This window comes from Caretta caretta, chromosome 6 (assembly GCF_965140235.1).
Source record: "Caretta caretta isolate rCarCar2 chromosome 6, rCarCar1.hap1, whole genome shotgun sequence".
NCBI classification, from domain to species: domain Eukaryota; kingdom Metazoa; phylum Chordata; order Testudines; family Cheloniidae; genus Caretta; species Caretta caretta.
This window is the reverse complement of record NC_134211.1, coordinates 51,927,137-52,071,315: the sequence shown is the minus strand read 5'-3', so window position 1 is coordinate 52,071,315 and position 144,179 is coordinate 51,927,137. Positions and strand designations below refer to the sequence as shown.

General features: G+C 40.1%; 1 protein-coding gene and 1 long non-coding RNA gene across 6 annotated transcripts; both read right to left on the bottom strand.

Annotated features, from left to right (window-relative positions):
* Positions 1 to 1,820: 1,820 nt before the first annotated feature.
* Positions 1,821 to 3,761, bottom strand: LOC125638774 (zinc finger and SCAN domain-containing protein 32-like). Its single transcript, XM_075129022.1, has 2 exons — positions 3,089 to 3,761; positions 1,821 to 2,500 (listed from the first exon to the last, which is right to left on the bottom strand). The coding sequence occupies exons 1-2, from the start codon at positions 3,642 to 3,644 to the stop codon at positions 2,415 to 2,417; spliced, it is 642 nt and encodes a 213-aa protein (XP_074985123.1). The 5' UTR covers positions 3,645 to 3,761; the 3' UTR covers positions 1,821 to 2,414.
* A 55,422-nt stretch (positions 3,762 to 59,183) lies between these two features.
* On the bottom strand, positions 59,184 to 138,818 carry LOC142072529 (uncharacterized). Of its 5 annotated transcripts, XR_012668932.1 has the most exons (5): positions 120,693 to 120,775; positions 119,600 to 119,716; positions 118,650 to 118,712; positions 62,713 to 62,800; positions 59,184 to 60,249 (listed from the first exon to the last, which is right to left on the bottom strand). It is a non-coding gene; the product is annotated as an uncharacterized LOC142072529 (long non-coding RNA). The 5 variants fall into 5 exon arrangements; XR_012668936.1 differs by lacking the exons at positions 118,650 to 118,712; positions 119,600 to 119,716; positions 120,693 to 120,775 and adding exons at positions 82,857 to 82,957; positions 83,053 to 83,164; XR_012668935.1 differs by lacking the exons at positions 118,650 to 118,712; positions 119,600 to 119,716; positions 120,693 to 120,775 and adding an exon at positions 138,703 to 138,818.
* Between the last annotated feature and the right edge of the window lie 5,361 nt (positions 138,819 to 144,179).

Sequence of the window (144,179 nt, the reverse complement as noted above, 5' to 3'; positions counted from 1 at the left end):
AAAGATGTAAAAGATAGATGGAGTGGGTCAAAACAAGAAATAGACCAGATTTGTTTTGTACTCATTTGCCTCCTCCCCTGTCTAGGGGACTCATTCCTCTAGGTCACACTGCAGTCACTCACAGAGAAGGTGCAGCGAGGTAAATCTAGCCATGTATCAATCAGAGGCCAGGCTAACCTCCTTGTTCCAATAAGAACGATAACTTAGGTGCACCATTTCTTATTGGAACCCTCCGTGAAGTCCTGCCTGAAATACCCCTTGATGTACAGGCACCCCCTTTGTTGATTTTAGCTCCCTGAAGCCAACCCTGTAAGCCGTGTCGTCAGTCGCCCCTCTCTCCGTCAGAGCAACGGCAGACAATCGTTCCGCGCCTTTTTTCTGTGCGGACGCCATACCAAGGCAAGCATGGAGGCCGCTCAGCTCACTTTGGCAATTAGGAGCACATTAAACACCACACGCATTATCCAGCAGTATATGCAGCACCAGAACCTGGCAAAGCGATACCGGGCGAGGAGGCGACGTCAGCGCGGTCACGTGAGTGATCAGGACATGGACACAGATTTCTCTGAAAGCATGGGCCCTGCCAATGCATGCATCATGGTGCTAATGGGGCAGGTTCATGCTGTGGAACGCCGATTCTGGGCTCGGGAAACAAGCACAGACTGGTGGGACCGCATAGTGTTGCAGGTCTGGGACGATTCCCAGTGGCTGCGAAACTTTCGCATGTGTAAGGGCACTTTCATGGAACTTTGTGACTTGCTTTCCCCTGCCCTGAGGCGCATGAATACCAAGATGAGAGCAGCCCTCACAGTTGATAAGCGAGTGGCGATAGCCCTGTGGAAGCTTGCAACGCCAGACAGCTACCGGTCAGTTGGGATTCAATTTGGAGTGGGCAAATCTACTGTGGGGGCTGCTGTGATGCAAGTAGCCCACGCAATCAAAGATTTGCTGATATCAAGGGTAGTGACCCTGGGAAATGTGCAGGTCATAGTGGATGGCTTTGCTGCAATGGGATTCCCTAACTGTGGTGGGGCTATAGACGGAACCCATGTCCCTATCTTGGCACCGGAGCACCAAGCTGCCGAGTACATAAACCGCAAGGGGTACTTTTCGATAGTGCTGCAAGCTCTGGTGGATCACAAGGGACGTTTCACCAACATCAACGTGGGATGGCCGGGAAAGGTGCATGATGCTCGCATCTTCAGGAACTCTGGTCTGTTTCAAAAGCTGCAGGAAGGGACTTTATTCCCAGACCAGAAAATAACTGTTGGGGATGTTGAAATGCCTATATGTATCCTTGGGGACCCAGCCTACCCCTTAATGCCATGGCTCATGAAGCCGTACACAGGCAGCCTGGACAGTAGTCAGGAGCTGTTCAACTACAGGCTGAGCAAGGGCAGAATGGTGGTAGAATGTGCATTTGCACATTTAAAGGCGCGCTGGCGCAGTTTACTGACTCGCTTAGACCTCAGCGAAACCAATATTCCCACTGTTATTACTGCTTGCTGTGTGCTCCACAATATCTGTGAGAGTAAGGGGGAGACATTTATGGCGGGGTGGGAGGTTGAGGCAAATCGCCTGGCTGCTGGTTACGTGCAGCCAGACACCAGGGTGGTTAGAAGAGCACAGGAGGGCGCGGTACGCATCAGAGAAGCTTTGAAAACCAGTTTCATGACTGGCCAGGCTACGGTGTGAAAGTTCTGTTTGTTTCTCCTTGATGAAACCCCCCGCCCCTTGGTTCACTCTACTTCCCTGTAAGCTAACCACCCGCCCCTCCTCCCTTCAATCACCACTTGCAGAGGCAATAAAGTCATTGTTGCTTCACATTCATGCATTCTTTATTCATTCATCACACAAATAGGGGGATGACTACCAAGGTAGCCAAGGAGGGGTGGTGGAGGAGGGAAGGAAAATGCCACACAGCACTTTAAGCACAGCACTTTAAAAGTTTACAACTTTAAAATTTATTGAATGACAGCCTTCTTTTTTTTGGGCAATCCTCTGTGGTGGAGTGGCTGGTTGGCCGGAGGCCCCCCCACCGCGTTCTTGGGTGTCTGGGTGTGGAGGCTATGGAACTTGGGGAGGAGGGCGGTTGGTTACAGAGGGGCTGCAGTGGCAGTCTATGCTCCAGCTGCCTTTGCTGCAGCTCAACCATACACTGGAGCATACTGGTTTGGTCCTGCAGCAGCCTCAACATTGAATCCTGCCTCCTCTCATCACGCTGCCGCCACATTTGAGCTTCAGCCCTGTCTTCAGCCCGCCACTTACTCTCTTCAGCCCTCCACTTACTCTCTTCAGCCCGCCACCTCTCCTCCCGGTCATTTTGTGCTTTCCTGCACTCTGATATTATTTGCCTCCACGCATTCGTCTGTGCTCTGTCAGTGTGGGAGGACAGCATGAGCTCAGAGAACATTTCATCGCGAGTGCGTTTTTTCTTTCTTTCTAAGCTTCACTAGCCTCTGGGAAGGAGAAGATCCTGTGATCATTGAAACACATGCAGCTGGTGGAGAAAAAAAAAGGGACAGCGGTATTTAAAAAGACACATTTTATAAAACAGTGGCTACACTCTTTCAGGGTAAACCTTGCTGTTAACATTACATACATAGCACATGTGCTTTCGTTACAAGGTCGCATTTTGCCTCCTCCCACCGCGTGACTACCCCCTCAACCTTCCCCCCTCCCTGTGGCTAACAGCGGGGAACATTTCTGTTTAGCCACAGGCAAACAGCCCAGCAGGAATGGGCTCCTCTGAGTGTCCCCTGAAGAAAAGCACTCTATTTCAACCAGGTGACCATGAATTATATCTCACTCTCCTGAGGATAACACAGAGAGATAAAGAACGGATGTTGTTTGAATGCCAGCAAACATACACTGCAATGCTTTGTTCTACAATGATTCCCGAGTACGTGTTACTGGCCTGGAGTGGTAAAGTGTCCTACCATGAAGGACGCAATAAGGCTGCCCTCCCCAGAAACCTTTTGCAAAGGCTTTAGGACTACATCTAGGAGAACCGCAAATGCCAGGGCAAAGTAATCCTTTCACATGCTTGCTTTTAAACCATGTATAGTATTTTAAAAGGTACACTCACCAGAGGTCCCTTCTCCGCCTGCTGGGTCCAGGAGGCAGCCTTGGGTGGGTTCGGGGGGTACTGGCTCCAGGTCTAGGGTGAGAAACAGTTCCTGGCTGTCGGGAAAACCGGTTTCTCCGCTTGCTTGCTGTGAGCTATCTACAACCTCCTCCTCATCATCATCTTCTTCGTCCCCAAAACCTGCTTCCGTATTGCCTCCATCTCCATTGAAGGAGTCAAACAACACGGCTGGGGTAGTGGTGGCTGAACCCCCTAAAATGGCATGCAGCTCATCATAGAAGCGGCATGTTTGGGGCTCTGACCCAGAGCGGCTGTTTGCCTCTCTGGTTTTCTGGTAGGCTTGCCTCAGCTCCTTCAGTTTCACGTGGCACTGCTTCGGGTCCCTGTTATGGCCTCTGTCCTTCATGCCCTGGGAGATTTTGACAAAGGTTTTGGCATTTCGAAAACTGGAACGGAGTTCTGATAGCACGGATTCCTCTCCCCAAACAGCGATCAGATCCCGTACCTCCCGTTCGGTCCATGCTGGAGCTCTTTTGCGATTCTGGGACTCCATCATGGTCACCTGTGCTGATGAGCTCTGCGTGGTCACCTGCAGCTTGCCACGCTGGCCAAACAGGAAATGAGATTCAAAAGTTCGCGGTTCTTTTCCTGTCTACCTGGCCAGTGCATCTGAGTTGGGAGTACTGTCCAGAGCGGTCATAATGGAGCACTCTGGGATAGCTCCCGGAGGCCAATACCATCGAATTGTGTCCACAGTACCCCAAATTCGAGCCGGCAACGTCGATTTAAGCGCTAATCCACTTGTCAGGGGTGGAGTAAGGAAATCGATTTTAAGAGCCCTTTAAGTCGAAATAAAGGGCTTCATTGTGTGGACGGGTGCAGGTTTACATCGATTTAACGCTGCTAAATTCGACCTAAAGTCCTAGTGTAGACCAGGGCTTTGAGGGCCGAGAGCCACGCACACAAGACCTGTCTGCTAGGAATGTGGTAGAGCATTTCCTTTCTACGGGAAGGCTGGGACTAGTAATGGAGGAAGAAGAAGGATGTGGCTCCCATCCAGCTAAATAGAATATTCTGTGTAGCACATATGCCAAATCTACCTCAGCGTAGCCAAAATAGGATGGTAGTAGCAAGAGCCCTACCATAATCTTCTGCTGTCATAGTGTTGGCAGTTACCTTCAGTCAGTTACCCCATTAAGATAAATAAATGGGACAAAACACCTCTCTTAGAGCTACTGTTTCAGGTTGTCTGCAGACTCAGGCAGGCATCAATGCATTGCCTAGCCTGGGATGATATTTTGAAGCTTTTTCACAACCACAAGGGCAAGAAACAATTTTTTTTACATGAAAATTAAGATTCTGGTACCTCTTGACTTTTGAGGGTATAAGCTTCTGAATGTGCCTGCAGTGCTTCAGCCAGAGCTGGCTACGTGTGCAGATCAAAACACAAATGAGCTTAAATGTTCTAAAAATGTGATCATTTCCTTAACAATTTTACAGTGTGAAACTGAGGGATTTTTCAGTTTTAAGGGTCATGTGCGTGAATAATCATTCAAAATTTCTGAATTTTTTACTCGATCTTCAAATCAGAACTGTTCACATCTTCAGATTATAGTGGATTAATTTTGCATTTATAGATAGCGCATTGTAAAGAGGTTATCCAGGTTTTACAGATATTATCACTGGGGGAGCATAAAAGAAACCATCTAATTCGATCTGAAATTATGGCAGTTAAAAGGATTCAAAGATTCAGACAGTCAGTAATCAGCTAGTTAGAAACAGGCAGTGCAGAAAGCATCCCATCCCATAACCAGAAGGGTTTTCAAGTTCGTTAGTGCGCACGTGTATTGCTATTCACTGCAAATGGGGTGCAAGTTTAAAAAAAAAATCAGGAGCACTAGGTGAGGAAAACATAAGGGTTAGACCTTGTTACTGTAATGTACTATAATTAGACTGGCTAACTGGACTAGGGTACAACATTTAAATGATGATGCTGAGAATAAAATCTTTCACAGAATAGTGGAAATAAAGCAAAACACAGTTTAAAAACATCTGCTTTTAAGACAGTTTACAGTAGCAATCAGATACTGCATTTATGTAGAATCTTGTATCTCAAAAGATTTTACAAGAATGCATGGGTTAATCTTCTTAGCGCCCCTACAAGCGGTTGTATTCTGATGCAGGCAGGAGCCAAGTGTACAAAGAGGCAAACATGATTTATAAGTGCTTTATTACAGATCATTTGGAAGCAACACAGTCAGTCAGCACTCCTTCCAGGAGCAGTGAGGTACTTATTGGAATCTGTGCATCTTTTGAGCACTATCCTTCACTACTATAGTTTGGGCCAGATTCTAGTAGGTGTAAATGACCAAAGTTCTGTTGATGTCAATAAAAGTTTGTTCATTTTCAGCAGCTGAGGGTCTGGCCCCTTATTTGTACTTTTTATTTTAATGAAGATAATAGGGAAAATATATCAAACCTTCCCTGTGTTGCCAACTTGACACTAAATGTCCCTAATGATTAGTTATCAGCTTACACACTGTCATATTGTTCCTCTTAATCCCCAAAGAGCCTTTGCTGGGAGGGAACTACCTCTTCTTAAGTTTGTGTGCCTTACTTTTCCCATAAAAACAGGTCATCATGTTGGCCATTATTGCTATGTCCTTCAGTTGCTAGTGGATGATGTTGTATGTTATTTTTTTAATAATGTGCCTTAACAAAAGTTCTGTACTTATGGAATTTGCGATAGTGGAAGCTGATTACAAAATTTGAAAATCTGAACAGATTTTGAAAGAGAAAAAAAAAAGAAAAAATGTGCAAGCCAACTTCATCTGCTCTATTTCCTCTATAATTCTCTTACTGACAGTTAAGAGTATCAGATGTTCTGAAATCTCCTGTTTGATACTGGCTGATTGTTTCTCCCTGAAACCCAGGTGAAATTCAGGTCAGTCCATTTTACTCCACCTGGTTGCTCAGCTGGAAAAACAACTGAATGGTGCCTCAGATGGCTCAGATTGAGCCCCAAGTGACATTTTCAGCTTGAAAATAACACTCTTATTCAATTAGTCCAGTGTGTGTGTGGGGGGGAATGCAACTGCATTTAGTGAGCAAACCCTACAACTTGAGACTATTTTGTCAATTTCATGCAACTCAGACTTCTCCCTAAGGCCAACAAAATGGGCTTTGATTTGTTTTATTTTTCTAAAACAACACATGTATTTCTATTTGATACTTTAGTCAGTGGGCTTTTCTTTGCTGTATTGTTAACTCAAGGTACAACTTGGAATTTGCTCCTAACTTGATTACTGTCCGTACACAGTAATATCTAGCTCATGTTAATTGGTGCCGTAAACCCAAGCTAGCTGGACTGTTGTGGGGGGATGGCGGGCAGGTATAGACTGATGCTGAAGCTAGTAATAATGCAGTGATGGAGACCAGCTTGAATTACAACTCATCAACTGCTAGTCCCATCGCTCAGTTCTGCTAATCAAATCACTCTGTGTACCTCCAGTGTATTGCAATGTGATCACACTCACTAGAGCTAGGCTAACTTGAGTGTATTAACTTAACTGTTGCAGTGGAGACAAGCCCAAGGAAAGAGTAACTGGGAAATGGTGATCATGAAATAAAGCTTTAACTATATAAAAAGCATTGTTGTAAACTGAGAGATAGCATAGTCCAGTAGATAGGCCAGTGGACTGGAAGTCAGAAGATTTGAATTCTATTCCTGGCTTTTCCTGTTGTGGGATCTTGGGTAAGTCATCACCTTTCCGTGCCTCTGTTTAACTTCCCATCCTTTGTCTATTTAAGGGATGTCTAACTGAGGAGGATTCCAGAGTAGCTGTTGCAGATGAACTCCATATGTAGATGCTCTTATCTGGAAAAAGAGTGCCTTATTCTAAATTAGCTTATTCCACTTTGGATTTCTTTTAACACATCCTATCTCATTCCAGATTAGCTTCCATGTGTAGGCAAACTACTAGAGTGTAAAGGCTTTGGGGCAGGGATGTTCTCCTAGTGTGTGTTTGTACAGTTGCTTGAGGAATAGAATGCCAGTCTGCAATTTGGGCCTCTGGGCACTACTGTAAACAAGTGATGTCAATTTCACTGTAAGTAGTTGGAGCAACTGACTCATCAGTGTGACATTTTCTTGGGGTGCCCAGAACTATGGGTCACCTAGTTACCACTAAAAAGAAAAGGAGTACTTGTGGCACCTTAGAGACTAACAAATTTATTTGAGCATAAACTCCACTGTGCCTTTGCAACAGAGAGACTTTCTGGGGTTACACACTATATCAGTTCCCTGGCAGTTAGCCACCCAGACAATCTCATCCAAAGCTGTGCCAGCCTTTACTTTTCCTTGAAGATAACACTGAGTGCACCCCAGTTCCCGGGCCCTCTGGAAGAACATTCCTCTGGAGTATCTAGCTCTTGCCACTGGACACTTACAGAAATTACCAGTTTTGCTATTTCCAAAGAGACAGTGCACACACCAGCTTGTTTGATTCAACTACGAATTCAAGCTCTGCTGAATATTACAGATTGGAGATCTACTTATGATAAAACAAACAGAGAGATTTAAGTGATAATGAATAAGGATATGTTGACTAATAAAACTAAAGTATAACACGTTTCTAAGACACTAAACATAACTTTTGCAGGCTAAAATCTTTGTCTAAGATAAGCTTCTCAACTAAAGCAACCTCTCAGCATCTCCGGCCCCCAGGGGCCAGGATCCAGCTTTCATGGATGAAATAAACCTGTCCTTTTTTGCTCCTTCAGTGATGGACAAGAAATGTTTTTTTGCTTCTCCTTATATCCCGATCCTCCAACTGATAGAGAATCCTCTGTGATTTTAGTCTCTGTTGTCTTCCTATAAGGAATTTCACATTCCCTGTCAACCTGTTTTGGCTTTTACAATGTTTGATCTACATCAGAAACCTAGGCAGACAGGTAAATCAACATTCCTTTGTCTAGAACAACCTTGTTGATCAATCCTGCCTGGTTACATAATTTAAATATATTTAAATATTTTAGTACATACATACAACTTCTTGAATAACACTCATACATACATCTTGCAATGCTTATGATGACCAGTATGATATAAGCTTTCATTTGACACTTCCTACCCTGTTCCTTATAGATAAATACTATGACAGAAATGTGTTAGGTGTGATAAGTTTGTCAGGCCTGATAGGAATTGCTGAGCTAGAGCAGTGAACCACCAATGGGTCTCTGTATCATGGTCAGGAAAGACTAACATTACTAAATATTTAGAGCCTGTTCAAATAATATCTATGGAGCTAGGGTGTCATGCTGGCAATGTACCAGTGTGAGATGGATATAAAACCTGACACTGAGATGTACAATTCTTTTCTCAGGCTAGGGTCCTAAAGATGGAGAAAGCTTGTTGACGGAGGTAGCATGAGTAAAAGACACATTTAGACTATTATCAGGGGACAGTTCCAAAGAGTAAGATCTCTTAGAAAGGGGGATTATTTCCAAAGGGAAATGGTGGGAGCTCCAGCATTTGAGACACTTAAAATAGACTCAATAGGCCATTAAACAAGCTACAACAGGAAACATTTCCGCACCGGCAGGAATGGACTAAGTAATCTCATCCATCAACAATAGTTAAGCAGATGACTGGATACAGCACCACAATGATGGGAACAACTGTGATTTAAGTGGAAGACTTCCTGACACAAGATATGTAAATCATGCATATAACCAGATACCTCAGACTTCTGGGCCACATTCATAGGTGAATTACATTGATAGAGTTTGCAGTCTATACTCGAGTTTTGGAAACAAATTCCTTGATTCTTTTGCCTTTTGAGAAAAGACTTTCCCAAAACAGCACGCAGCATTTAAACCAGGGGTGGGCAAACTACGGCCCAGGGGCCGCATCCGGCCCTTCAGACGTTTTAATCTGGCCCTCAAGCTCCTGCCGGGGAGCAGGGTCCAGGGCTTGCCCCACTCCAGTGCTCCAGCCACGGGCTTGCCGCACTCCAAGCATGCTGTGGTTTCGTGTGGCTCCTGGAAGCAGCGGCATGTCCCCCCATCAGGCTCCTATGCGTAAAGGCACCCAGGGGGTTCCGAATGCTGCCACTGCCCCAAACGCCGTCCCCACAGGTCCCATTGGCTGAGAACTATGGCCAATGGGAGCTGCAGGGGCAATGTCTGCGGACGGGGCAGTGCACTGAGCTGCCTGGCTGCGCCTTCATGTAGGACCCTGAGGTGGGACATGCCGCTGCTTCCGGGAGCTGTTTCTTTTTCTCTGCCTGTTGGTATAGAAGGATAGGATAGATAATCCCATGTTGGAACTAGATGTCCATGGTGTGATTTATTGGAGTGCATTTATCATTTCACTGTGACTGTAGGGCCTGAGACAAATTGAGTCCGTCAGCCTTTATCTTTTCATTTCTATTTGCTTGTCAAAAAACTGAAATAATAGAAAGAAAGGGGAATTGCCTAGGAAGGTAGCCAAGGTGAAAGTCAAGCTACAGGGACTCTGCCTTTAAAGTATCTTTTCCACATTCTATTCAGTCGAAGCCCAAATCCTATTCAAACAGGAGACAGAAAATTTGTCCAGTTTAACATATATATACGTATAAACATGAACAGAGGAATATATGTGTACAGTTTTTGCATTAAGACTCTGCTACTGTATTAGAAAAGAATACGGGGGGTTAAAGGTGAAAAATTCAGCCCAAAGACACAGTTAACATTTTCCTTGCTTCAGCTGAATATTTACATAATATGCAATTGACTGTCAAAAAGAGAGATCCTATAGCCGAGGGAATCCAGTGGACTGATTTATTTTATAACAGGTGGCAACAAGGGAAAGAAAGGTTCTATTTCTGTGAAACAATATGAATTCAGCATACAAAGTCCAGGCTACTGCTATTGGTATTGCTGATGTACTAATTGCTACAGTAAGTATGTTGTGTAGAGGATGAGATAAAATGTGATGGACCTCAAATGATTCCTCGGTTGATTTCAGATAAATTGCTCTAATCATAAGACCTGTCCTGTGAAATACTGAACACTTCCAGCAAGATGCTGACTGCCTTCAACTCCTATTGGCTTCAACTGGGTACAGTGTCTTTTTAACTTGAAAATCAAGGTGGAAATCTCATGAGATTTTCTCATAAGAATTTCCACTGCTGTCTAGCTTCAATTGGTTTAGGTAAACTATTAAAAAGTCTCCCCAGAGATTAAAAAGTGTTAACATGACCCTGTAACTTTCAAAATTAAACAGTTTTAAACAAGGGTTGGGGGTTTGATATACAGAGACCTCAGCCTGCTTATATGATGGCAAACACAGCATTACACATCTTTTAATCTTTTATTAAAGATATAGAAAAGAAGGAAAAAAGTTAAAGTATTAGAAAGGTAAAATATTAAGTAAGGCTTTCATTTTAACAACTTCCCTTGTTCACTTTCCTTTTAGAAGGAAACCCCCCAATTGAGAGATTCTTAAATGGTATTAAAGGTGGTAATCACTGTACTTCTTGGGGAAAAGAGCAAAAGGTGGTTGAGATGGGCTGGAGCTCTTATTATTGCTATTGTTGTTAAAGTATGGTCCCATTTCCTAGAAGACAAAACAAGACAAACACATACAAGAAAAGAAAGAAGAGAACAGCAATGATGGAAAATGCAGCTTTTGTCTCTCGGGTTGAGTCTCACTTGCAAGCTTCTTGCTGGAAAATAACAGACACGGTGCATGATCTTAATATCAGCCACTCCTAGACCTGGCAAATTTTTACTGCAGTTGGGCTGCTTAGGGCATTGCTTTTAGCTGCCCCTTTCTGGTCACAGGCTTACAGCAATGTTGCAAAATAAACAGGCTTGGTGGGCTGAATCAGACTCTTATTGATAGAAGGCAAAAAAAGAAGGAAAGAAAAGAGAAAAAATAAGATGGAGAAAAAAAAAAGCCATGTGTGTGAGAGAGAGAGAGTCTCACATCCCAGGTGGTGACTGGAATTTTGCTGCAGCTGGTGGAGATGGTGATGTCATCTGGTCCCACTCTCTTGTTCAGTCTGTTCAGGATGTCTTTCAGTATCAGGATGAAGAAGACACAATGGTGTCATGCTGGATCCCAGGGTCCCAGAGGATGGAGGGGGTGGCAGACATGATGGTGAATCCCCTTCCTTATCTTTCAGTCAGCAGTTGTCCACATTTACTTCTGTTTGTATTTTTTTTCCTCAAAAGTTTTATTTTTCCTTTTCTGTTTAGGAAAGTGATAGGTGGAATAGCCTGACCTCTCATTATTTTTTCTACCAATAAGGCCTAATTTCTAACACACCAATTTTGGTCCATTGATTTCTGGTTTCCACACTTCTCTTGTTTATCAGGCATGATCTTAACATAGTCCTTGAATTATATTAGTAGGCCTTTCTGTTTCCTTCCATTTAATTTTTGCACCTTTTCCTATCAACATTTGGTGATTTAGGTTATTGTGACATTTAGTGAACTTTCATTCACTTTTTATAGTTGAGCACATACTCTGTGCCTCTCCAAACTCCCATTCCATTGGCAAACTTGTTGAAATGCAGAGATAACCAATCTCCAACATGTGCCATCTGCCAACACACTAGACATTTCAGAAACCTGTTTCAAAGCAAGGCACAGTGCACAGACAGCCCTACTAGCACTAACAGATTACTTCCTCAGGGCAACAAATAAGAAACGTACCTCAGTGCTCATACTACTTGGCTTTTCTAAAGCTTGCAACACAGTTGCAAACAAGGTGCTGCTGATCTAATAAAAAATACCTTGATCTTCCCAACAGAACACACAGCATCCTGCAGGGATCCATTCCATCCCTCTTCCTCCTCACCCACAAGACAGCATTTAAAGAGATCATGGGACACCTCAGGTTCTGCTGTTAACAATTTGCTGAGGACCCCCAGGTGTATATATCTTTTCCACATATTCAGCAGCCAGCACTAACACAACAATGTCATAATGCCTAACAGGGAATAGACTCAAACAAACATTTATAAATACAAGTTCATTTGTAGAGGATTTCAGAATGTAACAAATACTGTTTAAGGCTCTACATTTCTGATCACAGATCTTGATCCTCTAATACACACGAAAATTATCTGAGTGATAAGCATACCGTATCAATGGGAGCAATTTAAAATAAATGTGTGACAATATTGACTCCTCCTATCAGCCCCGTTTCTCATAGCAGAACAAAGCTGTACCAACTGGCTGGGCAGATTACTGATTCATTTTTAATATCTTGTTCACATGGTGAATAATTGTGAAAAATAAGTAGATGATGTAAACGCAATTTTTGACCATGTATAATGATACTTGGAGTAAATTATTCAATTTTGGCATTTTCAATAACTGCAAAAACATTCATAAATTTGAAAAAAGGGCATTGTAGTTACATGTGTACGCAGTTTGTCATTCATTACAACATAATTGCTCAGTTACTGTAATATTTATATTTTCTTCCATAATAGATTGATCCTCAGAGATAAACAGTATTTATATAATCTCCATCTCTGCTCACTGGATGGGCTGGCAAAACAGCACATGAAACAAAACGCTTTTCAGAAAGAATTTTGAAGGCTGAGTATTGACAATGGGGAAGGTAAATGCAATGGATCTCTATAGATTTTGCTTCATGTTTATTCATAATGAAATGCTAGCAACCCCTTTATTAATTCCTGTTCTTATGGGGTCTATACATCATCTATTGTGTACGAGAGCTAGACTTTGGAAGTCTTCAAAGCCTGCAATCACAGCCCCCTTGAGTTTAGGAGGCAACAAAAAAAAAAAAAGACTTGGGTTCTTGCCATATAGAGCTCATTGGAGTATGTGTCCCCTAAATTTTTACAGTAATTATACTGTAGGAAAGCAGGATCATTAGCATTATTATTTAACATTTCTATATACTGCCATAGGTGTGAATAGAGCTTGACAGAGAATGAACATGTGTTCCCCGTCCTTAGGGCATAAAATTAAGGTCAGATACCACGACTTAATGCAGGGAAAGACATGTAGCAATGTGAATAAACTGGCATGGCTCTTGAGTGGAGGTTAGAACTGGGTCACAGGCAGTGACAGAAAGGGACCAAAGCACTCTCTTGAGGATGAGGCAGCTGCAATCTGGTGCTCCAAAACCCTGAAAGAACCATGTTCCATTTCTGCACAATAAAGGAGTTCTTATAGATGTGGAAGGAGCCTGCCTTGTGGAGCTCCGATGCCTAGCATGAATCAGAGTAGGAAGAGGGAGCTGGAGAGGGTGACTGTATGGCAAGTGGGATCAGGAAAGATAGTCCATGGATAGGGAGCATCCTGGGAGAAGGTGAGATATTTCTTATGGCAATAGGAAACAAAAGGGGCATGAAAGGAAACAGAGGTGATAAAACTTTGAGCCTGAGCATGTGTGGCTAGAAACAAGGGAGGAGATATAGGAAACAGCAGAACCATATGTAAGGAGTAGGAGTTTAATTTTCATGAAGTGGCGGTAGTGTGGGTGGGAAATAAGCAAGAAAATGGTCTCAAAGAGAAGGCAATATGCTGTGAGTGGTGAGAGAGGCAACGAGGTTGTTGACAGCATTGCAGATTGACTGGATGGTGGAGGAGGACATGCAAGGTAAGCCAGAGAGAAGGCTGCATTAGTCTAGGCAAGAAACATAAAGGTCTAGGCAAGACTTTTGACAGTAGGGATGAGGGGAGAGAGGGACAAAAGAATGTGAAAGTTGGTATGTGAGCTTTCAGGTCCACAACAATTTTCTGGCATGCTGATGGAACAGAACCCATTTATGGCACACAGTCAATTCAGTCTGGAGTGCAAACCCATCCAGATTTTTAATTTTAACTCTGAATTTCTTTGCTTCTGTAAGTGAGACAGTAAGGCCAGCTTTTCCCATTGCTGTATTCTTTCCCCCAGCTCTTGATACCAGGACATTTTTCATACTGCTAAGCATAAAATGAGTTGACATTGTATTACGAATTCTCATTTTTACTGGCATAAATGAGAACATAAAAAAGTCCCATAGCTGTGCTTGCAAAGCCTGTCTGATTGTTTGGCTTTTCAAAACCACAGACATGCTAAGCAGGCCTGCTGCCTAGTAAAACTAAAGAGTTAAATATTGATTTCCTTTCTTCTGTTTTTAATCCCAAATTCTACTTCAGAACTTTGCTATGGTACAGTAGGAATCTTATAAATATTTCCACAGCAGGTTGGCCAATGCAGTTTTTCCTATTAAAATGTCATTGTTTCCTCCAGTAAGACAAGGTGTTACCAGTTATGCTTAGAAGGTTTTTTTCCTACATAGATCTCAAAACACTTCACAGAGGAAATGAGTATCATTACCCCTAATTTACAGATGGATAAACTGGGCAGAAAGGTAAAATGATTTGCCCAAGGTCTCACAAAAGGTCAGTGGCAGAGCTAGGAATATAATTCAGGACTCCTCATTCCCAGTCCAATGCCCTGTCCACCAGACCACTCTATCTGTCATCATATGGCACGAATCTCATAGTTAGCATAAATAACTTAAGGATAGGACTTCTGACATGAGTGTGAGGAACAGTATTTGTTCCACACATTCTGTTGTGTTAAGTGATAGATCCCGATACCAAAACAACCATGAGACTTTTATTCCATACACTTACGGTGAGTATTAATGAAGGACAATGATGACCTTGCATTTATTTCATAGCTTTCATTCAAATATTTCTCAAACACTTTATAGACTTTTACTGATTACACCATTTGTGAGACCAGTGTTGGCAAGCCCTCTCTGTGCTGAGCTCCCACTGAAGTCCATGGAATGTCTACAGGCAGAGGGCTTTCAGGATCAGGCCTGAAAAATAAAGAAATCACTGGCCCAAAAATGAGGAGCAGACATATGGACAGAAACATCATGACTGTTGAACATCTCAAAAGCATCACCACACCTCTGCAACTACTAAGAAAGAAAATGAAGAATAAAATATTCATTTGAAAGGTACAGGATTAATAATTACTCAGATTGGAATTTGATCAGGACTGTAGTACTCACAACCCTAATCTTTCAAAGAGGGATATGGAATCTTTAATGAATGTGATAATCCATGTTACATATAGTATATGGGCCTGTTCCTAAACCCATAAAGTCCGTGGGAATCTCTCAGCGTATTTCAGTGGGATTTGGATCAGTCCCTATATTGCTTAGTAAGTATATTATATGAACATCCATAGCAAAATTCTGGCATTAAAATTAAGAATGGAAATGAGGCATAGGGCCAAAACTTGGTCATTATAGTCAGATAAGTAATAACAGTGGTTTCACCTGAAATTCACAAACAGAATGTCTGTATGTACATATTGTGATTGTATCTACATAGTCAAGCCACTTGTTAGTCTAAGTATCGTATCTATTCAATAGCAGAAGGAAGAACATTGTGCAAGTCAGTGAGTGTCCCAGGCAGTCTGCAAAGGAGGAACACTTATAGTCATTAGCAACACATCTGATCACTCCACACCTGAAGTGACTGAGCTTTACTCAAAGCTGGGGGCTGGACTGTTAGATCTATCACAAGGTAAAAATTTGGCTACGTTTGTAGCTTGTTCTTGACACCTTGTATGCCACTCAGAGGTGATATTAGGAGAATTGTCCAAACAGGGTGCCTTGAGCTAAAACAGTGGCTCAGTAGATTAAACATCTTTAAACACGGGTAGATGTGGCAGGGGTAGATGTGGCATGACTAGTACCTTAAGAAGCAAATTCTGCAAGGTGACTTATAACCTGATGTCAGTAGGGTGATGTTCAACAGGACCAGCAGCCAGGCCATGTTAGTCAGTCCTATGGTACATTTTATTATACACACAGTTTCATTCAGCTGGATGTCTGCTAATCCTGTGTGGAAAATGCTGAGGAACACTAGGGAGCAATACTCTGCTACAGAACAGCACAAGGCAAGCCCAGAATTTCTCAGTATCTCTGCATTGGCTCCGCATGTAGAACCAGCTAGTTTGCTGAGAAAGTTGTTTCTTGTCTTTATTTTCAGCAAAGTGTTGGTAAAATGTTCCTTGAAAGTCAAGGTACAGTTCAATATAACACCTAGACACATAGGTTTTGAGTCATGGGGTAGCTTGTGCCCTGAATGGTCCTGTTGTTTGGCCCTTGTGTGATATAGATGGAAGCAGCTGGAAACTCTCTTTTTGGTACTAGGTTAAAGTTTCCATCTTTTGCATGTCAGCATTCAGAACTTGTAGCTAACAGAAACCCTGGTCCTGTACTGCTAGACCGATGTCATCTGTATAAACAGAATGCCTGGCAGTGATGTTGGGAATATCATTTGTGAAGAGGCTGAAAAGTATCAGTGCTAGAACTGAACCTTGAGACAGTTATTTTGAGACCTTCTGTAGCTGTTTTTTTGTCCAAGTGAAACTTGGAACCTGTGGTCTCTCAGCAACAGTTCCATAGCCATGACAACCCACTTCAGTAGGACCAATGTATGCCAATAGACCCTGTATGCCAGATCATGTCATAAGCACAGTGAAGTCTAGGAATACTGTTTGTGTTTTCAGCCTGGTCTGAAAGCCATTGTGGTGACTGCCAGCACTTGATCACAAGGACTGTGGTTTTGTCTCAAACCTACTTGACCTACACTGAGGATGTCATCAATGGTGGAGGCAATTCTTTGAAGGATACACTTTTCAAGTAATGTGTACATGCAGCTTAGCAAAGGGTATGGGGGCCAGTAACTTGTTGCAAATTATTGGTCTTTCTCAGGTTCTGGCTATTACTTTTGCTTTGTGTCAGATTTTAGGTATATTATTTTCCTGGATGACTCTTGATAGAAAGATGTCTATCTATTGTCTGTTAGTTTTTCCCAGTTTCTTCAGGGATTTGGAAGGGAGATATTATCAAGCCCCCAGCCTTTACCTGTTTTCAATATTTCAGTTGCTCTTTCTATTTCATCTGCAGTGAAAGTCCGGAAGTATTCTTGGATTTCTATTTCATCCGCAGTGAAAGTCCGGAAGTATTCTTGGATTTCAGGTAGATACTATTTATATTGCCATCATTACTTTTTTAACTCTCCTTCATACTTTTTGCCCTTATCTGCCTTTGTGACATTTATCAGATGGGTAGCAATGAATGCTGGGGGCTTCTGAACAGCATCAAGTTTTCTGATTAGAATCTAGGATTTGCAACTGGATCTTGACATATTTAATTCAGTGATAGCCTGTTCCCATCTTGCTCTCCTAGACCCGTAGAAGCGGTCTAAAAGTTGTGTGGTAATGTCTGGATCACCACTTTCTTCATATTGCTTGAGGAGTTCTGCACATTTCTCATCCAGGTTCTATTATGAATCTCTTGGAATTGACTTGGTGGCAGCTTTGTAAATGGCTTTTGTGAACTTCATGTAAGCTTCTTCAATAGAGATGTGTGGGATACAAGCTGTCATAAATATAAAGCGAAGGGTAATCACCTTTCTGTATACAGTGCTACAAAATCCCTCCTGGCCAGAGGCAAAATCCTTTCACTTGTAAAGGGTGAAGAAGCTAAGGTAACCTCATTGGCACCTGACCCAAAATGACCAATGAGGGGACAAGATACTTTCGAATCTGGAGGAGGGGGGGAAATGTTTTTGTCTGTCTGTGTGATACCTTTGCCGGGAACAGATCAAGGATGCAAGCTCTCCAACTCCTGTAAAGTTAGTAAGTAATCTAGCTAGAAAATGCGTTTGGTTTTCTTTGTTTTTTTGGCTTGTAAATTCGCTGTGCTGGAGGAAATCTGAGAGCCATCTCCTCTTACCCATCCTGTTTCAAGTGCAAAAAACAGAGCAACTGACAAAAAAACCTGTTTTTGTGTCTCTTTGTAACTTCAGGTTTTGTCTAGAGGGATTCTCTATGTTTTGAATCTGGCTGCCTGTAAGATTATCTTCCATTCTGATCTTACAGAGTTCTTCTCTTATCTTTTTGTTGTTGTTGTTCTTCTAATAAAGTTCTGATGTTTAAAAATCTGATTGGGTTTTTTGGGTCTTAAAAAGGGTTTTATTGGTGCTCATAGTAAGTATGGTTAGTCTACCTTTCATAACGATCGGATGATGTTGCCTATGTGGAAAGTTTTTCAATACACAGCTTGTAGCTTGATATGGATGATTGCCTGTGCTGAGGTCAGGGGAGCAGTCTTGCTTCCATCTGGCAGAAGGAAAAGTACTCACTGTTTTGGGTCATGGATAAGGTGAAGGTCATGGAGGGAGGCCCAGTCTATAAGTCATCCCCATTTTGATCTCACTATCTGTATCCCAAGATGATGTGGTGGTTATTAAAATCTTCAACATAGATATCAGGAAGTAGGAACTTAGGAAGAATATTTAGCGTCAGTCATGGTTAGTTACGGGGCTTGCACTCATTTGCCATTCTGAAATGACCAACTCTCGCAATATAAAAAAAGACTGAATTAGATGGGAGTCATTCCATGTCAGCAAGATTTGCTCTGACATAGCTGGCATATTTCCTAATCAGAGAGTAAATCACAAGATCATAACCTTTGATGTTAAGGTGGCTGGCAGAAAGAGAGTCGACATGTGGAACACAAACAGTAAATGTATTTCAGTAGTAACACTTGTATACGGAAGGCAGCTAGGATTTGTCCCATATATTGTATGGGGAGTGGTAACACAAACTGACATACTGCGTCACTCTCATAAATCACAGCAAGCTCTATTTATATAATTCCTTGATCTTGAATTTATTTCTATTGGAAGGTATTTTAAAAACCCAGAGGCATACCATACGATTCCCTGCAACTTCTCCACTAAAATATAACAAGGTTAAAGCAGCACATCACAAAAACAACAAACAACTGAAACTACTAATCAATCTGTCCTTCTCTCTTGCTCATGTGCGCGCACACACACCCCTGAAACAGAATGATTTAAGTGTGTATAAAATTGTTGGAGACCTGGAATACCAAAATCCTACTCAGCCCTTTGTGTATGTGTGTTGCGTTATAAATCTCTAAAATGGAGGTTTACAAAAGAGATGCTGACAGTCCATTAATTACAGTTATACTGGTGCTAGTGGTGTCTCTATAATTAAATGTAATTACTATGTATCTCCATCACTGAAAACACTCAATTGTAAATCTGAATTAAACTAAAGGCTCACAATTCTCTTGACAAATGTTTTGGCTGGCGGCCTTGTCACTAATCTGAATTCCAAGAGTCCGATTGTCAGTTGCTCTGTTTTTTTGCACTTGAAACAGGATGGGTAAGAGGAGATGGCTCTCAGACAACTTTTCATGCCCCATACTTTGGGGCAACCATGCAACTGTCTGGCTCCTTCTGTGGATTACATCAGCCTCAGGGCTGCTCAGATTTACTCTCTGCTTTCCAGGGGTCCTGGGAAGCAGACAATAGTAGTATGCTATTAGAACTACCAGTAGTAGTGAGTTCTGAGTACAATCCCTCCATACATCCAGCCCCAAATATGTCTTTGTTTTCGTAATGGACCACTAAGTGTACCAGAAACACTCTTTATTTACAGTATGGCAGACTTAGAACACGCTGCTTTATTCAACTATATACAGAGTGTGTGTGGGGGGGACATACAGTAACTAAAACAAGATGTAAGGGAGAAGTAAAGCAGGGATCCCCAACCCATAATACTCTGAGTAATCCAGTTAACTCCTCAATGATCACTACAGGTTGGGTTTTTTTCATAAATTTCTGAATACAGGGTCTTATAATGGAAATTGTTGGGCAACATTAACTATAGACATCTCTGCCGGCTCTGCTTCTAATAAGAATAATTAAGGAGTGACCTTGTAGAGGGGCCTAAGAGTGATAAATTTTCGAAAAAGAATTCCCCTGCTGTTGGTACAAACTATTGCAGAGGTGTAAAAACAGCAACAACAAAAACCCTGTTTCTCTGATATCTGAAATAAATATATGCCTCAAGGATAAACCATCTCTGGCAGAGATAGTTTAGCAATACCAATAGTAGAGAAACCATCCCAAACCTCCCTTCAAATCAATGGGATACCTTTTTAAAAGTTTGTACCTCATCCCTAACTGTGCTGATCAGTTACAGACATTTTTAAGGTCAGGTATTTTATCAGGCCTTTCTAAAATAAATGACAGTTCATGTAAATATAAGTTATTGCACAAAAGTACATTTACATATGAATATTACAGTAATTATAGGTGCTGGAATGAAATGGAAGTCAGACCCCTTATTGAAATTTAAGATGCTTAACAAGAGGTTTAGGAATATTTGTATAATTGTGTTTGTATTGCTTGTTGAGTTTAATTCTGATTTTCCCCCTCATTAATTCAGAAAGTCACAGGTATTCTTAAGAAAATTACCACCAATTTAGATTTTAAAATATGTTAGGGAAAAAATGTGGAGGGAATACATTAGGAAAAAATTCTCTCTCTGTTGCAGAAGACAATATGAATCTCAGAAAAAGAAAAGCATTTGTACTTCACAATAGAAACCAGGTATAAGTGTCTAATATGCCATCTAAGGTTTGGAAGGGAGGTTAAGGGGTTGATCCATTTTAAAGAAGGATTACCTTTAAAGAAACAGGGTCATTCTTAGCTAGTGTAAGTTGGCATAGCTCCAGTGAATCCATAGAGCCACACTGAATTAGACCAGTTGAGGATGCGGCTTACTAAATCTTCAGCACGTGAAGGAACAGCATTTGGGTCTCTTACACTGACAGAAGTGAAGATAAGAGCATATTTTAAGTTTATAGCTCACTACTGCTTTGATATTCATTCTGGCAGTTCTCAGGAAATTAATACTCAGTGTGTAGGGTCACAATCCCATATTGACAAGGAAAAGAGCATAACAAATCCACATTCTGCAGACAAAAGAGACAATTGCTAGAAATATTTTACATGCACATATCTGCAGAGCAGAGATCAGAACTTTGCCCTTCAAAGAAACAAGCCCCTGTCACTTGCAATAAAGGAGTCCTCCTCTAGTTAACAGTAGCAGTGGGCACATTATTCTGCCTGTGGGCCAATCATTAGAAGGTGACATTTCTCAAAAGATGCATTTTTACAGATCTGTTATATTTCTCTGTTTTATGATGATTCTGTGGACAAGGCTTATGCCAGATAAGTGTCAAGTGTGGGTTGCTGCAAAATATAGTTCTAAATAATTGCACATTTGGGTTCTGATCATGTAAGTTTATATGTATGGGGGCACCTGTGCAGAGCCCCATAATGGGCTCTCAGAAATACACTTAGAAGGGAAAAGGAAGACTATTAATGTGGTTCTGTACAAGCACAGCATTAGATGAGTTTGCAGGACAGAGGCCTCATTCCTTTTCAACTTCTGACATGTTTAAACCTAATATGCAAATACTCACTGATAGTAGAACAATCTGTAAAAGCCTCTGTCAGTCCAGCAAACTGCAACATGATGTTATTTTCATGACAACCACAGAGCCAACTAATTCTTAATGTAATTAAAATACATCTTTTCTTATGTAGCACCAATAATGTGATTGGTGGCCCCTATAATGAAAAAGCATTATAAGATAAAGTAGTTAAAAGCAACATTCACTGTCATCCCCTGACACTATTTCCTCTGCTGCTTCTGCATTTCTTCCTCCCATTTCAATGGATGCAAAGAGCGAGGACATATGAGAAACAGAAATAATAGTTATTTCTGTCACTGCTGGGATCTAGATGTGTTCAAACTAAATGGAAGCTGTCTGGTTTTTGAAGATGCAATGCCTCAGGTATTTTATATTCCTGACATCAGTATTTGTTTGTATATTTATTACCTCGATGTGTTCTGCAGAGTTCTGCATTTCACTTACCAATACCCCGTAGCAGGGATCTGTAGTGAGGAAAATCAAGATTCTTGGCATCATGTCCTTGATCCCTGAAGGTCATTGGAACAGACTGAATGATACACCCCTAATGACTTCAAGGTTGCTTTTGCTGCAGGATAGACCAGAAAGTTATGCATATATAGACAATGCAATACATTTACTTCTTCCTGAATAAGTAATGAAATCATGCCCTCTCCTGTCTGCTGGGCAGGGAAGCCCAGGGCATTGTTTGTGATTTAAGGACATTTGTTGTTGCTCTCAGATACGTAGGGTCAGGGGAAGAATGAATCTTTACATCACCATATTGTTAATCAGTAAAGTACTGTACAGTTGCACAGAGAGAAGCCTCCATTAAAAAGTTAGTACTTACCAACCAACAGTTAGCTTGCAAAATAACTCATGGTAGGTGTATATCTGAGGGCCAGATTTACCTTTACACTTTACTCATCAGCTGGTTGATCCTTCCCTTTTTCTAGGGTCTAATTGGCACTGTGAAGTGAATGATAGGTTTGTTGTTGTTTTTTTGCTTTTGACTTCAATGGAAACAAGATTGAGCACCAATCCTTTCTCAATGGCTTCATCTTGTTGCTATGCCCAGACAAATGGAATGCCTAAGCCATTGTGAATTTGGAAAGTATGCTCAGTTCAATTGTACAACCAATAAAACCTTCCACATCAGCTAGAATATAGGAATGAATGTATTAGAAGGTACCAGAGGAGATATGTGTGATGAAATCTGTCCTTTTGATTAGGTGAGTGTGCCCTCTTTTTATTACACATCATCTTATGAAACCCTTCGATACATCAGGATATCTAGAGAGAAGTCATCACCAAGCTTACTTTTTTCCCATTTTGTGCTAGCTGAGATATTTCATGCTGGATATGGATCTCACATCACTGATTCATGCCTTTGTCATCTCCAGTTTAGATGATTGTTATGCAGTCCATGTATGGCTACTTCAGAAGTCCACTCATAAACATTTGCTAATACAGTTTGCTGTTGCCCTCTTATTGAGCTGAACTTTTGAGAGACCAAATTAAACTTGTGCTGAATAAATGGCACTGGCTTCCTGTGCATTGCCAGGTGTTTGTTTATGGTGTTGATTTGAAAGTATAAAGCCTTTACCTTATGGGTCCTGTATATCTCAAAGACAGTCTCCTGTTGTACCACTGCATTAGAGATCAGCTGGGTTCTGTACATCTCAGACGGCGGACCTCTCAATCTCTAGATTTGCACCCGGGACTGGCATTCTCAGTGAAGGGAATTTACTTCACCCTGAGTTTTGGAGACCCACTTTCTCTTCCAGAGTGTGAATTTACTGAGATCTTCAGAATGCTTACAAAGCTTATGTCTCTATTTACCCACAGTTTGGGAGATGACCTGAGTTGAGAAGGTCTCTTCATTTTGAAGGCCAAGGGAGTATTTTAGTGTTTTAGTTGTTACTGTATAAAGGTACATTGCATATGTGTGTTTTTAAACATTGTTCATGTATCTACAAGTTTGTGACTCGCATGCTGAATAAATCAAAACCACAAATAATTATATAATGGAACAGACCACTAGTCCGACTAATTCAATATTCTCCTTATTGCATGCTTATGTAAGTGGTGAGTATCAGTGTGGGGACATGACCTGGCCAGGATATCAGTTTATTCCCTGAAGCATGATGTTAAGATAACTTTTTTCTTATTTTATCCTTGCTAAAATAATTGTAGAAATTATCTTTAAAAGACTGAAGTATATTTTCACAGTGACCTCAGTCCATCCTCTTAAATTCTGGCCACATTTTATCCACAAATATATCCAAGTGATAGAAATGGGCCCAGAGCAAAACTCCTGATCCAAACACCAAACTCTTAGTGCTGAAAGCTGAATCAAGCTCCAAATCTGAAACTTTCAAATTACCCCATTTGTTTATAATTGACCAAACCAAAACCTTAGATCCATACAACCTCAAAGTTTGGAGTGTAAAAATGGATACAAAGACCCACCTTTTTAAAAAAAATATGTTGAACATACAATGTGAGTATATAGATGATTGAAGCCATTTTGAAATTTTGGTCCTACTCTGAATGATTAAGAGTAGGTGTTAAGAGCATTACTCTTTTGAGAGTAGGTGTTGATGTAGAACTCTCTCAGGAACTAGCTTAATTCTTACACCATATTAAATTGCTTTTACATTTGAACCCATACTGTATGTAATCTATACAATGTTTTCTTTCTCTCTCATTGATGAGACAAAAATGGTTTTAATGAAAAGAAGGGAAGTATCTGATTATTAAGTAAAAACTGGAAAACCCACTTCATCTTGATTTTAAATATAGTTTAAAATTGTATATACACATAGATAATTAATGGTATTCTTAATTCTAGTGTGGATTATGAGTTTCTGAAGTATGTCATGCTATATGTACTAAAGTATGAAATTAATAGAAATCTTGACATATGTGTCTGCCACTATCCTGAAATAATCCATTAGACAACAAATGGTGCATATGTTGAAAGGCTCAACATGCATTATGATTTAAATTAACTTTTAAACAAGAAATAAAACATACTATTATGAGTCCTTTTAAACTTTAATTTACTTGATAGACAAGATCTTTTATTAAACATTAAGGCTTTGTTTTTCTTTGCATTGTGAGAATGTTGAACTCTTCCATGTTGCACATGTAATGATGTAATTCTTTATAGTGATTCATTTCAGTAACTTCATGTACATCAAGTAATAGATCTTTTTGAAATGGGGGAATTTTGAAAACACCTGCTGCATAAGTAAGCTGTTTTTTCTCTTTAATCCTATCTATTTCTAAATTAACCAGGTTTTATGCAAACCCATGGAAGATGAATTAAAAGGAAAAGGGAGATTATATACTGAGCAAAAATTAGGGCAGCAAGGTACAAAAAAATTTTGTTTTTTAATTATTTTCTGTAACATCACATAATGAATAAATTCTTCATAGACAATTCACCAGACTTTCCAGCCTTATTGTTCCTTTTACCATAGTTTTGTTTTGTGTATGTGTGCATGAAATATTTAGATATAGTATGTAGGCCACACTGTCAAGGGGGGTTAAAAGAAAGTCATTTTGAAATTGTCAATTAAATAAAAAATGTTAATCAGTTTCAGGGCCTGGATCTGTCCCTGAGTCATCTTACTATTTTTTGTAGGTTTTACCCTCCTTTTCTAAACCATCATTTTTCCTCTGTCACTGTGTGCCCTCCCCGCCAAAAGAGCAGGGATACCCACAAGTAGCAGAGACAGCCATGAAACTGACTGTACAAAAAGTGCTGTCAAATGCACAAATTAAACAAACTGAAAATAGAGAAAAATCTTTTGGTTATAAATTATTTGGTTACTTGTAACAATACAAGCTTAAAAAAAAATTAGAAGTGTTGATTTGTAAATTGACTATGTCCCTCTAAAAAAAACCCCTACATTTTATTAGCTTGTGTTTTTATATAGCCAAAGAAAACTCTTTGCATTCCCAAGGCACTTATAGATTTAATAAGAAATTGTGTGCTTGAATAAGCATTGCCAAAAGATCATTTAAAGGTCTTGAGGTTCTATTTTTTTTATTTTTGAATAAGACATTCAATGCATACATTCATTTCTCTTTTTTAACAAATTAAAAAAAATCCAACAATCTGTGACAGATTTGGAGCTACCTTCTACTAATTTATGAATACTGTATGTTGTCTTGGTTACTGGAATGTTTACTGTATGCATATATTGGCTTACCTCAATAGGTGTCTGTCTGGAAAAAAAAAACATCAGGAAGGAAAAGAGTGGTCCAAGATAGCCACTTCTCAGGAAACACCCGAGTGACAATGCCAGATTTATTATCTTAGATGTTGCCTCTGTCTCCAGCCGACTTACAAAACTGGATTTGATCAGAACAGGAACAGGCCCCAAAACACAGAAAAACAAAGGATCTACAGTGGGGTTTAAAAAGGGATACTCCCTCAAGAGAGAAGCAGTAGCTGTTTGAGGGAGCCAGACTAAGAATACAATCACCCCAGAAGGTTTCTGAGGAACTAGGTTTGCCTAGGTCATCATAACAGGATGGTAGGACTGAGGAAGGATAGACATGCATCTGGACTGTTTGTTTTTAAAATCCTGTTTTTGTTTAATGTTTTTTTTCTAAAATAAACAATATTTTGTTTTTATAAGCCTGTCTGATCACTGAATACCACTGATCACAGAGTCCTGAAGGGAAAAACTCAGTTGTACCTGCAAGGTAACAGTTCATACCCAGGTACTACAGCTCAGGGCCCTACGAGTGGGAGAACTGAGAAATTCTTCCCTCAGGTTAGGTAAAGGTCTGAAGCCTAACACCTGAGGGGATGGACTCAGACAGACTAGAAGGGGGGGGGGGGGGGAGGTGCGAATGAAGTAACTTTTTAATGATTAAAAGTAGCAATGTTTAAAATTTATCAGTTGCACTCCACAGGGGCTCATGACTACATTTCCTTTGGTCTCAATTTAGATGGTTCCAGCCACCTCAAATTTTGCTTTGAGTTTTAGCTTCAGTGACTTCAAAATATCAAGTTGTCAATTTCCCCCTGGTTTTATTCAGTATTTTAGTGAAAAACTATAAATCAGCCCAGGTTCTCTGAAGACTGGCTATGGAGTCATCTGGAGTAACTCCAGATGCACACCAAGTCCATTACATTAGTTGACCCTCTGTGCAAATGCAACATGCTGGGCGAGTGACGTGTTGAACCTTGGTTACTGGGAGCCTTTGATTACTGTACTGTTATCCAGTAGTAAGATAAACAAGCAGCTTTAATCAAGACATCTGCTTTTAGTAGACTCTACCCAGTGTGCTGGGGTCAGGTGGAAAACATAGGATGGATTCTCTATTTTTGTTGCCTCTCACTCCTGATGAGAACATCTGAAGGGACTTTTCCACACAAGTCTCCACCTGAGGTGCTGGAGCCACTGATTTATGGATGTTTTCTTTTCAATCTCTTAAAAAGAGTTACTGCTTCAAGCCAAGCAGGTCTTGGGTATAAATCTGGTTCCATGTGATGGTGTTATTTAACTGAAGAAATGTGACCTAATTGTGAGTATTGAAGACTCTGGAACTCTGTACTTGTGGGATCTGTTCTAAGTGCTTTACTTTTTGACCTTGGGCAAGTCAAGTAACATCTCTGTGCCTTTGCTTCCCCAAACACTTATCTACTTCACAGAGGTCTCTGATGCTTAAGTCATTCTTTGTGAAGTGCTCTGATGCTATCAGATGAAAGGTGTTAGATGAGAAATTTATGAAGTATTATTACTGACTACATTTCATAGTGAAATAACATGGTTAAGAGGGGATAATGATAATTTTAATGTGGTATCCTGTTTCATATCAATAATTCCACTAGCTAGTTTAATATGATCTGAAAACCATTTAATTTTCATGACACAATCCTGTTTGCAAAACTTTTTGAGTAGAAATGTAATCAATTAGCCAATTCTTTTACATTGTATGTGAAATACTGTCCATTCAGAAATCAGGTATTTGACTATTCATTATTTGTTTTACTGTAGTGCCTAGGAGTCTGAGTCGTAGATCAGGATCCCATTGTGCCATGAGCTGTACAAACACAGAGCCAAAAGATGCTCTTTAGGGCAGGGACCCTGTAATCTAAGTATAGCACATTATAGTTCAATTGGCATCATTATAAACTTATGGCCCTATCCCGGTGTTTGACTGAGCTATGTTTGGCAAACAACCCTAAATGTTGGAGACAAAAAGGAGTTTTAAGCCACCTTTCTGATCCACTCCCCTGTCGTTGGCTTGTCTGTGGGCCAAACCATACATAAGCTAACTCAGTTGTTATGCTGACTAGAACGGCTCACTGTGAACCACTTTCCTGTCCAAAGATCACACTCATCCACTGAGCAATGCCACTATGCTTGGTGATGAAGACTACCACGCGAGATTTATGCCACCTCGGTTTTACCTGCTGCACCTGGAAAATTCCTAGATGCTTTATTATAGCAGTTCTCTGTCCCCTTTGTGCTACCCCATGGACTGGAATCCCCTCCCCAAATAACTGTATTATTATAGTATTGTAACCAAACCCACTGCATGGAGTTGCTGTGAATGTTCGGAAGCACGGCAAATAAAAAGAATCAAAACTCAGTTTTCTTAAAATCTCATATCTTTAAGCCAATTTCATGATTCTTTTTGGTCCTGGCTCATGATTTTTGAATGTGTAAGACTGGCAACACAGAGGAATGTTCATCATGCTCACTTTGTAAAAATGTGTAAGAACTTTTGGGATGACTGGTTGTTGTTGTTTCTTTGAACACTGAAAAGCAGTATGGAAATGCTCTTGTTCAGCTTAACTTGTGCACTGTAGTCCATGAATCATAGAATCATAGAATATCAGGGTTGGAAGGGACCTCAGGAGGTCATCTAGTCCAACCCCCTGCTCAAAGCAGGACCGATCCCCAATTAAATCGTCCCAGCCAGGGCTTTGTCAAGCCTGACCTTAAAAACTTCTAAGGAAGGAGATTCTACCACCTCCCTAGGTAACGCATTCCACTGTTTCACCACCCTCCTAGTGAAAAAGATTTTCCTAATATCCAACCTAAATCTCCCCCACTGCAACTTGAGACCAATACTCCTTGTTCTGTCATCCGCTACCACTGAGAACAGTCTAGGGGAAGTGGACTATGGATCTTAACACAAAGCTGGATGCAAGGCAAAGCTAATTTTGTCCCAGAATTTGGTCCCTCCTGTAGCTTTGAACAAGTTGTGTTACAAATTATATCCTGAATTACATACATACTTACATATTCTCTTCATGCAAAGTCCCATAGAATCACCTCAAAATGAACAGTAAACACAGTATACAGCATTCATTGGCCAGTAATCTTCCTTCACATTTCTTTGGCCTTCACACAGCCTTGAGAAGCGCCCCATATTGTAACCAATCCAGTCAGCCACATTATCGAACCACACTTGCCACGGGCACCCCTGCCCTGGTACCAGTCTCTGCAAAACTTTCTCCATTCATCCATCCTACATGTCCCACAAACTTCAGCTTTCTTCATCTTATTGTCTTGTTGATACCAGGTATCATCAGTTTTGCTGTAAATTGGGATGTTTACCTCCTTGTTAGTCATAACCCAAGGTATAGCTAAAGTGCAGCAATCGCCTGTACCATTTCAACCTGAAGGCCGAAAGCCTCTTAATGTCCTGTTTCTTTAGCATCCATGTTTCACTAGCTAGATGCTGAAGACAAGAGACTACAAGAATTTCATTTTACCCTTCATGGTAATAACTTTTGTTTCTCCGAACATGGCTGAGTGTTGCTAGAACTGCAGTCACGAATTCAACAGAAACTTCCAACATCATAGGACAACATTTTAGCCTTAAATCAAATTGTAAGTTGACAAGTAGCATTCTTGTTACTTTGCATATCTATAAATTTCTATTATCAAACATAGAAATGTTTGTTGTTGGTTTGTTTGTGTTTTGGGGAAATCGACGTTTATTGGCATTTATGGATAAAAATCTAATCCTACCTCAAGGAAACCAACTGCTTTGTTCTCACCCACAAACACTGAAGCCGTTGTGCTTCCATAGAGATGTTGTATCAGCCTTGTTACATTTACACCGACTCTGACCAGCCAACTAAAGGAATGTCCAAACATATTTTGTGCCATATGCTGTCAAACACCTTAGCAAAATCTGTAAAAACATAGACCACCTTCCCAGAATTCTCCAGCATGTTCTTGCATAAATCACGTAGATAGATTTTCTGCACTGTGCTTATTTTGGGTCAAAACCACTGGTTCTTCATCCAGAAAGTTCACTCTCTTACACAATTCTTTTCAGAATGATGTGCAGCAGTATTTTCTAGGATGTGTCAATAATAAAATTGTGCAGTAATATCCACAACCAGCCAGATCTCCCATGTTATTAACAGAAATTATCAGGAACTGTCCAAGTCTTGGGCCATCTTCCAGACTCCCCAGTCACACTGATAGCCTTGCAGTATGTCTGGATGAATGGCTCTCCACTACTTTTAATTAGTTCTGCTTGTATGTTATCCTCTCTAGGGGGTTTATTGCTTTTCAGTGTCACACTACATCCTCAACTTCTTCAATCATAAGAGGAAGTTCATCTGGATGAATCAAGCTGCTTGCATAAATTTTCTCTGCCTTCACTTCCAGCTTAGAATTAACTGTGCTCGTATTATGCAGTTCTTTGCAATAGTTACCCCAAGTGTTGAGTGAAATAATATTTTTCCGTCCATGGAAATCTTTCAGAGGACTCTTCATGGTTTGGTAGGCATTCCTAGTGGCATTTGCTGCAAGAGTTGCATATATTGATGCACTGTTGTTCAAGCCAGTCTTCTTTAGCCACTTTAATCTGTGCATCTATTTCTCACATCATATAGGAATATTTCTCTCTTGCAGTTTCATCCATCTTCCTTTGAGCTTTTCGCTTCCTTCACAACTCGCACAACTTGATCTTCTTCATGATTCCAGATTCCCTTTTTAGGATCTCTTTCCCCAGGAGTTCATCCATGGTCTTGGTAATGCAGCGGGAGATGTTATCCTCTGTCTGATCTAATTTACCAATGCAGAGGTCAGCAGCTTGCAGCTTTTGTTCAGTTATCTTCTTGCATTCCACTGGTGTTTCACAGACTTTCAATATGTCAACATTATAATGGACTCTGATGGTATGCTGGTCATTTCTTGCTCCAAAGTTTAATCTCTGTGTTGACTATTATTAAGTTATGATCAGATCCTATGCTTCTTGAAGGATCTACTCCTCGACAGACCAGAATGCCACCTCTTTGAGATCATGATGAAGTTGATTTGGTTCTGAGTCTGCAAATCTGGCAATGTCCAAGTCCATCACTCTGACAGTTTGTACTTGAACAAGATATTTGTTAATAGTAAGTTATTTCCAGTTGCAAATTGCATGAGCCACAGTCCTCTGCTATTTGTCATGCCATACCCAAACTTTCCAACACAGCTCTGTCATTCTGAGGACCAGTGTATGCTTTCGAGTCACCTTGTACAATTAATATGTCTCTATGGAGAACAGCTGCTAGCTCCTTTTCAATGTTGCCACAGAATTTCTCAACTCCTTCATAATCACAGTTAGTAGTTAGGGTGTAGCTCTGGAAAACAGCTATTTTATAGGAATGGCCTGCCATCAACTGCTGCTGCTGACTGGTTTTTAGACCATCACGTAAGGCCTGATTTGCTGCCAGATCAGCAGTGCAATGCTATGCTGTCTTATTCTGTCATCACCATTCCAGATCAGCATGTTTTCTTCTGTAGTAATCATCATTCTTTTTGAAGTCCCTCTGGACTCTCATAAACCAGTCACATCCCACTTATCTGACAAGTTCTCATTTTGTATTAGCTGGAGGAAACTTGCTTTAATGGTATGAACATTTCATAAGCTGATGGAGAACACTTTCTTGGCCAACTTAATTGGCTTGGAATCCAGTTGTTCCTTATTGAATGCACCCCTGGAATTTTCCTATGCAAATATGTCTGTTCCCTTGGTACATGGTAGCCAATATGTCACCTCTACTGTGAAGCGTTGTCATAAGTTATGGACAATAATGCTGGTGCACACATATCCTCTCTAGAATCTACTGTCATTTTCATCCAAGGATGATTATCTGCCTTGAGGGGTGTGGCACCCTTGGCTGACTTCTGAGTTTACTTCTTCTGGGTGGGCTGTCTACCAAGACTGCAGAACCCCTCCTGCCCTCCGCATTCTGTACTTTTCCTAAAGTCACCAGATACTCAACTTTCACACCTCCACTTTTAATAGAAACACCTCTGCCACATGAAGGCAAGTGACGGGCAGTTTGGCTGTCAGAAATTATTTATTCTGGCAGCCATTTGGGGCATTTTATAGGAGATGGGAGTTCATCCTCAACTCTACCCTGGCCATAACAGCCCAAATTATAGTTCAGAATTAAAGGACATGAGCCTTCATCCATGAGCCCCCATCCATGAGCCCCCCCTATTAAATCTAAACTTGTATCTTTGAGAGCTTTTACTATAAATCTCCCTAGCCAGGAATCATTTTCACAGTGGATGGAAATGCATGAATTCAAATGAATTTGGATGATGAATTGGAACTCAAAGGAGGAGACTAATGAAGAGGGAAAAACATTTCGGAGTGATTGATTTGTCTGGTTGACTTTTGCCAGATTGTTCATTTTAAATCATTAATTTTGGTGTCCTGTAATGTTGCTGTGTGTCATCAAACAGTGAAAACAGCTGCAAACTGCTCTACCAGAAATGATTTCATCTTCTCCTTTCCTTTCTCTCTTTCTCTCTGCTCCCCTTGTCCCCGCCCCAACATATTCCAGGAAAGCACAGTGGAATAAATCCTCTCTCAAAGGAATAATGATGCATTAGTTCTAGGGAACTTTAGATTTAAATATGACAATATTATGAAGTTTGGGGGAAAAAATAACCAAGACCATATTTGTTGGGAGGGTGGGAAATGACTTCCATTTGTTTTTATAGTAATAATTAGTAAGTAAAACCTCATTTTCAGAAATAGCACTTTGCATGGGTTTTGCTCCCTACTACTCGTTTCTGTTGAGGAAGCAGAAATGTGCAGCGGAATGAGAAGAGGACTGGGAAGAAAGAACTGCTGAGTTCTATTCCCAGCTCTGAGACTTTTTTCAGAGTAGCAGCCGTGTTAGCCTGTATCCGCAAGAAGAACAGGAGTACTTGTGCCACCTTAGAGACTAACAAATTTATTTGAGCATAAGCTTTCATGGGCTACAGCCCACTTCATCAGATGCATAGAATGGAACATATAGTAAGAAGATATACACATACATATAGTAAGAAGATATATATACACTGTGACAAAGTTCCTCCTCTACCTTGGTGGGTCTTGTGCTTATTGGTGGATTTGCTCGCCTCAGAGATTCATGGCAGCCCTCAGTTTGGCCGTTTTCGTGAATCCACAGTCCAGGTCAACTACTCCAGTATGAAGTAGGGAGTTGTGGGGGATGGAGGTATGGGGGGAACCCAGGTCCTCCCTCTACTCCGGGTTCCAGCCCAGGGCCCTGTGGAATGCAGCTGTCTAAAGTGGCTCCTGTAACAGCTGCATGACAGCTACAACTCCCTGGGCTACTTCCCCATGGCCTCCTCCCAACACCTTCTTTATTCTCATCACAAGACCTTCCTCCTGATGACTGATAATGCTTGTACTTCTCAATCTTCCAGTAGTATGCCTTCTCACTCTCAGCTTCTTGCGCCTCTTGCTCCCAGCTCCTCGCACACGCATCACAAACTGAAGAGAGCTCCTTTTTAAACCCAGGTGCCCTGATTAGCCTGCCTTAATTAATTCTAGCAGCTTCTTGATTGGCTGCAGGTGTTCTAATCAGCCTGTCTGCCTTAATTGTTTCCAGAAAGTTCCTGATTGTTCTAGAACCTTCCCTGTCACTTTACCCAGGGAAAAGGGACTTACTTAACCTGAGGCTAATATATCTGCCTTCTATCACTCTCCTGTAGCCATCTGGCCTGACCCTGTCACAACACATAGAGAACATGAAAAGGTAGAGTACGAGGCTAATTAATTAAGATGAGCTATTATCAGCAGGAGAGAAAAAAAACTTTTGTAGTGATAATCAAGATGGCCCATTTAGACAGTTGACAAGAAGGTGTGAGGATACTTACCATGGGGAAATAGATTCAATATGTGTAATGACCCAGTCATTCCCAGTCTCTATTCAAACCCAAGTTAATGGTATCTAGTTTGCATATTAATTCAAGCTAAGCAGTTTCTCGTTGGAGTCTGTTTTTGAAGCTTTTCTCTTACAAAATTTCCACCTTTAGATCTGTTACTGAGTGGCCAGAGACGCTGAAGTGTTCTTCTACCAGTTTTTGAATGTTATGATTCCTGATGTCAGATTTGTGTCCATTTATTATTTTGCATAGAGACTGTCCAGTTTGGCCAATGTACATGACAGAGGGGCACATGATGGCATATGTCACATTGGTACATGTGCAAGTGAACAAACCCTGATGGCATGGCTAATGTGATTAGGTCCCATGATGGTGTCACTTGAATAAGTATGTGGACAGAGTTGGCATCGGGCTTTGTTGCAAGGATAAGTTCCTGGGTTAGTGTTTTTGTTGTGTGGTGTGTGGTTGTTGGTGAGTATTTGCTTCAGGTTGTGGGGCTGTCTGTAAGCGAGGACTGGTCTGTCTCCCAAGATCTGTGAGAGTTAGGGATCATTTTTTTCAGGATAGGTTGTAGATCTTTGATGATGCTCTGGAGAGGTTTTAGTTGGGGGCTAAAGGTGATGGCTAGTGGCTTTCTGTTATTTTCTTTGTTGTGCCTGTCCTGTGGTAGGTGACTTCTGGGTACTCTTCTGGCTCTGTCAATCTGTTTTTTCACTAGAGCAGGTGGGTACTGTAGTTTTAAGAACACTTGATAGAGATCTTGGAGGTGTTTGTCTCTGTCTCAGGGATTGGAGCAAATGCGGTTGTATCTTCGAGCTCGGCTGTAGACAATGGATCGTATGGTGTGTCCTGGATGGAAGCTGGAGGCATGTAGATAAGTATAGCAGTCAGTAGGTTTCCAGTATAGGGTGGTGTTTATGTGACCATCGCCTATTAGCACAGTGACTCTGACAGCTTTAGCTGAGTCACTTAACTGCTCCGTGTCTCAATATCTCCATCTGTAACAGGAATACAAGATGTAACCAAAGAGTATAAAGGTTGCTTATAAAAGCTACAGTTTGGGGCCTCTCTGATTTGTGGAATTATTTGTTTGTGTTGATGTAAATGAACATGGTCAGGCACATTTTCTGTTCTAGAGAAACTACTGTGTATTCCCTATTTCAGATACAAAGCATCCATCTGAAATCTATAATAGCCATAAAACCAGAAGGAAATTTTATAAATGCATCTACCATATGGGAATCCCAAAACTTTCATGACTAAGCCAGGGAAACTGTTCATGTACACCTCAATAGTATGGGAATTATTTATCCAAAGTAATTGGTGACTACTTAAAAATAACAAATATATTTGCAGAAATCACAAATTATTTATATGACAAGAAATAGGCTCTATTTCTAACAAATAATGGACCAGGTCCAGAGAGGGCCAAGATTTACAAAAGCAACTAGTGGTTTTAGAGGCCCCCATTTTTGGTTCCTACCTTGAAACAACTTAAATGGGCTGATCTCCAGAAAGTGCTGGATGCCCACCTTCTGAAAAAAAGGTGTAGGGCCATGTAACAAGTTGCTCACCCTTAAAACCAGGGCTTGGCAAACATTTTGGCCTGAGGGCTACATTGGGGTTCCAAAACTGTGTGGAGGGCCAGGTAGGGAAGGCTGTGCCTCCCCAAGCAGCCTGGCCCCCACCCCCTATCTGCCCCCTGACTGCCCGCCTCAGAACCCCCACCCCATCCAACTCTCCTGCTCCTTGTCCCCTCACCGCCTCCCCCGCCCCTAATCACCCCCCCGGGACCCCACTCCCTATCCAACCCTGCCCTGCTCCCGTCCCCTGACTGCCCCAACACATAGCCACACACCCACCCCCTATCAGGCCACCTGGGACTCCCACGCCTATCCATGCCCCCCCTGCTCCTTGTCCCCTGACTGCCCCCTGGACTCCCTGCCCCTTATCCAACACCCCCGCTCCCTGCCCCCTTGCCATGCTGCTCAGAGCAGCTGGTCTGGCAGCCACGCCGCCCAGCAGGAGCTCACAGCCCCATCGCCCAGAGTGCTGGCAGCATGGTGAGCTGGGGAGGGAGAGCAAGGGAGGGGGCGGGGTCTAGCCTCCCCAGCCAGGAGCTCAAGGCCTGGGCAGGATGGTCCCAAGGGCCTAGTTTGCCCACCTCTGCTTAAAACGGAGGCACCCAAAATCTTGACCAGGTTAGATTTCATTTCATTTGATTATTTAGAAAGTTTCTGGCTCAATCATACTTCAGGAAAGTTGGACAACTAATTCACTGTATGTTGTAATCTTGGCACACACAACTTTGTTCTGAAGAGTGCTTTGCTTGTGTGAAATAATAGCAGTAAAATAGGGAAGTGTATGTTCACTGTGGAAAAATGTCCTCCAAGTTTAGCTACAGTACATGCATTCACTTTGCGTTTGCCTTGAGGTTTATTTATGACTGTATAAACTACTTTGACTTTTACCGCCCCATGGGAAGATACTTAACCCAACACTTGTAAACAGAGTAAACACATCATTTCTTCTTGCTATTACGATAGTTCCCCATTTATCATCTGAATGTATAGTCACTGGCATTTGGGGTATTTTACCTGGGTGGTGTTTTTTTTCACACCAGGATTAACTGATAGGGAGCAGTGTCTATTTAATTTCCAACCAGAATCTAAATACAGTTCTACTGAAGTGTCTCATATATATTGCCTCAGAGTTAATTCTTTTTGCTGCATTGACTAAAAGTCTAGTAGATATCCCTTTTCACAAATGCATTTTCATGAGTTTCCACCCCTAGAGAAAAGCTCATTCTTCCAGAGGAAGATGTTACAGCAGACCTGACAAAGGACATTCCATTGGAGCCTTTAGAGAGAGAGGAAGTATTATTAAACACAAGGACAAATGGACAAGCATCAGAAGTAAAACTGAAGTTCTGAGCACCTCCAGTGTGTATTATACCCACAGCATTTTTCTCAAGACTCTCAATGTCCTGCCCAAATTCCAATTTGGGTAATTATGTTTTCTTGACTTCTAATTTCCTTTGTACTTTAAATGGAATTTGGCATTCTTTGATATGTTGTTAATCAGCTGCTTTGTTTCATCCCCAAGATGGCTACATTTTAGTCATAGATTAAAAGATTCCCTTATATACATTTTGTACTCCTACTTTTGGACTCCTTCTGGATGAAAAAGTCTGTATAAGAGTAAGGTTATCCTCATCTGAACTTTTTTCCCCAACTACCTTAGGCTGCCTCAAGCTAGAACCCAGCAGTTATTCTTACAACTGACCATTGCAGACGTACAGAGAACATTGTAACACACATCCGAGGGCTGCACAGCCCTACAGATTTGAAAATGTCAGAAAATATGGCAGAACAGTTGCTAATGAGAAAAGTTAGTGGAGGCCCAGGAAATACGAACTGAAAAGTTACATCTCAGCAGTGAAGGCAGGGATGTGGGAGTCATTGTTGTGGGCTAGCTGTGATATAATTAACATCACCTCCCTGGTTGAAATGTTGCTTTTTTCTGGGGACATGAATCCTAGGAACATTGTGGTGTTTAGATGTTGCTTGTAATTATTAGAATTGGGAGCCTGAAAGGACAGGAAACAGGAAGGAGGGGGAGGAGTTGAACAGAACCAAGCAAAGTCTAAGGCTTTCACAGACAAGTGGCGGGGTGCTAAGGAACCAAAGTTTGAGTGTGGTTCCTTTGTTAGAATACGAAAACCTGGAATTTTATGCAAAGGGGACCATAAATTCACAGCTCCTCTTAAAATCATAGAGAAGAAGGGACCTTACACCTATCGACTTTCTGATGGGCAGGTATGGAATGCTTCTTATCTTGCACCTGCCTATGCACCAAGAGGAGATTATGCCAACACGCAGTCTGCACTGGATGGCTTCACCATAGTACCAACACAACAAGACATTGCACTGGAACCGGGGCTTGAGGCACGGCCTGTCAGACCCAGACAAACACCTGTCTGGACTAGAGACTATGTTATGTAGTATCCACAGTGTTTTCAGTATAATATTTCTGCCAACAGTATAGTGTCTTGTTTCATATTTGTTCCTGTGGTTAGAACAATAATGTTTATTTTAATTGGGAGAGTTTCTTAAGGAGAGGGGTGGGGAATGTGGTGTAGATGTTGCTTGTAATTATTAGAATTGGGAGCACTGGCTGTTGGGAGTCTGAAAGGGCAGGAAACAGGAAGGAGCGGGGAGGAGTTGAGAGGCTGGGAGAAAGCTACAGAGCGTGCAGCAGCAGCTTGGAAAAGAGGTTTCCACTTTGAAAATAAAGTCCTGTTGAAGCTTATTAGTACCTTGCCTGGTTGATACAACAAACACATACACCAACGTGCATGTACTTTCCCACTGCAAGATATACAAAAGGGATACATTCATCAAGCATTACACTAGGTGGATGAAATATGTGACCACAATCTAAAGAAAATGAGCGACAAGTGTCCCTGTGATATCTGATTTTGAGGAATGAATAGTAACTTGGTGCAGAGTCAAGTTTAATGATCAATACAATTCCAAGTTATTACATTAAGAAAAAAGAAAAGGAGTACTTGTGGCACCTTAGAGACTAACCAATTTATTTGAGCATGAGCTTTCGTGAGCTACAGCTCACTTCATCAGATGTTTACCGTGGAAACTGCAGCAGACTTTATATACACACAGAGAATATGAAACAATACCTCCTCCCACCCCACTGTCCTGCTGGTAATAGCTTATCTAAAATGATCAACAGGTGGGCCATTTCCAGCACAAATCCAGGTTTTCTCACCCTCCACCCCCCCACACAAATTCACTCTCCTGCTGGTGCTAGCCCATCCAAAGTGACAACTCTTTACATAATCAAGTTGGGCTATTTCCTGCATAGATCAAGGTTTTCTCACATCCCCCCCACCCCCATACACACACAAACTCACTCTCCTGCTGGTAATAGCTCATCTAAACTGACCACTCTCCAAGTTTAAATCCAAGTTAAACCAGAACATCTGGGGGGGGGGGTAGGAAAAAATAAGAGGAAACAGGCTACCTTGCATAATGACTTAGCCACTCCCAGTCTCTATTTAAGCCTAAATTAATAGTATCCAATTTGCAAATGAATTCCAATTCAGCAGTTTCTCGCTGGAGTCTGGATTTGAAGTTTTTTTGTTTTAAGATAGCGACCTTCATGTCTGTGATTGCGTGACCAGAGAGATTGAAGTGTTCTCCGACTGGTTTATGAATGTTATAATTCTTGACATCTGATTTGTGTCCATTTATTCTTTTACGTAGAGACTGTCCAGTTTGACCAATGTACATGGCAGAGGGGCATTGCTGGCACATGATGGCATATATCACATTGGTGGATGTGCAGGTGAACGAGCCTCTGATAGTGTGGCTGATGTTATTAGGCCCTGTGATGGTGTCCCCTGAATAGATATGTGGGCACAATTGGCAACGGGCTTTGTTGCAAGGATAAGTTCCTGGGTTAGTGGTTCTGTTGTGTGGTATGTGGTTGTTGGTGAGTATTTGCTTCAGGTTGCGGGGCTGTCTGTAGGCAAGGACTGGCCTGTCTCCCAAGACTTGTGAGAGTGTTGGGTCATCCTTTAGGATAGGTTGTAGATCCTTAATAATGCGTTGGAGGGGTTTTAGTTGGGGGCTGAAGGTGACGGCTAGTGGCGTTCTGTTATTTTCTTTGTTAGGCCTGTCCTGTAGTAGGTAACTTCTGGGAACTCTTCTGGCTCTATCAATCTGTTTCTTTACTTCTGCAGGTGGGTATTGTAGTTGTAAGAAATCTTGACAGAGATCTTGTAGGTGTTTGTCTCTGTCTGAGGGGTTGGAGCAAATGCGGTTGTATCGCAGAGCTTGGCTGTAGACGATGGATCGTGTGGTGTGGTCAGGGTGAAAGCTGGAGGCATGCAGGTAGGAATAGCGGTCAGTAGGTTTCCGGTATAGGGTGGTGTTTATGTGGCCATTGTTAATTAGCACTGTAGTGTCCAGGAAGTGGATCTCTTGTGTGGACTGGACCAGGCTGAGGTTGGTGGTGGGATGGAAATTGTTGAAATCATGGTGGAATTCCTCAAGGGCTTCTTTTCCATGGGTCCAGATGATGAAGATGTCATCAATATAGCGCAAGTAGAGTAGGGGCTTTAGGGGACGAGAGCTGAGGAAGCGTTGTTCTAAATCAGCCATAAAAATGTTGGCATACTGTGGGGCCATGCGGGTACCCATAGCAGTGCCGCTGATCTGAAGGTATACATTGTCCCCAAATGTGAAATAGTTATGGGTAAGGACAAAGTCACAAAGTTCAGCCACCAGGTTAGCCGTGACATTATCGGGGATAGTGTTCTTGACGGCTTGTAGTCCATCTTTGTGTGGAATGTTGGTGTAGAGGGCTTCTACATCCATAGTAGCCAGGATGGTGTTATCAGGAAGATCACCGATGGATTGAAGTTTCCTCAGGAAGTCAGTGGTGTCTCGAAGGTAGCTGGGAGTGCTGGTAGCGTAGGGCCTGAGGAGGGAGTCTACATAGCCAGACAATCCTGCTGTCAGGGTGCCAATGCCTGAGATGATGGGGCGCCCAGGATTTCCAGGTTTATGGATCTTGGGTAGTAGATAGAATATCCCAGGTCGGGGTTCCAGGGGTGTGTCTGTGCGGATTTGATCTTGTGCTTTTTCAGGAAGTTTCTTGAGCAAATGCTGTAGTTGCTTTTGGTAACTCTCAGTGGGATCATAGGGTAATGGCTTGTAGAAACTCGTGTTGGAGAGCTGCCGAGCAGCCTCTTGTTCATATTCCGACCTATTCATGATGACAACAGCACCTCCTTTGTCAGCCTTTTTGATTATGATGTCAGAGTTGTTTCTGAGGCTGTGGATGGCATTGCGTTCCGCATGGCTGAGGTTATGGGGCAAGTGATGCTGCTTTTCCACAATTTCAGCCCGTGCACGTCGGCGGAAGCACTCTATGTAGAAGTCCAGTCTGCTGTTTCGACCTTCAGGAGGAGTCCATCTAGAATCCCTCTTTCTGTAGTGTTGGCAGGGAGACCTCTGTGGATTAGTATGTTGTTCAGAGGTATTTTGGAAATATTCCTTGAGACGGAGACGTCGAAAATAGGATTCTAGGTCACCACAGAACTGTATCATGTTCGTGGGGGTGGAGGGGCAGAAGGAGAGGCCCCGAGATAGAACAGCTGCTTCTGCTGGGCTGAGAGTATAGTTGGATAGGTTAACAATATTGCTAGGTGGGGTGAGGGAACCATTGCTGTGGCCCCTTGTAGCATGTAGTAGTTTAGAAAGTTTAGTGTCTTTTTTCTTTTGTAGAGAAGCAAAGTGTGCGTTGTAAATGGCTTGTCTAGTTTTAGTAAAATCCAGCCACGAGGAAGTTTGTGTGGAAGGTTGGTTCTTTATGAGAGTATCCATTTTTGAGAGCTCATTCTTAATCTTTCCCTGTTTGCTGTAGAGGATCTTGATCAGGTGATTCCGCAGTTTCTTTGAGAGCGTGAGGCACAAGCTGTCAGCATAGTCTGTGTGGTATGTAGATTGTAATGGATTTTTGACCTTCAGTCCTTTTGGTACGATGTCCATCTGTTTGCATTTGGAAAGGAAGATGATGTCTGTCTGTATCTGTACAAGTTTCTTCATGCAGTTGATAGATTTCCACTCCATACGGCTAAATGCAGTGCCTTGCAGATTGATAGAGCCAGAAGAGTTCCCAGAAGTTACCTACTACAGGACAGGCCTAACAAAGAAAATAACAGAACGCCACTAGCCGTCACCTTCAGCCCCCAACTAAAACCCCTCCAACGCATTATTAAGGATCTACAACCTATCCTAAAGGATGACCCAACACTCTCACAAGTCTTGGGAGACAGGCCAGTCCTTGCCTACAGACAGCCCCGCAACCTGAAGCAAATACTCACCAACAACCACATACCACACAACAGAACCACTAACCCAGGAACTTATCCTTGCAACAAAGCCCGTTGCCAATTGTGCCCACATATCTATTCAGGGGACACCATCACAGGGCCTAATAACATCAGCCACACTATCAGAGGCTCGTTCACCTGCACATCCACCAATGTGATATATGCCATCATGTGCCAGCAATGCCCCTCTGCCATGTACATTGGTCAAACTGGACAGTCTCTACGTAAAAGAATAAATGGACACAAATCAGATGTCAAGAATTATAACATTCATAAACCAGTCGGAGAACACTTCAATCTCTCTGGTCACGCAATCACAGACATGAAGGTCGCTATCTTAAAACAAAAAAACTTCAAATCCAGACTCCAGCGAGAAACTGCTGAATTGGAATTCATTTGCAAATTGGATACTATTAATTTAGGCTTAAATAGAGACTGGGAGTGGCTAAGTCATTATGCAAGGTAGCCTGTTTCCTCTTATTTTTTCCTACCCCCCCCCCCCCAGATGTTCTGGTTTAACTTGGATTTAAACTTGGAGAGTGGTCAGTTTAGATGAGCTATTACCAGCAGGAGAGTGAATTTGTGTGTGTATGGGGGTGGGGGGGGATGTGAGAAAACCTTAATCTATGCAGGAAATAGCCCGACTTGATTATGTAAAGAGTTGTCACTTTGGATGGGCTAGCACCAGCAGGAGAGTGAATTTGTGTGGGGGGGTGGAGGGTGAGAAAACCTGGATTTGTGCTGGAAATGGCCCACCTGTTGATCATTTTAGATAAGCTATTACCAGCAGGACAGTGGGGTGGGAGGAGGTATTGTTTCATATTCTCTGTGTGTATATAAAGTCTGCTGCAGTTTCCACGGTAAACATCTGATGAAGTGAGCTGTAGCTCACGAAAGCTCATGCTCAAATAAATTGGTTAGTCTCTAAGGTGCCACAAGTACTCCTTTTCTTTTTGCGAATACAGACTAACACGGCTGTTCCTCTGAAACCTACATTAAGAAAGTTATGATGAGAGGGTTTTGACTTAGGGCTTTGAGCTGAAGAAAAAAGTGAAGCCAATGAGCTGGATTTGTGGTCAGAAAATATAAGTATGGTATATTTCAAAATCCAATCCTGAGTTTTGAAAGTAGTGTTGTGAATATAAAATAAACATCTTAAAAATAAAATGCAAAAATTATTTAAATTTTGAATCACAGTGTAGTATGGTGTAGTATTTCTCAAAATGTTATATTTGGCTATGGTAAAATATCTCGGTATATTTGTGGAAATCCATTAGTGCTCTGATCTAGCTGAACACTTAAGCTCATGCTTGAGTTTAAGCACTGAATAATTTGAGTGACTCCAGGCTTAAATATTTTTGTTGGATTGATGCCTAACCATGCTCCCACTGAAATACCCTTGTACAAATTTGGAGCCTGCAATTCCACTCAGTCCTATTTCTTGTTCAGCCAATCGCTCTGACAAACAAGTTTGTTGACATTTGCAGGAGATAATGCTGCCTGCTTCTTGTTTACAATATCACCTGAAAGTGAGAACAGGCATTCGCATGGCACTGTTGTAGCCAGCGTTGCAAGATAGTTAAGTGCCAGATGCACTAAGGATTTGTATGTCCCTTCAACCACCGTACCAGGGGACAATGCATCCATGCTGATGATGGGTTCGCTCGATAACAATCGAAAGCAGTGTGGAACGATGCCTGTTCATTTTCATTACCTGAGTCAGTTGCCACCAGCAGAAGGTTGATTTTCTTTTTTGGTGGTTTGGGTTCTGTAGTTTCCGCATCGGAGTGTTGCTCTTTTAAGACTTCTGAAAGCGTGTTCCACACCTCATCCTTCTCAGATTTTGGAAGGCACTTCAGATTCTTAAACCTTGAGTGCTGTAGCTATCTTTAGAAATCTCACATTGGTACCTTCTTTGTGTTTTGTTAAATCTGCAGTGAAAGTGTTCGTAAAATGAACAACATGTGCTGGGTCATCAGCCAAGACTGCTATAACATGAAATATATGGCAGAATGACAGTAAAGCAGAGCAGGGGACATACAATTCTCCCCCAAGGAGTTCAGTCACAAATTTAATTAACGTATTATTTTTTTAATGAGCACCATCAAAATGGAAGCATGTCCTCTAGAATGGTGACCAAAGCATGAAGGGGCATACAAATGTTTAGCATATCTGGCACATAAATACCTTGCAATGCCGGCTACAAAAGTACCATGCAAATGCCTGTTCTGACCTTCTCACACTGGTGACATTGTAAATAAGAAGAGGGCAGCATTATCTCCTGTAAATGTAAACAAACTTGTTTTTCTTAATGATTAGCTGAACAAGAAGTAGGACTGAGTGGACTTTTAGGCTCTGAAGTTTTATATTGTTTTGTTTTGAGTGCAGTTATGTAACAAAAAAAATCTACATTTGTAAATTGCACTTTCAGGACAAAGAGATTGCACTACAGTACTTGTATGAGGTGAATTGAAAAATACTATTGCTTTTGTTTGTCACTGTAAATATTTATAATAAAAATACACATTTTGATTTCAATTATAACATAGAATAACATATATATGAAAATGTTGAAAAACATCAAAATATTAAATAAATTTTAATTGGTATTCTGTTTAACAGTGTGATTAAAATTGTGATTAATCGCTGTCACTGGTTCAGTCACAGAGACCCCCTTGAGGCTGTCACCTGATGTGCTGGAATTACGTCTGAGCCAATTTTCCACTGCCAGGTTGGGACTCCAGAACCCTCCCTTGTTGAGCCAGACATGCTAGTCTGCTGCAACACAGACCCAGGTCTGGTCCACACCCTGAAAGCTACAGACTTTAACCAAAAACTGCTCAGCAAGTCACTTATCCCCAGCACTCAGACACCCAGTTCCCAATGGAATCCAAACCCAAAATTAATCTGTTCTACTCTGTATAAAGGTTATAAAGGTAAACTCACAAATTGTCCCCCCTCTATAACACTGATAGAGCGATATGCAGAGCTGTTTGCTCCCCCAGGTATTAATCACTTATGCTGGGTTTACTAATAAACAAAAGTGATTTTATTAAGTATAAAAAGTAGGATTTAAGTGGTTTCAAGTAATAACGGACAGAACAAAATAAGTTACCAACCAAAATAAAACAAAACATGCAAGTCTAAGTTTAATACATTAAGAAACTGAATACAGGTAAAATCTCACCCTCAGACATGTTCCAATAAGCTTCTTTCACAGAATAGACTCCTTCCTAGTCTGGGCCCAGTCCTTTCCCCTGGTACAGTTCTTGTTAGTTCTAGCTCAGGTGGTAACTAGGGGATTTCTCATGACTTCAGCTTCCTTTGTTCTGTTCAACCCCCTTGTATAGCTTTGGCACAAGGCAGGAATCTTTTGTCTCTCTGGGTTCCCAGCCCTCCTTCTAAATGGAAAAGCACCAGGTTTAAGATGGATTCCAGTATCATGTGACATGGTCACATGTCCTCTGAGACTCCTAGTCTCCATTCTTCCAAGGCTGGCCAGCAGGTCCCCCGGAAGGTTTGCAAGTAAACAGAACCATTTACAGGTATTTGATTCTGAAACACCTTTAATGGCTTCCACTTAACATGTTTACATCAGTAACACAAGTTTATATCTTATTCTCCTAACTCCAGACATAGAAATAATACATGCAAACAAATGGGATGACTACACTCAGTAGATTATAAGCTTTGTAATGATACCTTACAAGAGACCTTTTGCATGAAGCATATTCCAGTTACATTATATTCACACTTATTAGCTATTTCCATAAAACATATGGAAACGTCACAATCACGATTAATTTTTTTGAGTTAATCACGTGAGTAAACTGCAATTAATTGTATGTCATAGATAGCATATGTCATAGATAAGAAGCAAGAATATCAAAAGCTTAGTTTTTCTGTAAGTGAAGTAACTTTGTTCTTACCCCTTTCAGTGCTGTCTTGCAAATAGTCACAGTTGGGAAGGAAAGAGTTAATATACAATGATAAGTCCAATTCATAATGGCTGTTGCTTGTGTCTATTGTTAGAATAATAATTGTTATGCCTCTGCAGTTTTAAGGGCAGATACATTACAAGTACCTTCACCTTAGAAGAACAGAATTATTGTACCCTGCACTTTTAAGAGCTAAAAGAAAGCTGGCCTCTTCCACTCACAAAAACAAAGTCTACAGTTACAATTGTAGATGTATTTTTAGCTGACATTCAACAGAACTGTGCTGCTTTTCAAATGTGCCTTGAAATGTCCATTTTCTTTAGCTCCTCTGTCTCTATGTGCTTGCTGTTTGAAGATAAGTCAGTCATTTGAGTGACTTAGGGATCAGGAAAAGCAGCACTCAGCAGCATGCTGATGTTGGCAAAGGCAGTGAAATGAGCAGGTCCTGAAATGTCCCCTCTTGTGTGCCACCTGATATCTTGGTTAGAGACATCTGTAGGAGGATGGACTCTTAAACACTGTTAGGGAATGTTTATGTACATAAGGCCAAATCCTGTCCCAGCCTTCCTGGTTGCAGTGGTTCCCTTGACAACAGAACCAATAAAATTCTGTAGAATTCCAGGGACCATGCAGGGAGTGGGGAGTATGCTATTGCTGTAAAGCACAGAGGCCAACTTTGCAGGGATACCTGCAGATAAGAGCAAATCCTCTCCTCCTTCCTCCTTCAGGGAGTCCTCCCAGTTCATCTTGTAGAGCACACCTCTCTGAGTTTGTAGGATGAGTTTTCATAGCTTCACATATTCTAAGCCCAGAAGGGACCACTGTGGTACCTAGTCTGACCTCCTACATAACACAGGCCATAGGACTTCCCTCTATTAATTCCTATTTGAATTAGAGCATATCTTTTTGAAAAAATAAATTGAAGTGAGGTGGGCCAGTGGAGCTATGATTATGCAAATACACTGGTTAAAGCCCCGGTAAATATTGGGGGTAGGCAGTATGAACCTGCTGTAGGGGCTAAGACAGTCAAAAGATTGTAGTAGTAGCTCTTAATCAGCTGCCACTACAACACTGCAGTCACGGGTGGAAAATTGGACTTTCCTGATCCCTCCAGGCCAACCCAATGTGCACCCCATTTGCCTGATCTATGTGTTCAGTCCAGGATACGGTCATTAATGTATGCACCCAGTTCACTGAAGTAGTTTTTCAACTTTCTTCTTTCTCCCTCCAAAGACACTGTGAGTTGTTTTCCCACAGCACAATGAAGATCTGCCTACTCGTTTTTATTATTATTTAACAAGTCTTAGAACATCTAGACACATTACTTTGAAATATTTTTTTTCAGGACAAGTAAGCTCAAAAGTAAATACAAGCATATAATGTTTTTTTTCCTATTTATACTGAGAGATCGTGATGGTTCTTAAATTTGATAATGAAAAGGAATAGTGATTCTTGATGGTTAAGGGTATAATTCCTTCCAACAAAAGATAGTTTCAAAATGACTTTATACAGTTCTGAAGACTCTCTAGGCAATTTTAAAAATGTACATGTCCTGCTAACAATTTGACCGGCTTAATTCAGTGGTGCTTGACCTTTGCTATTCTGACAACACAAATATGTATCTAATTTGGATGGTCAGCAAGTGTCGTGGTGATTAACTTTAAAAAAAATGCCACCTTTCATAGCGGCATAAAGCTTTATTGTGATGAAACCCTAAATTATTTTTTTCAAATTGGAGCAAATCAAACTTGGGTTTGGAAAAGCAAACAAAAGCTGAAATACTAACTTGAATGTTATAAAGTGCACATCCGTCATAAATTGCAAATAATAATAATCATAATAATAATAATTAATAATAAATAAAATTGGCAGGTAACCAAGAATAGGTCCTCTCAAGTTTCAATCTTCAAATCCCAATGAAATATCCATGAAACAGTTCTTGTGATGCACTTCCAGTTATGCTCCTGGATGGAACCCAAGAGTGCAAAGGAAGGAAATAATGAAGAGATCTGTCTCCCCAAAACATGAAAATGTTTTAGAATGTCAAGGATTTTCCTAGAACAAACCTTGGTTCAAAGGAAGTTTTAGTGTATCTATTTCAGCATTGCATGGCTGCACAGAGGTTTTTGGGGGCCCAGGACAAATCCGAAATGGAAGTCCCTCCCACCTGTTCAAAGAAATTACCACTGAGGGCTTGTCTATACTGGCAATTTATAGCGCTGCAAACACCCCCCTGAGCACCACAAGTTTCAGCGCTGTAAAGCACCATTGTAGACAGTGCACCAGTGCTGGGAGCTGCCCTCCCAGCGCTGGTAGCTATGCCTCTTGTGGAGGTGGGTTTTTTTTAGAGCACTGGGAGAGCTCTCTCCCAGCACTCTGCCGTGACTACACAAACCACAAACACAAACACAAACCTACACAAACCTCCCACGTTAAAGCGCTGCCACGGCAGAACTTTAGTGTAGCCAGTGTAGACTAGCCCTCAGAAGCAGCCGCAATGAGAGCGGGGGCGGGGCGGGGGTTGGAGAGAAACTTACCCTGCTGTAGCAGCTCCTGTCCCATGGGCTAGACCTGTCTCCCCTCTCTGGGTGTTGTGACCTGGCACGTGAAGTCGCAGCACCACTCAGCTTTGGCCTGGCCACCCCTCTATTATGACTCTGCATGCAAGATCACAATGCCAATCACTCAAATTTGTCCCAGTCACCCCTCCATCATGAGGTTTGGGAGCATTCTCAAATGCGATGCCCAGGGCAAACTGACCCTGTTGCCCCCTCCTTTGGCCAGCCCTGCAGTACTGAACTCTGAACATTGAAAATTGTGCTGGCCAGCCTACAGTTTCCTGAGAAAGAGGAAGAGGTATTTTTGAACCTCTAAAAATTAGGAAGAACTACAGACCTCCAGATAGCTCCTCTTTCCATTCCAATTGTTATTTATAAAGGATCTTCAGTGTGCTTGTTGCTGTACAAACTAAAAGTGAGACACAATCCTTAGCCCAAGGAGCCCGCAATCTAGTTCAAACATTTATAGTACAGCAATAAATAGTGCAGATGTCTTCACTGAGGTCAACACTGCATGATTTTGTGAAAGAAATATGTTACCAGGAAGGATACAAAAGCTAAGAGGGAGATTGCTTGGTGTATGTGAAGTGGAGAAGTCCCAAACACGGAAGAGGTGATATGTAGTATGGTCAAGGCAATGTAGGTGAAAAGAAAATGGAGGAGTAATTAGGAGGAGCATCAGGACTGATATAAGGGAAAAAATGAGAACACATACATTATATAATTGACTGAAGTGTTTTGTTTTACTTGGCTGGTGCTTTACTTGGTACTAAGAGAGTTTTGTGTGTGTGTGTGTGTGTGTGCGTGCGCATTAGACAAACAGGTGAATTATACATCTAGTTCATGGAAAGTATAAATAGGAAGAGTGAGGTTTGCACAAAGATGTGAGTCATATTTTGTCAGTAACAGATAAGTCTTTTGGTCTCAATCACCTACCGTAGACAGTACTGCTATTAATTCATAACATAATAGACATTATTGAAAAAAAGCGGAATAACAAAAATCAGTGGGTTACTGTAATGCATGGTTATAAAATATACAAGGAGGACAACTTAGGTCAAAGAGGTGCGGGGAGTTTCATTGTACCAAAAGATTCCTCAGAATCTAATCAGATAAAAATTGTGGGGAGAGACCCCCTACTAGAATATACATGGATATAAATCCAAAGTGATAAGAATACAAATGTAATATCAGGATATGCTACCTGACTCCTGATCAGGAAAAGGATACTAAGTGAACAATACCAATCAGATCAAAGAGGCAACTATGTCTGACAAAACAATAATAATGGGCAACTTCAGCTACTAGCCTATCAGCTGGTCAAATTTCACATCACATGCAGGGTTTGAAAAGCAATTTCTCAACACTGGTAAACAGTCTTTTCCCTTCTGTGACCCCATGTTACACCAGAAGAAAGTTTCATGGCTTCCTCCCATAAATAAATTCAGAGAGTGGTCATTATCCATAGGTTTGAAAATGTATGCTTATAAACAATTGCTTCTTGGAATATCTAATTCTACAGCACATGAAATAAGAGACTATTCTTAATTTAGTCTTGGAGCGTTAAGTATAATTGAGCCACTGAGTAACAGCGCCCATAGTGTAGGTTAAGCATTTTGTGGAGAGGCATTGTACCAAAAATGAGCCTGGTAACCATAAAATTTAAAACAGGAGATTTCCATGTGGTTCATAGTCAACATCAATATGAAGTCAGTGGGAGCTGATGGTACTAAAATAGGTGCCTATGGTTAGGCTACTACATCTGTCTTTAGGTGCCTAAATAAGTGGCTACTTTCAAAAGTGCAGAACAACCAACAGCTCCAATTCACTTCAGGGAGAGGTAGTGGGTATCCAACTTTCTTGAAAATGAGGTCACTTATTTAGGTGCTAAAGCATTAAGTTAGAATGCTGCTTTTAAGCACTCATTTTTTAAATCTGGCCCAGAATGTTTTAACAGAAAATTGTGCCTGTTTCCCATTCTTCTACAAATATTAGCATAGCAAAGGAATGTATTGTTTCCCATTGCACTTCTATTGTCCTGTGTTGACAAGAGTTACAGTTTGTGTCTGTCTTATGCCAGCCATGTCCATGGAGAAATTCCAAACAACCTTGAATATAATACACAGTAGTATTTTACATACCAGCTGTATGTTTACAGATTGTTTGCAAGCTCCCACTTAATTGTAATTGTTCCTAAACAATGAAGGCAGCAGCTCTGTTCTCATTCTGCCGCTGACATTTGCATTGGAGAAGTAGTATAAATATGGTCTTGCTGGCACTGTTTCTCATGGGAAATAATGACATTTTCCACCATCAAAAAACAAAAACTTCACTTCATATTTTTCTAGTTGAGGGAATTGAAAAATATGTTTTTTTTCTGCTTCCTTTTCGTTTTTTAGGTATTATTATTGCACCTGAAGACGTGGATACGCTAGACAGTTTGGTGTTAGAGCCAAACAATAATAAATTAATATAGTAAAGTGAGAATATGTGTAAAAAATAAAAAGCATAACACCTTTGGAACACATATGACACAAGGACTGGTTCTTGTGTTCTTCAGACAGATTTTAGGGGCTGGAGGTATTGAGTCTGATTCTCGACAGCCTTGCATCTTGTGTAGTGATTTACACCTGGGCAGAAGGAGGAAGCCCCCATGCTAAGGACCCTCCGTCCCCTCGCACCTAAACTTTTGGAGGCAGGAGCTACAGTCTTTTTAGTAGTATTATTTGTCCAATGTCTAACACACTAGTACACATCCTTGATTGAGGGTCTAGGTCAGTGGTGGAAAACCTACAGCTGGCAGGGTAATCTGCTAGCAGGACACGAGACAGTTTGTTTACATTGACCATACACAGGTACAGCCACCAGCAGCTCCCAGTGGCCGAGGTTCACCGTTCCTGGCCAAAGGGAGCTGCAGGAAGCAGCAGCCAGCCTGAGCCGCTTCCCACATCTCCCATTGGCCAGGAATGGCAAACCATGGCCACTGGGAGCTGTGGGCAGCTGTGCCTGAGGACGATCAGTGTAAACAAACTTTCTCGCATCCCACCAGTAGATTACCCTGATGGGCTGTGTATGGCCCGCAGGCCACAGGTTGCTCACCTTTGTTCTAGGTGCTACCATAATACAAATAATAAATAATCTTCTTACCTAGTCACAGACCTCACCTGCAACATTCCAACCAACCTCAGCCCCAGGCCCTGCCCAACCGTTCTCCCAGACTGTCCACCACACTCCTACACTAATTGTTGCTCCTACTCCAGCATGTCCACACCTGGCACGCAAAACCTTCCATGAGTTATTGCCATGACCCCAGTGTCTCAATTCTCTGTAGGTAAAAAATATTGAGACTGGAGAAGCAGCAACACTGGAGTTCATGGAAATGCAGCAGGAATGAACTTTTCCCAGCATTAACTGCTGGGCCTCTTTCTAATGCATCTATATTTTAGGAAAAAAGTTGTTCAGAAACATAAAGGAAGATAAGTCATGGTGATAGATGACCAATGAAACGAAATGATTTTGAAGACACACAAACTGCACAGCTGTGCCAGTTACAAAGAAAATGCCTCTGACCATTTCAATGCTTCTAGTTCAACCATTTGGACAGGTTAGCTTGATTCTATGCCATGGCGCTGTCAGAGCTGCTAGATAATATGTAGATTTCTCACTGATCTCCACAGGATATTGCTGTTATTTCAGGATTTATTACTTTGCAAGGAGAATGATGGACAACTATTCTCACAATACTAGCATACTCTCTGAAAATATTAAAATGCTGAACTTTCAGAAAAATGCAGTTTTTAAATATGATTTGTCTTTATGGAAAAAAAACAATGCCCTGAGCTTTGAGCAATGCTGGCAGAATCTGTGAAAGCTTATATAGACATCCTTCTGAACTTTATTCTTGACTGGCAGAATTCTTGCTGTTCCATTCATTCCCAGGCAATCCCTGTGCTGGTATGGCCTCCCAGGGGTATGAGCAGCCATCATAGAGGCTCTTCTGCTTTATGCCAGTGCAATAGGACCTGAGGATTTGGGTGACTTAAAACTATCTTCCCATCCCTCCTGAGTTATGCCTGTAGGACCAAGCTCAGGATCTGGACCTTAGTGTCTGGAAAGCTGCCTTTTGTATTATTCTCTTCTGTTGCATTGGTAATAATCTCAGGTATTTTCAGCAGTTCTTATGTGCATTCCATTACACTCACATGCCATAAGCCCTACACCGTTCTCCTACAACATGTGAGCTGTCCTATGCTTAAACTCTTTTCCATGCTGCCATCCAATGTTCTTTTCTATTTTCAGTCCTCATCAGTTGAAATGGTTGTTTTCAAAATCTGAAATATGTGTTAGGCCTTATTGTAAATGTCATTTACCTTTACAATTCTGTTCTTATGCTGATACTTAAAATGGAAAAAGAAATACAGAAGTAGGTTTAACTACTGTAAATGGGAGCAAAAATGTAATGATGGTCATTGAATGTAGCATGCATAGAGACACAAGGTATACCACCTTCTGTTGGTGGAAAGTACAAGATTTGAAGCCACATAGAACTCTTCCTCAGTTCTGGGAAGGAACTCAAAGTATCTGAACTAAATACAAGTTGGGAAAAATATTTTGTTTCTTGAATTTGCTCATGTGTGTAGCATATTTAGGTATTCAGACACCATGGTGATGGAACACAGTATCAATCTTTAGAAGATAAAAAGGATGAATATAGATTTTGACTGGTTAATAATTTACACTAATGATACACCATTGAATCGGATAACACAATTTTAGTAAGAGAAGTCTGGAATGGTTTATTTAAAAAAAACCCCACACACCTGATTATGGTTTATTTAGATGACAGTAGCTCCTAGATGTTCCTATAGAGGGAGATCTGTGATATATATGTACAGACAGTTTAGTAAAAGATACACTCCCTACCCCAAAGAGCTAACAATTTTGTCAAGACTCTTCCAAAAAAAAGTTGTGGTGAATGTATCTAAAATAACAGTTGTCAGAGGTACTGTAGAATCTTCAGTACATTTTTATGAAAGCTTCCCTTGATGTAGAAGTGCATTTCAGCTGAAACAAGAGCTTTGTTTGGAACTGGTAAGCACTCCAAGTTTTATTCCCTTTCTAACCTAATAGGTTTCTATTTTCATGCTTAAGCTACTCCACCTGGATAAGTGTTCTCAGCCTTTCTTCTTTTCACTGTTTATGAACTTTCAAACACTAGGAAAGAACTGAGGCCAATTTTTTCAAAAGTAGCGACTGATTTAAATTCTGGTTTTTTTGGGGTGTCTGCTTTGATACTTTAGGTCTGATTTACAAAATTGCTGAGCACCCACAACTCCAACTGGAGATAATGAGAGTTTCAGGTCTTTCACCCCCCTAAAAATAAGGCCCAAGGTGTCCAAAACTGGACACCCCAAATTATTGACTAGTTTTGAAAATGTATCTGAGAGAGAGATGATGACTGCCCTGATACAGATAAAGGATAAAGAGAAATAGATTATACACCATGGTATTTGAGTGTCTACTAATTGAAGGCCACTCCTTCAGTAAGTCAGATGCTCCCTAGACTATGTATTTGACACTTTAAAAAGCAGCTAGGAAATAAAGCCACATCATTGCCCTTTAACATCCACTAATACACCAGGTGTATGTAGTCCTAAAATTATGCAGTTCTATTGAACTAAAAATTTCCTTTTCAACTAGGGCTGTCGATTAATCGCAGTTAACTCACACGGTTAACTCAAAAAAAATCATTGCGATTAAAAAAACTTATCATGATTAATTGCAGTTTTTATCGCATTGTTAAACAATAGAATATCAATTGAAATTTAATAAATATTTTGGATGATTTTTCTACATTTTCATATATATTGTATTCTGTGTTGTAACTGAAATCAAACTGTATATTATGTTTATTACAAATATTTGCATTATAAAAATGATAAATAAAAGAAATAGTATTTTTCCATTCACCTTTTACAAGTACTGTAGTGAAATCTCTTTGTGGTGAAAGTCCAATTTACAAATGTAGATTTTTTTTTGGTATATAACTGCACTCAATAACAAAATAATATAAAACTTCAGAGCCTACAAGTCCACTCAGTCCTACTTCTTGTTCAGCCAATCGCTAGGACAAACAAGTTTGTTTACATTTACAGGAGATAATGCTGCCCTCTTCTTATTTACAGTGTCACCAGAAAGTGAGAACAGGCATTTTCATGGCACTTTTGTAGCCAGCCGGCCATATTTACGTGCCAGATATGCTAAATATGTGTATGCCCCTTCATGCTTTGGCCACCATTCCAAAGGACATGCTTCCAAGCTGATGATGCTCATTTAAAAAAATAATGCATTGCTTAAATTTGTGACTGAACTCCCTGAGGGAGAATTGTATGTCCCTTACTCTGTTTCACTGCCATTTTGCCATATATTTCATGTTACAGCAGTCTTGGATGATGACCCAGCACATGTTCTTCATTTTAAGAACACTTTCGCTGCAAATTTAATGAAACACAAAGAAGGTACCAATGGAGATTTCTAAAGATAGTTGTACAGAATTCAACCCAAGGTTTAAGAATCTGAAGTGCCTTCCAAAATCTGAGAGGGACAGGGTGTGGAACATGCTTTCAGAAGTCTTAAAAGAGCAACACTCCGATGCGGAAACTACAGAGCCCAAACCACCAAAATAGAAAATCAACCTTCTGCTTGTGGCATCTGACTCAGATAAAGAAAATTAACATGCATCAATCCACACTGCTTTGTGTTCTGTTATCGAGCAGAACCCATCCCTAGCATGGAGGCATGTCCCCTAGAATGGTGGTTGAAGCATAAGGGGACATATGAATCTTTAGCGCATCTGGCACGTAAATATCTTGCGACACTGGCTACAACAGTGCCATGAGAATGCCTGTTCTCACTTTCAGGTGACACTGTAAACAAGAAGCAGGCAGCATTATCTCCTGCAAATGTCAACAAACTTGTTTGTCTGTGTGATTGGCTAAACAAGAAGTAGGACTGAGTAGACTAGCAGGCTCTAAAATTTTACATTGTTTTATTTTTGAATGCAGGTTTTTTGTACATAATTCTATGTTTGTAAGTTCAACTTTTATAATAAAGAGATCACACTAGGGTACTTGTATCAGGTGAATTGAAAATTACGATTTCTTTTGTTTTTTTTTACAGTGCAAATACTTTTAATAAAAAATAATATAAAGTGAGTACTGTACACTTTGGATTCTGTGTTGTAATTGAAATATATATATATATAAAATCAAAAATATTTAAAGAAATGGTATTCTATTAATGTCGAACAGTGCAATTAATTGTGTGATTAATCACGATTAATTTTTTAATCACTTGACAGCCGTACTTTCAATATTTAGTGCTGCTTGTATGCTCAGTGACTAATATGCAGGTCAATCTTGCATAATCTTATGGGTATAGCTCCAGAACCAAAGCATTGTCTCAACTAATTTGCTGTGTGTGTTTAGCAGAGATACTGTATGCTTTATTGCTTTGTCAATAACATTTTGAAACAAACTAAAATAATGATGTTGTGAACACATTCATATACTATAAAGCAGTGGATGCTGTCAAGCATTTCTATTCCCATTTTGTTCCAGCTATTTGACTAAATTATTGAAGATTTCTTTTTGAAGTTCATATATTGCACATTAATGCAATGTTCCATTTAGCTTTCCAAATGGCAACAATGTAGAGGGTATAGTACTCCTCTCCCTATTATGCTGACTAAGATGGACATCCTGATTTACTCTAGTGCATCTGTGAGGACAATCAGGTCTATATACTTGACGTGTTTTGGCTATCCCATCCCTTTTCTCTCCAACTTCCTGATGGAGTTTTCGTGACACCACAGCATGTTCATAAAGCTGCTGCCCATAAAGCTGTACATGTACTAAGAAGTGCAATAGCATCATTTCTATCCTCAAAATACTCTGCTGGCTCCACATTTATTTCAAGACCCAGATTAAAATTGCTGCCCTTGGTTTTAAAACTCTGGATTTCATAGAATCATAGAATATCAGGGTTGGAAGGGACCTTAGGAGGTCATCTAGTCCAACCCCCTGCTCAAAGTAGGACCAATCCCCAACTAAATCATCCCATCCAGGGCTTTATCAAGCCTGACCTTAAAAACCTCTAAGGAAGGAGATTCCACCACCTCCCTAGGCAACCCATTCCAGTGCTTCACCACCCTCCTAGTGAAACAGTTTTTCCTAATACCCAACCTAAACCTCCCCCACTGCAACTTGAGACCATTGCTCCTTATTCTATCATCTGGTACCACTGAGAACAGTCTAGATCCATTCTCTTGATCTATCCTTTCCAGTCTAGATCCATCCTTTCAGGTAATTGAAAGCACCTAACAAATCCCCTCTCATTCTTCTCTTCTGAAGACTAAATAATCCCAGTTCCCTCAGCTGCTCCTCATAAGTCATGTGCTCCTGCCCCCTATTCATTTTTATTGCCCTTCGCTGGACTCTCTCCAATTTATCCACATCCTTCTTGTAGTGTGGGGCCCAAAACTGGACACAGTACTCCAGAGAGGCCTCAACAATGTCGAATAGAGGGGAATGATCGCATCCCTTGATCTGCTGGCAATGCTCCTACTTATACAGCCCAAAACGCCATTAGCCTTCTTGGCAACAAGGGCACACTCTTAACTCATATCCAGTTTCTCATCCACTGTAACCCCTAGGTCCTTTTCTGCAGAACTGCTGCCTAGCCACTCAGTCCCTAGTCTGTAGCAGTGCGTGGGATTCTTCCTTCCTAAATGCATGACTTTGTCCTTGTCCTTGTTGAACCTCATCAGATTTCTTTTGGCCCAATCCTCTAATTTGTCTAGGTACCTCTGTATCCTATCCCTACCCTCCAGCGTATCTACCACTCCTCCCAGTTTAGTGTCATCTGCAAACTTGCTGAAGGTGCAATCCACGCCATCCTCCAGATCATTAATAAAGATATTGAACAAAACTGGCCCCAGGATTGACCCTTGGGGCACTTCCCTTGATACTGGCTGCCAACTAGACATGGAGCCATTGATCATTACCCGTTGAGCCTGATGATCTAGCCAGCTTTCTATCTATTTTGTCTCATGGGCTCAGTTCACAACATGGCAAACCCAGATTGTGCGCCTCTGAAGCATGGTTGCATCTGATCCCCTTGCCTCTCCACATTCCCTCCTCTTGCACCAGCCTCCTTTCCTAGCCACTTGCCTCCTTTCCTAGCCACTGGAGTCAGTCAGCACTCCAGGAGTGCACCCCATGGCTGAGCAGCTGAGCCCCCCACCCCTGGGGGGGGGGGTGGAGAGGTGACCCCACCCCAGATCCTACAATAAAGAAGAAACTATTTAAACGGGGGGAGGTGGGGCACTGATCCCTGTCACATGACAGCTTCTTGACCTTGTGTAAGTCTGACATACATCATATGACTGGGGACAGGAAACAAAGCTTACTTAGAAGAATTCCTGTGTCACATCCTTACTACATACACATAGTACAGTCTTGCTATTTTTCATTGCAAAAGCCCTCTTTTCTATATCTTTAGCCAGATGAAATAAAACTCCTGTATTTCTCTACCTCCTGGACTCTGAAATTTTCTCCGCCTTGTCTATGTCTCAAATTATGTCCCTCTTCTGCTTCTTAATTAACTCTGGAACACAGTTCACATGAAAAGTCTTTAAAATATATTCTACATTGTACATAGCCTCAGTGCACTTATTTTCTCTCTTGCTAAATCAGAAACTTCAGGGAGTGAGGGATTAAAAAAAGAAAGAGTTGTTTATATTTAAAAGTCTCTTGATCCATTACACAAACCACTTCAATGCCCAGTCCTATTCATAAGATGATCAACTGTTGCCACAGTTCATAGTCTCACCTGCTTATATAATTCTACTATACGTGAATTATTAAAAAAAAAAGTAAACACAAATTTCCTTTTTGACATGTGTTAGGAGGTAGACTGGGAATAAATATCAGATTTTTTTGCATACGAAAATAATTAAAATTAATAACTGGCTGACATAGTATCTTATTTTAATCCAAAAATCCCAAATCTTACATCAATACTATATGTAATGGGATGCCTTCATCAATCAGGGAAATGCAGCCACCTTTGGAATGTAAAGTGTCAGTCTTTAAGCAGTTAATAGCTAGATGGTACTACAGTTCAGGACAGAAACGGAAAAACAATGTATCTAGTGGCAATTGCCACGGAAATTTAGGTGGGTAGAATGTAATTACATGCTTGGAATTTGGCCAGGAGCCTGAGGCTAATGTTCCAACTCTTGTAGAAAGTACTAAGGCTCTTTAATGACAACAAGTGGTCAGGACCTTGGTTTTAATTAATTAATGTTTGAATAGTACTTTGAAGATGTAAACTATAATATTATTTTACATATCCTTCCAAACAAGGCACCTCGTGCAGGCAGGGCCTTCTAACCCCTTAATAAATATTGCATTGGTTGTGAAGTAAAGTTTGTGAAAAGATACAAAAATAGAGTAAAAGTTTAGGATAATGTTAACTGGTCTGCGGGGAAAACTAGTGAGGAATGAGAAATGACCCAAAACTAAGAATACTCCTACAGTTCTGGTAACTATGTGCCGGACGGGCTTGTTTTGTGTTTGTGTGTATATGGTAGGGACTGGGATGGGATGGGGGCTTCTGATTAATAGATTCAGAATTGCTCAGTTCTCTGTCTTTGGGTCTGTAGAGGTAACCACAAGTTTGTTACAATAATAAGAATAGAAGAAAGGAGGTTGGTTTTCCTTTTTCTTTTTCTTTCCTTTTTTTTTTTTTTTTTGAGTCCCTGTGTGATATGTGACTGTTAGATTTTGTAAGGAGTGTAAGGTAGGAAACTGAGTCATGAGTCCACCCAATTTAAGTGTAACCAATTTTCATCTTTATTTATAAATTTTCAGACAGATTTATTGTCACATAGTTTCTGATTATATGTTTATGACAGAGACTAAACAGATAAAGCAAAACAGGTGGGGTCCAAGTTTGCCAACTACTTGGTACCAGGAAGCGCTCCTGTATTTCATGATGAGTGCCTCAGTCATAGGTGCTGACTTCCTGGGGTGGATCTTCCTGCTCTGCCCCAGGTCCTCCCCCACTCCACCCCTTCCCCCAAACCCCTACCCCCTGCCTCTTCCTGCTCCTCCCCCCATCCTCCCCAATGTCTCCTGCATACTGATGAACATCTGATCACGGTGGGTTGGAGGTTCTGCCGGGGGGAGGGGGAGGCATTGATCCTTGGGACTGCCAGTGGGTGCTGATCACCCACTCTTTTTTTCCTGTGGGTGCTCCAGGGATGGAGCACCTACAAGTCGACACCTATGCTCTCAGTCCCTTTCTGGTATGGTCCTTCAGTCTCATTTCTTCAGTATCTGGTCTGGTATTTCTCCGACTTGGGCTCTTGTTCACTTGTTTCTTATACGTTTTCACCTTATATATTCAACAGTTTTCCTCAATCAACACTAAGCATTGTGTCTTACATAACCTGTACAATATGTACACTTGAGTCTACTCTGAAACCTACCATAACTTTCACTGTCTACACTGTTTTGATGCCATTATGTCTTTGTCACCGTACACCCGATTTTCCCAAGATAGAGGCTTTTACCATGATGTTTTGTGTGTCTATTATACCAGCTGGTATCTAAATTCTCCAGGACAATAACTAACCATCACCTTTGTTCTGTCAGCAATAAATATTACCTAAACAAGTTTATGTAAGAGAAAGAGATTAGCAAGACAACACTTGTGCCAGGAAGAAGCTAGCCTAGGGCCTGGACATAAGCCGTACCCATCATAACTATCCATATTTATAAACTATTACATTAAACTAACAAAACTCTTATTTTTAACATTCAGCAATTCTTCATATTTCAGTAACATGATTCAGCATATTTGAATAGGGAAGTTATGAGGTGCAATGTGACCTGACCCCAATATCAGTATTTTCTTATCTTCTCCAAACATATGTTTTCAGAGGACTTTTGCTCAAAGTCTAACATCACTCTTGTAAATTTATTAACAAGCCTTGTCAGTAATTTTGCCTCTTGGATTTAGAAGGCTGAGGTAATTAATTGTTCCCCAATGTGTTCCACAGTTCCGAAGATGTAACAGTTAAATGCTTGGACATTTAACCTAACCTCTTTGATAAGAGAACAGTGTCTTGCATGGTATTTTGTTACTTGCACTTCTGATACCTGTTGAGAGCAAAAAGAAGACAACTGGATGAAAACAAAGAGAAACAAATTGAACAGAAACAGATTGTTTTTAATTTTTTTAACAGGCTTTTTTTTTTTTAAAAAAAAGAGGTTAAATTGCTTCCTTTCACCTCACCCAGTTCATCCATCCAACATAAACATTAGAGTTAATTAAGTAACAAAAATGGGAAAACTGCACTAAATATCTACCACTATAGAACCAAGGCACATATCATTGATTCGAAGAGAGGTAGTTGCTGGCCAATGACAATGTTATTTTCAGAAGTGAAGTCGTATGCTGTAAACCCTCAGTAACTATGCAATTCAGTCACTAGCTACTATTTCTCCTTCCCTCCCTCAATGATGCTGTGTTGTTTTATTGTTTGGGATTTTTTTGAAAATATGTTGGGTAAGGAAAATGTCAACAACCTTGGTGAGGCCTCCTTTATTGGCAGAAGATCTTAAATTGAGCTCTAAGAGTAGTGAAGTAGGATTGCATCTGAATCTTTATCTATAGAAGGTTCTAGAGCTGAAGGCCCCTTGTTGAAAATGCTTCGTCTCCTTCCATATATGAGTTTTGCTAGAGGCTTTCTCAGCCATAGTAAATACCTAGAATTGTACAGTCCACAGGTCTGATATGAAAAGAATTCTATCCAGGCCCTATCCTTCTGAGGCCTTTGTACATTGGGACTTGACTTAAAGGAAGATTTAAAATATTCTTTTTAATCATCTGGATTACAGTGAAAAATTGCAATCAGGAAATCAGTTAGGACAGATCCAGAGAAATGTTCATCCTTCTGAGATGGAATTAATACAACCACGAGCAACTTCTATTCAATCAACGACACTGATTTAAAATGCTGGTTCTCCAGGTTTTCAAAGGGAACTCTTAGTTGGCACATGATAAGGAATTTCAGCCTGTATTTTAATGTTTAAAAACCACAAGATATATAACTTCCTGAAATACAGCCTAAATGAGGGCCCTCAGTGGTACACTGAATTCTTAACAAGTTCAAGGATGCTTTAAAGTCCTGAGCATACACAGGGGCAAACTTGTTGAGATGGAAGTCAGGTTTCCTAATTTCACTGAGAATATTCTCCTTGAAACAGAGGTCTATTCATGCTGGTTTTCAAACCCTTTATGTGCTCAGTACAAAATTCAAAGTAAATGACCTTTAAAGTTGAGGATTCCACCCCTGTTTTGATTTGTTTTCGGTTATGATTTTTTTTCCTTGCAGCATGAGTAACTTTTACTCTCTGGAAGGATAAGTATTTCCCTACCTTGCTGTCTTCCAAACCATAAGCCATTAACTGAGGAAACTAAGGTCTACTTGGCCTAACTCTTTTTGCAAGTGTAATGCATTAGTATTCAAAAGGAATTAGTTCATGCTTCCAGCTTTAGGAGCCTGGTTGTGTGTGAGGGGCTTTTTGATGTGATGTTTTAGCATGTGACTATATCCTGTTTTACTCTGTTTCTTCCTTGCACAATTAGCTCTCCCAGTTGCACCTGGATACCCATGCTTTTTTTGTTTAGGGCTCAGATTTTTTTAAGTGCAACAAAGAACACTCCAAGGACAAGGGGAGGTGCAGTCTTTTTTTATTATTATTTTATACATATATAGAGAGAGAGAGCGGTGGGGGTTTTAGAACATGGTGGAAAGTTTAGATAGACATGATCAAAAAGTGTGCTGAATACTTTTGGCCCATTATGATCATCTGAACATGTTCAGAACAATCTTCAATTTGGTATTTCTAGAATCTTAGTTCTAAAGACAAGATTAATCAAAGTGTTGCAGTCTCAGTCCACTATGTTCACTTGGCACTACTCAGATGAGGCTGGGTGGTATGGGATCAGGGAAATACAGCTGAATCTCTGATAGCCACCCCCACCCTACTTCAATCTAGTCTGTCTCAGCTCTGCTAATAAGAATCCAACCCTAAGTTATTTAAATTAGTATTTTAGATTTAATAAGTAGTTTTGCTCATAGCATTGTCCATACTGAACATCACAGTGGATTCTACTCTTCAACTGTTGGGTGAAGCACCTGCAACTCCACCAGAAGAATAAGAAAAAAAGAAAAAAAAAAGATTATTCCACATTAACTAACAAAAGCTAAAATTCACCAGTTCTGTTTTAAAGGAAGGGAACAGTGTACAGCCTGACATATTTTATCTATGTCTTTCTTCAGAGGAGAACGTTTAAAGAAGAACTGTCCTTTCTACATAGACTTTATGTAGTAACTATGTATAAAATCAAAAAGGGAGAAAAGAGCTCATTTTCTCACTAACACATCTTCAAAGTTGTCAAACTACTATGTATATATCACATTTCTTTCTTTCTCTCCACCCCCTTCCCCCCCCCCGTTCAAAATATTCTTTTGACTATCCACCCAACACTGAGTTTAAAGTCTCTAGAAAGAATTGCTTCAAATGGAGCAGGGTTGAATAAAAATGGAAACTCACCTGAAGGAATCTTTTGTAGGTATACTCCTGTATCTATCCCTTTTCTCGCCTTTCCCATATGCTTGATATTTAGAGCGTGATGAGTTTTCTTTCATTCAATTAAAAAGAAAAAAAAAAGTTTATGAATCAGAGTTGGAAAGTGGTGGAATTCAAATTTACTCTAAGAGCACCGTATATATTTGTACACTTATAATGCTCCTGTGAAATTACTCGTTTTGAAATAAGAAAAGGAGTACTTGTGGCACCTTAGAGACTAACCAATTTATTTGAGCATGAGCTTTCGTGAGCTACAGCTCACTTCATCGGATGCATACCGTGGAAACTGCAGCAGACTTTATATATACACAGAGAATATGAAACAATACCTCCTCCCACCCCACTGTCCTGCTGGTAATAGCTTATCTAAAGTGATCATCAGGTGGGCCATTTCCAGCACAAATCCAGGTTTTCTCACCCTCCACCCCCCCACACAAATTCACTCTCCTGCTGGTGCTAGCCCATCCAAAGTGACAACTCTTTACATAATCAAGTCGGGCTATTTCTTGCACAAATCCAGGTTTTCTCACATCCCCCCCACCCCCATACACACACAAACTCACTCTCCTGCTGGTAATAGCTCATCCAAACTGACCACTCTCCAAGTTTAAATCCAAGTTAAACCAGAACATCTGGGGGGGGGGGTAGGAAAAAACAAGAGGAAACAGGCTACCTTGCATAATGACTTAGCCACTCCCAGTCTCTATTTAAGCCTAAATTAATAGTATCCAATTTGCAAATGAATTCCAATTCAGCAGTTTCTCGCTGGAGTCTGGATTTGAAGTTTTTTTGTTTTAAGATAGCGACCTTCATGTCTGTGATTGCGTGACCAGAGAGATTGAAGTGTTCTCCGACTGGTTTATGAATGTTATAATTCTTGACATCTGATTTGTGTCCATTTATTCTTTTACGTAGAGACTGTCCAGTTTGACCAATGTACATGGCAGAGGGGCATTGCTGGCACATGATGGCATATATCACATTGGTGGATGTGCAGGTGAACGAGCCTCTGATGGTGTGGCTGATGTTATTAGGCCCTGTGATGGTGTCCCCTGAATAGATATGTGGGCACAGTTGGCAACGGGCTTTGTTGCAAGGATAAGTTCCTGGGTTAGTGGTTCTGTTGTGTGGTATGTGGTTGTTGGTGAGTATTTGCTTCAGGTTGCGAGGCTGTCTGTAGGCAAGGACTGGCCTGTCTCCCAAGACTTGTGAGAGTGTTGGGTCATCCTTTAGGATAGGTTGTAGATCCTTAATAATGCGTTGGAGGGGTTTTAGTTGGGGGCTGAAGGTGACGGCTAGTGGCGTTCTGTTATTTTCTTTGTTAGGCCTGTCCTGTAGTAGGTAACTTCTGGGAACTCTTCTGGCTCTATCAATCTGTTTCTTTACTTCTGCAGGTGGGTATTGTAGTTGTAAGAAATCTTGACAGAGATCTTGTAGGTGTTTGTCTCTGTCTGAGGGGTTGGAGCAAATGCGGTTGTATCGCAGAGCTTGGCTGTAGACGATGGATCGTGTGGTGTGGTCAGGGTGAAAGCTGGAGGCATGCAGGTAGGAATAGCGGTCAGTAGGTTTCCGGTATAGGGTGGTGTTTATGTGACCATTGTTTATTAGCACTGTAGTGTCCAGGAAGTGGATCTCTTGTGTGGACTGGACCAGGCTGAGGTTGGTGGTGGGATGGAAATTGTTGAAATCATGGTGGAATTCCTCAAGGGCTTCTTTTCCATGGGTCCAGATGATGAAGATGTCATCAATATAGCGCAAGTAGAGTAGGGGCTTTAAGGGACGAGAGCTGAGGAAGCGTTGTTCTAAATCAGCCATAAAAATGTTGGCATACTGTGGGGCCATGCGGGTACCCATAGCAGTGCCGCTGATCTGAAGGTATACATTGTCCCCAAATGTGAAATAGTTATGGGTAAGGACAAAGTCACAAAGTTCAGCCACCAGGTTAGCCGTGACATTATCGGGGATAGTGTTCTTGACGGCTTGTAGTCCATCTTTGTGTGGAATGTTGGTGTAGAGGGCTTCTACATCCATAGTAGCCAGGATGGTGTTATCAGGAAGATCACCGATGGATTGAAGTTTCCTCAGGAAGTCAGTGGTGTCTCGAAGGTAGCTGGGAGTGCTGGTAGCGTAGGGCCTGAGGAGGGAGTCTACATAGCCGGACAATCCTGCTGTCAGGGGGACACCATCACAGGGCCTAATAACATCAGCCACACTATCAGAGGCTCGTTCACCTGCACATCCACCAATGTGATATATGCCATCATGTGCCAGCAATGCCCCTCTGCCATGTACATTGGTCAAACTGGACAGTCTCTACGTAAAAGAATAAATGGACACAAATCAGATGTCAAGAATTATAACATTAATAAACCAGTCGGAGAACACTTCAATCTCTCTGGTCACGCAATCACAGACATGAAGGTCGCTATCTTAAAACAAAAAAACTTCAAATCCAGACTCCAGCGAGAAACTGCTGAATTGGAATTCATTTGCAAATTGGATACTATTAATTTAGGCTTAAATAGAGACTGGGAGTGGCTAAGTCATTATGCAAGGTAGCCTGTTTCCTCTTGTTTTTTCCTACCCCCCCCCCCCAGATGTTCTGGTTTAACTTGGATTTAAACTTGGAGAGTGGTCAGTTTGGATGAGCTATTACCAGCAGGAGAGTGAGTTTGTGTGTGTATGGGGGTGGGGGGGATGTGAGAAAACCTGGATTTGTGCAGGAAATAGCCCGACTTGATTATGTAAAGAGTTGTCACTTTGGATGGGCTAGCACCAGCAGGAGAGTGAATTTGTGTGGGGGGGTGGAGGGTGAGAAAACCTGGATTTGTGCTGGAAATGGCCCACCTGATGATCACTTTAGATAAGCTATTACCAGCAGGACAGTGGGGTGGGAGGAGGTATTGTTTCATATTCTCTGTGTATATATAAAGTCTGCTGCAGTTTCCACGGTATGCATCCGATGAAGTGAGCTGTAGCTCACGAAAGCTCATGCTCAAATAAATTGGTTAGTCTCTAAGGTGCCACAAGTACTCCTTTTCTTTTTGCGAATATAGACTAACACGGCTGTTACTCTGAAACCTGTCGTTTTGAAATAGAACTAATGATTCCCAGATAACTATTTAAATTGAAATTGAAACTGGGAAGGGAAAAATACCCAGATTCTTCTAAAAGAAGGCCAATGTTGAGCAGTCAGCTCCTTGTATTTACTACTCCAATGTAGGACACTTGGCTTGTTACAGCTGCTAAAGACAGGGCAGATCATTTTAAAAAAATGCAGATATGGTCTAAAACTCTAATGGTGTGTCCCCCCCCCCCCTTCTACTCCTCCTCTCAGATCTATCATGGAGACTTAAAAAGAAAAAAAAATAGTAGAAAGCAATTAGCTGGCATTCCTGCTTTTCTACAGTTTAATGAAGAATATTTTTGTGCTGTCACAGATTAGAATCAGATGCAATGTGTGTCTGAAGACTTTTTTGTCCTCTAAGTGACCTGCACAGGAATTATTTGAATAGGAGCACGGAGAATCAAAGATTAAGATGACCAGTGCTACTTGGCCAACGTACACAAACCTTTAGAATCTAGATCTCTCTCCACTGCATCTTCATAAAAATATCACGAGGAAACAGAAATCTTAAAGCCTCAAATTTGCCTTTAATGTAGACTAAGAAAAATGGGTAATGACTTCTGTAGATGAAAACTGGTCTCTATTTGATAGAATGTAAATCTCAGTAGGAATGGTGGGAAAAAGTCCCTGGTAAAGATTTTGGTGACATCAGTTTATTGAACTAATTAGAACCTGCCTAAAGATGTTTTTAGATTGCAGCAGTTCTCTGAACAATGTTACTGATGAAACAATACCATGTAGGTAGCATTCTCTCTGACTCAATTTTGTTCAAAAGACCTTTTATAGTTTTTTGCAAGGAGGTTGCTCTGCCTAACAGTGGTGAGCTGGTTAAGATAATTTTGTTAGGCTAAACATGCCCAGCTCCTTAAGTCTCTTCTCATAAGGCAGGGTCTCAATTCCTCTGATCATCCTAGAAGCCTTCTCTGCACCTGTTTCAGTTGGAATTCATCTTTCTTAAACATGGGAGGCCAAAATTGCACACAGCATTCCACATGAGGTCTCACCAGTGCCTTGAATGGTAATCACACTTCCCTATCTCTACAGAAAATACCTCACCTGATGCATTTTAGGATTGCATTAACATTTTTCATGACTGCATCACATTGGCAGTACCTAATCATCCTGTGATCGACCAGTTCACCCATGTCTTTTTCTTCCTCTCTCTTCCAACTGATAAATTCCCATCTAATAGCAAAAAATGTTCCAAAGTACATGCCCTTGCACTTCACACTATTAAATTTAATCCAATTTCTATTAGTCCAGTTTTCAAGGTTGTCCGAATCTTCTTGTATGATATTCCGGTCCTCCTCCACATTGGCAATACCTTCCAGCTTTGTACCATCCGCAAAAATTTTTTTTAATTTTTTTTTTTTTGGCGTACTCCTACTTTGTGTGCCAAGGTCAATAAGGAAAATGTTAAATAAGATTTGTTCCAAGACTTATTCCTGAGGAACTCCACTATTAATCTCACTCCAGACTGACAGTTCACCTTTCAGCATGACTGATTTCAGTCTCCCCTTTAACCAGTCCCTTCCTACCTTTAAAGTCTCATATTAATCTCCATCTTCTCCAATTTAACTAATAATTTCCCATGTAGAACTGTCTCAAATGGTTTACTGAAATCCAGGTAGATAAGATCTACTGCATTTCCACTGTCTAGAAAACTGGTTAGCTTCTTAAAAATATAAAATCAGGTTGGTCTTGAATGATCTACTTTTTGTAAAACCATGTTGTATTTTATTCCAGTTACCATTTACCTGTATGTTTTTAAATACTGTCCCTTTCCAAATTTGTTCTAAAATCTTGCATACAGTTGAGGTCAAACTAATGGACCTGTAGTTGCATGGATCACTTTTTCCCACTTTCTTAAATATATATATATATATATATATACACACACACACTGTAGCATTCATACAAGGTTCATGCACTTGGCAACATTCAGGGCACACCCGGAGTGTTGTGTAGGAGCAGTGCACACACGGCTCCTCTCAAGGGCATGAACCTTGGAATCTCGCCCAGATGACATGAACCGTGGGAAGCCTCCCAGGACTGGGCTCAAGGCCCGAGAGCAAGGAATGCGGTAGATAGAAATTGGTAAATAAGAATGTTAAACAAAGCCAGTGTATTCCTTTTATCTGTTGGAGAATGTAATGCGCGGGGGGAGAGAAAGAATAAAGGAGAAGGTGGAAAGCTGACAGGACCAGCCCGTTGGCAGACCAGCCTGCTTGCTTGCTTAAAGCTTTGTGCTGCCTTGTATTTGAACCACAACAACACACACTATATTTGCAATTCTCCAGTCATAGAGTTTGTCCATTAACTTTAGGGTTTCATTAAAAATCCTTGCTGTTGGGCTTGAAATTTCATGCGTCAATTCCTTTAAGTTGTTTGAGTTTGGCTTTCATCTTGGATGTGGTAATTTCCGCTTCCATACCCTTGTTCCCATTAGCCACCCTGCCATTTCCCCCAAGCTCCTCATGACCCTTATCAAAAACTGAGGCAAAGTATTTGTTCAGGTGTTGGGCCATACCTAGATACTTCAATCTGCACCTCATCCTCAGTGTTTAGAAGTCCCACTTCTTTCCTTACTTTCTGCTTATTCGTATGGCTAACAAACCTATTATGATTGTTTTTCATTTCCTTTGCAAAGTCCAGCTCTGCTTGGCTTTTGTCAATTTTCATTTTTTCCCATACTTTCTGACCTCCAGGAAGTATCTTCTTACTGATCCATCCCCTCTTGCATTCCTTGCTGGCTATCTTCTTTGTCTTAATAACCTGTTTGAGATGCTTCTTCATCCAGTTTGTTCTGTAACACTTCCCTACAAGATTTTCCCCCATGCTTGGGCTGCAGGATCTAGATAGTTTCTGCAACTTTGACTAGAAATAATTCCAAGCCACCTCCACATTCAGATCCTTGTTCTTCAGTCCAGTCAATTTCCCTAACTAATTCCTGTTACCTCATTTTCCCTAGAAACCAACCCAGGGTTACACTTATATTGGTTTTATTAAATGCCACTATTGGATCAAACAGAAAAGGGATGGAGCTTATTCATGCATGCACACATTCACTGCATTCATACCCTCATGCACCTACATACTCACAGAGGCAGAGAGTTACTGGAGACAGCAGAGGAAGCTGAGAAGCCGAAGCATAGTAGATCTGGTGTGTCCGCCTGCGGTTATGGATCCAGGTCAGCGAGCAGGTCAAGAAGCAGGGAGCTTGTGCGCATGCCTTCTTCCTTTTGCTGGAACTGGGTGGCTCCTGTCACGTACACTGAGTTTTTCCTGCTGTGTCCATCACCGAGAAGCATTCCCAGACCTTGTGCCTTTCATGCATACCAGGTTCTTCTTTTCTTTACAGCACTCCGTGATTGCCTTCTCAGGGCAGATTATATCAGACACACCTGGCTCCTGTCTCTGGGCTCTTTTCTCTTTGCAGTTCCTCTCCACCCAGTCCCACATACACTCCCTTGTTCACACTCCCTTATCTTCCACACACACTCCCTTTTTCACACTCTCTCTGATCACGTGATGGAATATTGCAAAGCTTGGAGGTTCATACAAGTGGTAACTGAAAAGATTACAAAGCTTGCAAAAGTTACAGAATTTAAAAGGTTATGCTAACAATCACTAAAGTTACAAAGTTTGCAAAAGGTTACAGAACTTAATGATCATACTAGCAATGACTGAAAAGTTACAAATCTTATAATCACATTCTACTGGATTGAGCGGAGGCTTTACATAACAATTCCTATACTTGTTTTTAGTTTGCCCTTTTGGAATCAGGGACCCCAGTTTAAGTTAAACAGAATTAATCATGACTACTCAAACCAAGGTTATCTTCTACAACCAGTTCTTTTATGAGGTCCTCACTATTTACCAATATTAAATCTAAAATGGCATCACCTCTTGTTGGCACAGTGACTATTTGGTGAAGAAATCTGTTAGTTATCACATCCAGAAATATCTGGGCCATATAATTGTGAGTAGCATTTGTCCTCCTATCTATATCTGGTAAATTAAAGTATCTCATAATTGCACAATGCCCAGTACTATTTATTTAATTAACTACAATAGAGATCTCTATCCCAATCCAGATCAGATCCTGGGGGTCTGTAGCATTCCCCAAGCACTATCTTAGTGAAGCCTCTGCTATCATTTCCCCCCAGTGTTTTTAACCCAAATAGATTCCATTTTATCCATTCCATCACTCTTAATTTCTATAATCTACCTTGTCATTGATACATAATACTACTCCACCACCCTTACCTTTACTTCTCTTTCCTGAGCAGTGCATACCTTTCAATACCTGTATTCCAGTCATGACTGTTATTCACCGTGTTTCTATTATCCCTCTAATATCTATTTTCACTTCTTGCACCAGTAGCTCTAGTTCCCTCATTTTGTTACCCAGGCTCCTTTTTAAAATTTTTACTTGGTCTCCCCAGATTCCTTACCAGGATAGGTGCCAGTTATTATACTGCCAGTATCGCCTACCTGACTGTTACTGTCATTGTAATTGGCACTATATTTTCCCTTGTTGTCCATTCTCGTACCTTCTGTTCTTTTCCATATTGCTTTATCCTTTTTTACTTGATTTTCTTCCCAATCAATATTAGAATCAGGTGTGGAGATTACCTGAGCACCTCTCAACCCTCTCCCCTGAATTCCTAGTTAAAAGCTCTTTTAATCAGTTGTACCAACCTTCATTGCAGAAGTCTATTCCCTCCTTATTCAGGTGGAGTTCATCCATGAGAATAGTCTTCTGTCCATGAATGCCTCCCAGCAGTCAAACATTCCAGAGGCCTCTATCTAGCACCATTGCATGAGACATCTGTTGACCATCATAATTTTGTCTCACCTTTGCTCTCCTCCTCTAGTAGAATCCCACTGAAGATCACCTGAGCTTCCATTTCTTCCTGGAGTAGTCTTCCTTGATGCATCCCAATGAAAATCTAGCAGTATCATTTGTTTCCATGTGAAGGATAATCAAATGAATTCTTTCCTACTCCCATTAGGATCCTCTTCCAGCTCAGGTCCACATCCTGTATCTTAGCTTCCAGCAGACAAAACACCCTTCTGTTCTCTGGATCACTTTGGTGACAGGCCCCTCTGTTCTTTTTAGTAGGGAGTCCTCATTTACAGAGACCTGACTCTTCCTGGTGTGATTTTCAGGCCTTCCCCATTCTGTTCTTTCTGGCTGAAAGTCTTCTGGTCTTCTGTTCTCAATTGCAATCATCTGCCAGTCATCATCTATGCTCCCAGGGCTCCAAATTCTGGCTATCTTCACTGTTTTTTCTTTCTTGCAGGATTTGCCACTCTTGTCTTCTTCCTTGCTCTCTTATATTCAGTTATTGCCTGCCTCTCCCCTTCCAATTGCATTATCTAGTCAATCCCACTCCCAGCAGCAAATACAAGGAAACAAAATAGAAAGGAGATTGTCAGTTTTTTCTGGATTTTTTTGTACACAAAGCCAAATGTAGACTTTCAGTCTGAATGACTTTTATTTTAGATTAAGAGAATTTAATCTAAAAAAGAAACACACAATAAAAAAAAAAAGTCAGCTCTCCAAGAGAGTTTGTGCCACATCTGAACTGAACACAAAATGGCAGCAGATAGTAGATTTTATCAGTGAAATCCTGGCCGCAGTTAAATCAATGACAAAACTACCATTGATTTCTATGGGACCAAAATTTCATGCCTAGAGTTTTAAATGAATCAGATAGGGACATTATGCAGTGGCTTGGTAAGCCAATACTTTCTCTGGTGGCCTCTATCCTTTTGCTCCAGAATCTAAGTCCACATGAAAAAAGAAATTTTTGTAATCTAATTTATACCAGTGTGAGTCAGGAGTAACTCTACAGAAGCCAATATAATTACAAAAGTATAAAACTCTGATTTCACTTTGACCAATAAAGACCCAGGTCTGTACTGCTTATAATTATAGGGGAAAACAACTTCCAAACAACAGTACTTCTGAATGCTTCCTAGACCAATACAAATACTATAGGCTGGGTTATCAAAAATAGCTCTTGTTTTGCAGTAGTGAACAGCTCATCATATTAAATAAACTCGGTACTTTATTTTTCATTGCATTACTTTAAACAAAATAAGAATAATTTCCTGATGCAAAACAAAGAAAACATCCTATTGGGATCAGAAGATACATTTTTATACAAGTACTTTGTTCAAAACCAGTGAGAAATGTATTTGTGGATAAAATGTTTTGGAATGTGTTCAGGTGATTTTAAAATAACTTTGTGGGGGCCCCATGGTGACCCACGGTTAGATTCTCTTAATCTAAGGTCACATGACCTTCCCCAAAATGTTGGGGGGTGACAAGTCCAGAAGCTGGGAAGATGAAGGGGCAGGGCCAGAGCCAGAGCCAGAGAAGAAGCGGGGCCAGAGCCACTCCTCTTCCAGCCTCCTCTTCTGGTCATGCTGCCTGGAGTGGCACGCAGCAGCTGCACGCTCCCAGGCAACCTCCAGCCACACTGCTTGCCTGGAACAATCCAGGCAGGCAGCATGGCCGAAGGCTGCCTGGGAGATCCAGGGGGACTGGAGCAGAGTCCGCCCTCCCACCAGGTAACATGGGATGGGGAGGGGACAGGGAGAGCATGGTGGGCTGTCACATAGGGAGCAGGGCGGGGAGGAGTCATGTGAGGGGGTCATGTGGTGGGTGGGGATAAGTCACGTGGGGAGGTCACGTGCCCCCCTTTTAGCTGGTGCCCCCTTTCTGTCCCTCCCACTAGATGCTTCAATGGGAAGGGGAGAAATTACTAATATTCATCACTAAGTGTAAGAGACAGAAAACATTTTCTCCATGGATGGATTTTTCTTCTCCCATATGTTATCTTCTGACAACACACCTACAATGTTATGCACGGGTATCAAGGTATATAAAAGGGCTTGAAATAGTTTAAAGTCAGAGACTAAATGAAATCCTCCCCACTTTAAAATATATATCCTCCCTGTAGTTTATCTGCCAGGGGGCTACACTAAAGAATAAAGAGAAGATCATCACAAAACCAGCTGAAGTCATTACTTAATTAATAGTTACTTATGCTTTTAATAAAAGATAATTTACATATTTAAAGGAAAGGGAGAGTGATTGAGAAAGATTACGGTGCCTATGTGTTTCAGGCTTAATAGAACCTGAAAGTTACCATGCTTTGACTATTAACAGTTGCCTGTAGATAATGAGCTTATTAAGTGATTCCCATAAAATAAATCTATGGGAATAGAGCCTAGAAAATAAACTAGCTTGCTGTACCAGAGTTTGACTTGCAGCATTTACTGTATTCTAGCATCACTATTCACAGGGCTTGAGTTAAGGCTGTGCCAATAATTCTACTATAAATATCCATTTTCAGGAGGTTTATAATGAGCAGTAATATATATCTACTCTGTATGTGCCCTATAATTTGGCAATAATTGGCAAAAGCTAATGGTCAGAACTTATTTTATAGGAATCTTTTATGTATTAAAATAGTCAGATGAAGATTAACTTTCTTGACTCAGTTTGCATTATTGTCTCACCTACTAAAAAATCAGAACAGGAAGTACTTTTGATAAATGGATTGAAAGGTGGACTAGCTTCACAACATCTCCTCTAAGTACTTTAGTGTCCTCTGCTGAAATGCTGAGATTGAAGCTCCGTAGTGAATTAAAAACAGATAACCCTCCAACTCTTAGAATAACCATCTCCTATGGAAGATTTTCCAGAAGCCGAATAATTTCACGGTCACAAAGCAGAGCTGAAACGTGGCACCATACATTCCCCACACAGATATTGCTACATGGCCACAAAGTGGCCAAACACAGTAGAAATGTTGCACATACACTGCAGAAGCTGGATGTAGGAAGATACAGAGGGACTCAGTAGACACGCATGCACCACTGAAGGGACTCTGTAGACACACATGCACCACTGAAATAAGCTTCACAGCAGTTGCCTTCACAGGAGCATAGAAAAGGGGATTCTGGGAAGTCTTGCAGTATAGCCCATGTAGTAGAAAATATTACAATACCGATTTTACAGAAGAGGAAATGGAAACAGAGACAAGACTCCTGGGTTCTGTTCTTACTGCTTCCTCCACCTGACTTTGCAATGTTGGGCTTAACATTTCAGTGCCTCAGTTTTCTCCACTGCAAAATAGGATATTGCAGTTTTACCTGCTGTTATGCCAGGTGCTGGTGAAACCTTGTTGAAGCTGGTGGGTGAACTAATCACCCTTCATTCAGGATAAATATTAAGAATCAATGAAGATCCTATATGGAATAAGAGGGCTGAAACAATAGCAGCCAATTCCCAAAACACATAAAAGGCCAGTCAGGAATATGAGCTGTGTGTGTGGAGGGCCTCCACAGGTGGGCTGAGTATTGCTTGAGGGAGGTTTGGGTGTCAGAGAGAGAAGCAGCAGAAACCCCACAGAAGCAGGCAAGAAAGAAGCAAGGAAGCACCAGAGATAGCCAGGGAAGCACTTGTAGCATGACCACAAGGAAAAAGCGAAGAGAGAGCTTTTAGTGCAGAGTGCTGGCTGGGCTTGGAGATGTAAGAAATGAAACTGTCTCTTGTTATTTGTTTGATTCCTACTGCAATACTCTGAATTTTGGCTAACTGCTCCGATCAAAAGGGATAATACTATCTTTGCAAAATATTTTGAGAGCTTTGGATTAAAAATTCTATGTAGGTTATCATGATTATTTATTATTAATTATTATTATTTTATTTATTTGATGTTTTGTACAGAATAAGTGTTAAAACTCCTGAGATGAAGGTCATGTTGAAACAATCTTACTGTTAGCTGCAGAGGATTAAGGGATATGTTTCCAGAGGCACATTTATAGTATAAATCCCACTCCTTCTGAAATGTGTTCCTTCCTTTTTCATGCTCTACTCTAAATATATTTTATGACCTTACGGGGTGTTATAAGTACATTTTCAGAGTTAAAACAAACCAATTACCAAATCATTTCTTTCTCTTTGAAAAAAGTCCTTGTTGAAAACAGAGGTGCATGTATGGTGGATTTTAAAGGCTAATATGGGTATTGTTTCAAAGAAGGCATTTATTTTAAATGTGTTGGTCTTTTCTGCATTATTTGTGTTTAGCCAATAAAATCAATTAGGTTTCTCATGAAAAGGAAATTCAAAGTACATTAAAATGTGTCCTAAGCCAGTCTGGGAATGGAAGACAGCCAAACTGACCAACCAAAGTGGCTTCCTTTTTTGTTTTGTTTTGTTTCTTTGTTTTGTTGCTTTTTGTGAGGGATTTTTACTCCATGAATTTAGATTCACCAGAGCTAGCTGTTTACAGTATTTAAGCTGTTGCTTGATAAGTTAGATGGATTGATGCATCATTTTACATTAAAGTCATAACATTTTACATTACATTAAAGTCATAACATTTGGGGCTGTGATCTTGTTAGCCATACTTTGGCCCAAAACCTATCTTGCGTCCTCATCACTCACAAAGCACATATGACACATGCACCCCATCCCTGACCTGCTCCCACATTATGGCCTTGCCCCTGCTATTCCTCAGCCCATCCTTGGTGTGACAGCAGGTTGCAGAATTCAGATGAATAAAGAAGTTCAGTTACACTCAGTTCACATTTTCAAGCATTTATTTGCAGCCACCAGGGCTTGTAGTATGTATGGTTTTTTTGTTTTGTTTTGTTGTTTTTAAATTAAGAAAATGAAAGCTAAGATTCTTATTTCATCAGGAGCTGGGAGACCTGGACATGGGACTATAATGCCTATATCTCAATTCGGCCTTGGTTAATGATTAGAGCACAGGACTGGGAGGAAGATTTTACGGCTGTGTTACTGTCTCTTATACTGGCTTACAGTACAACTCCTGTAAATTGGTGTATGAGTTGAACTAGTCCCATCCCAACAAAACTCTGCCCAAACAGATATGGTAACAATAAAATAGAGCAAGGTGCAAGGAACTCAGCAATGAACAGTTATGGGCTAAGTTGCTGATAGGGGAAGCTTTTGCCTATCCCTTGTCAAAGGTACTTTTATGCACTGAAGAATAAGGGTTTATATTCATTATTTATTATCTATATACATTATCTCTATTATCTATATACATTTTAATCCTCTACTAAATTATTGGCCTCAATCTTATATTGTGATAATGAGTTCCACGGGTTAATTATGCACAATGTATGTATTCGTTTATCAGGGTTTTTTACCCTGCTGCATTTAAATTTCTTTGACTGAGCCCATTTTCTTGTATTGTGAATAGGAACTCAGAAGCACCCAAGTGACCAGAGCTCAACAAAATATTCCAGGTAAGGCTTGTTTTCCAGTTTCTGAAGGATATCTGCCTGGCCCAAATAATCACATTGTTCTGACCATTTTACTGTTATGGGTTGGGAATAACCAACAGACTTCATTCAGGGTAGTTGTAAAAAACAGTTAAGCTTCTCCATGAAACAAGGTAACTGAAACCATAGAGGCCTTCACCCAAACACAGGTGCATGTCACCACCCAAAACAAAGACACATGCAAGACACATGTGGACAGAGGGGTTCACTGACTATTGTTTTCTGGAGGTTTGTGTGTGTGTGAAAGAGAGAGAAAGGCAGAAACACAGAGAAGCAGGAGAGAATACCAGAGAAGTAGGAGCAGAAAAAAGGTAAAGATGCAGTCACAAGAAGTGCCAGGAATGTGGCTGTGAGATAAAGTCAGAGAGCTTTTGGGATATGTGCTGTCTGGGGAAAAAACATTTCCTTTAAGTACGTTAACTTGGAACTGTGATACTGGTTCTTGTTTGATTCCTGTTGTGTTCAGGGAAACAGGACATTGTACATTCTTTGTAAGTAAACAAGATTGCATCAGAGAAATGCCTGATTCCATCATCAATTTCTTTTCCTAACTGGAACAGCCCAGAAGATCTTGGCTAACCTCTTGGAACAAAAGGAGTAACGTTATCATACTGTTTGTTTCTTTCCTTCATAATTCCTTTTTTGTAGAACTTCTATGCCTCTGTTATAATTACTGAAGTAGCCTCCCTGCTGAACTGAAAGATTTTAATATCATTGTTTTTCAGTTTAGTTATTTATCTTGCTTCCTCTTTTTTTATTTTAAAACCCTTTTCTAAAGTTTAATACTAGAGTGTAGGGTATGTATGATGAGCAAATCAGTTTTTTCCAACTCCAGTTTCCATGATGCTGTGATTATTACATAATACTAGTTTTACAGGTGGTGAAATTATAAAAGCACAAGAAAAGTTGTGATTTATTCAAGGTCACAAACAGACAGGGCTGGGGAGAGAACACAGAAATCCTGAATCCCAGTATCCTACTAAAACCATTGGGCCACAATAGAATCACCATCCAGTTGCAATATAGGACAGAAAGTACGGGCTGTTACTATCTGTGTGGCATATATTTTATTGAGCATTGCATTTAAAGGGCAGGCACATCAGGCTACCTGGCCTTTTACTGTTCCTAAAGTGTCTTCTGTTCTTACATATTTGACACCTCAGTCTCTTGATAAGAAAGTATAACAAGAAAAGAAATTCCATTCTTGAGATGTAGTTATAATACGAGTGGCAAGGGGTACAAACTAAACCTGTTTTTCATGTAATCTCCAGGCATGTAATTTTGTAATACCAGCTCTGATAACACTGCCATATTGGTTATCCTACCCCTGCACTTGGAATGGAGGATGAATGATATTTTATTTCTAGTCAGCACCCAAAATCTCCTATGGAAAAATGTCCAATTGTTTCCAAATATAGTCATTTTGTGCACTATGCTGACAGTAAATGTTTCAGCTATTTTTCAAAAGTCTCTCTTTTTATGGCCATGTTCTCCACTTTTAACTCTTGCCCACTCAAGCAGACTTCACACAGAAAATGGAAGGTTTCCCTCCATAAGCAGTGAGGTTATAAGTGTAAAACAGAGCCTATATTAATATGATTCTATATTCATATGACTTTGTAATTTTTTTTAAGTTTACAAACAAAGTATGCATAAAAGAAAAGCCTTTTCCCTAAAGAAAAATAATGTTAACTTCTAGCATGTTGAATAGCCTCATTCCTCCCCTGGGATAAGGTGCCATTCAGTGGGATGGAAGAATCTCACCAGGTAGCTTTTGGTAAAACACAGTAATTTTTGGAGGGTGGAGGGAGTCTCATGTTCTATTAAATCATAACTGATTAATGTTTTGTTTGTTTGTTTTCCCACTGATCAAGAATTAATTATCATGCACAGAAGGCCAGATTTCTTGTCTCCTGACGACATAACCTCCTGAGGGGATAAGAGGGAAGGGAACAGAAATTAAACATCTTGTTCCTCTTGGTTTCCATGCTCTTCTTATACATGCATTACCTGCTCTCCCCCTGCCAACTACAAAAGGGATCAAGGAATCAGACCCCCATAACTATACCTGCCTCCTGGGCGTCCATATTCCCAGCATACGGCAGTATTGTCCTACCATAGACAGTGGCCATTGAAAGGAAGCAGCTGCTGCAGTCTGTGCCTAACTAATGAGCCTTGTGGCTGACTGGAAAAAAAAAACTCAGATACCAATACCCTCTTTATCTGCCACCCACTCTGCTTACTTTTCACAACTCACTTTTCAAACCCTAGAGTGCTGTCCCACTCAAAACAAAAATCCTTCTGATTACTTTATACTCATTGTGTCTTCTTCCCAGTGAGTAGTGCTGACATAAGTATCCACTTCTATGGACTCTGCATCCCTACCCCACAAGTTCCTCTGTCACAGAATTACCAGAGAGAAGAATTAAAAATGCTATAATACCCAATGGTACAATCATCCATCCTTCCTCAGTTTTAAGACTCCCACCCTCAAAAAGAAAAAAGGATGTTATTTAATTCTGATACCTTCTGGTGTCTCCCACCACAGGCTAATCACACTATCAGCTCTGACCTGCCTCCATGCCACAGAGACTGGCCCATAAGTGTCCTACCAAGGTATTCTCATCTTAACGGTTTCCTACCCTGATGGCCTCTCACCCCAATAACATGCTAATTGTTCCTTCTACATCCCTCAGCATAAACCGTCCACCATATATATAATATACACACACACAGCCTAGAAGGTTGGCTCCTGATCTGCTGTTGGGTATCTACTATGACTGGAGAATAGCCAATGTGACACCACTTTTAAAAAGGGCTTTAGAGGTGATCCCAGCAATTACAGTCTAGTAAGCCTGACTTCAGTACTGGGCAAACTGGTTGAAACTATAGTAAAGAACAAAATTGTCAGACACATAGATTAACATAATTTGTTGTGGAAGACATCAACGTGGTTTTTGTAAAGGGAAATCATGCCTCACCAATCTACTAGAATTCTTTGATGGGGTCAACAAGCATATGGACAAGGGGGATCCAGTGGATTTTCAGAAAAAGGTATAAACAGTGAGGTGACAAAATTTGCAGATGATACAAAACTACTCAAGATAGTTAAGTCCCAGGCAGACTGTGAAGAGCTACAAAAGGACCTCACAGAACTGGTTGACTGGGCAACAAAATGGCGGATGAAATTCAATGTTGATAAATGCAAAGTAATGCACATTGGAAAACATAATCCCAACTATACATATAAAATGATGTGGTATAAATTAGATGTTACCACTTGAGAAAAAGGTCTTGGAGTCATTGTGGATAGTTCTCTGAAAACATCCAATCAATGTGCGGCAGTCAAAAAAGCGAACAGAATGCTGGGAATCATTAAGAAAGGGATAGGTAATAAGACAGAAAATATCATGTTGCCTCTATATAAATCCATGGTATGCCCACATCTTGAATACTGCGTGCAGATGTGATTGCACCATCTCAAAAAAAGACATATTGGAAAGGGTTCAGAACAGGGCAACAAAAATTATTAGGAGTATGGAACGGTATGAGGAGAGATTAATAAGACTGAGACTTTTCAGCTTGGAAAAGAGATGACTAAAGTGGATATGATTGAGGTATATAAAATCATGACTGGTGTGGAGAAGTAAATAAGGAAGTGTTATTTAATCCTTCTCATAATACAAGAACTAGGCATCACCAAGTGAAATGAATAGGCAGCGGGTTTAAAACAAACAAAAGGAAGTATTTTTCACACAACACACAGTCAACCTGTGGAATTCTTTGCCAGAGGATGCTGTGAAGGCCAAGACTACAACAGGGTTCAAAAAAGAACTAGATAAGTTCATGGAGGATAGCTCCATCAATCGCTATTATCCAGGATGGGAAGGGATGGTGTTCCTAGCCTGTTTGCCAGAAACTGGGAATGAGTGACAGGGGATGGATCACTTGATGATTATTGGTTCTCTTCATTCTCTCTGGGGCACCTGGCATTGGCCACTGTCGGAAGACAGGATAATGGGCTAGATGAACCTTTGGTCTGACCCAGTATGGCCATTCTTATGTTCTCATGTTATTTCTAGCTGGGCAGGGCCTATCTGTTCTTGGACAGGGATCTTCAACAGCAATCCTCACTGGTAGTATGTTGTTGGGTCAGACTGTGATGTAGTAACATGAATGAATAAAGTAACCAGAATTTGACTTTCTCTAAAGGCAAGACCTGGTCCTAATTTTACTATCAGATCCAGTGCTATGACTTAGCATTACAGAATAGTTCCAGCCCAGTAACATTTTTTTAAAAAAATAACTCTGAAGGACCAGTGTATTCCTGCAGATAAAATGAAAGAAAAAAAAAAGAGTCCAGGGACAATCTGAAACACATTCCAAATAGCTATTCCAACAATGAAAAATTAATATTCTTGTCTGGGCTTTGAAGGGGTCCCGAGTTTGTTAGAACTAGTTTGAGGAGATGGCTGGTTTGTTGAGCCAATGAGAAATGAGAGCAAATATCTTCATGCTCCGTTACTGGAAGATCACAATGAGTAAGGAGAAAAGGTAAATCAATAAAAATATTTGTTCTGAGACTCAGTGGATTCTCCATTTAATTTTCTGTAATAAAATAATAATAATAATAAATAAATCACACTCCTGGAGCTCTTTTGTTCCTCTCCTTACAAACTGATAAAAGAGAGAGTAAGCTTTGCTTTGTTCTCTGTGTGTTGTATTATCATCACTCTTATCTCTTTTAAACTCCCCCCCTCATTCATGCTTCATAAGAAAGGCGTAAAAAGACTTTAAGGACTATATATCTACAGGCATGTCACCAAATACCTAACAATGGCACTGATACTAGGCTCATATTAAAGACTTAACTGCACTGAGCTATGAAAGAAAATCCATTTCAGAATCATTGATTGAGAATATGGTTGCAAACTAGCCATGATGTCTTGTGTTCATGAATAGAGTTAAGCAAAGGCTGTCATAAAAATAGATTTATAAACATATATGTATATGCTTTGGGCATCCACACTGATAGGAGTGTTTTGTTCGGGACATTCACCAAAACCAAGATGATCCAAATAGAATGGGGAGTAAGGCACAAAGATATACTGTGTTAATAGGAAATCCTCACCATCCAAAACTCCCATTGAATTTGATGATAGTTTTCTTTAGTAAATGTTGCATTATTTGGCCCCATATACTATTTACAAAGTGCTCTACGTCAGTGGACAGTTAAAATATAAGTAACACTCATGAACTAAAGCTCTTTTTTGCAATTTGGAGGACACAGGAGTATGGCAGCTGGTGGGATGAAGAAAGTAGTTTTTTTCAAAAACTGGATTGGTTTCAGAGAAGTCAATGCTGGGCCTAAGCTGGTCAAAAAAATAATGGAACAGTTTTCCATTGGAAAATCCAGTTTTGTTGAAATCAACAGTTTCTGGGAATGTGTTGAGTTTGAGGAGGGAAATGTCAAAATGAATCTTTCTTGATTTTGTTTGGAAATGTTAAAATTATTATAATTATAATAATGTATTTATATTTAACATTTTATATTAACATGCTTTGACAGTATCAAAACTTAATTACTCCACAGTTTCAAATTTAATTTTTTGGGACTTTCCATTCCACATTTCAATTTTTCAGAGTTTTGCGTTTTTGTTCCAATTTGGAATGAACGCAGATTTCACAACGCCAGATAGAATGGGACTGATTCTGTTTTCTAACCTGCTCTACATAAGCCATTTAGCTGCTTTTTCATTTCTAATTCACTAATCCAAATGCAGCCCTGGTTAGTATTGAAGGAAAGCCATTACTATATAAAAGGCTACGTTTTGCTGGTGTATTTGAAAATGATTCAACCTTAGTGCAGTTCTCAATGGACAAGGGTCTACTGAACAGAAATCATTATCCACTTTTGTTGGAAATCTCAGTAGAGACACTGAGGAATAACTGATCATGGAGACCAAATTCTACCTATTCAACCTTAAAAGTGGGGTCTGCAAGGTCCATGTTAACTCATACTTGCATTACTGCTGCCTCTTTATATAAAGACTATTAGGAAAATATTTATTTACTTATTTCTATTTTAGTCTGAAGTAATTTCCATACCAAATGATGTCCATCTCAAACTCCAGTCTCCCTTGAGATACATTTAAAAGTACATTCTTCACCCTCATAACTCATCAGACCAAGACGGTTTAAAACCTTTGTCTCTCAACACCCTTTACCACCAGAGAGAAATTCTACCCCCACCTGCCTCACTCCTGTGCCAATGCCTGCTCAAGCAGATTGGAAGGCTTTCATCTTCAAGCACCTTCACAAGCATTAAATTCACTTTCAGTTTAAAATAAAATAATATTTTTAGAATTCTCCAGGCCTGCTGAGAAAAATGTAATTTGAGCTATGCAGCTAACAGTGTTTTGATCTCTCACACAAAGTGGGAAATTATGATTAAAGCATTTCCATGAGAAAGCACAAGGGTTGGTCTAAAAATGAACATGGAGAAGGCCAAAGTCATATCCAACCAGCAGTTTCAATTAAAATAAATTGTCACTGAAGGATTGAATGGATGGCTTTGTATACCATAGAAAAGTGGATAGGTATAGACCAAATACTGAAAGAGATTAAAGGGAATGATGATCACCTCAAACTGGTGGGAACACCTTTGGAAGGCTTTGTAATCCTGAGACACAAATGTCTGATCTCCCTGAACAGCTAGAATTCATGTATCCTGATATCCATCTACTAAGACAAGATCAAAATAAAAGTTTTCCATTAAATTCAAAATTATTAATAAAGAGTATTTCAAAATTTTATCTGGGGAAGAGATAGATACTTACATAGTTCAAAACTGTAAAGCAAAGACGGGGATAAAATCAAATGACGATGCAGCCACTGAACCTCATTAATTTAAAATCATCCAGTGCTCGTCACCTGTTTTTCAGTAGCTGTATTCCTGCCTCTTCATTGACAACACAAAAGAGAGAAAGGACTAATATGCATCTAAATAGTTACGAAGGGAAAATATTGCCTCTGCATGTAACCCTCAGTGGGCACAGCAATGAGATATTGATGGAAATTACAGCGTGGCAACACATTTCTTCATTTGTGTTGTACGTTCCTAAACTAAATTCACCCACAAGACTCCATAAACTGTGTACAATTCTTTGTTATGTATTATTTTAACTTGTTTTTAAAAGGACATACAGTACTATTAATAATACTGCCCTAAGTTTATAGTTTATTCCCAAATGCTATGTCTTTTCACCACAAACAATAGCTTGGAGAGACATAAGTGCCCCACATTCACTTATTGCTTGTTTCCAATTAATGTTAGGGCCCATTGTCTGAGAGCTATTGTTCATGCAAATGGATTCTTTGATCAATTAACAAAAGAACTGGTATCTTAAAGGGAAGTAAATTTCTTAGCTGTTCAAAGGAGTATTTTGAGAAGTGATTTTAAGTGCCTTGATATCCCCAGTATTACATAGATGTAAAGATTTTAAAGATGTTGAGGGTTCAGTTCTCCTATCATGCCACCATTGCTGACTGCTGCTGTGGCTACAGTATATTCAGCATCATTTTCAACTCGTCCATAAAATAAAATGAAGATGTCATTGGTGACTGCTTATCTTAAAATCACCCTCTTCTGGATAAATTATTTTATACATGAGAGAGGAGTTGTGTCTCTCTGATCCATTCAATCTTAGTGTCCCTTCTATGGCTACCAACAAACTTGCTGTGGACATTGTAGATAGTGTGATGTGAGCACCTCTCTAGTAGGAACTTGTATGGCAACCAGTGTGAAATTAGTTTATTGTCTTCAGGTAGAAATCAAATGGTAATGACTTTGTAAGTCCCTTCTAACTTGGGTGTTCCATAGAAAATGGATCTAGAACCACAGGAAAAACAAAGTGTAGCTGCAGTAATGTTCTCAGCTAACAATTCATATTCTGAGTTACTTTAAAACATAGCAGTTTGTTTCCCTGTATCTACTCTCACACACTACTACTTTCCTAACATAATACTTTGTACAGTTGACTGTTTAACAAGCAGAAGGGAATTTCTTTTCCCCCAAGACTGTATTTTGTTAAAAACTACCCTTAATCAAATGAGTTACAACTTAAAACTGTGACTTATTTATAATCGCCTCATCCAAAAATACTAATTGTGGGCCATCAAGATTATGCCAAGCACAAATACATCATATGCCATTGTGTCAACACTACAGCATGTTAACTATGCAGCAAGGTGCCAGCGTGGTTATGCAAATAGAGGCACTATTGGCTTATCTGTCAAAAACACTGCCAGAATGCCTGGGAGACAGATTTCAATAAAAGAGAGATAGAGTGTGTATCAGTGAGGCTGGTATTAATAATTTATGATTAATCCGTTTATAGAAATGTGCTAACAGAAGGATTTGGAGAGAGGAAGATGGATGCCTTGTCTTGGTTTCCCCCATTGCTTTTCCTCCTGTTATGACTTCAATCGCTTGAAAAGCAAATATAGGGCTTCATCCTGTCCAGTGCAAATGTGTGGTGCATCATGTAGAAACAGAAGGTAAAAAATGATGGTCAGGAACAGGAAGTGCAGAATCACCCTGATCCTGCACTAACAGGTGTTGCTGAATTGCTGCCACGTTACCCTACTCAGCAGGAGGAGTCAAGCCTAAGGAGAGAACATGTAGCTAAGAGCTTTATTAGCATAATGTGACATTTTTGCAACACAATTCAGATCTGAGTGTTGGCAGATTTACCATGAAATGTGAAGTTCACACACAAACCCATACATTTTTCACTCAAGAATGGACCAGATTTAGTTTTTTTTTTTTTAAACACTCATTTGGAGCCCCAAAAAGCAAAATTTTACTTTGAAAATTATTGATTATAAATATAATTTGTCATTCAGACGCAAGTAGATATACAAATAAAGTCCGAGGGTAGGATTTTCAAAAACACTTAGCATTGGACTGAGTATCTTTAATGCTTTTGAAAACCCTACGGTCCCATCAATTAGATGGAAAGTGAGTTCAGCCAGTGACTTCTGCAGAACCAGGACTGGCTACCCAGATCAAAGTATACAAACCTATAGAGAGTATCGTAATAAATTGATGTATATCCTGTTGAGCATTTCATTGACATATACTGTTTGGTGCAGAGGCAACATTTGTATGTCTAAGTAGAGTACTGTATTTTGAGCAGAGGTACAGACACACACACATTCACACACACATTCATCAGTGTTGTTGGGGACATTCTTAACCATGGTGAGCTACTGGGTCTGAGCCTCAATTTTCTCTCAGTCAGACTCCTGGAGTGTTGGTGTCCCTCTCTTAGATTAAAACGGAGTCCAGTGTTTTCTAATGATTTAACTCACTGGCGAAATTAGAATACACCTCACTTTCCCAGGACAAAAAAGTCAAAAAAATCCCCACTCCAGCTCTTCATCCTCTAGGAGCCAAACAAAATATCTGTTTACCCCAGCCAAAGATACAATGGAAAAAGAGCACTAATTTACTCCCTTATGTCATTTTCTACTCTCCTCTTCTGGTTCAAAGAAATTAACAAGAATAGACCAGCTAGTCTTCTTGGTCCACCCCCCACCCAACTGCTTTTCTTCAGGTTTCCATGGGTCCTGAAGTAAACAGGTCAGATGGTTCAGTCCTTTGGAGATTTCAACAGGAAAGGGAGGGTAGAATCCTTCTACAAACCTCCTTTCTTCACCTTGCACCCAATAACTGAGCTCTTTATATAGTATGGGAGAAGCTCCTACCTCCTCCTGAGTGGAAACGCTCACAGGGCAGGGGCCTGATGAAAAGTTCTGCAGAAACAGAATTAAAGACTCCTCACACATAGGCCATACCTTCTCACAGACTTCCCCCTGCAAGTAGTGTACATAGTTGAGGTGTTACAATCTAATGTCCCCCTTTCCTTAGCAAGTCCCCTGGGAAGGCAGATTAGCACTGTATATTGCTAACGCTGTTGCAAGCATTGCAAAGCATTTTGGGGAGGGTTAAAGGTGTGTGAGTGGAAGGTTTTTTTGCAGGTACAAAAGGCCGGGGGGGGGGGGGGGAGGGCAGAGCAAAAAGCAAAACCCGGGTTAACTTAACACTGCAGCTAGCAAGCTTAGTTCAAAGATAAGAAGCTGACTTTAGCCCAAGGCCAGCTGCTACCTGCCAAGACAGAAGGGGGAAAGTTTAACCCCCCGACCAGCCTTAAAAAAACCCCCAAAACCTAAGTAAAGCAAAGCTGTAAAAATAACAGCAAGAACAGTGAGAGCAAATAAAACAACAACAGGAAAGGCCAATAAAAGAAAAAATAAAGTCTCCAAAGACAAAATGTTTTTAAAAAACAAAAAGGCCATAGCAAGCCTGTTTAAACAAACACAAAAGGCACCAGGAACAGAGGTCCCAGAATAAAACACCCCCCAAAAACCCCAGGGCTTAAAACCCTCATAAGAGCTGGAGCAATTCAGAGAGCACAGCAGATCCTTGGACGGCCTGGGCCTAGAACAGCACTCCCGTCCACCTTCCCCCCCCGCCCTTCTTCTAACGTTACACCCAGACTTGGCCAATCTGGGAGGCACATGTAAGTATAAAAGTGGGTTAGGGCTTGGGACGTTAACACTTGCTTTCTTCCCCTAAGTAATGTGAAAACGTTCCTAACACTCTCTGCTGCTATTTTATTATGTTATCAATAAAGCTTTAAAATTTAAACACTTGGTGTGCCTCGTCATCTCCTCCCCCAAAAAATCCTGTGGCCCCAGCCTGATCAACTGTGGCCCAGGCAAATTGAATAATTTTTGTTACCACAGTGGTTCCCCCCAAGTAAAAGTTTTTAAACCCTTCCCTGTTAATCCAGAGGACATCCCTGTGGCCCACCACGTCCTGCAGCTCCCACTGGCCAGGAATGGCAAACCGTAGCCACTGGGAGCTGCAGGGGGCCGTGCCTGTGGGCAGTCAACGTCAGCAAAATGTCTCGCGGCCCATAATCAGATTACCCTGATGGGCCACATGCATCCCGCAGGCCACAGGCTGACCACCACTGCTCTACAGTCATCACTGATCTCCCAGTGGTAACTACAATTCCCTCCTGATATATGGCATAGCATATGTTCTCCCTTGAACTGTGTTTACTCAAACAATGAGCTCACTGATCACAGAATTTATGTGTGTGAACCCAGGTTATGGAGGCACTAAGCACTGAATTCTATAAGTTGTTGAACACTTCTACAAGCTAGTGAGCATGTTCAACCCTGCAATGAAGGCAGAGGGCAGACCATTTCTCACAGGAGTACTCATCACCTTGCAGGGTCAGGGAAGTTCTCTTCTGGCTGTGTACTGCTTTTACAAATTAACTTCACAGACATTACAGGATGTTAAATATGCCATCCTTAACGGCCTATTCAAGCATTCTAAGTGTTCTAGCAAAAAAACAAGTACTTGCCTATCAACGTTGCTGTGGAACAAGTCAGGCCATCTGGACTCTCTCTAAGGGCAGACCTTTTTTTGTTCAAAGGATTGAACAAATTCTAATTAATTGTGTCTTTATAAATTAATATTTCCAATAGTGTTTAGTCTAGTTATGGTTCATGACACTGCAACCTTTCATTTGCATAACTTGATCTTGTTATGGAGTTTCCTCACATCTTTTAATGTTTTACCACAGTGTGTTATGCTGAGCACTAAAGAGTGAAATGCTTACCAAAGTGCAATAAGTAAGTCTTGAATCATAAATACATCAGCATGAGAATCCAAGTATATTTTATTATACTCTTGTGTGGTGAGTTTTAACATTTGAATGTCCTAATTTATACTTTCAAATTTTGATCTGAATATAGCTTATTATTATTATTATTATTATTAACCTCCTGAGATTTCTCTAAGTGCCTTTAAGCCTGTGCTAATAAACTCTAGTGTAATTAAATTGTGCCACATTGCAATGCATGATACTTCTGGAACCTACAATGGCAAAACTAATTGATAAATCAAAAAGTAATTGACTTGAGATAATGAAACTACTCTTGGGCTGGAGTGAGATTGTCACCTAATTAACTACTTAGAGAACTAAGGCTGTGCTTACTAGATGAGTGATGGGCAAGTGATTGATTCCAACATAATCAAATTAACATGCAAGCTGATAACATTGTATGCTATGTACTGTACAATGTTGTCTTCATGCAGCAAAAGACTTAGCAATCTTTCAGTTCTGTCAAATTTATTTTACTGGCTTATTCATTCATATACATCAATAGATAAATTCATATATCACACTGTGCTTTTGGTTGTGTGTGAGTTCAATAAGAGATGAGGGGCACAAAATTACCTAAGGGATATTTTAGATTTTTTGGCTGCATTTAGTGTCCATTCTTGTACTTCTCACTCAGGTAAAGTACTCCCATTCATTTCAAGATTTCTCATATGAGTAAAGGGCTGATCTTTAGGGAATGGTCTTGCAAATTCTTCATACTGGTAATAACCCAATGATCTCAATGAGACTCCTTCTGTGAGTTAGTGCTGGATCAGCCTTTATTGCTGTGTGCATGAACCTATTTGAGAATGTGGGAGTGACGCACTGTCTGACATTATGATCCACATTGTCAGGTCCCTCAACCTGCTATTACTGCAGGTCGCTAAGTACTTGGCAAATCAATTGACCGGCCTTTACATCCCATTGTCTAGAGGGAGCAGTTTATTAAACCAGCTCAAGTGAAATAGCACATTCCCTATGATAATTCAGGGTGTTTACTCTTGGCTTTCCTGTGAAATGGATTTATTTTGCACAGGAGTGCTATCTACCACCGAGAAGGGGGAATCAGAGCTGTAGGAGGGGCATAGGGGTTCTGGTAGCTGACAAAGGGGATTCAGACTAGCCTGCTGCATTTGACTACCTGTATACTACAACTGCATATCTCCCATATCTCTGTATCTCTGGAACAAGCAGCAAGGCAGGCATACTTTTGCATCCTCCCAGGCCCTGGAACATATCCTGATAACACTCTGCCATTAGCAACGACCTGCAAATTATTGCCAGGGAAAACATTGTCTTTTGGGAGATAGGAACTAAATGGTTCTGGAATGGAGGCTGAGGATTGCTGAGGGTAGGGAAAGCAAGATGAATGAAGAAAGGAGAGAGGACAAGGGGAAGGAAGTTTGAAACTAAAAATAAGTGAAATTTAACTCTATGGAAATGGAATATGGGTTATAGAGCACTGGGGACAAGTAAAGCTCAGGAGCGAGTAGGCGTTCAGATAGGATGATAAAGAAAAATATAAGTTATTTTATTGTTTCTCATTATATTGTCGAGCCACCAGTTGTGCAACTGAGTAACCTAATTCCCCTCCCCCTGTTTGGGTGCTGCCAGCAATTGTTCCCATCAATCCAATGGGAGTACTGCAAGGAGGTCTGCAAACGTGGACTCATTTGGTCATGCGGAGGCTCATGGAAGGTGGGTGTAAGAGGCTGTGCTTGTGGATTTCTTTCCAGGATCATGTCTTACATTGTAAGCCATTCCAGGAAGGAGGCTGTGGTTTTTTTATGAGTTTGTACAGCACCTACCACAATAGGTGCTGAGCCTGACTGTTACTGCTGAATACTGGTGCAATATACATAAAGAATGAAAGTTAGAGCTGGGCAGGAACTGCTTTTTAATAAAAAAAATATAGCTTCACTGTAGCTACATCAGATACCTTGGCAAAAAAAAATATATATATGATTCACTGTAGCTACATCAGATACCTTGGCAAACAATTGAGCTTTCTTACCTATCTAAATCTATCTGCTAGTGTTCATAAAATAAAGTCAGTATAAGAAAAAAATTGTGAACACTTATTTTTTCTTAGTTAGAAAAAAAATTAGTGCCAGAAACTTTAGATCAAATATTGTAGGTACTATACATGCTCAACTAATGATTACATTTATAGCACTGAAATAAAATCCAAATGCAAAAAGCCATTACTCTTTCTATAGCTATATTTCTCACATCCTCCAACAATTTTATTAGCTTCCATTCATTTCCATATCAAGCTATAAATTGCTCACTGCTCTTTTTTTTAAAAGCCTCTAGATTGTCCTAGCCTATGTCATGGTACCCATCTCTCTTCACGGCACCAACCTCCTCCATTCAGACAGTCTTTACATGGTTAGTGTGAGAGTCTTCTCTGTAGCTCCTGTCATCTGTAACAGCCTCTATCTCTCTGTCTCATCAACTCTACACAGTACAAAGTTTGATCACAGTTACCAGTGCAAAACAGAATCTGGCCCCATATCTCTTTAGTTATCCCAGTGCCTCCTTTTCCCCTCTCCCCATGACCTATTCAACCAACTCACACAGACCAGATTGGGCTGGGCTTCTTGCTCAGCCGCTGTGACTCCCTCCTTCCTTTGCCAGCTGCTCAGTGCATTTTGCCCAAAGTTACTCCCCCGGTTTCATTCTTTGAAAGAGATGGGAGGAGCTGATGGCACAGAAAAAAGACTAGGAGTACTTGTGGCACCTTAGAGACTAACCAATTTATTTGAGCATAAGCTTTCGTGAGCTACAGCTCACTTCATCGGATGCATACTGTGGAAAGTTTAGAAGATCTTATTATATACACACAAAGCATGAAAAAAATACCTCCTCCCACCTCACTCTCCTGCTGGTAATAGCTTATCTAAAGTGATCACTCTCCTTACAATAAAAAAAAGGAGTACTTGTGGCACCTTAGAGACTAACCAATTTATTTGAGCATGAGCTTTCGTGAGCTACAGCTCACTTCATCAGATGCATACCGTGGAAACTGCAGCAGACTTTATATATACACAGAGAATATGAAACAATACCTCCTCCCACCCCACTGTCCTGCTGGTAATAGCTTATCTAAAGTGATCATCAGGTGGGCCATTTCCAGCACAAATCCAGGTTTTCTCACCCTCCACCCCCCCACACAAATTCACTCTCCTGCTGGTGCTAGCCCATCCAAAGTGACAACTCTTTACATAATCAAGTCGGGCTATTTCCTGCATAAATCCAGGTTTTCTCACATCCTCCCCACCCCCATACACACACAAACTCACTCTCCTGCTGAGAGTGAGTTTGTGTGTGTATGGGGGTGGGGGGGATGTGAGAAAACCTGGATTTGTGCAGGAAATAGCCCGACTTGATTATGTAAAGAGTTGTCACTTTGGATGGGCTAGCACCAGCAGGAGAGTGAATTTGTGTGGGGGGGTGGAGGGTGAGAAAACCTGGATTTGTGCTGGAAATGGCCCACCTGATGATCACTTTAGATAAGCTATTACCAGCAGGACAGTGGGGTGGGAGGAGGTATTGTTTCATATTCTCTGTGTATATATAAAGTCTGCTGCAGTTTCCACGGTATGCATCTGATGAAGTGAGCTGTAGCTCACGAAAGCTCATGCTCAAATAAATTGGTTAGTCTCTAAGGTGCCACAAGTACTCCTTTTCTTTTTGCGAATACAGACTAACACGGCTGTTACTCTGAAACCTCTCCTTACAATGTGCATGATAATCAAGGTGGGCCATTTCCAGCACAAATCCAGGGTTTAACAAGAACGTCGGGGGGGTGTGTGTGTGTGGAAAAAACAAGGGGAAATAGGCTACCTTGCATAATGACTAAGCCACTCCCAGTCTCTATTCAAGCCTAAGTAATTTATTTGAGTATAAGCTCAAAAAAAAAAAAAGGACTGATTGGCTAGTAAGTGGAAGGTGAGGAAGAAGTCTCACCCACTGGTTTCCCTAACCTGGAAGATGGCTAAAGAAGCCTGATACACAGAGGTTGAAGATGGAGAAACTAAAGTCTCTAGCTAAAAGTCAGAATTGCCAGGGTGGTCCAGGAATCTAGAGAACAGACCAAAATCCTGCAATCTCGGGTCAAAAGCTGCGAACTCATGCAGGGGAGTCTGGAAAGCCAGAGGAGAGACCAAAAAGCCTAACTTATCTAGAGGCTCACTTCCTTGTGGATCCCTATATATGTAGGGTTTATAAACTGCATTCTCTGGCCACTCCCTCCTAAACTCCTACAAACTGAGGGGATGGCTTCCTAGAAAGTAAGTAATGTCTGAACATCTAATAATTACCAACTAGGTGATACAGTAATGAAAGAAGCACCTGGGCTGCCAGAACCGCTCCTAGATCCAAGCTCTCTAACTTTGCAGGCATTTCGTTTAAGGGAACAATCACAATTTTGACTGCTGATTAAACTTCTCCCAAAGCTCAGGAGTTGTTGGATTTGGGATTTTGTGCCCATCTCTAATAACATTACACACAGATTGTATCTGACTGCGGTGTTTTTCACAATCCAATATGTTTGCAAAGATTTGTGCTCCCACTTTTCCAGTAGAATTAAATGAATGTTAAGTTTTGTTGCAGTCTTTGCTGACCTACTGCAAATATGCTGTGATTATAAGAGCCTTCTATTGGCCAAGCTAATGTTGCTATTCATATATAGTTTTAATAGCATTAGCTATGAGAATTTTAATACAGTAGGTTCCACAAATGTTCTTACCACCATTGTTCCAGGAGTTCAAGAAAATTCCAGGCTGCTACTTATTTCACTCTAGGCCAGATTACCATAGCATTCATGTTTGAATTTAGTCCCAAAGTAAAGTTTGTAAATTTGAGCTTAACCTACAAAGTTTATGTGTACTCCAGGATGCTTTGGGATTTTCTTTCCAGATTGTTTACTCAAGTGATGGGTGAACCTCAAAATATTCAGGGGCTTCAGTTCAGATAAACATCCAAAAGCTTGGCTGCTTGTAATAGTCAGTTATGTTAATTGAGCCTGAAAAATCATGCTGAAAAATATCTCATAAATTTTATGCTACCTCTTACATTGGTTGAGCTGGGCATATTGCATATTGTTTCCTAAGTACAGATATGAGTGCCTACAAAAAAACAATAGATCAAAAAGAACCAAACTTTTTCATTTTTCAATAAAGATATGGCCTGAGATTTCCATAAAGGTTTTGATTGCACCTTAATATGCCCAGCCCTGGTGGAAAATAAAAATATCTAGCTATTTGAGAAACTCTTGTTTCCCACTTTCAGCAAAGAATATGCTGTAGCTGCATGAGTCATACACAGGTTTTATTTTCTCCCAGAACTGGTTAAAAATCACTTATCATAAATCTACACTTTGTTGGTGATTTTAGCAGAGTTTGAATTTTAGAACTTTCAAAGCAGCTGTTTCTTGAGTGGAGGAAGCAGCTATTTGAGTCTTAAATTATTTTTGTTGTTGTTTTTTCATATTCCCACAAATACTGAAGAAGAGGAATTTGTCTGGCATGCCCCAAAGTAATAAGCAATACATCTTACTCCCCCAAAACCCATTTAGTAATCATAATAATGATACTAATTAGCAATTGATATTTCTTGTCCATAGAGCTTACATTACTTCACAAAGGTGATTCAGAATTATTAAAATCACCATTTTACAGATGAGAAAAGTGAGACAGAGAGAGGTTATTTCCCAAAAGTTACACAACGAATCAACGGCAGAGCCAAGAACCCAGATCTCTAGTCCGGTGTCTTAGCCATTGCCTCCTTAATGAATGTGCTGATAGTACCTCAATTACTAGTTCCATTTTGAATTCATGCTAGCTAAGAGAAACTATATAATATTGATTTGTCTAGGAAAGCAAAATTTCTGGTGTATATGGTTAGTAGATCCTACTTTTGTTAGGACTAGGGAAGTTGGATTCCAATAAGAACTTGTCAAGTATTTTTCATCAAGGATCTGATCCGAAGCCTGTTGAAGCTAACAGAAGAACTCAAATAGACTTCAGTAAGCTTTGATCAGACTCCAAATAAATTTATTTTATTAATTTTACAATTTTTCATCAAACACCACAGGTAAAATTAAAAACAAAAATTCAACCCATGCTGCGCCAGATCTTCAGCTGATGTAAGTGAGAGTAGCTGCTTTGACTTCATTGCAGGCCTGCTAGTTTACTTTAGCTGAGGTCCTTGCCCACTGAATTCATAACAGGTCTATTCCATCAACCATAGTCTATTCCATAGTGCTTGAATCAACATTGTGGGTTACTGCAGACAGTACAGCACTTTGTTTACTAATTAAGTAATTAAACGTTACTTATCTTTCACCATATAGCACTACCACCAAGATGGCCCTGTGTATTTGGAGGACATTAGTTCATGTATAAAGAAGACTGAAGCATAGCCCAAGCAAGTCTGAGGGTATTCTGGTGGGCATGGGAAAGCACTTTGAGGAATTTGCGGCACTGTGAAGTCTCCTTTTGGTTGAAGGTACACACCCACAATTGGCCAATTCAGTCTGTGGTTGAGCAGTGCTCTTGAATTCCTCACTGATGCTAAGCTCTCATAGCCTTACTAGCAGAGGCTGATATTTCTCCCATCTGGGGTCTAGGAGACCATCCTGATGGGGAATGGCCTCAGTTAAACATGTCTTAAACATTAGACTTAACTTAAACAAGTTAAACATCACCTTCCATCTGGACTACAGCAATGCAACATACCAGGGCATGAAGCCCTCAGCTCTTAGAAACTGTAGGGAATATTTTTTGTTCCTAGCACATTGGAGTCCTGGACCATGACTAGGGCTCCTAGGTGCTATGGTATTGCAAATAATGAATAATACCGAAAACTTCAGTTTGTCTCCTCCACAATATGAGGCCTGATTCCAGACTGAAAACTGAACTTCTACAGAAACACTCCTCACTTCACATTTCCTTGAATTTGCATTGTCTAATATTAACACATGGAATTGTGTATGTATTGGTGTGGGCTGTGGGAAAATACTAGAGTGCATACACCACTTTGCCTCTGGGGAAAGGATGTGAGAAAAAACAAACCACTTGTGAAGTTAGTCATGTCACATTGCACTACAAGAAAAAAGAATGAGGAGTACTTGTGGCACCTGAGAGACTAACAAATGTATTTTTGTGCATAAGCTTTCATGGGCTAAAACCCACTTCATCGGCTGGATGTAGTGGAAAATACAGTAGGAAGATTTTATAATATATATATATATATACATACACACACACACACACACACACAGAGAGAACATGAAAAACTCATGGACAGATTTTTAAAGTAATTAGATACCTAAAGATGCAGACAGGTGCTGAATGGGATTTTATTTATTTATTTGGCCACCTATTTATTTATTTGGCCACCTAAGTCCCATTGATTTAAAAAACTATGTCCTGATTATCTTATTTTCTTTCCTTTAAATTTCATATTGGTTCATGTCATAAAGGGGAGGGTAAACACCTTTAAATCCCTCCTGGCCAGAGGAAAAACCCTTTCACCTGTAAAGGGTTAAGAAGCTAGGATAACCTCACTGGCACCTGACCAAAATGACCAATGAGGAGACAAGATACTTTCAAAGCTAGGGGGAGGAGGAAACAAAGGTTCTCTCTGTCTGTGTGTGATGCTTTTGCCAGGAACAGAAAAGGAATAGAGTCTTAGAACTTAGTAAGTAATCTAGCTAGATATGCGTTAGATTCTGTTTTGTTTAAATGGCTGATAAAATAAGTTGTGCTGAATGGAATGTAGATTCCTGTTTTTGTGTCTTTTTGTAACTTAAGGTTTTGCCTAGAGGGATTCTCTAGGTTTTGAATCTGATTACCCTGTAAGGTATTTACCATCCTGATTGTACAGAGGTGATTCTTTTACTTTTTTTTCTTCAATTAAAATTCTTCTTTTAAGAACCTGATTGCTTTATCATTGCTCTTAAGATCCAAGGGTTTGGGTCTGTGTTCACCTATGCAAATTGGTGAGGATTTTTATCAAGCCTTCCCAGGAAAGGGGGTCTAGGGTTTGGGGAGGATTTGGGGGGGGAAAGTTTCCAAGTGGGCTCTTTCCCGGTTATATATTTGTTAGAAGCTTGGTGGCGGCATCAATAAAGTCCAAGGGCAAAAAGGTAAAATAGTTTGTACCTTGGGGAAGTTTTAACCTAAGCTGGTAAAAATAAGCTTAAGGGGTTTTCATGCAGGTCCCCACATCTATACCCTAGAGTTCAGAGTAGGGAAGGAACCTTGACAGTTCATTTTAAACTATTTGAATTAACTACTTATCAGATGATACATTTGAACTTCATTTTGGCCATGCAAAAGCACTACATGCTAAGTATTATTTCTATTTGAACCTCTCTCACTTGCCAGGAAAAATCTTTTCTTTTGCATCTGTATCCCTGTTACTTCTTGTGTCTATTGAGGGACAAAGCAGGGGATCTGTTTCTATTTAAAGTCTTCTGTTGGTTTTGTATTATTCCCATGGGTAATACCATTCATTAACCTGGAATGCAGTGGAATATAAATACTGTTTTGACATAGATAAGATGCTTTATTCCAGAAATCCCACACCAAAGATTCTGAATTCTAAAGATTGCTTTCTGATAGCAAATCTTGGAAGCCCTTTACCTATTCTTTAGCTCATTGGAAACAAGATTGATTTTTTTTTTAAATGAGTCACTTCCTCTCATAAATTACCTCAGTCACTGGTTGTGAGTGACACCTTAGGTGATGGTCCATCCAACCATAAATTCAATCTTTGAGATAATTAATAAACCTTGTTTTTGGCCTGTCATCACATAATGTGTGTTAATATAATTTAGAGCAGGTATTTGAGCCATTCATCTCAAATGACTGAAGATATGGCTAAAATATAGATCACTAATGCTGATTCAAACTTTCTATTTATCACTTTCTTCTGGGAGAGATCCCATTCCGCCTAGTAGGTGAGAAATTAATTTTAAGATTTGGTAATTACCAGTCTAATATATCTGTACTAGTTGTTTTATGACACCCATCACTTTGGTATCAGAGTGCATATTTTAGGCATCAGATTTTTAAAGAGGCCATAAATAAGTTCCCAATTTGTGTCTGAAATTTAATGTAGTAAGCGTGGGTGACATGCTTCCAGGCACAATCATCATTTGCAGATAGAAATGGGGACTTCCCCTAGTGGGTAAATGCAAGTAGCCATATCTTTGCCTACCATCCTCTTTGCCCCTCAAATATTTGTGCAGGTGTAATAAGGAAGGCCTGTTTTTTTCAGCAATATATGTTTTTGTTTATATATTCCCCATAAAAAACTATGCTTATATAAAGTTAAGGTTGACAGTACATATCAGAAATTTAGGGTAAAATACAGTGCTAGGATACTGTAATGATCACATAAACAAGCACTGTAAATCCAGAAAATTCAGTTAAAGTTAAAGTTTTTAGAAGAAATCCAAATATGTAAGGGGCATGCACAGTTAGGACTCCCTAACAGTTTTAACTCTCCCCTCTAGTGAGGTCATGCAATGACCATTTGAGCATGATTAAGATATTTTGGTAGCTGTAGTCCCAGATTAGGCTAATCTGATTTTTAAAGTCACATTACATTTTCCCCCAAATGTGTCATATTGCACCTAACTTTAAATATCTGAATAGTCTCATAGGACATAGGATGTGCTTAAAGTTAGGCATGTGCTTAATAACTTGCTGAATTGGGACCTTGAGTGTTCAAGGGAAAGCATACATTACTGTCACTGTGGAAAAGTTAGCTAAATAAGTACAAGAGAAAAGTGTGTTGCCAGATAATCCTCTATAATGAGCATGATTGAAAAGTGTCTTACACCCTTTTATGTGTATTGTTATTTCAGACAATTTGCCCTTTTCCAGGAATTCAGATAAAGTAATATTTTAAAAGATAAGTAGAAATGGATGTTACATTTACAAATTCTAACAATTCATTTAATTTCTAATTCTATTTCAAGTACTTCATCATTCTTGTCAACTTCCCCTCTATCCTGCTGTGCATTAGTTAGCCCTTGTTCATGTTTCATTGTGCTTACCAGTTGGTTCATTTGTCTAGTCAGTTTTTGGGGGTGATCTTGTGACTAAAGAGTCATTTATTTCTTTGCCAGATTTGGTAGCTTTTAGATAAAGCTTTTGCTTGATAACTCTTGGCAGCCTCCTGACTTTCCAAAATCCTCTGCAGGCTCTTGTTATTGCAATAATCCAGGCTGATCTTTCATTACTATTCTTTCTCATGGAAGTCTGGTGATTAAACAATTACACTTGTCTTAAAAATCTTGTATTGTTATTGTATTCAATATGCTTGTGAAGTAGGGACTATTATCCCCATTTTACAGATGGAAACTGAGGCACAGCATCTAAGTGACTTGCCTAAAACCATACAGGAAGTCTGTGGTACAGTAGGAACTTGAACCCAGATCACCTAAATCAGCACCTGCCCTACATACTGGTCCATCTTCTTTCTCCTTCAGCAGATATTGGTTGTGATTATTGGAGGGTAGTTTTCCTCTTCTTTCCTTTTTCCTGCAAAAGTGACCCTAGTTTTCACCTGAGTTATTATCAGACGGCTTTGGGTAACATTTGCATTGAAGCTGATGAATTTGTGTATTTGTCCCAAGAATTCTGAAAAGTGTTTGATAAGAGTAGTCAAACCAGTTCAAATTCCATAAGAATTTCCTAAACTTTTCCATTTTTAGAACTGAACCTCAAGCAAAGCTTTAAGGTTCTGAAAAGTCTGTATACATTATTCCATGTGCAGTTTACAGTACAGACCCAAAAGCAGATGTGCCAGCAATATTGCAGGAAAATTGCACTTATGAAAGTTGCAGCCTAATTTTGCAGACACAAGGAGGGCAGAAAGGATTAACTTCAGATGAGCATCCAAACCCAAACTCTGAACTTTTCTGAGTTTGCACCTCACTATTTTGTCAATTCTGTCAGAAAGCAGAGCAAAATGATGGACAAATTTGATACCAGATATGTTTTCCTATTGCTATGTGACAGCAGTAAAAAATTGAGTTGTTTCCTTTTAACACTGAAAATTAATCAGTATGTTTATCTTTGCATGTTCATTAAAGACTTAAAACAATAACCAAAAATTAATCACAAGCACAGTACTCAGATATAAAAGACGCCCAATATTTAGGTTATGTCTACACTAGAGAGCTTAAAGAGGCACGGCGGCACAGCTGTAGCCACTCTAAGCTCACTGGAGAGAGCTCTCCTGTCGACATAATTAATTGACAGCGGCAGTAGCTGTGTCTCTGGGAGAAGCTCTCTCACTAACATAGAGCTGTCTGCATGGGTGCTTAGGTCAGTATAAAGTACGTCACTTGGGAGTGGTTTATTCACAACCCTGAAAGACACACATTGTACCGACAGAAGTGGTAGTGTAGATGTGACGGGTTCCAGGGGGCCCACACTGAGATTGCTCAATCAGGGCACACTGCAAAGAATGGGGCACATGATCCCCAGAACTGGAGGTTATTTCTAATTATTAGATCACCAAACCAGCAACAAAACAGTTTCTAAATACCTTACTGGTTACCCAGAAGCCAAAAAACACACCTCCCTTAAAGCATCGCATCCTTGGGCTCCCACCCAGATAGCCAAGTCAAATATGATGATTACTGAAAATCCTGTTCATCATACTAAAAGTTCTACCAATCCCAAAGAATCAGACACATTACCCACCAGGTCAATGAATATTTGAGATCTTACACAAATACATGTTTACAGCCAATTCCTATTAACTAAACTAAGATTTATTCAAAGAGAGAGAGAGTATAGGTTAAAAGATCATTATACACACAGGTATGAATAGAGTTCTTAGATCAGTTTCACAGTAGAGATGGTGAGCTTTAGAGTTGCAAAAAGTTCTTTCAGAATAAGTTCCATAGGATATATAGTCCAATGTCCAAAATCAGGGTCATCCAGACTGGAACTGGGGACCTCCGTCTTGCAACTCAAATTTCCCCTGATGAAGCTTAAGCAGATATGAGATTCAGAATCAGGGCCCAGGAGTTCTTTTTATAGTTCTCTGGTAGCCTCTTGACAGTAGGTGAATAATAGATGAAGCATTGTAGCTTTGAAATAGACCTCATATTTCCTAAGCATCACCAGTAATTAGCTACGTGGATTAGCATAAGGCAACTGCCCGTTTCCTGCCATTTACAGGTAGCTTATTACATACTTCAAAGATAAATTAAGACAGTGATATTACTACATTCACAGTTCATCTAAATGTTAAATATTCCCTTTTGATCTTTGAATCAATAAAACATAGCGACAGACAGGAACCGTCTGGTTACATTGTTAACCTGTAATAAGATACAGGTAAACACAGACTACTAAAAACACTATCTTCTTCCAATTCTTTAACAATACAAGCCTACATTTCAAAACTCTAGTCTATCTAACACAACTTTGCTAGTTATTTATAAGGAATAGCCCTAATTACCATTTACATACTTTCCTAATATGTCTTAGCCCTTTCTGGCTCAGTGTCACAATAGACATAGCCTTACTCTCAATACTCCAGACCACTCTCCAGATAGCTAAAGAGTAAATTACATATCATAGGCCCTGATGCTAACTTACATCTTTCCTCACTCATCCATTTTTTCTTCGCCATTGCTAATCATTGAATGGTGGCAAAAATAGTTCAAACTAAAGTGTCAAGTGATTCTTCCAGTGCCTGAAAACAAGATGTGCACCAGTTCTGCCATAATAATATAAAAAAAGCCTCTTTCATTAACTATTGCAAGTATCTCCAAGACCATTTTTGGAAAACTCCATCCTTCCTTATAGAAGTAGATGCACAGTCCTAAGGCATCTTAACACCAGAACCAAGTGTCCGTAAAAAAAAGCCATGCAAAAATTTTGTGGTCAGCAAATATGACTGCCAAATATGACAGCCATAGCCACCTTTCCACAGACAGGCTTTATTTATTAGGTTCTTGCTTCAGGCTCATAGATTGCCCCTTCAATACAGTTTTCCATAAAATACCTGCCACCATACATCCCAATTTCTGAATGGAATTTTCTTATTTTGGAGGTAAAATAATTTGAAGAAATCAAAACTTCAAAATGACATTCAGAAAAATATTTCTGAAGGACTTCCTGGTATAGCACTTTCCTAAACTGTGAACCAACCTGCTGGAATGCAGTTGCCTGAATTTGACAAAGGGAGATGCAGTATAATGCTCTTTGCAAGTAAAAAGGAACCTCGGGTTGTTGTGAGCAAAAATACTTTTATAAAGGCATTTCTTTTTTCAGTTCCCATCAGTTCCCCCATTTTTCTCCTGTTACTTATTTTCCAACATTATTGGAAAAAGTGACATTCCCTTATGCATTCCATGGGAACCCTATGAACATTAAAAACCACAAACATCTTGTAGGCCACCCTCTTCTGAGAACTTTTTCCAGTCCCCTGAATGCACTCCATTCAAATGGCAGGCTTGTACCTCCACCTCTCTTTGGGGTGGAATCCTGCAATCCAACCACTGTCTAACTGGATCTCTTGGTTTCACCTCCCTAAGTACCAGTCATGTTACTTAGTAGACATGGACCCTGGCAGAGATGTCTTCTAGGGACCTGTAGACAGTAATATTATGTAGTGAAAAGGAAGCAGTGTCTCCAAAACAAAGTATGATTTTTTTCCCAAGTGGTATGCAGGGATTACAGAAGTAGATTTAAAAATAACAGAGACTTATATTCATATTGTCTTTTGCTTGGCATTTCCCTCAAGCACCTAGGTAAGCATGACTTAACCTTGGTGTTTCCCAATTTTCTTTGGGCACCAAGTTACAGCCTGCTTAATACTGACCAGGACTCTCAAGTTGCTGTGTCAGACTCCATCATGCTTACTCTGTGTCTGTCTATCAGCTCCAAGCTGAGATGACTAGTCCCTGCACCTTTCTGTCAGGGGGCACCAGTTTAACCCCTCAGGGTCTCTCAATCTCAACCTTACCCTTGGGAAGAGAAAAAAAAAAAAACATGTTAACTTGGATCGTGCTAGTGAGGGATTTCCTTTCCCCAGCTGTTGGCATATCCATTGTAATCTTAGGGCACATCGTCACTGAAAACGTTGAAGCACTGCTGTGGCAGCACTTTAACATGGCTTGTGTGGTAAAACCTCCTCCCTGAGGGGCGTAGCTGCCAGCACTGGGAGCGCAGCTCTCAGCACTGGTGCACTGTCTACACCGGTGCTTTACAGCACTGAAACTTGCAGCGCTCGGGGGGGCGGGAGGGTGGTTCTTCACACCCCTGAGCAAGAAAGCTGCAGTGCTGTAAAGTGCCAGTATAAACAAGCCCTTAACTCTTGTGCAGTGGGTACCTGAGAGGCTGTCTTATCTGTGTCATTGTTTTACCTTTGCTGGGCTCCTAAACAACCCCTCTTCACAGCCTCCGTTGATCTGATTATACACGCTCAGGGATGTAACAATATCAAATTGAACAGGGTCATACATAATATTAATAAGAAATAGTACAGACATTTTTCCAATTTGTCACACCAACAAGAAAGTTTCTGAGCATACCATCCTCAAGGCCCCTTCTTTAACTGGTAGATTAAACTATACTTCTCTTCACTATGTTACATTTATTTCCCTCCAGCATCTGAAAAAAAATTATCCTGTCAATTTAATTGACAATTTGCCAGAAGCAGGATACACATATGCCACATAAATGTAGAGAGGTAACAGGAATGTTTTAATTAACATCACCCTTCCTGCCAACCTCAGCATGACGCATGGCTAGAAAGGGTTAAACAGCTTGCAGGCTGAATGACCTAAATCCCACCTTTAAAGTCATGTTAGAAAGGTATGTGAATGATAATTAGGGCCATTCTTGCTAAATAGGCTAGAACTTTGAAATGCAAACCTATATTGTTAGAAGTAATACTAATTGTGTGTATCTTAGATGCTAACAGTAAACAGACAGCTCCTGTCTGTCACTATACCTATTGATTCAGAGATCAAAAGGGAATATTAACATTTGGATTAATCTTAGGTAAAATGTCATTGTCTATGTGTCTCTCTGAAGTTTGTAATAGACTGCCTAATGGATAAATTGCCCTATGTTAATTTGTGTAACTAATTACTGGTGGTGTTTGGAAAGCAAAAGGTTACATCAAAAGCCTATTGTTTAACCAGGACTGTGTGGTCAAGTGGATGCTAGGACACTGTATAAGACAACCTGGGGTCGTGATCATCTCAGATCTGCTTAAGCTTCATCAGGGGAAATTTGTGTTGCGAGACTGTGGTCCCGGTTATACTGGTACACCCTGAATATGATATTTGGACATTGGACGATAACCTATGAACTATTTCTAAAAGAACTTTTTGAAACTACAGAGCTCACCATCTCTGCTATGAATCTTCACCTAAATGGATTGAACTCATGTCTGTATGTATATTGATCTTTTAGCCATACTCTCTCTCTCGATTTGTAATAAATTTAGTTTAGTTAATAAGAATTGGCTGTAGCATGTATTTGGGTAAGATCTGAAACATTCATTAACCTGGGAGGTAATATGTCCAATCCTTTGGGAATGATAGGACCTTTTCTTTTATATGATGAAATAAGATTTTCAGAAATCTTCATATTTGACACCATATTGGGCACCTGGCTGGAGGCCTGAGGCTGGATCACTTTAAAGTGTTATTTGGACTTCTGAGTAACCAGTAAGGTAATAAAGAGGCTTATGTTTTATGAGGCTTTGTAAATCTAGATCCTGGAATATCCACCAGCTTTGGGGGATTTGGCTGCCCCATTCATTGCAGTTCACCCTAATTGAGCGACCATAGCTGGCCCACACTGGGACCCCGGCCACAGTCAGATTTCATCCCTTCCATTATCACCTTAACCTGGCAGGAGGCAAATCACTTCTTCCAGTTCAACTCAGCCTAAGGTTAGTCTTAAAATATCTATAGCACCAGGAGGGCCCCTCATGATCTGTAAATCCTCTGGCAGAGCAAAGGAACCCCTCCCCCTGCCCCAAAGTCCTCACCCACACAGCTTTTCTTGTATTCATCTTGATCACTGCTCTGGCTGCAGCTGAGTAATTGTTTGAGGTCAAAAATGTGTCCCTGTAGTGGAAGAGTTGAGTCACTTGTGGTGCATGCCCTCATGGTTGGGCATGGCATAGCTAGCTCTCGTCTTCTACTGCCCTCTGCCAACTGTCATTGTGGTCTTGTGGTGATCTCTCTTCTCATGACTTGGCCTTTCAGCTAGGTCATCTTTTGTTCTTACCCCCTTCTGGGGTAACAAAATCCAACACAACACAAATGTTCTTATGTCAGATTTTCATGCCCCCATTATAAGCCCCATGGTCCTCACACCCTTCACTCAGGGTTCAGTCATCCTTATACTCCTCTCCAAGGAGGTTTCCCACCACTTTCCCTGTAGTCGGTAGGGAAACCCAGGCCATCCCTCTCCTCAAAGTTCTAGCCCAGGAACCCTATAATGGATCAGGCAAGGGCTGTCTATATTCAGCCCCACCTTCTGCTACCTTTCTGGGCTTCTTTCTACAGTAGTCTGTCAATAGTCCTTTCCTACAGCCCCTTCCTGGGCCCTCTGTGTACTTGTGTTTCTTTCAAGCTCCCCCAAGTTTCCTCCTCCTTCAAAGCCAGGATTCTTCCCTGACATTATTCAACAAATCCCCAAAACAAAAATACAAACTTAAATCACTTTCAGCCTTTCTGGCTTTGAACTTCAATTCATCCCCAATATTCTGCTCCTTTCTTCTCTCAGACATTCTCAAAAGAGCAGGAAGTCTCAGCCTCCTCTCCCCTGGGTCATCTTCCAACTGATCTTCTCTGGATATGGCTATACTGCAAGCTGGAGTTGGGTTGTCCCTGCTCTGTCATATGTCTGAACTATTCTCAACATGCCAGCTGGGTCCCTGTGGATCTGTCCAGAAACAGGATTCCATAGCTCCCCCATATCCCACTGCATTTTCCTTCCTGGCATCCTGCAAATATGTCTGGGACTGCTGACCCATTTTTTATGCTAAGATCCTTGGCAAATTTATCTGTTTCCAACTTTTTCCTCCTTCAATATTGAATCATCGCCTTCTTTTCTTCCTGTACGGCACTCATGTTCCCCAGCTCACAGTCAGTTATGAACATCTTTCAAATGACCCTGCAATGCTAAACAACACTTTCAATGAATTGTATACACATATATTGAAAAGAACTGTAAAGAATCCACCAGATTCTACTCGGTCAATTCCCACCATTCCATCAGGGATGCCTAATACCCCCAGACTGATGCTTGTTCCATAAAGACACCTTCGTCTTTTCTACTAGAAACCACAGTATTGAGTAAACAGATATTTAGTTTCCAATAGCTCTAACCAAAAATCACTGTGCCATATTCACTGAATTTAGCTGGAACCAAACAGTGGTCTGGCTGCACTACCATTGCCCAATCATCATATTAACTTTCATATACCCCCTCTTCAACCAACTACCCAAGTCATCTCTATAGATGTAAAAGTCCTACAGCTTCTAAAAGAAGAATGACCAAAAACTCCCTATAACACTGCAGCATTACCTACCACCTGTAAGTAAGTTTTATTTACTTGATTGTTTCATTCTCTGTCACTATAGCTGAAACAGTAAAAAAACCCCTCCCACATTGCCCCCCACACACTCCCAAAAAAGCTGTCAAGTCATCAGTAAGGAAGGAAAAATTTCTAGTAAAAAATATCTTTCCTTAACTTCTGATGTTGTGGGCCATCGCTGGTAACACAGCGATACCTCACAGTCAAATAACAAAAATCAACCAATAACCTCTCCCTCGGTGAACTTCTATTCCCCTCTGCCCCATTACTTCATAGGTGAAAAACAGTATCCCTTCTCCATTGCAAGTATGGGGACCAGTGAACCAAAAAGATGGGCCCCACCTCCAATCCCTCTGGATTTCACACTTAAAAGAACAAAGTCTTGTTTTCTGGATCTGCACTATATCCAAATCTTGCTCCTCTGAAAACTGAAAGAGCATTTTCCTCCAGTGAACATTCAAGATGGAGTCTCCACAGGCATCTGTGCCTAGTTGAGGACCTTGTTGACATTGCTAGTCCCTATGTCTGACCTCTTTTGTTGTCTCACCTTTTCCTTTTGAGTATTTTGTTCTTGTATACTGACACCTTACTCTAAGCTAAATGGTCTCCTGAGTTCCTAGATCCTGGTATCATCTTGAATATGTCTTCCGTAATCTGCTCAAGCAGAGCAACATCCTGAACTCCATCCTCCAATAAATGTTTTTGTAATGCATCCACAGGTTCCTCTCTTCTCTCCATTTCCTGAGTCAGTGCCTAATATAGAAAACCTGTTTTCTGTTAGAACTGTGAAAATGCCTTGTGATTCTGATGCAACAGGCTACTCTCAATTCCTGTAATCCCAGCATTCTCATTGGATCTCTTACTTCCCTTTCCTATATTGAAACACTCTCTCTCTCTCTCTCTCTCTCTCTGTTGGAAGATGGACAATCTTAATTTTTTTGAGATTTCTTCAAAATCAGTGGATCCTGTGGATTTTTCTTACCCAATTTCTCTTTTCCCTATCCCATTTCCCTTGATCTCTGAATCGGGCTTCCCCATATCATTAGTGCTCATGCCCCAATCTGTAACATCCTTCCTCTCAGTGTTTCCTAGTATTTTTCCATGACCCAATCCTTTATTTGTAAAATGGCAGAGTCCTTCTCCCAAAGGTAGAGAGATCCTGCTTCTAAAACTGGAGGCCTCATTAATCCTTGAAGGGCTACATGGAATCTTCAGACACTCTGGCTCAGGGAAGGAGGAAGGATTCTTGTGCAACTGGGATCTTTCCCTATTGTGCCATGCTGCTGGGCACTGTCTATAAACATGTCCACAGTTCCCAGACATACCACATCTAATGAATCCTTGCAGTCCTCAGTCTCGTGAGCATGAGATCCACAGCATATGCATTTCCTGACCCCACAGCCAGCACTAAAATGTTCAGTAGAACTACAGGTAAAACAAGTATATGGCTACATGGAATACATAAGATAACCCTACTCAGAACCTAAATACTATATATTGGGAAGACATTGTACTAAGTTATTTACCTGTGAAAATTCACTAGTGCCTTTAAATTCTGCATTCCAAACACCTATCATAGTCTTGTCTGGAACATTTTGTATAATGAGACACCCCATATAGAATGTGCATTTCATGTATACTTAAATTGTGTAAAAAATTCCATTACTATTTCATGTATATTTTCATAGTGCAAAAATTGTAAAAAGAGTTTTGATGGAGGCCAAAATAAATAAATGATCACTGCATCATCCGAGTCCCTGATCCCCTTCTTAATTACAAACTGTTTCCCTGCAAAATTCTCTATCACTATAAGAATAAAAGCAGACATAAAATTTTCTGCTGCCAGACAGATGGATTATTGCTTTCAATGTGCAGGAGAGAACCAAAAGATTTTAACAGGAGAGCTCAACTACAAAATCTTTAATGCGACACTTGTCCATGTCCCCCATGCAAGGCAGTGAAATCATACATCTTTGTTGAGGCAACCTAGGAAAATGCTTCCATTGCAAACAGTCCTCCCCAAAGGTCCAAGCCGGACAAGCTGTGACTGCTACATAGGATTTTTTCCTCGATGGTCCCTTGGGAGACCCATGACTGAAAACAAACACTACAACATGCTTCCTTATTGTCACTATTTCTCAGATGCTCATTCTCAAACGTCTGGGCTCCCTCATCTTCACTGAGGCTTCCCTTTGTATTGCGAGGAACCTCGGGTTCAAGAAAAATAGTTTTTTGGGCAACTTTTCCCTCTGCTTAGAAACTTCTTGAGTAGAGTCCTTTAAAGTAGATTGACCCATGTAGGAAGAGCCCTTCTGCCATGATATTACAGGGGATCCTATCTTTGCAATATTTTTTAAGTCTTTCTGGGAGTGTCCTAGACAGGCTATTTTCATGTGGGCTCTCCCATGGGCTCAAGCAGGGGAGAGGTTATGGTCAGACATGTATCAATATTCCAAAGAGTCTCCTGGGACAGCAGTTAAAAATTAATGGCCCAGTTCTTGGTTTCCAGTGTATCTCCAAGGTTCACCTGTTGACAGTTTTTGCTAGTTTATTCATATCAACTCCCAGACACGTTCTTGTGACCAGCAATTAGTCCATTCAATGCATATGCCCTGGAGCAAGCCTGTCTATAAAGAAGTTAACCCCTAAAGACCAAATAGGAAGAAATAATAATTTTAAAAAGTGTGGTTAAAGTGAGTTAAATAATTTTCATAAAAATTTCCAACGTTCTCTACACCTTCATATTAACTTCCTCCCCCACCTTTCCATTTACAGAGAAAAGGTCAAAGTTAGATGTGGCTGCTAAGCCATCATTAGCCTCTTATTCTTCTGATTCTCCCTGACCATGGCAAAACCCTTCTGCATCCCTACCCCTTTAAGAGACCACTGTCAGAATTTGCCATGAGGAACATGCCCTGCAAATCTTTCCCCAGAGGCCACAAACCTGTTCCTATTTAACCCACATCCATACCAGCTGCACCCTCTGGCAACTCCTCCTGACCAGCAGGGAGATGTAAAATAAACGTTTTTCTTTATGAAAACTTTCACTCCTGATACCTGTCCCTTTACCTCAAAAGTTTCCCTACCTCAGATCAGTTTCACTACTCTAGGTATCTTCTCCCTGGGGTCACAACGCCCAGGCTCCACAGGAGCAAGCCTTATAGTATCAATCACGAAGCCAGATGATAGTACCACTGTGTGTTTGGAGTCTCCTATGGTGTTTATGATAATAGAGTAATAGAAGGCTGTGTAAAATAAACAAACTCATTGGAGGAAAAAACCCTCCTCAGGCCAAACCAACTGAGGCTGCATTTTGACAGGAAAGAAGAAATGAGAGCACTCTGTTTGCTCACTGTGGAACTTCTGGCTGGAACTTTCCTCAGCCACTCTAGAAAAGGGAAGAACCCTTGTGCTTTTCAGAACACAGAGCTGCAATTCTTGCTTGCCTCTTGTCTGAGGTAGAGATTGGGGGTGCAATATAAACTGAAAATCTGTGTAACATGTATGAAATAATTATTCTTTAGTAAGATAGTTCTGACTCAAAAACCCAGTTCTGGAGACTGCCATGTTTTATAGAAATTTTTATAAAGCTCTGAACTTTGTGGTTAGCCCTGTATCTATACTGGGACAAACTAAAAAACTCTTGATCCAAAATTTCCACCTTCCCCTGCATTACCTAAGCTTTGGTAATGTTTGAATATAGCTCATGCCCATTGCTTTGATTTATAAGGGGCCACATCTGACCTGCACAAATCTAGAAGAAAGGAAAGAGTATTTGGAATAAGGGACGTTGGTAATCACTAAGGATGACAGAACCTATGCTCCAGACTTCCCCCATCAAAATGACATGATGAGTACAATGCCAGCCCCATCAGCCAGCACAGAATACCTCCAGCCTTAAGATCTATCAAAACAACATTTGGTGGTTGAAAAAATTAATACAGCAGAAAACTAATGTACCATTCGAAGAAAACATAGGAATAAAATAGCTTGGTGAATACTCTCTTATGTCAGTTTTCCACTCTGCTACTCATACACATTTCCACTGCAATTGTACCAGGTTGTTCATTATGGTTACTGTATGTATTTTACATCTATGGCCCTAAACCTAGCGGCAAAAGGTTAATGATTTTTTGATACTTATAAATTAGAACTGTTAGACTTTCTGATCCTTAACTCTTCCTGATTAGTGCTTAAAATCTCTAAGGCTAGCTATACTATATTTTAAAATACTGTACCTATATATTGCATATAAAAAAGGTTAAAGAAAAAGCAGTTTGAAAAGTTACAGCTTATCAGTTTATATAGAATTCTTCAGTTTCCAATTTCAGAAAAGCATTAAACACCAGCCTTCCTGCTGTGTGTCTGCAGTAAACAATTTTGTACTTGTGTATGGCACCTTTTATCTAAGACTCACAGCATATTAATTCAGCTTAACAATATTCCTTTGAGTTAGCTAAATATTATAACATACATTGTATAAATGATTAATATGAGGCTGTGGTTTGACTAGGCTCTTACAGTGGGTCAGAGAAAGAATTTGGACATAGAATCCAGAAGTTCTGACTCTTATTTCTTTTGGTGTAACCACTAAACTGTGCTCCCTATATTTACAATACTACAAAAGCATTATTTTCACAGCTGGAAAACAAATGGAGCTACTTCCTACTCCAAAAAATGCAAAAAATCCATTATTCATTTGTACTGCGAAGCAGACATTGCCCTTGCCCCACAGTTTGCAGTCAGATAGTCAAATCAATGTGCACCACTTTCAGGTTGGAAAATAATCAAAAGAAAATGGGGTTTCAGAAAATAATATGGGTGGAATAAAGTGTATGAAATATATAAAGATATTAGAAATCTGGCTGACAAAATTCTGAAAAGACAACGACTGGGGATGCAAAAACTAGAGTGGCTGAAAATTGTTGAAATATCAACAAGGTTTTTGTGAAATATATTTTTTTAAATGTCATGAAAAATCTTCTGCATTTTTTGAACTAGCTCTAATTAATACTATATATCCTGGGAGAATTTTATATATATTATACACATACACAATCTTAAAATGCCCTGGTATCTATGCTTAATATGTTCATAGTTGTTTCTTACATATGTACATTCTGAAAAGAGAATGAGAGGGATATCCCTATTACAGATAGGCCTCACTTAAACTCCCCTGAACTTTGAGGGTGTTGGAAGTAAGCAATTATTTATATAAGACTGGAATTTCACAAGTGTTCCCAAACTACAGAATAGTTTGAATCAAAACCCTAGATCTAAACCCTGTTCTGAATATGGACAATATACAACACTGCACCACAAATTAAATACTTCAGTCAAAACCAGCTTCAGTTAATCATGTAAATGGCACACCATGTTCAATCAGGCAAATTCCGCTGAGGTCACGGCAGTTACATGCAATAGGTTAGTAACTCTCTGGATTGTTATTCATGATGATGAACCCCCCTTATGGCATATCTATACTGCAGCTGGGAGTGAGCCTCCCAGACTTATGCTAGTAGAGCTCGAGCTAGCATGCTAAACATTGATCAGGGTCTCAAGCAGAAGGGGTCAGTTGGGCTTGAGTGGCCGAGCTCCAGCCTTAGGCAGCAGCATTCATGCCATTAGTTTTAGCATGCTAGCTCGACCTGGGCTAGCATGACACTCCTTCCCAGCTTCAGTGTAGACATACCCTTAATGATCAAATATGTTTTATCTGTCATCCCTGTCCTTAAAATATATGGCTGTTTGATCATGCATACTTGGTTGATGGAGGTAAAATTTCATAGTCTTATTTCTTTTGGAGACCACAGAATGGCTGCCCATGGCAATTGTAGCTGTCCCTGCATTTGCTGATATTTTGTTAATTTCAGCAGGGTATCTGAATAGAAGTTTGAGCATGTTTCTTTTTATTTCCCACAGATTAAGTCCCATGGGGCTTTCTAAATGGAGCACAATGTGGTTAACAGGGTATGATAATGTGGAGTATAAAATGATTTCTTGCTCCATCTGCCCCCATATCAATGCTCCATGGAACTATTTTTTCCAGTAGAAATGCTCCCTTGTTTACCAGGAGATTGGGGGAAGGGGGGGGACAGGGGTGGAGCGAGAGAAAGAGCATATGATGCCATGGGACGGCAGTTCCCATTTCCTGTTTCAAGAAAAGATCAGCTTGATTTCCAACATCCCCACTAGCAGAAGCGGAGGGTATGATCTCAGCATTATTATGAATGTTTCTGTTCTCTGATTTTTCAGCTACCTGATAGCTAGAGATGGACTAAGTGGCAGATTATTTGGTTTTGCATCACGTTGCCAATTGGGTTATATTTTTGCTAAATTATATCCTAAACCAATGATTAGTCTAAATGGCTAGAGTTGAGGCTTATCTCGTCAGTCTCCTTTATTATTTTTAAAATAAGCTTTAGAAAGTATTTAACATTTAAAACTTTATTAAAATAATAATTCTTAAGGAGTTGCGAAGAGGGGTAGAGTGATGAAGACTTCCATTCCATCTTTCCATGCAGCTGTTATGAGGTATGTGGCACACTATACATAAATAGCTATTACCAGCAGGAGAGTGAGTTTGTGTGGGAGGGTGGGCGGAGGGTGAGAAAACCTGGATTTGTGCTGGAAATGGCCCAACTTGATGATCACTTTAGATAAGCTATTACCAGCAGGACAGTGGGGTGGGAGGGGGTATTGTTTCATGGTCTCTGTGTGTATATAATGTCTTCTGCAGTTTCCACGGTATACATCTGATGAAGTGAGCTGTAGTTCACGAAAGCTCATGCTCAAATAAATTGGTTAGTCTCTAAGGTGCCACAAGTACTCCTTTTCTTTTTGCAAAGGCAGACTAACACAGCTGTTACTCTGAAACCTGTCATTATGAAGCTTGACTATCCTTCTATTCAATGGGGTGAGATAAGAATGCAGAAGGCAGCAATAACTTTAAAGGTCCTTATCTTGTTGGTAATGATAGAAAATATTTTATTGTGAAGATATTAGGCTGGGTGACCTCCCTGGAGCTGCTTCAGAAAAAAATTCCTTCTGAACTGATTCTGAACCCATATATACAGGGTCACAGCAGTTCAATGTTTTTTGCCATAAGTCTCATTGTTTTGCCTGCTCTAATTGAAACAGCCAGTGTTCACAAAATTTCACTTCCCTCCCTCCCTCCCAGCACCGCCCATCTTTCAATACCATAAGAGCTTTATTTTGAAATATGTTCTCTACTGAACCTGGCACTTGCTGTACCTGGTCTCAATTCTCACTTCAAAACAGTTGAGAGAACAAGGTATGGGTGAAAATTCACTGGGAAGCCAGTCGTTAATTCCAATAATCCTGTCACTCCTAGCAATCTATTCACACACATCTCCAGGTTACAGCTGTTTGTTTTGGCTGAAATGAGCTGAGGCTGGATGCAGAGCAGACTCAAAAGGTAAAATAATATGCCACAAAGAATAGAGCAATCTGAGGATAAAATAAAGGGTGAATAGCTGAAACAGAAAAAGATAATACTGAAGCCAAGGTCATGGCTTTTAAAGCATGAATTCCTACCACATGCTGAGAGCAGAGATTCTGAGGCAGGGTCAAAACTCACTCAGTATCTAGGACTTGGCTTTGCTGGTAAGTCAAAACATAAATTTAAGCCCTAAGTTTCCTCCCTCAATTGGACTGTACATAGAATTTCCTTCCTCTTAGTTCCCTACTTCTCTCTCCTTCAAGAGCCACTCTCTTCTCCTTTATAACCCACTTGGAGTTACTGAGCTATACCTGTGTCAGTGACCAAGTTATGTGTGGTCGGACCTCATGGTTGGAGCAAAAGTCTGGCCAAGGGTCAAGGGTCAGAACTGGGAGGCAGAAGCCAAAGCCTAAGCCCCAGGGTAAGCCAAAGAGCCCTAGTCAAAGGCATAGCCAAGAGTCAGAAACCAAAGCTGAAGTCAAAAGGTTAACCAGACTCACTGCTATGAGGCATAGGTGAGGGTCAGAGCTGAGAATTCAAAACCAGGAGAGAACTGGGGGCTAGGGCCAGGGACCAAGGCATGTTTAGCAGCCAGTGCTCTGCTGTTGTTGCTGAGCTTATAAACCAGGCGGCTGGCCCTGCAGCCAGTCAGTTCATTCCAGAGCAGTACATTTTGGTCTATTAGTTGCCTAGTATCAAAGTTAGCAGGGAAGTAGGCCAGCAGCTCATTTTAGCTAGCCTGACCCCAACTGTATTCCCCCCTTTGAGGGGGCCTTCCAAGAGCCGTAGGGCTGGGTTTCTCTGGGTATTTGGTGAAAGGTGAGCAGGCATTCTGGAGAGTGGACATGTTCTGCAAAAGTTCCCATGGTCAATTGTCTGGGCCATATCCTGCCTAATCTGTTAAATACTGGAGTTTTCCTTGGACTCATCGGGAGTCTAGAATTTGCCTGATCATGTATTCCTCTTGGCCCCAAACTGCTATTAGCAGGAGAGAGGAGTGGTGTGTTGTAGGAAGGTATTCTGAGCATACAGTTTTAAAAAGGGAGACATGAAACATGGGGAAGACCTTAAAAGATGCTGGTAATTAATTCTGTAGCATCCAGTCTGCATTCTATTCTGTGGTATGGAAGGGCCCTAAGGACTGATGGCCCAGCTTTGCAGGTGTAGGAGTGGACTTAAGTTTTCAGGCAGATAACTAGACCTTTTTCCCTACCATGATGCTGATCACAGGACTTTATGCAAGTTGCTACAGAAGTGCATAGGGACAGCCACCAGAAGCTCCTTGGTACCAGGTCTTGAGTTTTGAAGAGGCTGAAGTGCCCTGCAAAAGGGGCATCATGACAGAGTATTTGGATTTGAAGCTTTGTTGGGCCTTTGGGCATGTAGATGTTCCCTTTGTTCAGCCAATCATTAAGACAAACAAGTTTGTTTACATTTACAGGAGATAATGTTTCCTGCTTCTTATTTACAGTGTTACCTGAAAGTGAGATCAGGCATTCATATGGCACTGTTGTAGCCAGCTTGCAAGGTATTTATGTGACAGATATGCTAAGCACTCATATGCCCCTTCATGCTTCAAACACATTCCAGAGGACATGCTTCCATGCTGATTACTATCAAGCAGAAGCTGTTATCTAAACCAGTGAGGACCAGCACACCTTCATTTTCATCATCTGAGTCAGATGTCACCAATAGAAGGTTAATTTTCTTTTTTGGTGGTTTGGATTCTGTAGTTTCTGCATCTGAATGTTGCTCTGTTAATAATTTTGCCAGCATACTCCACACCTCATCCCTCTCAGATTTTGGAATACGCTTCAGATTCTTAAACCTTGGGTCGAGTGCTGTAGCTGTATTTAGAAATCTCACATTGGTACTCTCTTTGCGTTTTGTCAGATCTTCAGTGAAAGTGTTCTTAAATCAAACAGCATATGCTGGGTCATCATCCAAGATTGCCTTAACACAAAATATATGGCAGAATACAGGTAAAACCATGGAGCAGGAGACATACAATTCTCCCCCAAGGAGTTCAGTCACGAACCCTGCAGGGTTCAAGTAACGTTTCTAGCTTTTGCAGTTTTTCAAAATCTCTACTTGTTGGCACTGATAGACTGTGGTTTTGAAGAGCTAATGGGGCTGTGATAGCAGCTTTATTTCTAAGGAGGCGCTGAACCATACCCAACGTGAAGTTCCATCTGGTTGAAATATCTTGTACAAGAGGTTCTTGTTTCTATACATTTGCAGCTTGTATTTCTAGCTCTGTACTGTTAGCTGGATTGTGTTTGAAATAGCCCACAAGTTTTCTACATTTTGCCAGCACGTTTCCAAAGCCGTCATCCCTGAGCACTACTGTAATGGATCGCGGCAGACTGTGAGCAATGCATGTCATGTGTTCAAAAGACAAAATGATTGGCTACTGCTGTCATATTAGGTACACTGTCAGTACTAATTGTTGTTACCTTTTCTTGAATATTCCATTATTTTGCAACATCCAAGAAACTCACTGCACATTTCAGCATAAGTGTCTCTCTTCAATAGGAGTTACTGTTAAAACAAATGACTGCAATGTCCATGCAGCATCAATCAGGTGTGCCACAAGTCAAAGATAGATGTGATTACTCACGGATTTCCAGTGATCACTAGTCAAAGCAAGAGCTAGTGCATTTTTCAGAAGCTCCAACGTGTAGTCTTCTAGTTGTGATACAAGTCATGTATTCGTGATGCAACGGTTCCTCAGAATGGCAAGGTATATGACTGATTGGAAGATGCAATTTGAATAACATCTCTTAGCCCTCTGTTTATAGTGTTGAGTGGTCTGCAGTCCATAGCTATCCGCTTTGCAATAGCTTTGGTTAAGCTGTTGTACTTTATTTGATCCATGGGCTTGTAGTGATCCTGAAACTCTGTAAGGTTACTCTGTCGTGGCTGGTGGGATTCATTTGCTGTTGGTGGGTTATCTGTAGCACAAGAACGGGAAGTGAAAGCATGTTTAGCGCATAGGTGGCATGCAGACTTGGTATTGGAACTCAACTTTGCAATAGCTATAGATAACCATCGTTTTATCCAGAGAACCATCCAGAAGTTTTTTTTTTAAAATAAACTTCCCATTCAAAAGACCTGAACTTTTGTTGCTTTGCTCCATTAACTTTTTCCGATATTTAAACACTCCAAATCATGAGAACACAGTAGAGCTGTGCCATTGTCCACCAAGTGATGAAATATAGTAAGTGAAGAGGGTCAAAACAGATGTGTGCAATTAACACTCATTAAAAAAAATGTTCATTTGTTTTGCATTAGTCCCTTGTGTTAACTGATTAATTGACAGCCCACCTAGAATGATATAAAATTACATGCCACATAAAATAGATTAAAAATTGGCTAAGAAATAGGTCTCAAAATGTAAATGGGGAATCATCATTGAGATGGTGTTGTCATTGGAGTTGTGCGGGGATCAGTTCTTGCCCGATGCTACTTAACATTTTTATTAAAGACCTAGAAAAAAAACATAAAATCGTCACTGATAAAATTTGCAGGTGACACAAAAAATGGAACAGTGGTAAATATTGAAAAAGATAGGTCACAGATTCATAGTGATCTGGATTGCTTCGTAATCTGGGGGTGAGCAAACAATATGCATTTTAATATTGTTAAATGTATACATTTAGGAACAAAGAATATAGGACATACTTACAGGATGGGGGATTCTATCCCGAGAAGCAGTGACTCTGTAAAAGGATATGGAGGTAATGATGGATAATTAGCTGAACATGAGCTCCCAGGGGGATTCCGTAGCCAAAAAAAAGCCAATGTGATCCTGGGATGCCTAAACAGGGGAATCTCAAGTAGGAGTAGAGAGGTTATTTTGCTTCTGTATTTGGCAGTGGTGCAACCGCTGCTAGAATACTGTGTCCAGCTCTGCACACAGTTCAAAAAGGATATTAATAAAATTTGAGAGGGTTCAGAAAAGAGACACGAGAATGAATAAGGGATAGGAAAATATGCCTTATAGTGATAGACTGAAGAAGCACAATTTGTTTCACTTAACAAAGAGAAGGTTAAAGGGTGACTTGAATACAATCTGTAAGTGCCTACATGGGAAATCAATATTTAATAATGGGATCTTCAGTCTAGCAGAGAATGGTATAACACAATAATGGGTGGAAGTTGAAACGAAACAAATTCAGACCATAAACAAGACTTTTTTTAAAAAAACTACACTTAGAGTAATTAACCATTGGAACAATTTTCCAAGGATCATGGTGAATTCTCCAGTCTTGCTAGCCACCACTTTGTCCAGTTAGAAAATTCCTCTTGCCTGCCTATACTCAGTCATATCCCCAGTGCTCAGAGATCTTTCTTTGAGCCTAGAGAGGTCACTCATTGGAAAGTCACTTATACACATCCACCTTCCACTTAGGCATCTAAGAAGATGTTTATACAGAGATTAAAAATACATGGCTGGTCTGTGTTAGGCTCATGGGGCTCAGGCTAAGAGGCTGTTTATTGCAATGTAGACATTTGGGCTTCAGCTGGACCCTGGGCTCTAGGACCCTGTGGGGTGGCAGGGTCCCAGAGCTTTGGCTGCAGCCCTAGCTCGAATGTCTACATCACAGTTAAACAGCCCCTTAAGCCCAGGCACCCATGACTGACCCTTGCCAGCTGACTTGGGCTCATGGGGGTTAACTGCAGTGTAGACATACACTAACAGGCTTTGAAAATTTTGGGAAACCCAGAAATAGAACATAGGTCTCCTAGTCCTGTATTGTGTCCACTGGACCATCCTGCCTTCTAGGTGTTTACACACAGCGGGTTAAGTTCCTTCCAAGAAAACACAGGATGCTGTCTGCCTTGAGCCCAGCCCCAGTAAATATGACAGCTTTGACTAAGTCTCATCTAGCAGCAGTCAAGTCTATAAAACCATTCTGCGTGATTTAACAGTACTGGCCGGCGTGATTTTCTGATGCCGTGGGACTCAATAACTAAATTGTTGTGGTTCATTTGAAACAAAAGCCAGAGAAGTTTTTTTTCCTGAAAGTATTTCAAGCGTTAATTATTTTCCCCACACACACTTTTCTGCTGAATGTACTGACACAAATGGATAGGAAAACGTATTCCTATCAGACAATGGCACTCTGAAGCTGGGGCATCTTTTTGAATTCCTCGCACGCAAGGGAGTTTGACATCACTTTTTGGTGCTGTGTGACAATTTAAAAATGAAAGTAATCTTTCAACAGCTTGAATGGCCTTTTTTTTTTTGCTTTAAACAGACAGCGTGAAAAAAGTAATGACAAAAAAAATCCTTTTAATTTAAAATTCTTCCAAAATATCATCACTTTTCTACCCAAAAATATGCAACTTTACAAAAATTGAAAGGTAGTTATCTTGTCGAAAAAGCTATTTGAATAGCTTAGGAGAAACAAAATGTTTTACACTCAGCTCAAATGTTTCTTTTCTCCCATCTATCCAGCACACTATGAGGCAAACTATTTATTTATGTATTTATTTATTTATTTTTAAAGGAATTATGCTAATCTTTAGTTTGACAGTAACTACAGTGTGAATTATGAGCTTCCTAATAGCATGCACCTCTGGTGAAGAGTAGGATCAGTATTTTTAAAAATACCTTTTATAAAAATCCAGTCGTATTTTTCGGTTGATAACCACCTTTTCTTCCCCGCTTGTTTAACTATAGGAAAAAATGTTTCCTGTTAGCTGACTATTGCAAGCAAGATCATCAGACAACCCTAAAGCACTTAATTTTCATTAGGTGGAAAATATTGCTCACTTATGTTTTCTAAGAACAAATAGCAACCTAAAAATAATAGTATCCATATACTTTTCAGCCTGAGTGCTATTTATCTTAGGTGAAGGGAAAGCAATAAAAAACTAAAATAATTTCTCCATGAGAGAGTGTAGTACTAATGATCTTGAACTGAAGCTCAAAATGACAGCTATCTCCCTTAGGTAATTAGGGAGTTCTACTATGACAGGGGTTGGGGTTTGTCATTAATTTTATAATTCATGGCAAGAAAAAAAAATATTAAAAATGGGTTTAAAAAGAGGTCTGAATAAACTGGAGCCAGACCGTCCTAATGATCTGTGAAAGGCTGTACTTTCATTGGTGAGGTTCTGGGACTGATACAGCTACAACAACGTTGTGTACTTTGGTTGGGCATTTCAAAGGCAGAGGTTGTTCTTTGCTAAAAGTCCTTCCCTCATGCTTAGTATAATGGAAGAGGCAATTCCTGTCCTGTATTTTATCTACAGAAAGCTGTTACAGAAAATGTGGGGGGGGGGGGGGGGAATTGCCCTGATGGCTAGATTTATAAATTGGGAGGTGGGGGAGAAGAAATGTGTGCAACAGCAGGAGACTTTCATTCTGACCACGGGAACTCAGAGAAGAGGTTTGATTTCTAGTCATATATGATTTTCCTTTCTTTTCTGTAACTACATTAAGGGGAGTCTGCCTCATTGGAATTTTGCAATCTGTTCAAATGAGGCATGTTATGTAAACTATTTCTTTCATTTTAATAGGATTTTCACTCTATTTTAATCTTGTTTTTAAGCAAACACCTGTTGTATGGGAGTTTCTTTCCCTCAACGTCTAGAGCGAGGTGCTGCAGGGTGTTTCGCTTCTGCTGGTGCCAATAGCAGCAACAAGAGCTGGGTTCAATGAGTCTAGGCGTCCATCTGAGATAATAAATAAAACTCCGAGTCAAGCCCCCTTCCAGTGCCATATTCTTATATCTTCATGGCAAAATAAAAATAAAGCCTCCTTGATCATCTTTGCAAGTGTTTTTTCTCCCATTTGCAAGGACTCAGTGGTTTATTAGGACATGAAATTCAAGTGTCTCTGTATAAAAGAGACCTGAAAAAGATATATTAGTCATATAAGCAACCCAAAATTAACACAGCAGGAGGGAAACCTTCCTAGTCCAAAATAATACATGATCTGCCAGGTAATGGAGGTCTAGAGTCCTATCTTGCCATAAACCCAACTCACCAAACCACCACCCACAGATAAAGTCATTCTCAGTGGTAACCAGCATGCATCCAAGGTGACTCTCTGCTGCTGGTCTGGTTCAATCCTGATAGAACTATACTGCCAGGGTCCATTTCTGATGAGCAGCTACCCGGTCCAGCTCAGGGATTTCAGCTGTGCTTTCACCAGCCAGGTGAGCTGGAGTCCTGTGAAGTAAGCACTTTACTGCTACCACCCCAGCTTGGTTGGGCATCTCTGTGGAGTCCTTCATACAGAGCACAGAGTCTCCAAGTGAGGAACTCAGAGCAAAATAGGACTCTTAGCAGAGTCCCTGCTCCCAGGTATAGAGCTCCTTATCTCAGGACAGAGTCTTTTCCATTTCTTTCTCTTGCTGAACTCAAGCTTTGTTATCCAACCAAAGCCCATTTCTTATGCACACAAGCTGACCCGTCACCCTTAAATTCTCAAAACAATTTAAAATTAAATGGTGTTAGAGATTAAAGGTGATTTTACCATTTAAGGTGGCTTCAGCACTTGAGTCACTTTTAATCCTTAATGCAATTTATGCTCAAAGCTTTGTAAGGAGACAAGATAGCTTTGTTTCTTAATGTCTCAAAATTTAAACTCTTAAACTGCCTTAATCTTTTGAAGTGGTTATTACTTTAAAATCACTTTAAGACAAACCAAAGTCCTCCAAAATAATGCCAGTTCTGTTACTGACTTCCTCTGTCATCTTGGGCATGTCATGTAGTCTCAATGTGACTCAGTTTCCCCACCTATAAAACAGGAATAATAATATTGTGAATTATGTCAAGAACTAATTAACTGGCTAACATCTGCCTAGCCTTTTAAACATGGAAAGGGTATGTATGTGCTATTAGATGCTGTATATACACAGTGTATGGATGCATATATACAATAGTAGAAATCTCATATTACAGAAACAGTTGTGCATACATTTAAGCATAGGTGCTGGAACTAGGAGTGCTGCCAAGCCGGGGGTGCGAAGTAATTTCCATTATTTACAGGGTATACAGTTTGGGTCAATGGCTCTAAGCGCCCCCACTATACAAATTGTTCCAGCACCCCTGCTTTTAAGAACGTAAAATCTGACTGTTTCTCATTTTCCCTTTAGGTTACTGAGAAAATGCATATCAATGGTAATATGAGGAGAGAAGACTTCTGAGAGGTTGTGCATATACAGTGCCTATGCCTTCAGTGGTATGACGACATTTAAGTCCTGTCTCTTGAAACAGCTCTTTCAACTCTGTGTGCGGTTCACTCTTTTCCTGGAAACAGCTAGCTGTGCTTCACTTATAGAAAGCTGCCCACTGAGGCAAGATCATAGCATTATAATGTTGCTAGTCATATACCTTGTCACTGCTGTTGACCCTGACCTGAACAAAATTAGAGGAGGCAAATGTAAAATGGAGCATGCAGTGGCAGAAGACATGAGTTTCAAGCATAGAGGTGCATATGAAATGCATCCAAAGGTCACTACAATTATTTTGGAGACTGGCTAACTCTGTGTGTGCGTGCGTGTTTTATTTTATTGTAAAGGAAGAACATACAGTACATACCGACAAATGCTGAAGATTGACAATACAGCCAATAACCTTTGCAGGAGTTGGGAAAGGAGAAGTTACCATTGTTATGCCGAGAGACAGATGAAGTGACTTTGATTATCTAAAGTAAAAATTGTCGCCTGACAGAATCCCAGCAGCAAGGCCCTCATTTTGTGAGATACGTGATGAGTTTTTACAGTGTTCTAGTATTTGAGTTTTATGTTGTATGATATTCAGCAAGTGACAGTATGACCCTTTTCTCCCCCAAGATGTTATCACTTCTCTATGGCAAAGTAATTCTGCTGCTGTCTTACTAGAGATGAACTCATGAATCAGTGATGTGGGCCGAGGTGGCACTCCAGATAGCATTCTCTGAAATCTATAAATCCTTTAAGAAAGACAGTTTCTGTGCTGCTGTATGTTATTGTGTCCCAGTCATGCAATTCAATTTTGAAACTGGGGGTGACCTGGATTTGAGTACTAAATGGAGAAGAGCCACCAGGAGCTTAAGGAATCAGCACATTATTTGATGGGAACAAGGTGCTGAAGTCCAGCTATATTTATCTGCTGTTTCTAGTTAGTAGTGATCACAAACGCTGGAGTATAATTTGCTTTCATAATCTTTAATCATGCCCTTTCATGCTAGCAGCAGAGTATTAATAGAGAACAGAGTCCAATATATTTATTTCCCTCAACATGTTGTCTAAACCAAAGATGTGAATGCACTCTGCAAACATTCAATAATTAAGCCTCATAACATTTCTGTAAAGATGGTGTTAATATGCCTACTTTAAACAATAATAATACTCATTTACATAGTACTTTATACGCTCAAAGCATTGTTCAGACAATAAGTAATCCTTACAGCACCCTTGTGGTATAAGTGGGTAGGTATTATATCCTTATTTTACAGATGTGAAAACGAAGACAAAAAGGTAAAGTGATTTGTTCAAGGCCACACAGTACATCTGTGCCAGAATGATTATTAGAATTCAGGATCCTCTAATTCTGAACCCTGTGCTCAACTTCCTTCAGCATTAAAAAATGTAAGATTTTAAGCTTTGACAGAAAGCGGACAGACTTTAGCATTAGAGGGCTCCACTGACTACAAACCGATGGGGAAACTGAGGCACAAAGAGATTAAAGTGCCTTGTTCTATGCCACAGAGCAATTCTGTGGCATATCCAAGGCAGAGAAGGACTCCTGAATCCTAAGTCATTGTCACATCCAATGCAGCACTTCCCTTGACTGCTGTTCATGTGGATGAGTTTTCCTATTAATTCCTTCATTATTTGTCTCTTCTCTGAAGACAAATTATTCCTCCATACTATATGGTGAGATCTTATGTATAAAGTCCAACAATTGGGATTGGTAAATCCACAATTGCTAACCTAAAAAAGGAACTAAATCCAGCTAGATCTACACTTAAGAAAGTGGAACAATTTTCAAAAGCTCCATGAAAATTCATTTCCAAGGTAACTTGTTTCAAGAAGGAAATGTACTGTAAGTTCAGTGGCTGGTGAATGAGCTCAGATGGCAGGCATTATGTCCACACTCTGAACTGCAGCAGGTAACAGAAATAAAAGGAGAATGGGACAAAGATCAGAGGGGTATCCTTAGAGAGAAGATCATAGACGAATCAAGCAAGTACTGACTAATTGAGAATAATGCCAGCCATTGATTCTTCATCAATATCACTTCCTGTAGCATCATTTTTTTCCCATTGGAGATATTCAGTGTAACTATTAGCTCAGGTGAGCTTGTGAGATCTGATGGAATCACAGAACATGCTGGCATTATCAGTTTTATTCCATCCACTAAGCCTAACATACTGTATAGTCTATTTACTGCTCTTATGCTTTAAAGATGACGAGAGACTTAGTGAGAGATCTTGCATTGCTTAGTACAGTAGTTTCTAATTTACTTTGCTTGTCAGGAGACTCTTGTAAATAAAATTTCAGGAGCTCCTTTCTACTGGATAAATATTTTGAATAATTAATAAAGCAGCAGCATTCCATTTCCTAGCATTTAATTTAATGTTTACTCATAAATGCATTGTAGTATATGATGACATCACACCTTGCCTTGGGAGCATGAAGGCTAGGATTTCTCATTTGGTTTCTTTTCATACTATATTTAATATGAGCTCTTCATCAAAATCTAAGTATTGTGGGTGAAAAGGAGGACAGTGTGACTAGAGTTTAAATCTTATAAAGGAAAACCTAGTCACCTCTTGTAGAATCCAGCTTTAACCAGTACCTAGTACTACGTACAATGAAAGTGAGTGGGTTCTGAACCTATTAAATCTCATCCTGTTCTCTGCTGAAGCTGTGTCAGTTTTTACAATTTTTTTTTTTTTTGGTGCTTTCAGTGGTTGGCTGGAGATGATAAAAGCATCAGAATGGACTTAGCTGCTGGTCTGGGTAAAACCCTGAACCCATGTGGAGTTACATTAAAGTCATTTGCAGGATCAGGTCCCTAGTGACTAGAGGTGGGGGAAATGGCTAATATTTACTTGTGACTATTGCTTATCTAAATTGATGATATTTCACGGCAGGTGCTGTGGTCAACTGGTTACAGCAGGGGATTCCAATTAGACAAGACTTAGTCGAGTAATGCAAAAACCGTTTGAATTCAAAATGGCTCCTCAGTTCAACCATGTTAAACAATTCCAACCTCACCAATTTCAGTTTGCTGCGATAGGACGTAATGGGCAGTTCCCTTATTACCGCTAATTACTATCACAAATTGCATAAGCTTATACGTGAAAAATGTAATCACCAGCCTAAATTCATTTCAGGGACCATTCTTGGTTATGCTGGCAGAGGCCTCTGTCAGCACTCACTGAGGAGCTCCCAGTGATGGAAATGACTGAATTTTTTTCTCTGATGGTCCAAGGCAACCCACATCATGTTTGGTGCTTGTGGGAAGTGGGGTAACCAAAGCAGCAAAGGGATACTCTTCCGATTCAGTACATTCCCTTCAAAAGTCTTCTTTGGTCGGGTTGCAATGAAGCTATCGTTATGAATTAAATAATCCTTCAACTGGAGGTAATCCTAAGAAAGAGCAAACTCTGGCCTTGTCTATGCACAAAAATTGTACCAATTTAACTATACTGAAATAGATTCCTATGGGAATAACTATACTTGTATCTTTATGCCTGTATAACTGTGTCCAAACTAGGAATTGTAAAAATTGTTTTTATAATCAATTAAATTATTTTAGTTAGGGGGTAGAAAAAAAAAATCACACCACTAAAAAAAAAATAAATAAAAAAAAGTTAAATTGATATAAAAACAAAACAACCCTTTGTAGACAAGACCCAAAGTAAATGAAATCTCCCTGCATCAGCTTTACATAATCGGGCCCATTATTTATTAGTTATGTAGGGAATGTGTTTTGCTGATAATACTGAAAAAACGAACCAACAATAATTGGGTAATTTATGAAGTGCTCTACACTGCAGGGAGTCAGTTAAGGCCACTTCTCTTTTCTCACATTTCAAGGATGTTCTTATAAAATGAGAATCTAGGCCTTTGAAGCTAATTGAGGATGATATGGTTGAGGCACTAATAAAATAGCATTTTACTGACTCTGTTTGAATAAGGTAGGATGTTGTTTTGGGGCAGGGGTGGTTGTTTTTATTTTTTCCTTCTTTCCCATGTTGGAAATTGCTTATCACCGATTTAGAAAAATGAGAATAAAAAGGCCAGAGATGATGTCTGCAAAAGGTCAGCCACTTTTCTACTTTGATTACAAATTAGGATTTCTCTGTGTGTTGTCAAAATGAGAAAAGAATCAGAGTTCACCAATCGAGCTTTAGCTAAAGGATACAAGACAAGTCAAAACATCATTATGCAACCCAGAATTAGAGAATGTAATAAGTTATTTTTTTAAAAAAAATTGTGTCAGTGTAGGGAATATAGGGGCAGGTGATCTGTCTGTGGGGTAGAGAGATTTCAGCTGGAACACAGAAAGGGGAGGTTAGAAAACCATCACACAGTTATGCCAATACAAAAGATTTATTCAGATGGACAAACCAGGGATTATTTTCATTCAAGCATGATCAATGATTCCCTTGGATATAAGCAAGGGCTAGATTCACCCAAGGTTCTATGTAGGCAAAAAAGTCAGCATATGCCATGATCATGATAAGATACAAAGTACACCGAGTTGTAACAGTGGGGACACATATTGCTTATGATCTCCTTTCCACCAGAGGGCTTATAGGGTGGGTAGAATGATTAAAAAAAAAAAGTGGTACTGACTGAGAATAGATGGTGAATATGACAGCAGGAAGATGGAGGAGATTCAGTGCATCACCACTGCTGCATCCATCAGTGGTGCTCCTATAGGTAACCCAGCTTAAAGCTGCCTGTCCCAACAGCTGGTAGTAATGATGTCTACACTCCCAGAGGGAGCATCACTCCCTGGGTTGGAGCAGCCTTCACTGATGCAGGGGAGTGCCCCTGGGGCTGACTGTGATCCTAAGGCTTTGTGCTGTTTTTCTTTCCATGAGATCAAACGCCTTTAAATATTTATAAATAGAAACATTCCAAATGATGATCCATTTATAACATGAATAAAATGGAATCTGTCTAAGTAAATTTTTAAATAGTTATGTCCCTACACCGTGGCTAAGATAAATTAAAGAGCATCCTGTAACTCATAAAAAACACTGGATAATGTTCAAATGAGTAACAGTTCTGATGTGCATCGTCTTTCCTTTATTTCCCTTTTATTATCTCCTTGAAAGTGGATTTTTTGTTGATTTGCATTTTGTTCCATTTTATGCTTTCCTGTGTTATTTGGGGCCTTAGGTCATGCCATCTTAGTCTTGCTGCTTCATCCCCACCCCTAATCATCCCTCTCTAAGAGGGATCTCATTTCCATTGATAGCACATATGTAGGATATTTGGTTTTGCAACTATATTTATTCATCAAAAAAACAAAGGACAGGAAATAACGAAAGTGGACCAGATTCAAGGGCAAACCTATGCAGGGAAAAAACAAAACAATTCCAGACTCCTATGCAGGTCAGCAGTGGTAAAAACCTGTTAAGGGGAAGAGGTTATGGCAGCACAAATTGGTTGCTAGTTTAGGCTCTCTCTACACTTGGAGCTAGGAGTGTGATTCCAGCTCATATGCACTAGCTGTCATTGAAGTAGTTTGCTAAAAGTTGTAGTATAGCCACATTAGCATGGGGATCAGTAAGTGATGACATGGGCTAGCCGCCCCAAGTACATATCCATAAGTTCAAGGCAGTTTTGGATTTGGGGCAGCTACAACAGGGCTAGCTGTGGTAGCATGGGCAGCACCACTTCTATGTTTAGTATGGTAGCTCTCAGAGAGCTACCATGAGTATGTCTACACAAGCTGGGAATCATACCCCTAGCTCCCCCAAGTGTAGGCATAGCTTTAGATGCACTAGATACAGAATGGACACAGAGCCAGACCCCCAAAGTGGGGTATTATTGGACAGGAAGGAGTATGGCTAGAAGATGTGCTGATAGATTATATTCTCTCTCAGCAGACTCTGTTGGTGGGGGCCCTAAAACATTCTGGCCATACACTAAAGCTAACCTCTCCCTCCCACTGCATAAATCTTGAGGGAGAGCTGGCAATGGTGATACATCCTGTCCTCTACTGTGGTGAATCTGGAGTTTAGGGGACATCACTGGGGCAAGGATATGGAACTACTAATGAGCCTGTCCACCATGATAGATCTTAAAATCATAATTAGGAATCTCCAGTCAAAATTTGGCTGCCTAAATCAATAGACAGGATATGCAGAGATGTTTCCAAATACAATGTTTTCCAACTGTTCCCTATGTGGAATCAACCACTCACAGAAGATGCATGTAGAAAAAAAAAAGGAGAGAGAGAAAAAACAATGCCCTTTTAAATATGTGTTTTATTTTACATCAAACTTGATCATATACTGATTCACTTTAGTCTACAGTTATGCTCTGAGAGAAGAATCTCAGTGACATGTTCTGAAAAATGCCTGGTTCACTAAACTTTACCATACATTTGCACATGCTATTAAATGGCTGATTCTTAAGAAGGTCAGGACCAAGAATGAAACCATCTCTTTGATAGGTGTGGTGTGGTTCACACTCTGTATTGCCACGTGGGAGGACCATGTTTGATTTCCTGTTCTGGTCCCTTTCTACCTAAGCCATCATCATGGGAATCATGGAGAGAGAAAACGTCCTGACTTTCTAACCAAGAACAGTGCCAACTGGTTAAGGAGCAATATTGATAAGCTCTGGAGCAAGTCTCTCCTATCCCACCTTGTGTTGTGGGGCTTTAAGCATACAGACAGCTTTCAGAGTAGCAGCTGTGTTAGTCTGTATTCGCAAAAAGAAAAGGAGTACTAATGGCACTTTAGAGACAAATTTATTTGAGCATAAGCTTTCGTGGGTTACAGCTCACTTCATTGCATGTATAGAATGGAACATACACACACCCTTCCAAGTTCTGGGACCAAACTACTTCAGAGATTCTTTTTATCCAAATGACCCACAAAGCAGCTGTGCTCACCAGTGACACAGGATACTAGAAAGACCCAGGATTAAACTCTGGGGAGCCATAAGCCCACAGGATTCTCCTTATTGAATCCTTAGTGCCCGATCAGCCTACCTGTAGAAATTAGAGTGAGCCCTAATACTATTTTCAGATCCTGTTGCAAATTCCACCTATTTGAAAAATGCTGGTACAACAAAAGGATGCGGATGGGGTAGGGAGAAGAAGAGGGAAATTTAAACAAATAAAAATAAACCCCAAAAGCTTAAGCAGATGAATACCAGGATTTCCAGGGAAAAGCCATTATTTCAATATTTGCCTATTTTATGTCTGTATTCTTTGCCTATATACAATGGTGATTTGGCATCACGTTTGCTAAATAGGTAGCTAGATCACTGCTAATCTGAATGCAGATATAGGTGAAAATCTTAATTTTATTGCCAATCCTGCTAATCTGTTTCAGTGGAGTCTTCGGTGGATTTTTGTCAGTGTCAAATTGACTAAAACCTGCAGCATATGGCCCGGATGAAAGCACAATGATAAAACGTGTCTTGTTTTTGCCTGTCAAATTTATTTCTGCATTCATTCTACTTCATTTATTTCTCAGCTCCAAGAAAGTGCCATCTGCCTCCACACTCACACAAAATAGCAACTCACTGTACAACTTTTCTGAAGTAAAATCATAGTTAGAAAAAAAGAGGGGGTCAACAGATTGGCCTTTTGGTAAGGTGAAATGCCTGTGAATGCTCTTCTACCTCACGAGGAACTCTGCCTCATTCAGGGCACAATCCAGTTCCCGCTTAAATCAATGGCAAATCTCCCACTGATTTCAGTAGGTCCTCCCTATATACCTCCAAAGAATTCTCCACTGATCAGCTGGGCTAGAACAGAACTGTACATGTTTTCACTCAGTTCACCCATCACTCAGTTTAGACAGGCATGTACTGAGATCACATTTTTGTGTACAATTTTTATTAATTTCATGGGAATTCATCATAAAATGCTAATTAGTATGTGAGAAAGAAAGCCCTCACCACAAGTAAATGTGTACCATCATTCATTATGCCCAACAACAACAAACAACCCCCTATAGCAGTCTTCATATTGTAAAAATTGACATTTTGATTAATAAAGCACTACCGTATGAAAAGTGCCGTTATGTATTTTGGGAATTCTCTTTGAAAAGAAATCCCTACACAAATGTAGTTAAATTACATATTTTTTTTCCTGTATATATTATTAGTGGTGTTAAAGGAAACAAACAAGAATAAACCAAACGAGAATAAACCAAATTAAAAGTTCCCTAGGAGCTGCTGAACCATTTAAGGTTCAATATGAACTGACTCAAAGCTTCTCCCAGACCCCAAATTAAGGCCCAAACTTCTGATAGATTTGGAAAAGGAAAAAAAAATGGAACACATCTACAATTTTGCCCCCCCCCCCAATCTTTCTAGTTTTGGCCAGAAAATCAATCAATAGAGGCTATTCTTGTTGTGAAAAGAAGGTTTATCATATGGTTGGAATTACAGCATTTCCAGACATTGGTGAATGGTAACTCACAGGAACAGATATACCGTAAACTCACTGGTGTCTCACTTCTTGTTTATTAAATGTAAAATAGTCACACTCCTCTGATACTGATGGTAACTTAATATTTTGATTTGATTTTAAGAGTGCTGAGCCTCCACAGTGCCCACTGGAATCCCATGGGAATTGCTTGGTTAAATTCTGATTTTCAGGGGTGCTGAGCACAAAGAGGAAGAGAACTACCCCTGCACATTTCCATTATCTAACATCTGTTGCTAATGCAACATTCACAGAATGGGCTTTTAACAGCATGTTGTAAGAAGTGAATTATCTCATTCATTTTGTTAATACAAAATCCTGCTAAAGATATGCACCCCTTGCTAACCCCCTCTGGTCTGTAATATGTTAGTCTCACTCAGGGTAACAAACTCTTAAACCTGGTCCTGTGTTTATTAATACTAAAAAAATTCAACAAATGGCTGGTTTCAGGGAAAGCAATGAAAGCAGAGAAAAGGGCAATGGCAGTAATGAGTCTAATTATTTCCAGAAATGAAAGAGGGAAAATTCTCAGACAATAGAGAAATATTGTGTAAAGACAATATTAATAGACATGGTAAAGAGACATGCAAAGTTTATTCAAAGTTGTGTAATGAAGAGAGAGGATTAAAAGAGGAATTAGCAAAAGCTGAAACAAATGTTATTCATGAGTTAAGAGCTTTAAAAGAGTCAGTACATTATCTGTGTTACCACTCATCTTTAATGGAATGAAATAGAAACTTTATCTCATTAAAGATCAAGCAAGAGGTTCTTTATCTGCAGCTTATCCCATGCATTGCAATACTCCAGCTATTTCAACCTGTTGCACTCAAGAGAGGATTCAATATAAAGACAATTTGCCAGACATAATGACACCATAAGAAAAAACTGACAATTAAACCACAAAAGGAAATAAAAGGATAAAAAGAATTACTGTTTAGCAATTAGGATATAAAAAGTGAATATACCTAATATATAGCTATGTGATGAATTATGGAACCATGCAATTAATTATAGAATCATGTAATAAATGAAGTTTTGACTCACTTCTGATCAAGTCACCAGCCTACCACCCACTAACTTGTCACTCCAGGGCTTATTTTAACATTTGCAAACATTTCTAATTTTGTGAATTATTTTATCTTTTTCAGTGATTTTCTCTTCAATTTTTTTTAAAAATTGATCAGTCCTAAAATATCAACTCTCACCTCAGAGAGCTGTTCAACCATTTCTCTTGCTCCGATGGTTCTATCAGACCCACAGAGTGTGTGGGAACCAGAATTTCCTTTTTTGTGGGAAATTCTGCAATTTTGATATGTTTTAAAAATTTCAAATCAGACCAAAACCAAAGAATTTTGAATTTCCTATGAAAAATTAATTTAAAAAAATCTGCAGTCAAATGAAATCAAAATAAAAGTGTTTCCATTTTAAAAGATTTTTGCAATATATTTTTTTTAAAATGAAAAGTCATTTTGTTTCAAAAAAAATCAAACCATTCTGTGCTGAGAATGCTGACACGACTGGGAACAGGATCAGACACAGTTTGCAATGCTTTAGTTAATATTCTACCTATCTCTGTAGTGTGACCTGAGGCCTCATGAAGGTCTAGTTTTTCCCTTTATGTAATCTCTCTATTGTTGTACTATTTGTGTGTGTCATATCACTTTGACTCTCTTTTCGCTGAGAGAGCTGAACTTCCATTGAAGTTGGGTTAATGTCATTCTATCAGCCAGTGCTGTGGAATGATTCAAGTCTAACACCTCCTCCTGGAGACTGACGTCACTGCCTAGAATGATGAGAATTTGTTCATACCAAAACTGACACTTTTGTTTGTCTGTTGGTTTTTTGTTTTTCAAAAAATCCAGCTGGGAGTGAAAAGGAGTTTTCACAAATGGAATAACCCCCCTGCTTTTTCCACTCAGACATTTTCAATCAGTGGAGAAACTGTAGACTGTGAAGGTCTCATGGAATGGAATATAAAGGAAAGAGAAGGACTTCACTGGTTTAGTCAGTGCTGATATAATTAATAAAGTTCATGGGTTTGTACATCATTATTGAGTACCAGTGATTTTAATTTTTGAAAATCTGCTGAGTGACAAACACCAGGCAGTGAGGCCTAAACAACACACAAGACAGGATTTGGCATAGGAAGAGTGAAAGCCATCTCACAATATACCCTCAAGGGAAAGTGTCAAATATAAAGGGAAGGGTAAACACCTTAAAAATCCCTCCTGGCCAGAGGAAAAACCCTTTCACCTGTAAAGGGTTAAGAAGCTAGGATAACCTCGCTGGCACCTGACCAAAATGACCAGTGAGGAGACAAGATACTTTCAAAGCTGGAGGGGGGAGAAACAAAGGCTCTATCTGTCTGTGTGATGCTTTTGCTGGGAACAGAAAAGGAATGGAGTCTTAGAACTTAGTAAGTAATCTAGCTAGATATGCATTAGATTCTGTTTTGTTTAAATGGCTGATAAAATAAGCTGTGCTGAATGGAATGTAGATTCCTGTTTTTGTGTCTTTTTGTAACTTAAGGTTTTGCCTAGAGGGATTCTCTAGGTTTTGAATCTGATTACCCTGTAAGGTATTTATCAAGCCTTCCTCAGGAAACAGGGTGTAGGGTTTGGGGAGGATTTTGGGGTGGGGGTGGGGAGTTTCCAAGCGGGCTCTTTCCTGGTTATATATTTGTTAGAAGCTTGGTGGTTGCATCAATAAAATCCAAGGGCAAAAGGTAAAATAGTTTGTGCCTTGGGGAAGTTTTAATATAAGCTGGTAAAAATAAACTTAGGGGGTTTTCATGCAGGTCTCCACATCTGTACCCTAAAGTTCAGAGTGGGGAAGGAACTTGACAGAAAGCTTTTCAAGAATAACATTTCTTCAGACTTGAGCCTCTGAGACCATCATGACACTTCTTGTGCATGGGCTAGGGGTAGACACATAATGGCACAATGTTTTGGAGAGAAAAAGCAGCCATTTTGCAAATTGAAAACAATACACTAGTTCGATCACCTACTTGGCAGTGTTTCGCAGTGTCTGCCAGCTTTGAAAGAGAGAACTTGAGTACAAACTTCAAACCTTGATCTCTTACTCAGCAGCACATATCCTAATCCTACTGGCCATTGCTTTCTATTTCTAGAGGACTTCATTATCTGGTGGAGCATGAACAGCAATATGTCTCTTCTCTATATCTCCAGGAGTGATAGGAAACTGGCAAGGTCATATAACTCGCATATTGTTTTGGTCCTGAGGCCTGCTATTTGTCAGAAAAGTAATTTAGAGCAAAATGAGTCAATGAAAGCTTTGCCCAAGTAAGAACCACAGGATTTGGTCCATATTGATTAGTTGTCTTTAGCAAAATGTCTATAAATAGATCAGTGTACTGACTAGGGAAACAGGCTTATGATTACACAGTCTTCAAAAGTTATTTGAAATATGGCTTTACAGAGAGAGCCTACGTGATGTAGTTTTGCTAACCACTGGAGGAAAACCATGGACCCTTTGTGTTAGAGGCTGTAAATCCCTTTAACCTCTTGCAGAGATTTAAAGTTGTCTGTTTATCAAATCTGTATCACATCTATATCTTTAGCCAATAAGTTCCTCTTGCAAAGCCAAGAAAAGGAGTCTTAGTCCATAAATTGTGTCTGTGGGAAAGTTTTGTTAGTGTATTCTCTCTCTCTCTCATTTTTTTTTAATCTTGTACCATAAACACTTTGTAAGGGGGGAAGGGGGGAGAAGATGACAAGATAATTTTGGCCCTGTAGCACTTCCCTTATCTACTGCAAATATTTATTCAACTATTTAATTCTTCTAAATTTGTCTGAGCATCTATTTGCCTGCCCACATTTTTTTTTCAATGTAGAATTGCAAACGAACAACTAAGTTAGTAGACCTGCCTATATCCACCCATTTCACTATTGTTAATTTTAGGCCATGTCAAAATAGACTTCTTGAATGTATTATTTTTAAAAGTAACTTGTCCACCCCGTTCCCCTCGATCCACACTGTTAATTAATTTTCCCAGATCTTATAAGGGAGTTTGACATAAAAAATTGAGGCAAGGTTAGAGGCAAACTGAAGGTTAGAGGCTAACTAGTTTTAGTCACTATCCCATGGGTATTAGCAAACAAAAACTACATTTCATGATAGTTAAGGTCACATTCCATCACCCATACCTTAAAATAATGAAAATTATAAGTTAAAGGGAGGGCTTGTGTTTTCTTTTCCACTTTCCTACTGTCTACAATAGTGTCACTAACATATTCCTGTGCTCCATATGTAGGGTGACCAGATATCCTGATTTTTATAGGGACAGTCCCGATTTTGGGGTCTTTTTCTTTTATAGGCTCCTATTATTGCCCCACCCCTTGTCCCCATTTGCTGTCTGGTCACCCTATCCGTATGGCTTTCATTTCTATCTCCAGCAGCCACACAAGGTAATATGTACCCTAGTTTCATCCCATTTGCACTCTGGGGAAGAACTTTAACAGGAACTTCACATTGTTTTAATATCAATAGATCAGCACATCTGACCATCACAGTTCATGCATTTGGGAAGTAATTTTCATTAACACTGCTGAGGTGACTGTTAATGGTTTTGCGATACAGAGGGCACAGAGACACTTTGGCCAAAAAATTGCCAAAGGGGGTGATTTTTAAACGCCTATTATTCTTTCTATAGCAATTCAGTTTTCATCAAAAGCACCATGAAAAATGCAAATAGAGCTCAAAGTTCTGTTTTATGCCATTTCAAAGAGATTTTTTACAAAATAAAAGTATAAAGCTCCTGTTAAAGTTGAACTCTGCAACACACCCTTAACTTTGGCTACATCATCACTACAAGCTAGGGGTGTGATTCTTAGCCACCCCGAGTACAAACCTGCTGGAATCCCTTGGATACGTACTCAGAGCGGCTTGTCCATGTCACCACTGCCTGTATTACTGTGGCTACATTATTGTTTTTAGAGTGATCGCTCAATGAGAGCTAGCGCAAGTCTGCCTATGTTAACAGTGGATCCGCACCCTTAGTTCATAGTGTAGACATAACCTTTTAATGCAGCTACTGCTACACCAAAATATAGGACATATCCATACAGCAGCTCCTGTAATGTTCTTTAGACCTATGCCCCTGTCAGCAGGGATGTATGAAACTGAAGAAAATGTTTAATGAATTTCATATTTTTTTTATTTCCCACCCCTGAAAATTTGAAGAAATTTGTACAATAACTGCAATTTAGCTAAATATATATATACACCAGACCAGCATAGGCATCACTCATAGTAGCTTTCTCCTCTGGGCATTTCCCTAAAACCCATGTTGATTCAGTAGACTCCCAAGAAGAAAGCAGGAGAAGAACTTTAAAATGGAAGCTTGGGCAGTCAGACAAAGAAGAAGCAAGATTAAGGTGGTTCATTCTTGCTAAAGTATAGCAGGTGGGAAGCCAGTCTGCTTCCAAAAAAGCTTCATAATAGACACCTAGTGCACAACCCATTCTTTCATTATGACACTAAAAAGAATAAAATATGAAGTCCATGATTCCCATTTGCACTTAGGTCACTTCACATCATCACTCTGATAGTGTAAAGTGACCTTCAGTTACATTTACACTATACCCTAAAGCCCTTTTTACAAAGCAGTGTAAAGTGACCTTGATATCAACAGAAATCAGTCTCAATATATTTATTTTAAAAAGACATGGAAAGACTAAAAAAAAGTAAACTTCATGAAATATTTGGAATAAAACATTCAACTAAGATTTGTCATTTACCATTGCAGAACTAAGTATCAGTCTATTAACTGGGGTACTTCTAAAAGCATATCCTTTGGCTAGTGACCTGAACTATTTAAATCTAGATATGACCCTACAAGCTGTTGCATGTAGGTGTTACCTGGGGTTCCAGTGAGCTGGAATCTCTCGGTACCCAGATTCCAGTGAACCCGAAGCTCTTGGTAAATTTACTCCGAGTCAGTATCAGGAAACACCAAGGGTGACGCAGCTCCTCTGTCTGCTATATGGCTGGCATAAACAAATCAAAACTATGTTTCACTTAAAGCCAGGACTTCATTAATTCCCTGCACTCCCAACAGAATGCCTCTACTTAGTCACTGCTTTATCTAGTGTCAAGCACAAACAAATACAATAGGTTTTAGAGCACCCACAAACTGCAAAATACCCCTCAGGATTATCCCTTAGGAGTTCAGAGCAGTCTTCGGGTGATTCAGATTTCCAGTGGCCAGTTTTCCATCTGTGGCTGGAGATATTCTCAGTGTGTTCACAAAACTCTTGACCAAGACCCACAGTTCCCCTTTTATACCCCCAAAATTACAAAGATATGTTAACCAAAGACGTTACCTAGCTGATCAAATGGAATCAATTGCTGGTTACAAAGAAAGTCAAAACAGGATGCAGTTTTGTGGTTTCTAGCAGTTAGTATGGCAGGTGTAAATATTTCCAGACTGACTGTTTTTCACAGACTGTCATCCCTGCACATCAAGAAAAAGGCACAGAATGAAAGGTTCACCCCTTCTGGCTTTGCTTTAACTAAGCTAAGTTCCTATAAAGATTACTAAATAATTATTCCTAGCAATAAACAAAATAATTGCTAGCCCATCGCAATAGTTGGCAGTGGCTTAGGCACCTGGTTGTTTATTAAAATACCCCTCTACACAGATGGGCCCCAAAACTGCACTGAAGTAAATGTAGTTGCACACAGTACAGGATTCCAGCCCCATGGAAAAGCTTACAGGATCAGGGCACTATGAAGAATCCATCAGGATACATGGCCACCTGTTCCAATACTTCTCTCCCTCCATCTAATCCAGCAATAGTCTCTCTGCTGACAATGTTCTAATACTATCGAAACAAGTGTCAACTTCTCATCTCAACAAGATTATCCGAGTTGATGAACTGAGCAGTGAGAGGGAGAGACTTTTCCTGGTTGTTGGACAAGCCTGGGGCAATTGAAATCCTTGCTCCGTGAAGCACAATTTCTTCACAATAAACCATGACATGGTGCACATATGCACCCCCCAATACTGGGCAGTACCTTTTAGTTTCCAGACTAGATCCTCAGCTGCCGTAGTCAATGGAGCAATACTATTTCACACCAGCTCAGGATCTGGACCTAAATATTAATCTATCCCACAATGAATAAAATATAGGATTATTTTTTCAGAGAAGCACTAACTCATATCTGGAAATCTACTTCTTTTAAGTGCAGTTCATTATCTCCATTTCCTTCTAGTATTAAAATATATGGGTGTGTAAGAAATGTAATTTAGGCTCCGATACAAAACATTAGAGAATTTCTCTTCACAGTGGAAAGGACTAAAGTGTAAAATCCCCTGAAGCAAAAGAGCTCACTCTTCCTTTCTTTTCCTTTGATATTTCACTTTCTCATTTTATTTATTTATTGAAGTGTTGAATTTCTATTAGAGTTTTAAAGATTTTTGTAGCTGGCTGGAGGAAAACATCTGAAGTGAGCTAACATGGATAAGACTGGCTTTTTTGCACCCTCTATAATTATCCGCTGACCTGATTTCTAAAAATAATGCCAGATTCCCTCCCCCCCCCTCCTTTTTAAAGTCTTCATCTTTGTCAAACAAACTGATCTGAGCTACAGCTAGAGACTGCTGTTCTAGCCTACAGAGGCTGGAAGTAGTATGTTACTATTTAAATAGTATAATAATGGTCTGGAATTATAACAAGAATTGCCAAACAAATTCACTCACCTGGGTGTGTATATGAGTGGAAAATGGAAAGAGTGTTAATCCAAATGCACCATGTACTGCCTTTTTCAGAAGAAACCCTTTGATTTTGCCATAGCTATGTATGCTAGTATGGGAGCTGGTGCTGCTGAGAAATCAGAGTCTAGAGATGACAACCATGCTTGTAGGTGTGCTGCCTTTGTATCTCACCTGAAATCATCCTGAACAATGAAAGAGGCTGTGAGCAATAAGAGCCTCAAGTGAACTTTAGTAGACCAGTAGTAAACTGTGTACAAGTGTGACAGAGTGCTGAGATCTGACAGGTGTGTCAGCACTCTGATTACTGTAGTTCCTCCAGTGGTGTCTGATTGAATAACTAGCTAATCGGAAGGGAAGGCTGAGGGGAGGTAAGTAACTAATTAGCCCTCAGCTGACTAACCTAAGAAAACCCAGTAAGGCAGTGCTATAGGAGGAGAAAGGAGGAGAGGGGTAGGGAATCCCAGGCTGAAAGAGCTTCTTAGCAAGGAAGATTTCTTCTCCACCTAGTGCACTAATAAAGAAAGGCTAAAAGAAGTAAGGGGTTAAAAACTGTGATGTTGCACTGTACTGATGTGGGTGGAAGGGTGTAACAGAGTACAGCCTGAACACTAAAAGAAAGTGAATCTGAGCAGTTTTGGGGGTATCAAAAGATGGGAACAGATGTGGTCCCACCACAACAAGGAATCCAGTCCAGGGTAAAGATCAAACCAGATACATGTTGATGTTTATTTTATCTTGAATATTGCTAAAGGATTCCTGCTGATTGTCCCTATGACATACAAGGGTATAATCCAGACTAATGAGCAGCAATATTACCCCTGCCCTGCAACCTTGGGTGCCTTCCTGAAGTAGCTCCTACCTGCACCGCTCACACACAGCCTCCCAGCATGCAACCCACACTCTGAATGTCTGTGTGTAACTGCAGCCTGCCGGCCACACTTGAGTTATGCTTTGGCTCTCCCCAGCCTTTGTTATACTTCAGGTGACTCTAACACACCCCCATTCTTAGATTTACCCCCAGAAATGTATGTCCTGTACTGCCCAGCCTTCTCCTGAACAATATGAGTTATATTAGGTCTGTTATTTCTTTAGAAGAAATAATATGCACACAACTAACAAATGGAGTTACCAAGACATTTCAATTTAAACCCACTGGATTAGATTAAAAACAATAAAGTTAAAATCTGAGTACAAGTAATGAAGCACAAAAGTCATAAATAGTTACAAGAAAAATAAATATAAAATGCTACTGGTACCTAACTTAAACTATGTTAAATTCAAAGCAAAGTTTTCATACCACATGCTTTCAGCAGTCTTACTGAACAAATTTCTTAGGTCAGGACCCCTTCTCTCAGAGTCCAACAAAGGCTTCCTTTGTTTCTTTCGGTGCAGTGAATGTGACAAGCAGAGAGAGAGAGAGAGTGCCTTGGAGTGTTTTCCCCTCCTTTTTATAGTTTTAGTCCACCTCTTGAAAAAAAATTCAGCTGGACATCATGAGACAAAACGTTTGTGTGCAAGATGTCTACCTGTCTCTCTAAGTACTATTAGGGCGTCTCTCCCTGCATTATCTGAGTGACATGTCTAATTTTTAGTGGACAAGTGTCCAGATTAAAATTGACAGTAATTGGCATCTGTGTTCCTGATCTCCGAAGGACTGAATAGATGCAGAACTATCTTCTCACCCTGAGGGTGAAACCTCCAGAATATAGGTTAAAGGAACATTGGTTGGAGAGCGTGGGGGCAATCATGTACTGCCATTTATTGTGTTGTATGGGTTCTCTGGATAAAAAGCCTTTATCTACAGGTTTGTTTATTTCCCCTTTTCAGCGACACAAAATGTAGTTTAAAAACTTAATTTACCAAGACAAATAAATCTCTCTTTACAAAATATTACAAAAAGCCCTTTTAATACTTACAAATACACAGTGTCCTTTCACAGCTATTATCCTGATTAAAAGAATTCATTTTCAGTGGGCTAAAATAAAATGCAATTGAAAGCTGACTTGCTGAAAGAAATAAAATTGCTAAGTAAACACACATCTTCCTGTCTACAAAATCCAAATATATTTCATAATGTCCTCAGCAAAAGTCTGTTAAAGGAATAGGTGTGCTGAAAGAATGCATTCTCTGTCCATGAAACAAGGTTAGGCATTCAACAGATTGCCATTATAGAGTGTATTGTGTTGCCGAGACTGATTGTCAGAAAGAGAGAACATTTTCTAAATAGGTTAAAATGGTACCTAACTGAAGAATACAACAGTGCGAACAACATGACTGTGTCTCTTCATATTCTAATTTATTTAATTTAAAGTAGTGTTTGCTTGTGTTTGTATTGCACTTCAAACATGCAAAGTGATTTACATGAGCAATTGTTACTTATTAAAATACAATATTGGATTTTTCAGAGCTTAAGCATTAATGTGTACCTATTAATAACACAAAATATTTAAAGGAACAAGAGGAGGAGACAGTAAGCTCTCTCAGAGAAAGAAAGAGGAAAAGAATGAAATAATTGAAATAATAATTGCTAAAGAAAAATAATAAAAAGATATCATCAGACCAGACTGCTGAAAACTAAGTGATGATTTTTTAGAAAGTGGCAACATGACTCTGAAAAAAATAAGAACATCAACACCCTTCTCTCCTACATTGAAATGTCACCCAAAATATAACGTAATCACCAGCAATATTTTTAAAAGCTTTGAAAAAAAACATTCCTATTTTCCCTTCTATTTTTCTATGTTTTTATCTTTCTTGGCCCCTTTGTAAATGGCAGTGCTAAAAAAGCTTCAAAAAAAGTTGTATGTGTGAGATTTCCTGTTTACTTTGGCAGATCCTGGAGGATCAGCAGCCATTACAAAATCAACATTTGACAATTGGCACCAGAGAATTTCCACAGATAGTTCCTATTCTAAGAAAAGAAATGTTGGCATCCGTGAGTGGCAATTATTGGCAAATGCTTACATTTTAATGGCAACGACTGTAGTTTGATATATTTCCAGAAAGTATCCAAATCAAACCTCCAAGCTCTTTAAATTATTTTATATTATATATTTTAATCTTAAAACAGAAAAGTTAAGAATTGTGCATTTTCTCAAGATCTTTCAGCAGTTGGGAAATCAAGAAATTTCTGAAAATTGGTAAAACTTCAGAGCCTCTTTGTAAGTGTTTTGGGGGTGGGAGTGGGTGATGTAGGTGAAATAGTCAGGGGTGGTTAATTTGTTTTTGTTATGCGGGTGATGTGGTTATTTGCTTCATTCTCTCATTTTCATTGCACGTTATTAATCAAAGAGTAGCACCTTCAGTCCCAAAGTACCAACTCCCTCTTGTAAAGTTATGACAAAAATGAGAAAAAAAAGGGCACCCATCACGAAAATAGAAGTGACATTAGGCACTGTGACAAAATTCCAGTGTAGATAATTACATTCTGTTTATCTAAATTCTCCCTGAAGTTTCAGCTGGATGCAATATCCCTCTTAATTTTCTCTCCAATGGTCTTCATTATAGTTAAGTCAAGGTGGGTAATATAATATGTTTTATTGGACCAACTTCTGGGTGAGAGAGACAAGTTTTCGAGCTTATACAGACCTGTACTTAATTGGTGATGTTAAATAGCTGCCATCTTCCACTGGTACTGGCTGCATTTCAGTGATTTGTGAATAAGTATGTAGCTAAATTAGGGTTATCTCTGAAGGACTGCAAATAAGTGGAGAGAGCACATGAAGCCTCTTTTCCCTCTGGGAGCAGTCATGTAGCTTCTTTTGCTCCCTGAGCACAATGGAGGGATGTGTGTTGTTGATATGTTGGACCAGTCCTTTGCTAGGCCTTTTAGCTAGCCTAAGAGCAAAATACCATAGTGCTTTGTGATTATGCTAAGGAATGGAAAAATACCAGCTTGAAGGTAGTATCAGGAGAAAGATACAAGTGGTCTTTTGATTTAGTAAGCAATGTACAAAGCACAATAGACAGGGAAATATATAAATATTATGTACTAACAGTAAAAATAATAAATAAGCAACAAATGTTTGACTATGCAGTTGGAAATTTATGAAATGTACTAAAATTAATATGTCTGTATAAGAAAAACAGGAACAAATAAAAACTGAAACTGTAAATAACCTGGGGTATAAGTGTACCAGGCTATTGGCCGACAGAACTAGACAGGACCGACATCGCTGTCATTACTACAAGGACCAGTTCCACAAGTTATGGTAACTATACCTTTGCTATGTGCTGTTACTTAATTGATTGTCTAATATATACATTCAAATGGACTTATCTGAGGTCTCTGATTATGGATGACTCAAACCTGTGGATATCGATTTCCATCAATTGATTAGTTATGTAGCCCTTACAAATAATGACAACTGATTTGCCACACTTATAATGTTTATTATGAATAATCAATCACAGGTTCTTTCCCAAAATGGACTACACATGAGTTTCCCTTAGAAACTCATTTTCTGTCTGGGATTTAAATGACTGGCAATAAAGTAGTATAAAGTCAACTATAGCCTTACAAAGAAACCATGTAATTGTACTACATTTAATTATTAAACAGCATAAACCTATTCAAATAAGGCTCATACTAATACAACAAATCCTTAACATAGCAAGTTTCATAACCCAATTACAAATGTTCACTTACTTGCCCCTCATGCACGTTTCATAGTAATAAGGAGAATATCAACGTCAGTCATATACTGCTTATAGCATTATTGCACTTATTGCAAAGAGCAAATGCAGAGGAAGCAGTGGAAAGGACGTAGATTAACAGTTAAGCATACTAGCACTGTCTGAAGATCTCAGTACTCAGTGGGAACATAACTGGGTGAAGTAAGAAAGTGGCCAATTCCCTGCACTCCTATGTACCAGCTTGTGATTGGAGTGTTGCACTGAGGGAAGCATGATCTTAAGTGTCTTCAAAGATATACGCAAAAAGAAAAGGAGTACTTGTGGCACCTTAGAGACTAAATTGGTTAGTCTCTAAGGTGCCACAAGTACTCCTTTTCTTTTTGTAACTAACTAACGGCTGTTCCTCTGAAACCTGTCTTCTAAGATATAGATATGTTACCCTCAGAGCATATATAAGCATTATAGCTTCTCCTACTCTGAAGCCACAATTTGTAAAGTGCTTTGGAAACTTTTGGTATGACAGAGGCTACAGAAGATAATTAATTAAACACTTACTTTAATTTGAGGGTCACTGCAGTAGAAAATTTCACATCCATAATTAGCAATTCTTATTACCCTGGTAGACAGCTGGGTTGACCAGTATCTCTGAGAGACTTCCATTAGTTTCTAAAACACTTAAATAATATATAAAACACATTTTAAACAGCAAAGCAGAATGAGAACTGCTGCCTCTACAGACTTCTGGCTCTCTGCCATTCAGGGTCATACAGAGGTTTTTGGGTGCCCCGGACAATCTGAAACTGAGGCCCTCCACTCTTCCAAAAAATTAGCAAGGGTGCAAAAACACTAAGAGGAGGCAGGGTTAAGGGAGAGATGGAGAGTCAGCCCACCCTGCACTCACCTCTCAGCTGTGGCTTCTATCCCATAGGACTCAGCCCAACTCCCCACTCTGGGTGTTGCAACTTGAGTGGTGCTGTGACTCTGTGCACCAGGTTGCAATGCCACTCAGTTTGGGGGTCCTCTCAAACTGTTCCTTTTGCTCCTTCCCCTTTGGTCGTTCTAGAACTCTTCCCTCCTTACTCTGCTCACAGGAACCAATTCATTACACTAATGTGGGGGCAGTAATGTGTTTTGCAGATCTGTGATTTTTAAACTCAGAGTGAAATTCACCCCAGTGCAGAGGGCCACACAAGTTCTATGAACCACATAAGCCTTTGTCTTAGCATGTAAGGGGGGCATAGCCCTTTCACACTGACAGAACATGGTCCCTTCAAGCTACTGTGAAGCTTAGGGAAAGCTCACACCCTGCCAAACCTAGGAACAACAGTGTTTTGGAGTAGATAACTTAGCTGAATATCAGATAATAGATCACTTGCAGCATAAACTTATCAAGAATCTGTACTCCTTGTTTTTTCCTTTTCCCCACCTCTGCTAGGAAACATTTTTCTTCCTCCTCGTTTCCTCCTCTCCCTTCCTTCATTGCTTCCCTTGCTTTTCTGGTGTTAACAGACAAGTGGTACTAGCCCTTTAAACACTGTGGGCCTGCTTCTTGTTTACACTAAGGCCTCTTTACACCACTCTGGCTATGTAAAGAGTCTTGAACAGAAATGTAATTTATCTATGGGTGCTTTAGCTAATAGTTTTGTTGGTTTTTTTTCAATTCCAGCACATATCAAATATTAACTCTCTTCAGTCCTCAAGGATTTTTTAGCCTGGGCTGAATAAAATTGCAGAGAAGGCTGCTATTGCTTATCCAATTTATCTTCTTATCTTTTTCCTGAATTTTGATGGGGCTCTGTGCATTCTGCACTTCAAACATCTCTGATCTTCTGATAATCACCAGTTAAAAATTATTGAGATTATTCATTTCCCTTTTTCTTGATTATCTAATTTCTAAGTGAACCTTTGTCCTATTGCTCTGTAACATTGGATGCACAGTCATTCACAGCATACTTACTCTCTAATGTGGCATGTACTCTGTCGGAAACAGAAGTGTGCCAATTAAGGAATCATTTTGATTATCAGAGCTTCATAGCAAATGAAGAATATGTTGTGCTGGCAGATTTTTAATTCTTTTAATTCCTTTAACACTAACCCTAGAACAAATTATTAAGAGCAAGTTTGTGACCTTGTCCTACA

Bases quoted from the DNA above. Each gene is read 5' to 3' on its own strand.
- LOC125638774 (XM_075129022.1), bottom strand. From the start codon at position 3,644: ATGATGGAGTCCCAGAATCGCAAAAGAGCTCCAGCATGGACCGAACGG. The intron at 2,501-3,088 runs GTGAGTGTACCT...TTTCTCCACCAG, and splicing joins AGGCGGAGAAGGGACCTCTG to CTGCATGTGTTTCAATGATC.